This window comes from Ambystoma mexicanum, unplaced genomic scaffold (assembly GCF_040938575.1).
Source record: "Ambystoma mexicanum isolate Mex_15411 unplaced genomic scaffold, UKY_AmexF1_1 Mex_scaf3, whole genome shotgun sequence".
In the NCBI taxonomy this organism is placed as follows: Eukaryota; Metazoa; Chordata; class Amphibia; order Caudata; family Ambystomatidae; genus Ambystoma; species Ambystoma mexicanum.
The window spans coordinates 2,858,883-3,003,061 of record NW_027182444.1 but is presented as its reverse complement, the minus strand read 5'-3'; positions in this window follow the sequence as shown (position 1 = coordinate 3,003,061).

The following is a 144,179-nucleotide window of genomic DNA, read 5'->3' as shown; positions in this document are numbered from 1 at the left end:
AGGAAGTGTCTCAGGTTGGAATGGGAAGGAGTTGGATATCACATCTCATGCTATAGGTAGGCTCTCAGGTTTGGTATAAGCATTGAGATATCACATCTCATGCTATAGGAAGGGTCTCAGGATTGGAATGGGAAGGATTTGGATATCACATCTCATGCTAAAGGAAGGGTCTCAGGTTTGGTATAAGCATTGAGATATCACATCTCTGCTATCGGAAGGGTCTCAGGATTGGAATGTGAACGATTTGGATATCACATCTCATGCTAAAGGAAGGGTCTCAGGTTTGCTAGAAGCATTGAGATATCACATCTCATGCTATAGGAAGGGTCTCAGGATTTGAATGGCAAGGAGTTGGATATCACATCTCATGCCATAGGAAGGGTCTCAGGTTTGGTATAAGCATTGAGATATCACATCTCTGCTATCGGAAGTGTCTCAGGTTGGAATGGGAAGGAGTTGGATATCACATCTCATGTTATAGGAAGGGTCTCAGGATTGGAATGGGAAGGATTTGGATATCACATCTCTTGCTATAGGAAGGGTCTCAGGATTGGAATGGGAAGGATTTGGATATCACATCTCATGTCATAGGAAGGATCTCAGGTTTGGTATTAGAAGCATTGATATATCACATCTCATGCTATAGGAATGGTCTCAGGATTGGAATGGGTAGGAGTTGGATATTACATTCTTGCTATAGGAAGGGTCTCATGTTTGGAATGGGAAGGAGTTGGATATCACATATGCTATAGGAAGTGTTTCAGGTTTGGAACGGGAAGGAGTTGGATATCACATCTCATGTTATAGGAAGGGTCTCAGGTTTGGTATAAGCATTGAGATATCACATCTCTGCTATCGGAAGTGGCTCAGGATTGGAATGGGAAGGAGTTGGATATCCCATCTCATGTTATAGGACGGGTCTCTGGTTTGGTATTAGAATCGTTGAGATATCACATCGCATGCTGTAGGAAGGGTCTAAGGATTGGAATGGGAAGGAGTTGGATATCACATCTCGTTATAGGAAGGGTCTCAGGATTGGAATGGGAAGGATTTGGATATCACATCTCTTGCTATAGGAAGAGTCTCAGGTTTTTTATTAGAAACATTGAGATATCACATCTCATGCTATAGGAAGGGTTTCAGGATTGGAATGGGAAGGATTTGGATATCACATCTCATGCTAAAGGAAGGGTCTCAGGTTTGGAAGGGGAAGGATTTGGATATCATATCTCATGTTATAGGACGGGTCCCAGGTTTGGTATTAGAAGAAGTCTCAGGATTGGAATGGGAAGGAGTTGGATGTCACGTCTCATGTTATAGGAAGGGTCTCAGGATTGGAATGGCAAGGAGTTGGATATCACATCTCATGCTAAAGGAAGGGTCTCAGGTTCGATAGAAGCATTGAGATATCACATCTCATGCTATAGGAAGGAACTCAGGATTGGAATGGGAAGGAGTTGGATATCACATCTCATGCCATAGGAAGGGTCATCAGGTTTGGTATAAGCATTGAGATATCACATCTCTGCTATTGGAAGGGTCTCAGGATAGGAATGGGAAGGACTTAGATATCACAGCTCATACTATAGGGAGGGTCTCAGTTTTGATATTAGAAGCATTGAGCTATCACATCCCATGCTATCGGAAGGGTCTCAGGATTGGAATGGGATGGAGTCGGATATCACATCTCAAGCTATCTCAGGATTTTAATGGGAAGGAGTTTGATATCACATCTCAAGCTATAGGAAGGGTCTCAGGTTTGGAAGGGGAAGGATTTGGATCTCACATCTCATGTTTTAGGACGGGTCTCAAGTTTGGTATTAGAAGCATTGAGATATCACATCTCCTGGTATAGGAAGGGTCTCAGGATTGGAATGGTAAGGAGTTGGCTATCACATCTCAAGCTATCTCAGGATTGGAATGGGAAGGAGTTTGATATCACATCTCAAGCTATAGGAAGGGTCTCAGGTTTGGAAAGGGAAGGATTTGGATTTCACATCTCATGTTATAGGATGGTTCTCATGTTTGGTTTTAGTAGCATTGAGATATCACATCTCATGCTATCGGAAGGGTCTCAGGTTTGGAAGGGAAGGATTTGGATTTCACATGTTATAGGATGGTTCTCAGGTTTGGTTTTAGAAGCATTAAGATATAACATCTCATGCTATAGGAAGGGTCTCAGGTTTGGAATGGGAGGAGCTGGATATCACATCTCATGCTAAAGGAAAGGTCTCAGGTTTGGAAGGGGTAGGATTTGGATCTCACATCTCATGTTTTAGGACGGGTCTCAGGTTTGGTATTAGAAGCATTGAAATATCACATCTCATGGTATAGGAAGGGTCTCAGGATTGGAATGGGAAGGAGTTGGATATCACATTGAATGGAAAGGAGTTTGATATCACATCTCAAGCTATAGGAAGGGTCTCAGGTTTGGAAAGGGAATGATTTGGATTTCACATCTCATGTTATAGGATGGTTCTCATGTTTGATTTTAGAAGCATTGAGATATCACATCTCATGCTATCGGAAGGGTCTCAGGTTTGGAATGGGAAGGAGTTTGATATCACATCTCATGTTATAGGAAGGATCTCAGGTTTGGTATTAGAAGCATTGAGATATCACATCTCATGCTATAGGAAGGGTCTCAGGATTGGAATCGGAAGGAGTTGTATATGACATCTCATGCCATAGGAAGGGTCTCAGGTTTGGTATAAGCATTGAGATATCACATCTCTGCTATCGGAAGGGTCTCAGGATTGGAATGGGAAGGAGTTGGATATCCCATCTCGTTATAGGAAGGGTCTCAGGTTTGGTATTAGAAGCATTGAGATATCACATCTCATGCTATAGGAAGGGTCTAAGGTTTGGAAGGGGAAGGATTTGGGTATCACATCTCATGTTATAGGATGGGTCTCAGGTTTGGTATTAGAAGCATTGAGATATCACATCTCATGGTATAGGAAGGGTCTCAGGATTGGAATGAAAAGGAGTTGGCTATCACATCTCAAGCTATCTCAGGATTGGAATGGGAAGGAGTTTGATATCACATCTCAAGCTATAGGAAGGGTCTCAGGTTTGGAAAGGGAAGGATTTGGATTTCACATCTCATGTTATAGGATGGTTCTCATGTTTGGTTTTAGTAGCATTGAGATACCACATCTCATGCTATAGGAAGGGTCTCAGGTTTCGAATGGGAAGGAGTTGGATATCACATCTCATGCTAAAGGAAAGGTCTCAGGATTGGAATGGGAAGGAGTTGGATATCACATTGAATGGGAAGGAGTTTGATATCACATCTCAAGCTATAGGAAGGGTCTCAGGATTGGAATCGGAAGGAGTTGTATAAGACATCTCATGCCATAGGAAGGGTCTCAGGTTTGGTATAAGCATTGAGATATCACATCTCTGCTATCGGAAGGGTCTCAGGATTGGAATGGGAAGGAGTTGGATATCCCATCTCGTTATAGGAAGGGTCTAAGGTTTGGTATTAGAAGCATTGAGATATCACATCTCATGCTATAGGAAGGGTCTAAGGTTTGGAAGGGGAAGGATTTGGGTATCACATCTCATGTTATAGGACCGGTCTCAGGTTTGGTATTAGAAGCATTGAGATATCAAGTCTCATGGTATAGGACGGGTCTCAGAATTGGAATGGGAAGGAGTTGGATATCACATCTCAAGCTATAGGAAGGGTCTCAGGATTGGAATGGGAAGGAGTTTGATATCACATCTCATGCCATGGTATGGGTCTCAGGTTTTGTAGAAGCATTGGGATATCACATCTCATGCTATCGGAAGGGTATCGGGATTGGATTTGGAAGGAGTTGGATATCCCATCTCATGCTATAGGAAGGGTCTAAGGTTGGAATGGGAAGGAGTTGGATATCACATCTCATGTTATAGGAAGGGTCTCAGGATTGGAATGGGAAGGACTTGGATATCACATCTCATTCTATAGGAAGGCTCTCAGGGTTGGAAGGGGAAGGAGTTGGATATCACATTTCATGTTAGAGGTAGGATCTCAGGTTTGGTATTAGAGGCATTGAGATATCACATCTCATGCCATCAGAAGGGTCTCAGGATTGGAATGGGAAGGAGTTGGATATCACATCTCATGCTAAAGGGAGGGTCTAAGGTTTGGAAGGGGAAGGATTTGGAAATCACATCTCATGTTATAGGAAGGATCTCAGGTTTGGTATTAGAAGCATTGAGATATCACATCTCATGCTATCGGAAGGGTCTCAGGTTTGGTATAAGCATTGAGATATCACATCTCTGCTATCGGAAGGGTCTCAGGATTGGAATGGGAAGGACTTGGATATCACAATTCATGTTATAGGAAGGGTCTCAGGTTTGGTATTAGAAGCATTGAGATATCACATCTCATGCTATAGGAAGGGTCTCAGGATTGGAATGTGAAGGACTTGGATATCACATCTCATGTTATAGGAAGATTCTCAGGTTTGGTATTAGAAGCATTGAGATATCACATCTCATGCTATAGGAAGGGTGTCAGGAATGGAATGGGAAGGACTTGGATATCACATCTCATGATAAAGGAAGGGTCTAAGGTTTGGAAGGGGGAGGATTTGGATATCACATCTGATGTTATTGGTCCGGTCTCAGGTTTGGTATTAGAAGCATTGAGATATCAAGTCTCATGGTATAGGACGGGAGTTTGATATCACATCTCATGCCATGGTATGGGTCTCAGGTTTTGTAGAAGCATTGGGATATCACATCTCATGCTATCGGAAGGGTATCAGGATTGGATTTGGAAGGAGTTGGATATCCCATCTCATGCTATAGGAAGGGTCTCAGGTTGGAATGGGAAGGAGTTGGATATCACATCTCATGTTATAGGAAGGGTCTCAGGATTGGAATGGGAAGGACTTGGATATCACATCTCATGCTGTAGGAAGGCTCTCAGGTTTGGAAAGTGAAGGAGTTGGATATCACATTTCATGTTAGAGGTAGGATCTCAGGTTTGGTATTAGAGGCATTGAGATATCACATCTCATGCTATCAGAAGGGTATCAGGATTGGAATGGGAAGGAGTTGGATATCACATCTCATGCTAAAGGGAGGGTCTCAGGTTTGGAAGGGGAAGGATTTGGATATCACATCTCATGTTATAGGAAGGATCTCAGGTTTGGTATTAGAAGCATTGAGATATCACATCTCATGCTATCGGAAGGATCTCAGGTTTGGTATTAGAAGCATTGAGATATCACATCTCATGCTAGAGGAAGGGTCTCAGGGTTGGAATGGGAAGGAGTTGGATATCACATCTCATGTTATAGGAAGGATCTCAGGTTTGGTATTAGAAGCATTGAGATATCACATCTCATGCTATAGGAAGGGTCTCAGGATTGGAATGGGAAGGAGTTGGATATCACATCTCATGCTAAAGGAAGGGTCTCAGTTTTGGTAGAAGCATTGCGATATCACATCTCATGCTATAGGAAGGGTCTCAGGATTGGAATCGGAAGGAGTTGGATATCACATCTCATGCTATAGGAAGGGTCTCAGGTTTGGTATAAGCATTGAAATATCACATCTCTGCTATCGGAAGGGTCTCAGGATTGGAATGGGAAGGACTTAGATATCACATCTCATGCTATAGGGAGGGTCTCAGTTTTGATATTAGAAGCATTGAGATATCACATCTCATGCTATCGGAAGGGTCTCAGGATTGGAATGGGAGGAGCTGGATGTCACATCTCATGCTAAAGGAAGGGTCTCAGGTTTGGAAGGGGAAGGATTTGGATATCACATCTCATGTTATAGGACGGGTCTCACGTTTGGTATTAGAAGCATTGTGATATCACATCTCATGCTATAGGATGTGTCTCAGGATTGGAATGGGAAGGAGTTGGATATCACATCTCATGCTATAGGAAGGGTTTCAGGTTTGGTAGAAGCATTGAGATATCACATCTCATGCTATAGGAAGAGTCTCAGGTTTGGGAAGGGAAGGATTTGGATTTCACATCTCATGTTATAGGATGGTTCTCATGTTTGGTTTTTGAAGCATTGAGATATCACATCTCATGCTATCGGAAGGGTCTCAGGTTTGGAATGGGAAGGCGTTGGATATCACATCTCATGTTATAGGACGGATCTCAGGTTTGGTATTAGAAGCATTGAGATATCACATCTCATGCTATAGGAAGGGTCTCCGGATTGAAATGTGAAGGATTTGGATATCACATCTCATGCTAAAGGAAGGGTCTCAGGTTTGGAATGGGAAGGAGTTGGATATGACATCTCTTGTTATAGGGAGGGTCTCAGGATTTGAATGGCAAGGAGTTGGATATCACATCTCATGCCATAGGAAGGGTCTCAGGTTTGGTATAAGCATTGAGATATCACATCTCTGCTATCGGAAGGGTCTCAGGATTGGATTGGGAAGGAGTTGGATATCCCTTCCTATGCTATAGGAAGGGTCTCAGGTTGGAATGGGAAGGATTTGGATATCACATCTCATGCTAAAGGAAGGGTCTCAGGTTTGGTAGAAGCATTGAGATATCACATCTCATGCTATAGGAAGGGTCTCAGGATTTGAATGGCAAGGAGTTGGATATCACATCTCATGCCATAGGAAGGGTCTCAGGTTTGGTATAAGCATTGAGATATCACATCTCTGCTATCGGAAGGGTCTCAGGATTGGATTGGGAAAGAGTTGGATATCCCTTCTCATGCTATAGGAAGTGTCTCAGGTTGGAATGGGAAGGAGTTGGATATCACATCTCATGTTATAGGAAGGGTCTCAGGATTGTAATGGGAAGGATTTGGATATCACATCTCTTGCTATAGGAAGGGTCTCAGGATTGGAATGGGAAGGATTTGGAAATCACATTTCATGTCATAGGAAGGATCTCAGGTTTGGTATTAGAAGCATTGATATATCACATCTCATGCTATAGGAAGGGTCTCATGTTTGGAATGGGAAGGAGTTGGATATCACATATGCTATAGGAAGTGTCTCAGGTTTGGAACGGGAAGGAGTTGGATATCCCATCTCATGTTATAGGACGGGTCTCTGGTTTGGTATTAGAATCATTGAGATATCACATCGCATGCTGTAGGAAGGGTCTAAGGATTGGAATGGGATGGATTTGGATATCACATCTCATGCTATAGGAAGGGTCTCAGGATTGGAATGGGAAGGATTTGGATATCACATCTCATGCTATAGGAAGGGTCTCAGGTTTGGTATAAGCATGGAGATATCACTTCTCATGCTATAGGAAGGGTCTCAAGATTGAAATGGGAAGGATTTGGATATCACATCTCTTGCTATAGGAAGGGTCTCAGGTTTTTTATTAGAAACATTGAGATATCACATCTCATGCTATAGGAAGGGTTTCAGGATTGGAATGGGAAGGATTTGGATATCACATCTCATGCTAAAGGAAGGGTCTCAGGTTTGGAAGGGGAAGGATTTGCATATCACATCTCATGTTATAGGACGGGTCCCAGGTTTGGTATTAGAAGCATTGAGATATCACATCTCATGGTATAGGAAGGGTCTCATTATTGGAATGGGAAGGACTTGGATATCACAATTCATGTTAATAGGAAGGGTCTCAGGTTTGGTATTAGAAGCATTGAGATATCACATCTCATGCTATAGGAAGGGTCTCAGGATTGGAATGGGAAGGACTTGGATATCACATCTCATGTTATAGGAAGGGTCTCAGGTTTGGTATTAGAAGCATTGAGATATCACATCTCATGCTATAGGAAGGGTCTCAGGAATGGAATGGGAAGGACTTGGATATCACATCTCATGATAAAGGAAGGGTCTAAGGTTTGGAAGGGGAAGGATTTGGATATCACATCTCATGTTATTGGACCGGTCTCAGGTTTGGTATTAGAAGCATTGAGATATCAAGTCTCATGGTATAGGACGGGAGTTTGATATCACATCTCATGCCATGGTATGGGTCTCAGGTTTTGTAGAAGCATTGGGATATCACATCTCATGCTGTAGGAAGGCTCTCAGGTTTGGAAAGGGAAGGAGTTGGATATCACATTTCATGTTATAGGTAGGATCTCAGGTTTGGTATTAGAGGCATTGAGATATCACATCCCATGCTATCAGAAGGGTATCAGGATTGGAATGGGAGGGAGTTGGATATCACATCTCATGCTAAAGGGAGGATCTCAGGTTTGGAAGGGGAAGGATTTGGATATCACATCTCATGCTAAAGGAAGGGTCTCAGTTTTGGTAGAAGCATTGCGATATCACATCTCATGCTATAGGAAGGGTCTCAGGATTGGAATCGGAAGGAGTTGGATATCACATCTCATGCTATAGGAAGGGTCTCAGGTTTGGTGTAAGCATTGAAATATCGCATCTCTGCTATCGGAAGGGTCTCAGGATTGGAATGGGAAGGACTTAGATAGCACATCTCATGCTATAGGGAGGGTCTCAGTTTTGATATTAGAAGCATTGAGATATCACATCTCATGCTATCGGAAGGGTCTCAGGATTGGAATGGGAGGAGCTGGATATCACATCTCATGCTAAAGGAAGGGTCTCAGGTTTGGTATTAGAAGCATTGTGATATCACATCTCATGCTATAGGATGTGTCTCAGGATTGGAATGGGAAGGAGTTGGATATCACATCTCATGCTATAGGAAGGGTTTCAGGTTTGGTAGAAGCATTGAGATATCACATCTCATGCTATAGGAAGAGTCTCAGGTTTGGGAAGGGAAGGATTTGGATTTCACATCTCATGTTATAGGATGGTTCTCATGTTTGGTTTTTGAAGCATTGAGATATCACATCTCATGCTATCGGAAGGGTCTCAGGTTTGGAATGGGAAGGAGTTGGATATCACATCTCATGTTATAGGAAGGATCTCTGGTTTGGTATTAGAAGCATTGAGATATCACATCTCATGCTATAGGAAGGGTCTCCGGATTGGAATGTGAAGGATTTGGCTATCACATCTCATGCTAAAGGAAGGGTCTCAGGTTTGGAATGGGAAGGAGTTGGATATGACATCTAGTTGGATATCACATCTCTGCTATCGGAAGGGTCTCAGGATTGGATTGGGAAGGAGTTGGATATCCCTTCTCATGCTATAGGAAGGGTCTCGGGTTGGAATGGGAAGGAGTTGGATATCACATCTCATGTTATAGGAAGGGTCTCAGGATTGGAATGGGAAGGATTTGGATATCACATCTCTTGCTATAGGAAGGGTCTCAGGTTTTTTATTAGAAACATTGAGATATCACATCTCATGCTATAGGAAAGGTTTTAGGATTGGAATGGGAAGTATTTGGATATCACATCTCATGCTAAAGGAAGGGTCTCAGGTTTGGAAGGGGATTGATTTGGATATCATATCTCATGTTATAGGACGGGTCCCAGGTTTAGTATTAGAAGCATTGAGATATCACATCTCATGGTATAGGAAGGGTCTCAGGGTTGGAATGGGAAGGAGTTGGATATCACATCTCATCCAATAGGAAGGGTCTCAGGTTTGGAATGGGAAGGAATTGGATATCACATCTCATGTTATAGGAAGGATCTCAGGTTTGGTATTAGAAGCATTGAGATATCACATCTCATGCTATAGGAAGGGTCTCAGGATTGGAATGTGAAGGATTTGGATATCACATCTCATGCTAAAGGAAGGGTCTCAGGTTTTTTTAGAAGCATTGAGATATCACATCTCATGCTATAGGAAGGGTCTCAGGATTTGAATGGCAAGGAGTTGGATATCACATCTCATGCCATAGGAAGGGTCTCAGGTTTGGTATAAGCATTGAGATATCACATCTCTGCTATCGGAAGGGTCTCAGGATTGGATTGGGACGGAGTTGGATATCCCTTCTCATGCTATAGGAAGTGTCTCAGGTTGGAATGGGAAGGAGTTGGATATCACATCTCATGCTATAGGTAGGCTCTCAGGTTTGGTATAAGCATTGAGATATCACATCTCATGCTATAGGAAGGGTCTCAGGATTGGAATGGGAAGGATTTGGATATCACATCTCATGCTATAGGAAGGGTCTCAGGTTTGGTATAAGCATGGAGATATCACTTCTCATGCTATAGGAAGGGTCTCAGGATTGGAATGGGAAGGAGTTGGATATCACATCTCATGCTATAGGAAGGGTCTCAGGATTGGAATGTGAAGGATTTGGATATCACATCTCATGCTAAAGGAAGGGTCTCAGGTTTGGTAGAAGCATTGAGATATCACATCTCATGCTATAGGAAGGGTCTCAGGATTTGAATGGCAAGGAGTTGGAAATCACATCTCATGCCATAGGAAGGGTCTCAGGTTTGGTATAAGCATTGAGATATCACATCTCTGCTATCGGAAGGGTCTCAGGATTGGATTGGGAAGGAGTTGGATATCTCTTCTCATGCTATAGGAAGTGTCTCAGGTTGGAATGGGAAGGAGTTGGATATCACATCTCATGTTATATGAAGGGTCTCAGGATTGGAATGGGAAGGATTTGGATATCACATCTCTTGCTATAGGAAGGGTCTCAGGATTGGAATGGGAAGGATTTGGATATCACATCTCATGTCATAGGAAGGATCTCAGGTTTGGTATTAGAAGCATTGATATATCACATCTCATGCTATAGGAAGGGTCTCAGGATTGGAATGGGAAGGACTTGGATATCACATCTCATGCTAAAGGGAGGGTCTCACGTTTGGAAAGGGAAGGAGTTGGATATCACATTTCATGTTAGAGGTAGGATCTCAGGTTTGGTATTAGAGGCATTGAGATATCACATCTCATGCTATCAGAAGGGTGTCAGGATTGGAATAGGAAGGAGTTGGATATCACATCTCATGCTAAAGGGAGGGTCTCAGGTTTGGAAGGGGAAGGATTTGGATATCACATCTCATGTTATAGGAAGGATCACAGGTTTGGTATTGGAAGCATTGAGATGTCACATCTCATGCTATCGGAAGGGTCTCAGGATTGGAATGGGAAGGAGTTGGATATCACATCTCATGCTATAGGAAGGGTCTCAGGTTTGGTAGAAGCATTGAGATATCACATCTCATGTTATAGGAAGAGTCTCAGGTTTGGTATAAGCATTGAGATATCACATCTCTGCTATCGGAGGTGTCTCAGGATTGGGATGGGAAGGAGTTGGATATCACATCTCATGCTGTAGGAAGGGTCTCAGGTTTGGAATGGGAAGGAATTGGATATTACATCTCATGTCATTGGAAGTATCTCAGGTTTGGTATTAGAAGCATTGAGATATCACATCTCATGCTATAGGAAGGGTCTCAGGATTGGAATGGTAAGGACTTGGATATCACATCTCATGCTATAGGGAGGGTGTCAAGTTTGGAATGGGAATGAATTGGATATTACATCTCATGTCATTGGAAGTATCTCAGGTTTGGTATTAGAAGCATTGAGATATCACATCTCATGATATCGGAAGGGTCTCAGGATTGGAATGGGAAGGTGTTGGATATCACATCTCATGATAAAGTAAGGGTCTAAGGTTTGGAAGGGGAAGGATTTGGATATCACATCTCATGTTATAGGAAGGGTCTCAGGATTGGAATGGGAAGGAGTTTGATATCGCATCTCATGCCATAGTATGGGTCTCAGGTTTGGTAGAAGCATTGAGATATCAAGTCTCATGGTATAGGAAGGGTCTCAGAATTGGAAAGGGAAGGAGTTGGATATCATATCTCAAGCTATAGGAAGGGTCTCAGGATTGGAATGGGTAGGAGTTGGATATTACATTCTTGCTATAGGAAGGGTCTCATGTTTGGAATGGGAAGGAGTTGGATATCACATATGCTATAGGAAGGGTCTCAGGTTTGGAACGGGAAGGAGTTGGATATCACATCTCATGTTATAGGACGGGTCTCTGGTTTGGTATTAGAATCATTGAGATATCACATCGCATGCTGTAGGAAGGGCCTAAGGATTGGAATGGGATGGACTTGGATATCACATCTCATGCTATAGGTAGGCTCCACAGTTTTGGTATAAGCATTGAGATATCACATCTCATGCTATAGGAAGGGTCTCAGGATTGGAATGGGAAGGATTTGGATATCACATCTCATGCTATAGGAAGGGTCTCAGGTTTGGTATAAGCATGGAGATATCACTTCTCATGCTATAGGAAGTGTCTCAGGATTGGAATGGGAAGGAGTTGGATATCACATCTCATGTTATAGGAAGGATCTCAGGTTTGGTATTAGAAGCATTGAGACATCACATCTCATGCTATAGGAAGGGTCTCAGGATTGGAATGGGAAGGAGTTGTATATGACATCTCATGCCATAGGAAGGGTCTCAGGTTTGGTATAAGCATTGAGATATCACATCTCTGCAATCGGAAGGGTCTCAGGATTGGAATGGGAAGGAGTTGTATATCCCATCTCATGTTATAGGAAGGGTCTCAGGTTTGGTATTAGAAGCATTGAGATATCACATCTCATGCTATAGGAAGGGTCTCAGGATTGGAATATTAAGGACTTGGATATCACATCTCATGCTATAGGGAGGGTGTCAAGTTTGATATCAGAAGCATTGAGATAACAAATCTCATGATATCGGAAGGGTCTCAGGATTGGAATGGGAAGGTGTTGGATATCACATCTCATGATAAAGTAAGGGTCTAAGGTTTGGAAGGGGAAGGATTTGGATATCACATCTCATGTTATAGGAAGGGTCTCAGGATTGGAATGGGAAGGAGTTTGATATCGCATCTCATGCCATAGTATGGGTCTCAGGTTTGGTAGAAGCATTGAGATATCAAGTCTCATGGTATAGGAAGGGTCTCGGAATTGGAAAGGGAAGGAGTTGGATATCACATCTCAAGCTATAGGAAGGGTCTCAGGATTGGAATGGGAAGGAGTTTGATATCAGATCTCATGTCATAGTATGGGTCTCAGGTTTGGTAGAAGCATTGGGATATCACATCTCATGCTATCGGAAGGGTATCAGGATTGGATTTGGAAGGAGTTGGATATCCCATCTCATGCTATAGGAAGGCTCTCAGGTTGGAATCAGAAGGAGTTGGATATCACATCTCATGTTATAGGAAGGGTCTCCGGATTGGAATGAGAAGGACTTGGATATCACATCTCATGCTATAGGAAGGCTCTCAGGTTTGGAAAGGGAAGGAGTTGGATATCACATTTCATGTTAGAGGTAGGATCTCAGGTTTGGTATTAGAGGCATTGAGATATCACATCTCATGCTATCAGAAGGGTCTCAGGATTGGAATGGGAACGAGTTGGATATCAAATCTCATGCTAAAGGGAAGGTCTCAGGTTTGGAAGGGGAAGGATTTGGATATCACATCTCATGTCATAGGAAGGATCTCAGGTTTGGTATTAGAAGCATTGAGATATCACATCTCGTGCTATCGGAAGGATCTCAGGTTTGGTATTAGAGGCATTGAGATATCGCATCTCATGCTATAGGAAGGGTCTCAGGATTGGAATGGGATGGAGTTGGATATCACATCTCATGCTATAGGAAGGTTCTCAGGTTTGGAACGGGAAGGAGTTGGATATCACATCTCATGTTATAGGAAGAGTCTCAGGTTTGGTATTAGAAGCATTGAGATATCACATCACATGCTGTAGGAAGGGTCTCAGGTTTGGAATGGGAAGGAATTGGATATCACATCTCATGTCATAGGAAGGATCTCAGGTTTGGTATTAGAAGCATTGAGATATCACATCTCATGCTATAGGAATGGTCTCGGGATTGGAATGGTAAGGAGTTGGATATTACATTCTTGCTATAGGAAGGGTCTCATGTTTGGAATTTGAAGGAGTTGGATATAACATATGCTATTGGAAGGGTCTCAGGTTTGGAACGGGAAGGAGTTGGATATCACATCTCATGTTATAGGAAGGGTCTCAGGTTTGGTATAAGCATTGAGATATCACATCTCTGCTATCGGAAGTGTCTCAGGATTGAAATGGGAAGGAGTTGGATATCCCATCTCATGTTATAGGACGGGTCTCAGGTTTGGTATTAGAATCATTGAGATATCACATCTCATGCTGTAGGAAGTGTCTAAGGATTGGAATGGGAAGGACTTGGATATCACATCTCACGCTATAGGTAGGCTCTCAGGTTTGGAAAGGGAAGGAGTTGGATATCACATTTCATGTTAGAGGAAGGATCTCAGGTTTGGTATTAGAGGCATTGAGATATCACATCTCATGTTATAGGAAGGGTCTCAGGATTGGAATGGGAAGGAGTTGGATATCACATCTCATGCTATAGGAAGGGTCTCAGGTTTGGTATAAGCATTGAGATATCACATATCATGCTATAGGAAGGGTCTCAGGATTGGAATGGGAAGGAGTTGTATATGACATCTCATGCCATAGGAAGGGTCTCAGGTTTGGTATAAGCATTGAGATATCACATCTCTGCTATCGGAAGGGTCTCAGGATTGGAATGGGAAGGAGTAGGATATCCCATCTTATGTTATAGGAAGGGTCTCAGGTTTGGTATTAGAAGCATTGAGATATCACATCTCATGCTATAGGAAGGGTCTCAGGATTGGAATGGGAAGGACTTGAATATCACATCTCATGCTATATGGAGGCTCTCACGTTTGGAAAGGGAAGGAGTTGGATATCACATTTCATGTTAGAGGTAGGATCTCAGGTTTGGTATTAGAGGCATTGAATATCACATCTCATGCTATCAGAAGGGTCTCAGGATTGGAATGGGAAGGAGTTGGATATCACATCTCATGCTAAAGGGAGGGTCTCAGGTTTGGAAGGGGAAGGATTTGGATATCACATCTCGTGTTATAGGAATGATCTCAGGTTTGGTATTAGAAGCATTGAGATATCACATCTCATGATATCGGAAGGATCTCAGGTTTGGTATTAGAAGCATTGAGATATCACATCTCATGCTATAGGAAGGGTCTCAGGATTGGAATGGGAAGGATTTGGATATCACATTTCATGCTATAGGAAGGGTCTCAGGATTGGAATGGGAAGGAGTTGGATATCACACCTCATGTTATAGGAAGGATCTCAGATTTGGTATTAGAAGCATTGAGACATCACATCTCATGCTATAGGAAGGGTCTCAGGATTGGAATGGGAAGGAGTTGGATATCACATTTCATGTTAGAGGAAGGATCTCAGGTTTGGTATTAGAGGCATTGAGATATCACATCTCATGCTATAGGAAGGGTCTCAGGATTGGAATGGGAAGGACTTGGATATCACATCTCATGCTATAGGAAGGGTCTCAGGTTTGGTATAAGCATTGAGATATCACATCTCATGCTACAGGAAGGGTCTCAGGATTGGAATGGGAAGGAGTTGGATATCACATCTCATGTTATAGGAAGGATCTCAGATTTGGTATTAGAAGCATTGAGACATCACATCTCATGCAATAGGAAGGGTCTCAGGATTGGAATGGGAAGGAGTTGGATATCACATCTCATGTTATAGGAAGGGTCTCAGGATTGGAATGGGAAGGACTTCGATATCACATCTCATGTTATAGGAAGGCTCCCAGGTTTGGAAGGGGAAGGAGTTGGATATCACATTTCATGTTAGAGGTAGGATCTCAGGTTTGGTATTAGAGGCATTGAGATATCACATCTCATGCTATCAGAAGGGTCTCAGGATTGGAATGGGTAGGAGTTGGATATCACATCTCATGCTAAAGGGAGGGTCTAAGGATTGGAAGGGTAAGGATTTGGATATCACATCTCATGTTATAGGAAGGATCTCAGGTTTGGTATTAGAAGCATTGAGATATCACATCTCATGCTATCGGAAGGGTCTCAGGTTTGGTATAAGCATTGAGATATCAAATCTCTGCTATCGGAAGGGTCTCAGGATTGGAATGGGAAGGACTTGGATATCACAATTCATGTTATAGGAAGGGTCTCAGGTTTGGTATTAGAAGCATTGAGATATCACATCTCATGCTATAGGAAGGGTCTCAGGATTGGAATGGGAAGGACTTGGATATCACATCTCATGTTATAGGAAGGGTCTCAGGTTTGGTATTAGAAGCATTGAGATATCACATCTCATGCTATAGGAAGGGTCTCAGGAATGGAATGGGAAGGACTTGGATATCACATCTCATGATAAAGGAAGGGTCTAAGGTTTGGAAGGGGAAGGATTTGGATATCACATCTCATGTTATTGGACCGGTCTCGGGTTTGGTATTAGAAGCATTGAGATATCAAGTCTCATGGTATAGGACGGGAGTTTGATATCACATCTCATGCCATGATATGGGTCTCAGGTTTTGTAGAAGCATTGGGATATCACATCTCATGCTATCGGAAGGGTTTCAGGATTGGATTTGGAAGGAGTTGGATATCCCATCTCATGCTATAGGAAGGGTCTCAGGTTGGAATGGGAAGGAGTTGGATATCACATCTCATGTTATAGGAAGGGTCTCAGGATTGGAATGGGAAGGACTTGGATATCACATCTCATGCTGTAGGAAGGCTCGCAGGTTTGGAAAGGCAAGGAGTTGGATATCACATGTCATGTTAGAGGTAGGATCTCAGGTTTGGTATTAGAGGCATTGAGATATCACATCTCATGCTATCAGAAGGGTATCAGGATTGGAATGGGAAGGAGTTGGATATCACATCTCATGCTAAAGGGAGGGTCTCAGGTTTGGAAGGGGAAGGATTTGGATATCACATCTCATGTTATAGGAAGGATCTCAATTTTGGTATTAAAAGCATTGAGATATCACATCTCATGCTATCGGAAGGATCTCAGGTTTGGTATTAGAAGCATTGAGATATCACATCTCATGCTATCGGAAGGATCTCAGGTTTGGTATTAGAAGCATTGAGATATCACATCTCATGTTATAGGAAGGATCTCAGGTTTGGTATTAAAAGCATTGAGATGTCACATCTCATGCTATAGGAAGGGTCTCAGGATTGGAATTGCAAGGAGTTGGATATCACATCTCATGCTAAAGGAAGGGTCTCAGTTTTGGTAGAAGCATTGAGATATCACATCTCATGCTATAGGAAGGGTCTCAGGATTGGAATGGGAAGGAGTTGGATATCACATCTCATGCTATAGGACGGGTCTCAGGTTTTGTATAAGCATTGCGATATCACATCTCTGCTATCGGAAGGGTCTCAGGATTGCAATGGGAAGGACTTAGATATCGCATCTCATGCTATAGGGAGGGTCTCAGTATTGATATTATAAGCATTGAGATATCACATCTCATGCTATCGGAAGGGTCTCAGGATTGGAATGGGAGGAGCTGGATATCACATCTCATGCTAAAGGAAGGGTCTCAGGTTTGGAAGGGGAAGGATTTGGATATCACATCTCATGTTATAGGACGGGTCTCAGGTTTGGTATTAGAAGCATTCAGATATCACATCTCATGCTATAGGAAGTGTCTCAGGATTGGAATGGGAAGGAGTTGGATATCACATCTCATGCTATAGGAAGGGTTTCAGGTTTGGTAGAAGCATTGAGATATCACATCTCATGCTATACGTAGAGTCTCAGGTTTGGGAAGGGAAGGATTTGGATTTCACATCTCATGTTATAGGATGGTTCTCATGTTTGGTTTTTGAAGCATTGAGATATCACATCTCATGCTATCGGAAGGGTCTCAGGTTTGGAATGGGAAGGAGTTGGATATCATATCTCATGTTATAGGAAGGATCTCAGTTTGGTATTAGAAGCATTGAGATATCACATCTCATGCTATAGGAAGGGTCTCAGGATTGGAATGGGAAGGAGTTGGATATCACATCTCATGCTATAGGGAGAGTCTCAGTTTTGATATTAGAAGCATTGAGATATCACATATGCTATTGGAAGGGTCTCAGTATTGGAATTGGAAGGAGTTGGATATCACATCTCATGCTATAGGAAGGATCTCAGGTTGGAATGGGAAGGAGTTGGATATCACATCTCATGTTATAGGAAGGGTCTCAAGATTGGAATGGGAAGGAGTTGGATATCACATCTCATGCTATAGGAAGGGTTTCAGGTTTGGTAGAAGCATTGAGATATCACATCTCATGCTATAGGAAGAGTCTCAGGTTTGGGAAGGGAAGGATTTGGATTTCACATCTCATGTTATAGGATGGTTCTCATGTTTGGTTTTTGAAGCATTGAGATATCACATCTCATGCTATCGGAAGGGTCTCAGGTTTGGAATGAGAAGGAGTTGGATATCACATGTCATGTTATAGGAAGGATCTCAGGTTTGGTATTAGAAGCATTGAGATATCACACCTAATGCTATAGGAAGGGTCTCAGGATTGGAATGGGAAGGAGTTGGATATCACATCTCATGCTATAGGGAGGGTCTCAGTTTTGATATTAGAAGGATTGAGATATCACATATGCTATTGGAAGGGTCTCAGTATTGGAATTGGAAGGAGTTGGATATCACATCTCATGCTATAGGGAGGTTCTCAGGTTTGATATTAGAAGCATTGAGATATCACATCTCATGCTATCGGAAGGCTCTCAGGATTGGAATGGGAAGGAGTTGGATATCACATCTCATGCTAAAGGAAAGGTCTCAGGTTTGGAAGGGGAAGGATTTGGATCTCACATCTCATGTTTTAGGACGGGTCTCAGGTTTGGTATTAGAAGCATTGAGATATCACATCTCATGGTATAATAAGGGTCTCAGGATTGGAATTGGAATGAGTTGGATATCACATCTCAAGCTATCTCAGTATTGGAATGGGAAGGAGTTTGATATCACATCTCAAGCTATAGGAAGGGTCTCAGGTTTGGGAAGGGAAGGATTTGGATTTCACATCTCATGTTATAGGATGGTTCTCATGTTCTGTTTTAGAAGCATTGAGATATCACATCTCATGCTATCGGAAGGGTCTCAGGTTTGGAATGGGAAGGAGTTGGATATCACATCTCATGTTATAGGAAGGATCTCAGGTTTGGTATTAGAAGCATTGAGATATCACATCTCATGCTATATGAAGGGTCTCAGGATTGGAATGTGAAGGATTTGGATGTCACATTTCATGCTAAAGGAAGGGTCTCAGGTTTTTTAGAAGCATTGAGATATCACATCTCATGCTATAGGAAGGGTCTCAGGATTGGAATGGGAAGGAGTTGGATATCACATCTCATGCCATAGGAAGGGTCTCAGGTTTGGTATAAGAATTGAGATATCACATCTCTGCTATCGGAAGGGTCTCAGGATTGGATTGGGAAGGATTTGGATATCCCTTCTCATGCTATAGGAATTGTCTCAGGTTGGAATGGGAAGGAGTTGGATATCACATCTCATGTTATAGAAAGGGTCTCAAGATTGGAATGGGAAGGATTTGGATATTAAATCTCTTGCTATAGGAAGGGTCTCGGGTTTTTTATTAGAAAAATTGAGATATCACATCTCATGCTATAGGAAGGGTTTCAGGATTGGAATGGGAAGGATTTGGATATCACATCTCATGCTAAAGGAAGGGTCTCAGGTTTGGAAGGGGAAGGATTTGGATATCATATCTCATGTTATAGGACGGGTCCCAGGTTTGGTATTAGAAGCATTGAGATATCACATCTCATGGTATAGGAAGGGTCTCAGGATTGGAATGGGAAGCAGTTGGATATCACATCTCATCCAATAGGAAGGGTCTCAGGTTTGGAATGGGAAGGAATTGGATATCACATCTCATGTTATAGGAAGGATCTCAGGATTGGAATGGGAAGGATTTGGATATCACATCTCTTGCTATAGGAAGGGTCTCAGGTTTTTTATTAGAAACATTGAGATATCACATCTCATGCTATAGGAAGGGTTTCAGGATTGGAATGGGAAGGAGTTGGATATCACGTTTCATGTTATAGGAAGGGTCTCAGGATTGGAATGGGAAGGAGTTGGATATCACATCTCATGCTAAAGGAAGGGTCTCAGGTTTGATAGAAGCATTGAGATATCACATCCCATGCTATAGGAAGGAACTCAGGATTGGAATGGGAAGGAGTTGGATATCACATCTCATGCCATAGGAAGGGTCATCAGGTTTGGTATATGCATTGAGATATCACATCTCTGCTATTGGAAGGGTCTCAGGATAGGAATGGGAAGGACTTAGATATCACATCTCATACTATAGGGAGGGTCTCAGTTTTGATATTAGAAGCATTGAGATATCACATCTCATGCTATCGGAAGGGTCTCAGGATTGGAATGGGATGGAGTTGGATATCACATCTCAAGCTATCTCAGGATTGGAATAGGAAGGAGTTTGATATCACATCTCAAGCTATAGGAAGGGTCTCAGGTTTGGAAGGGAAAGGATTTGGATCTCACATCTCATGTTTTAGGACGGGTCTCAGGTTTGGTATTAGAAGCATTGAGATATCACATCTCATGGTATAGGAAGGGTCTCAGGATTGGAATGGGAAGGAGTTGGATATCACATCTCAAGCATGAGATGTGATATCCAAGTCCTTCCCATTCCAATCCTGAGACCCTTCCTATAACATGAGATGTGATATCCAACTCCTTCCCATTCCAACCTGAGACCCTTCCTATAGCATGAGATGGGATATCCAACTCCTTCCAAATCCAATCCTGAAACCCTTCCGATAGCATGAGATGTGATATCCCAATGCTTCTACAAAACCTGAGACCCATATCATGGCATGAGATGTGATATCAAACTCCCGTCCTATACCATGAGACTTGATATCTCAATGCTTCTAATACCAAACCTGAGACCCTTCCTATAACATGAGATGTGATATCCAAGTCCTTCCCATTCCAATCCTGAGACCCTTCCTATAGCATGAGATGTGATATCTCAATGCTTCTAATACCAACCCTGAGAGCCTTCCTATATAATGAGATGTGATATCCAACTCCTTCCCATTCCAACCTTAGACCCTTCCTATAGCATGAGATGGGATATCCAACTCCTTCCAACTCCAATCCTGATACCCTTCCGATAGCATGAGATGTGATATCCCAATGCCTCTACAAAACCCGAGACCCATACCATGGCATGAGATGTGATATCCAACTCCTTCCCATACTGATCCTGAGACCCTTCCTATAGCTTGAGATGTGATATCCAACTCCTTCCCATTCCAATTCTGAGACCCGTCCTATACCATGAGACTTGATATCTCAATGCTTCTAATACCAAACCTGAGACCGGTCCTATAACATGAGATGTGATATCCAAATCCTTCCCCTTCCAAACCTTAGACCCTTCCTATAGCATGAGATGTGATATCTCAATGCTTCTAATACCAAACCTGAGACCCTTCCTTTAACGAGATGGGATATCCAACTCCTTCCCATTCCAATCCTGAGACCCTTCTGATAGCAGAGATGTGATATCTCAATGCTTATACCAAACCTGTGACCCTTCCTATGGCATGAGATGTCATATACAACTCCTTCCGATTCCAATCCTGAGACCCTTCCTATAGAATGAGATGTGATATCTCACTGCTTCTAATACCAAACCTGAGATGTGATATCCAACTCCTTCCCATTCCAAACCTTTGCTTCTATCAAACCTGAAACCCTTCCTTTAGCATGAGATGTGATATCCAACTCCTTCCCATTCCAATCCTGAGACCCTTCCTATAACATGACGTGATATCCAACTCCTTCCCATTCCAATCCTGAGACTCTTCCTATAGCATGAGATGTGATATCTCAATGCTTCTAAAATCAAACAGGAGAACCATCCTATAACATGAGATGTGAAATCCAAATCATTCCCTTTCCAAACCTGAGACCCTTCCTATAGCTTGAGATGTGATATCAAACTCCTTCCCATTCAATGTGATATCCAACTCCTTCCCATTCCAATCCTGAGACCCTTCCTATACCATGAGATGTGATATCTCAATGCTTCTAATACCAAACCTGAGACCCGTCCTAAAACATGAGATGTGAGATCCAAATCCTTCCCCTTCCAAACCTGAGACCTTTCCTTTAGCATGAGATGTGATATCCAACTCCTTCCCATTCCAAACCTGAGACCCTTCCTATAGCATGAGATGCTATATCTTAATGCTTCTAAAACCAAACCTGAGAACCATCCTATAACATGTGAAATCCAACTCCTTCCCCTTCCAAACCTGAGACCCTTCCTATACCATGAGATGTGATATCTCAATGCTTCTAATACCAAACCTGAGACCCGTCCTAAAACATGAGATGTGAGATCCAAATCCTTCCCCTTCCAAACCTGAGACCCTTCCTATAGCTTGAAATGTGATATCAAACTCCTTCCCATTCCAATCCGGAGAAAGCTTGAGATGTGATATCCAACTCCATCCCATTCCAATCCTGAGACCCTTCCGATAGCATGAGATGTGATATCTCAATGCTTCTAATATCAAAACTGAGACCCTCCCTATAGTATGAGATGTGATATCTAAGTCCTTCCCATTCCTATCCTGAGACCCTTCCGATAGCAGCGATGTGATATCTCAATGCTTATACCAAACCTGATGACCCTTCCTATGGCATGAGATGTGATATCCAACTCCTTCCCATTCCAATCCTGAGACTCTTCCTATAGCATGAGATGTGATATCTCAATGCTTCTAATACCAAACCTGGGACCCTTCCTATAACATGAGATATGATATCCAAATCCTTCCCCTTCCAAACCTGAGACCCTTCCTTTAGCATGAGATGTGATATCCTATTCCTTCCCATTCCAATCCTGAAACCCTTCCTATAGCATGAGATGTGATATCTCAATGTTTCTAATAAAAAACCTGACACCCTTCCTATAGCAAGAGATGTGATATCCAAATCCTTCCCATTCCAATCCTGAGACCCTTCCTATAACGAGATGTGATATCCAACTCCTTCCCATTCCAATCCTGAGTTCCTTTCTATAGCATGAGATGTGATATCTCAATGCTTCTATCAAACCTGAGACCCTTCCTTTAGCAGGAGATGTGATATCCAACTCCTTCCCATTCCAATCCTGAGACCCTTCCTATAACATGAGACGTGATATCCAACTCCTTCCCATTCCAAACCTTAGACCCTCCCTTTAGCATGAGATGTGATATCCAACTCCTACCCATTCCAATCCTGAGACCCTTCTGATAGCATGAGATGTGATATCTCAATGCCTCTAATACCAAACCTGAGATACAACCTCTAACATGAAATGTGATATCCAACTCCTTCCCCTTCCAACCCTGAGAGCCTTCCTATATAATGAGATGTGATATCCAAGTCCTTCCCATTCCAGTCTGAGACCCTTCCTATAACATGAGATGTGATATCCAACTCCTTCCCATTCCAACCTTAGACCCTTCCTATAGCATGAGATGGGATATCCAACTCCTTCCAAATCCAATCCTGATACCCTTCCGATAGCATGAGATGTGATATCCCAATGCCTCTACAAAACCCGAGACCCATACCATGGCATGAAATGTGATATCAAACTCCTTCCCATTCCAATCCTGAGACCCTTCCTATAGCTTGAGATGTGATATCCAACTCCTTCCCATTCCAATTCTGAGACCCGTCCTATACCATGAGACTTGATATCTCAATGCTTCTAATACCAAACCTGAGACTGGTCCTATAACATGAGATGTGATATCCAAATCCTTCCCCTTCCAAACCTTAGACTCTTCCTATAGCATGAGATGTGATATCTCAATGCTTCTAATACCAAACCTGAGACCCTTCCTTTAATGAGATGGGATATCCAACTCCTTCCCATTCCAATCCTGAGACCCTTCTGATAGCAGAGATGTGATATCTCAATGCTTATACCAAACCTGTGACCCTTCCTATGGCATGAGATGTCATATACAACTCCTTCCGATTCCAATCCTGAGACCCTTCCTATAGAATGAGATGTGATATCTCACTGCTTCTAATACCAAACCTGAGATGTGATATCCAACTCCTTCCCATTCCAAACCTTTGCTTCTATCAAACCTGAAACCCTTCCTTTAGCATGAGATGTGATATCCAACTCCTTCCCATTCCAATCCTGAAACCCTTCCTATAACATGACGTGATATCCAACTCCTTCCCATTCCAATCCTGAGACTCTTCCTATAGCATGAGATGTGATATCTCAATGCTTCTAAAACCAAACAGGAGAACCATCCTATAACATGAGATGTGAAATCCAAATCATTCCCTTTCCAAACCTGAGACCCTCCCTTTAGCATGAGATGTGATATCCAACTCCTACCCATTCCAATCCTGAGACCCTTCTGATAGCATGAGATGTGATATCTCAATGCCTCTAATACCAAACCTGAGATACAACCTCTAACATGAAATGTGATATCCAACTCCTTCCCCTTCCAACCCTGAGAGCCTTCCTATATAATGAGATGTGATATCCAAGTCCCTCCCATTCCAATCTGAGACCCTTCCTATAACATGAGATGTGATATCCAACTCCTTCCCATTCCAACCTTAGACCCTTCCCATAGCATGAGATGGGATATCCAACTCCTTCCAAATCCAATCCTGATACCCTTCCGATAGCATGAGATGTGATATCCCAATGCCTCTACAAAACCCGAGACCCATACCATGGCATGAGATGTGATATCAAACTCCTTCCCATTCCCATCCTGAGACCCTTCCTATAGCTTGAGATGTGATATCAAACTCCTTCCCATTCAATGTGATATCCAACTCCTTCCCAGTCCAATCCTGAGACCCTTCCTATACCATGAGATGTGATATCTCAATGCTTCTAATACCAAACCTGAGACCCGTCCTAAAACATGAGATGTGAGATCCAAATCCTTCCCCTTCCAAACCTGAGACCTTTCCTTTAGCATGAGATGTGATATCCAACTCCTTCCCATTCCAAACCTGAGACCCTTCCTATAGCATGAGATGTTATATCTTAATGCTGCTAAAACCAAACATGAGAACGATCCTATAACATGAGATGTGAAATCCAAATCCTTCCCTTTCCAAACCTGAGACCCTTCCTCTAGCTTGAGATGTGATATCAAACTCCTTCCCATTCCAATCCTGAGATAGCTTGAGATGTGATATCCAACTCCTTCCCATTCCAATCCTGAGACCCTTCCTATACCATGAGATGTGATATCTCAATGCTTCTAATACCAAACCTGAGACCCGTCCTAAAACATGAGATGTGAGATCCAAATCCTTCCCCTTCCAAACCTGAGACCCTTCCTATAGCTTGAAATGTGATATCAAACTCCTTCCCATTCCAATCCTGAGATAGCTTGAGATGTGATATCCAACTCCATCCCATTCCAATCCTGAGACCCTTATTATACCATGAGATGTGATATCTCAATGCTTCTAATACCAAACCTGAGACCCGTCCTAAAACATGAGATGTGAGTACCAAATCCTTCCCCTTCCAAACCTGAGACCTTTCCTTTAGCATGAGATGTGATATCCAACTCCTTCCCATTCCAATCCTGAGACCCTTCCGATAGCATGAGATGTGATATCTCAAACCTTCTAATATCAAACCTGAGAACCTCTCTATAGCATGAGATGTGATATCCAACTCCTTCCAATTCCAATACTGAGAACCTTCCAATAGCATATGTGATATCTCAATGCTTCTAATATCAAACTTGAGAACCTCCCTATAGCATGAGATGTGATATCCAACTCCTTCCCATTCCAATCCTGAGACCCTTCCTATAACAGGAGATGTGATATCTCTATGCTTCTAATACCAAACCTGAGGCCCTTCCCGTAGTATATGTGATATCCAACTCCTTCCCATTCCAAACCCGTGACCATTCCCACAGCCTGAGATTTGAAATCTCATTTCTTCCAATACCAAACCCGAGCCCCTTCCGATAGGATGAGATTTACTCTCACTCCTTAAAATACCAAACTCGAGTCCCTTCTTAAAGGATGTGATTTGATATCTCAGTGCTTCTAATACCAAACCTGAGACCCTCCCTATAACAAGAGATGTCATATCCAACTCCTTCCCATTCCAATCCTGAGACTCTTCAGATAGCATGAGATGTGTTATCCCAATGCTTTTAATACCAATCCTCAGACCTTTCCTATACGATATCGAACTTCCCATTCCAATCCTGAGACTCAGACCTCCCCGTCTAACCTTCTCACCAATCCTAGCTCCCGGATTGATCATGCACTCCTGCTGTCTCTTCTCTCCCTTCTTCTGCTTCCTTTCCTCTCTCCTTCCTCATCTGCCCTAGGTTAGGCTCCTTCTACACCTCCGCAGGGATTACTGATTTGTACCCCTCCCCTCTCAACTCTCACTCAGTTTCAAACACTCATCTGACATCTGCCATTTCCTGGAAGAACCCGACCTTGATGTCCTTGGTCTAACCGAGACATGGTTGACGGCCAGCGCTGGCTCGAGCTTTGGCACTTTCCTCCCTGATGACAAGTTCCTCTCCATGCCCAGATCCAAGCGTTCTTGGAGGGGGGGGGGGGGGTATCCTTGATTCCTGTAGTAAATTGCTTTCCTTTGCAGGCCGACTCCTCTCACGAATGCCTTGTCTGCATGCATTCTCTCTTTACTGGCCATTCTCTCACCGTGGCTATTTGCCTACCCCCTTCTTCACTCAGTGGATGGACTTCTCCATCCTAGCCTCCTACCACTCAACTCCGCCTACTTGGAGAATTCAACATGAACCTTTATGCTTCCTGACCTGGACTTTTACGAGATCTGCAACTCTTCATGTCGCTGGCCCTACACACTGCATGGAATACTCAGTATTTTCTGATCTCAGACATCCCCCTCTGTAACCCTCTCAACAATCCTCTCCCGTGGTGATCAAGTTCTCATCTCCAAAGAAGGCTACCAGCTGTTCCTCCTCAGAGGAGTTCTCCCTTTCTGTCCCTGCTCCCTGCACCGTTTCACGTTGCACACACTCGCTTCCCAGCTCTCTGGTTTAGACGCGTGTTCCCTGCCTTCTCTCCTCTTCCCGCTGCCTTCAAATCAACAAATGAGCTTTAAAAGATACACGGTGCTCAGAATGCTTTATAACACCCATTATTCCAGATATAGCTGTAACCCGTTAGACGTATTGAAAAGTGGTAAGAACTAGCAAAAATAGCTAGAAAATGTCCTTTCCTCGCGTTTTGGTAAATGCGAATTCTGGTGGATTCCCATCTTGTACTCTGTTCGTGCATTTGTTCAGTCGAATCCTGATGTTTTTAACCACTCGTCACCCATACAAGGGGGGGGGGGGTCAAAATCTACTGTTCACAGGCTGAATGTATACTGCTGAAATCTTCAATGCATTATCGGGTAATCCGACTGTTCTGGAAAGTGTATATGCCACCTGTTATTCCAGTCAGAATGTTTTCATCGTCCCTTCTAGTTTCAGGGCTGCACTCCCGTGGTGATCACGTTCTCTTCTCCAAAGAAGGCTAAAACAGCTGTTCCTCCTCAGATGCTTCTTCCTTTCTGTCCCTGCCACCTGCACCGTTTCGCGTTGCAAACACTCGCTTCCCTGCTCTCTGGTTTAGACGCTGTTCCTCCTCAGAGGCGTTCTTTTCTGTCCCTGCTCCCTGCGCAGTTTCGCGTTGCAAGTACTCGCTTCCCAGCTCTCTGGTTTAGAAGCATGTTCCCTGCCTACTCTCCTCTTCCCGCTGCTTTCAAATCAACAAATGAGCTCGAAAAGATACACTGTTCTCAGAATGCTTTATAACACCCATTATTAAACATATACCCGTAACCCGCTAGACGTATTGAAACGTGCTGTAAACTAGCAAAAATGGCTAGAAAATGTACTTTCCTCGCGTTTTTGTAAATGCGAATTATGATGGGTTCCCATGTATGTACTGTGTCCGTGCGTTTGTTGTCGAATCCTGAAGTTTTTAACCACTGTTCTCCCATACAAGGGGGGTCAACATCTACTGCTGTTCACAGGCTGAATGTACACGGCTGAAATCTTCAAGGCATTATCAGCTTTCCTGACTGTTTTGGAACGTGTATTTGCCATCTGTTAATGCAGTCGCCCTGTGGTCATCGTCCCTTTTAGTTTACAGGCTGCACTCCTCTGGTGATCACATTCACCTCTCCAGAGCAGGCTAACTACCAGCTGCTCCTCATAGGCGTTCATCCTTTCTATCCCTGCTCCCTGCACCGTTTCGCGTTGCATGTACTCGCTTCCCAGCTCTCTGGTTTAGATGCATGTTCCCTGCCTTCTCTCCTCTTCCTACAGCCTTCCAATGAGCTCCACAAGATAGGGTTCATAATGCTTTATAACCCCATTATTCAACATATAGCTGTAACCGGTTCGACAACAAACGCACGGACACAGTACATCATTATGGGATGGGAACCCATCATAATTCGCATTTACATAACCTGGGCATTTGTCCATTAGCTATGCCATTTGTATCAACCATTTCTCATTTTGCAAGCCCCTTTCCTTTCCCCTCCAGTAAGGTGCTTCATGAGACATTTCTCTTGTTTTGGCATAACAAGGCCGCAGATTTATTTTTACATATACATAACCACTGCAAACAGGTATTAAAAATTAGTTCCAAAAGGTGTGGCGACTGCTCCTCGTCCTGCTTCCCCCTTTACCTCCATATTGCTTACAGGCACAACTCCCCCAAGGCCTTCGAGTCTGAGAAACCGCCTGCCCCTGCAGGTCTTTGCGGACTGGGGGAGCGCCGTTTGTTGGGGGGAAGTTGAGCCCCAATTGCTACCGCCAGACACCCCCGCCGTTTAGGCTCCCAGGAGGCGCTGTCTAGAATGGGCGAAGCCCCTTCCGGTTTAGCAATGGCTCATTCGGAGTCTTTGTCTTATCATAGGTTGCCACAACCCGCCTGGTCATCCTGCGACAACGACGTCCAGGTTTCCTCATAACTGTAGGGTGGGAGGGTGGGAAAACGAAATCCTCCGATTTTGGCGGGCGCCCGGCTGCTGGACGAGCTGCAAGTGTTCCTGTGCCGGGCGCCCGCCGCTTATGTAGCCCCAGCTCCTCCTTCTTCCTTTGTTACCCTTCGCGGGCTTTTGTGGGCTTTTGGCGCCCTCTCCTCTGCTCACCTTGCCGCCCTCTCCCCTGCCCCTGTGGGGGGAGGGGCGAGAGAGCGGAAGGAGGAAGGCCCCTGCCCCGGTTATCGGGGTGCCTCCTCCATTCTCTTTGCTCACCCGTTCGTCACCTTCATAACCTGGGCATTTGTCCATTAGCTATGCCATTTGTATCAACGATTTCTCATTTTGCAAGCCCCTTTCCTTTCCCCTCCAGTAAGGTGCTTCATGAGACATTTCTCTTGTTTTGGCATAACAAGGCCGCAGATTTATTTTTACATATACATAACCACTGCAAACAGGTATTAAAAATTAGTTCCAAAAGGTGTGGCGACTGCTCCTCGTCCTGCTTCCCCCTTTACCTCCATATTGCTTGCAGGCACAACTCCCCCAAGGCCTTCGAGTCTGAGAAACCGCCTGCCCCTGCAGGTCTTTGCGGACTGGGGGAGCGCCGTTTGTTGGGGGGAAGTTGAGCCCCAATTGCTACCGCCAGACACCCCCGCCGTTTAGGCTCCCAGGAGGCGCTGTCTAGAATGGGCGAAGCCCCTTCCGGTTTAGCAATGGCTCATTCGGAGTCTTTGTCTTATCATAGGTTGCCACAACCCGCCACGCCAAAGGTGGGTTACCGCCCACCGTGGCTCCCCCTTTTCCTAGTTTGTAGCTCTAGAAGTTCTGTGTACACCTTGCTGCCCGGTGCCCGTCCTTCTATCCTTCTTTGACCAGGGATGTCACCTTAGGCAGTTGTGCCTGCTCCTGGGGTACCTCAGTCCCACCCCACATTTCCATCCTCCTTGACCTGCTCTCGCACCACCGGCTCCTGGTTCTACCACTGCTTTGAAGCCAACTGCCTCCTTCTCTTCCAACCCTCTCCTTACTAGGCACAACTCTCCCAACACTCCGTGCCTGGTAACACCCTGCCCCTGCAGGTGTTTTAGGGGTGTGAGAGCGCCATTTGTTCGAGGAGGCTGAGCCCTCGTTGCCAACACCAGATGCCCCTGCCGTTTTTAGGCTCCCAAGAGGCGCCGGTCCGATTCCGTTCCTTGCATTATCCAACCATCCCCTTCGTGGATACAACTCTCTCCACCCTCCGTGCCTGATACCTCCCTGCCCTTACAGGTGTTTTCGGGCTGAGAGAAAGCCATCTGTTCGAGGAAGCGGACATTAATAAGCGCTGCAGCAGAACTTGCGGAGTAAATTACATATGGCATCTTAGGGGTCGGACGTGGGTACCGATCTAATGCCCACCCAGGTGGCACATTTTGGGGTAAGTTGAAGTTGGGAGCTGAGGTTGTCCGCAACATGCAGAGCAGGCAGGTGGAATGGGAAGGAGTTGGATATCACATCTCGTTATAGGAAGGATCTCAGGTTGGAATGGGAAGGAGTTGGATATCACATCTCATGTTATAGGAAGGGTCTCAAGATTGGAATGGGAAGGATTTGGATATCACATCTCTTGCTATAGGAAGGGTCTCGGGTTTTTTATTAGAAACATTGAGATATCACATCTCATGCTATAGGAAGGGTTTCAGGATAGGAATGGGAAGGAGTTGGATATCACATCTCATCCAATAGGAAGGGTCTCAGGTTTGGAATGGGAAGGAATTGGATATCACATCTCATGTTATAGGAAGGATCTCAGGATTGGAATGGGAAGGATTTGGATATCACATCTCATGCTAAAGGAAGGGTCTCAGGTTTGGAAGGGGAAGGATTTGGGTATTTTATCTCATGTTATAGGACGGGTCCCAGGTTTGGTATTAGAAGCATTGAGATATCACATATGGTATAGGAAGGGTCTCAGGATTGGAATGGGAAGGAGTTGGATATCACATCTCATCCAATAGGAAGGGTCTCAGGTTTTTTATTAGAAGCATTGAGATATCACATCTCATGGTATAGGAAGGGTCTCAGGATTGGAATGGGAAGGAGTTGGATATCCCTTCTCATGCTATAGGAAGGGTCTCAGGTTGGAATGGGAAGGAGTTGGATATCACATCTCGTTATAGGAAGGGTCTCAGGATTGGAATGGGAAGGATATGGATATCACATCTCTTGCTATAGGAAGGGTCTCGGGTTTTTTATTAGAAACATGAGATATCACATCTCATGCTATAGGAAGGGTCTCAGGTTGGAATGGGAAGGAGTTGGATATCACATCTCGTTATAGGAAGGGTCTCAGGATTGGAATGGGAAGGATTTGGATATCACATCTCATGCTAAAGGAAGGGTCTCAGGTTTGGAAGGGGAAGGATTTGGATATCATATCTCATGTTATAGGACGGGTCCCAGGTTTGGTATTAGAAGTATTGAGATATCACCTCTCATGGTATAGGAAGGGTCTCAGGATTGGAATGGGAAGGAGTTGGATATCACATCTCATGTTATAGGAAGGATCTCAGTATTGGAATGGGAAGGATTTGGATATCACATCTCTTGCTATAGGAAAGGTCTCAGGTTTTTTATTAGAAGCGTTGAGATATCACATCTCATGGTATAGGAAGGGTCTCAGGATTGGAATGGGAAGGAGTTGGCTATCACATCTCAAGCTATCTCAGGATTGGAATGGGAAGGAGTTTGATATCCCTTCTCATGCTATAGGAAGGGTCTCAGGTTGGAATGGGAAGGAGTTGGATATCATATCTCGTTATAGAAGGGTCTCAGGATTGGAATGGGAAGGTGTTAGGAAAGATTTTGTAATTGTAGGTAATTTTCCTTCCATGTGGCAACCCCTAAACTTTTTGCTGTTGTTTTTCACCTTGTTCTTGACTTTGCCAGAGAAGTGCAGCCTTCTGCCGCACTCCTCTGGGCTTTCGCTCCTTTCTTACGGGGAAACTGACATGCCCTTAAGACAGTCAGTACCGGGGAACGCTGTTTCCCGTAGTTTCTTTTATCATGTTGCGGCTTTAGTGCAACATGACACAAGAGGGCACTGTAAGCTAAGTTACAGCTCTCTTGGGTCTCTAGCCTTCTACGGGCCCTAGATACTCGTTTAGGATGGTATTTGATCGGTGCAAGTCATTCAGGGACTGGAATGGTGGCAGCGATCGTTTTGTGTATTTTGAGCTCCTTTTGGCGTTCTAAGCGCGTTTTTCGCGCTGAACCCAAAATGGTGGCCTGGCTCCCAAAATGGCCAGACCACGAGGCTCCTTTGTCTTGTCCACTGACCGTCTTGCTCCCTTCACCTTCCCCGGGTCGACCCGACCCGGGGCCTTCCTTATTTGGGCATGTACTTTCCCGCGAAACACGGATGCTTTCGCGGGCTTCTACATGTCGTTTGTGTTGAGAAAGACTTTTTCAACCTTAGAAACAGTGTTAGCGCTCTGATGGAGAAGTGTAGCTAAATTGAATATGAAAAAAAGTAGAGATGCTGCAAATGGAGGGATGCCACAGAGGTTGACCTGGGCTTGGACAAAACTAAAACGAAGAGAAGCCCTCCTCTAGCGCTTCTCCAAAATTAAATGTTATAATATAGAGACTTTCTCATTTTTAGGTTCCATTTGTCATTTTTATTCAGAATTCTATTGTGCTGTAAACAAATAGGGATTCCTTTTTACATCTTGAACATAACATATAAGTTGATGGGAAGACAAAAGAATGCAAAATTTAAATTGGTTTGAAGTTTTTCGTTGAGTTCACTAAGTTGCTGTGTCCCACGTTGTCACTTGAAAGTTGCGAAGCCTTAGTATAATTCACTCGACATTTGGGTTGATGGAGAGACAAAAGAATTCAAAATTTAAATTGGTTCTAAGTTTTTAGTTGAATTCACTAAGTTGCTGTATCCCACGTTGTCACTAGAAAATTACGAAGCCCTAGTTTAATTCACTAGGCAGTATTGGCCTCAATTTGAATTGGTTCAAAGTTTGGTCAATGTTGTCTTCACGTTGTTGCTCGAAAATTGCGAAGCCCTAGTTTAATTCACTAGGTAATATTATCCTCATATTATCCTCAACACGTGTTTCTCCGCCACATGGTTTATGGCGGTTCTTCAGGAGGAATTTGTAGGTAGATAGGCAAATGGAAAGATCTGAGAGGAAAAAGGTGGGAATAAAGAGAAAAATGGGCAATTTTGAACAGAGTGTCTTATGTTGATGTTTATACAGTCAATGTTGAGTTAGATACTTACAACTAAATATCAAATCTTGTTCATGTATATGATGGTTCCTTTGATGTAGGTAATATTATTAATTCCATCCGGTTTGGTCTGAAAGAGTGAAGAGCATCTAGTTTATATTTGTATCTCTGGGTCAAAGGTACTTTCCAAAAAAATCTAGTCATAATCATCCTTATTTGTTATACTTCAATAGTTCAGTATTATCTTCATGTACAACTGATTCCTGGATTTTGACAATGTAAATGAACTCATATGTTGCCTTGGAACAGTACGGTTTGGTTTAGTATCTAAGTTTGCTTGTGCGGACTTTGAGGTTAAAGACTGTTCGAAGCAACGAAGTTAGTCTAAATACCAAGTTTTCTTAAGAATTGTAAATAGTTGTAAAAGACCTTGCTTACCATGTGAACGGTGTTTTCCTCGCTCTCTCGATACTGTCTGATGTGGTCAGTGAACTCCACATGTTGTGAATGGGTTTCACATAGAGTCGCGTGCGGAGTGACGTCATGCGTGTGTCGCGTGCGGAATGACGTCATTCGCACGTTGCATCACGTAATGACGTCACGCGCACGTATCTAATGGTTGTTTATATTTTTAAGAGCGCCATATTTGCTCGATCCAATTCTAGTGTTCCTGTAGCCTTATATTTGTTGCAAAATTTACAAAGTAATATAGAGGTAAATATCTCTTATTATGATTTACAAAAAATGACATATCTCCTGGTCTGTGTTGAGACCTGTATGGCAAGTGTCCATCATACAAATCCATCTTGCTTCTTGTTGTCGAAGTCTTAATTGTAGATTCCCTCCTCTTGGGGCCGGTTTCAATTTTACTATTCCGTAGAATTTTATCTGACTGATCTGAGAAGGATGATGTGATTCTGTGAAATGATTGGCTATTGGTGATCTTGTATCTCTGTTGGTAATAGCCCTGATATGTTCACTGATTCTTGTCTTGAGTTTTCTGATCGTGCTCCCAATGTATAATTTTTTGCATGCGCACTGAATGATATATATAACAAATTGACTATTGCAATTGATCAGCTGTTGTATGGTGAAGTTGGTGCCATTGGGTTTGATGACGGTTGTTTTACCATTTTCTGCATATTGGCACATGGAGCATTGACCACATTTGTAATAGCCTTTGATAGGTTTTTGAAGCCACATTGTTTGTGTAGTGGATTTTTCATCAGGATATTTCAACTCAAAATGTGACGGACTGAGCATTTTTTTGAGATTGCTTGCTTTCTTGAAAGTGATGGTAGGTTTGACTTCCAGGATCGTTGTAAGGTCAGAATCTGATTTAAGGATGTTCCAGTATTTGCTAAGAATTTTCCGAATGATTGAATTGTTAGAACTATAGTTCGTGGTAAAATTGATGGTTCTGTGTGGATCGATCACAGTTTTGTCGATTTTGGGTCTTACTTGTAACAACGATTGTCTGGTCCTAGTTGAAGATTTCTGATAGCTGTTTTTGATAAGTTTGTTTGGGTATCCTCTGGAGATGAATTTGCTCATTGTGGATGTTACTTTCTGTTTGAAATCATCACTTTTTGAACAGTTTCTTTTGACCCTTAGTATTTCACCATAAGGTATATTGTAGATGATGTGTTTGGGGTGGCTGCTTGAGGCATGTAGTAGACTGTTAACAGATGTAGGTTTAGTGTACAGTGTTGTACAGATGGTATTGTTATCGATATAGAAGGTGATGTCCAAAAAGTTGATTGAAGTTTGACTGTATTCTGTGGTTAGTTTCAAATTATAGGTGTTGTGATTTAGATAGTTGAAATAATCTTTAAATGCTGTTAATGGTCCGTTCCAAATCAAAAAGATGTCATCAATGTATCTGGCCCAAAAAATTATGTTGTTTAGGTGTGTGAATGATTGATGTTGCCAGGCAAATTCTATCTCAAAATGGCCCATGTAGAGATTGGCATATGATGGCGCATATTTTGCTCCCATGGCTGTGCCTTGTATTTGTCGATAGAGAGTGTTGTTAAAGATGAAAATATTGTTTTGAAGGGTAAATTGCAACATTTCTAAAATCATATTGTTGTGATCGTTGAGAGATATAGATCGTGTTTTCAAGAAGTATTCTGTAGTTAGAAGTCCTTTTTCATGCAAGATGCTTGTATAAAGTGCTGTTACATCCATTGTTACTAGCCAATAGTTGTCATTCCAAGGTATATTGTCGATCAATTGGATAATGTGCGTGGTGTCTCTGATGTATGATGCCAATGAATTTGCTAATGGTTGAAGCTGATGATCTATATATTCTGAAATGTGCTCTGTGATTGATCCAATACCATTAATGATTGGTCTGCTTGTTGGTAGGTTGATGTATTTCTTATGAATCTTAGGTAGAAAATATATTGTTGGAGTAATCGGATTGGTTGTGATCATATATCGGTATTCATCTTCATTAAGTAGTTCCAAGTCTTTCCAATGACTGCTCATGGTTTTCCATTGTTCGCTGATTTTGATGAATGGGTTTTCTTTGATTGTTTCATAACATTTATGATCTTTTAGATGGGTGAGTGCCATGTGTATATAGTCTTCTGTGTTGAGTAGCACAATGTTTCCGCCTTTGTCTGATGATTTTATGGTAATCTCAGGATTGTTCTTGAGATTATTTAATGCTTGATTTTGGTTGGGTGTGAGATTATTCCTTATCTTGAGTTTTGCATGTTGGTTCATTTTATTGTTGATGTAGATGTCTCTGAGTTCTTTTTGAACTACTTTGCAGAAAGTATCAATAACATTTTCTGGAGGTAAGATTGGTGTAAATTTGGATTTTTCTTTAAGTTTGGTTTCTTGTGCTAATCCCAATGGTATATTTTGTTCTTCCATGAACTTCTCCTTAGTATAGGGATCTGTCTCATCATTGATGTTAAGAAGATCGACTGTGAGTTCCACATGTTTAACTGTTAATTCCGATGGTACTGGTGTTATTTCAGTGGTGTGTCTTTTGATTTCCATATTTGCAAAATATTTCTTTAGTTTGAGTTTTCTACAAAAACTGTGGAGATCAACTACTGTGTTGAAATAATCATAATTACGATCTGGACAAAAGGTGAGTCCTTTATTAAGTGCTTGAATTAGTGGTGTCGTTAGTTCCAAACTTGAAAGGTTGATGACTAGGTCTTCCGTTGGGGTAATGGGGTCTGAGATCTGGTCTGTACTCTTGTTTTTTCTTCTATGTTTGCGTTTGATTCCTCCTCTCTTGCCACGTTTGGTTTTGGTAGAAGAGTCAAAATAGGGTTTCTTTTTCCTGGTGCTGAATAATTCCTCATATATTTTTGTTGTTGAAATTCCTCTAAAAAAGAGGAAGAGGATCCAAATGAATTGTATTGGGATTCTTTGTTCCTGTTGGGAATTGTCATTTGAGATGCAGTGGGCAAGATTGATGGAGGTACGCTTCTTTCTTCCAATTCACTATCACTCACTGTGTCCGTATCTGAGGAAAGAGGAGTTGTAGCTGTTTTTTGTAGCTTGATGTATGCTGATCTGCCCCTTGATGTTGTTGTAGGTCTTTTATTGAATGTATAGACTCTTTTGAATTTATAGTCTAGTTCATCTCGCAAAAATTGTCTCTGTTTTTTAATCTTGATATCTGATGCGTATTTATCTATGATTTCATCTAGAATTTCATAATTCTTAAAAGTTTTCTCAGGAATATTTAGTTTTTCAATATTTTCTTTCACTTTGGTGATTTCTTGTATTAGCCGAATATGTTTTACTTTGGCATATTTGATTAATCTATGTATCATTTCGTTGGATGTGGTGGTAAGTAGTTGTTCCCAATCTTTGATCTCTTCTATATCGTCGTCTTCAAATGGAGGAAATATACAGACTCTTAGTCCTCGTGGTATGCGTCCTATCTGAAGGTATTTGTCTAAAGATTTGATTTCCCACCAGCAAGTAAGTTCTTGTTTGAGAAGTTTTTCTTGGGTTAAGAATAATTGTCTTAATGATGTATTATTGCTATCCGGTTTGGTTGTTGGATTTTCTGATAATCCCGAAAAGATGAGTTCCGCTTCTTCCTCTCGTTTTTCATAATTCCTAATCATAGTGTCCTGACTGATGATATCGCTTATTGAGTTTCTCCTTTTAGAGCTGCCCACTGCTGACAGAATATATTGAGAAAGACTTTTTCAACCTTAGAAACAGTGTTAGCGCTCTGATGTCCAACTTCTTCCAGTTCCAAACCTGAGACCCTTCCTATAGCATGAGATGTGATATCCAACTCCTTCCCATTCCAATCCTGAGACCCTTCCGATAGCATGAGATGTGATATCTCAATGCCTCTATTACCAAACCTGAGATCCTTCCTCTAACATGAAATGTGATATCCAACTCCTTCCCTTTCCAAACCTGAGAGCCTTCCTATAGCATGAGATGTGATATCCAACTCCTTCCCATTCCAATTCTGAGACCCTTCCTATACCATGAGACTTGATATCTCAATGCTTCTAATAAGAAACCTGAGACCCTTCCTATAGCATGAGATGTGATATCCAATTCCTTCCCATTCCAAACCTGAGACCCTTCCTACAGCATGCAATGTCATATCTCAATGCTTCTAATACCAAACCTGAGACCTGTCCTATAACATGAGATGGGATATCCAACTCCTTCCCATTCCAAATCTGAGACCCTTCGTATAGCATGAGATGTGATATCTCAATGCTTCTAATACCAAACCTGGATCCTTCCTATAGCATGAGATGTGATATAAAACTCCGACCCATTCCAATCCTGAGACTCTTCCTATAGCATGAGAAGTGATATCTCAATGCTTCTACCAAACCTGAGACCCTTCTTATAGCATGAGATGGGATATCCAACTCCTTCCCATTCCAATCCCGAGACCCTTCCGATAGCAGAGATGTGATATCTCAATGCTTATACCAAACCTGAGACCCTTCCTATGGCATAGGATGTCATATACTTCTCCTTCCCATTCCAATCCTGAGACCCTTCCTATAGCATGAGATGTGATATCTCAATGCTTCTTTCTACCAAACCTGAGACCCTTCCTATAGCATGAGATGTGATATCCAACTCCTTCCCATTCCAATCCTCAGACACTTTCTATAGCATGAGATGTGATATCTCAATACTTCTAATACCAAACCTGAGACCCTTCCTATGGCATGAGATTTGATATCAAACTCCTTCTCATTCCAAACCTGAGACGCTTCCTATAACATGAGATGTGATATCCAACTCCTTCCAGTTCCAAACCTGAGACCCTTCCTATAGCATGAGATGTGATATCCAACTCCTTCCCATTCCAATCCTGAGACCCATCCGATAGCATGAGATGTGATATCTCAATGCTTCTAATACCAAACCTGAGATCCTTCCTATAACATGAGATGTGATATCCAAATCCCCTCCCAAACCTGAGACCCTCCCTATAGCATGAGATGTGATATCCAACTTCTTCCAGTTCCAAACCTGAGACCCTTCCTATAGCATGAGATGTGATATCCAACTCCTTCCCATTCCAATCCTGAGACCCTTCCGATAGCATGAGATGTGATATCTCAATGCCTCTATTACCAAACCTGAGATCCTTCCTCTAACATGAAATGTGATATCCAACTCCTTCCCTTTCCAAACCTGAGAGCCTTCCTATACCATGAGATGTGATATCCAAATCCTTCCCATTCCAATTCTGAGACCCTTCCTATACCATGAGACTTGATATCTCAATGCTTCTAATAAGAAACCTGAGACCCTTCCTATAGCATGAGATGTGATATCCAATTCCTTCCCATTCCAAACCTGAGACCCTTCCTACAGCATGCAATGTCATATCTCAATGCTTCTAATACCAAACCTGAGACCTGTCCTATAACATGAGATGGGATATCCAACTCCTTCCCATTCCAAATCTGAGACCCTTCGTATAGCATGAGATGTGATATCTCAATGCTTCTAATACCAAACCTGGATCCTTCCTATAGCATGAGATGTGATATAAAACTCCGACCCATTCCAATCCTGAGACTCTTCCTATAGCATGAGAAGTGATATCTCAATGCTTCTACCAAACCTGAGACCCTTCTTATAGCATGAGATGGGATATCCAACTCCTTCCCATTCCAATCCTGACACCCTTCCTATACCATGAGATGTGATATCTCAATGCTTCTAATACCAAACCTGGGAACCGTCCTATGACATGAGATATGATATCCAAATCCTTCCCCTTCCAAACCTGAGACCCTTCATTTAGCATGAGATGTGATATCCGAATCCTTCCCATTCCAATCCTGAAACCCTTCATATAGCATGAGATGTGATATCTCAATGTTTCTAATAAAAAACCTGAGACCCTTCCTATAGCAAGAGATGTGATATCAAAATCCTTCCCATTCCAATCCTGAGACCCTTCCTATAACATGAGATGTGATATCCAAATCCTTCCCCTTCCAAACCTGAGACCCTTCCTATGGCATGAGATGTGATATCCAACTCCTTCCCATTCCAATCCTGAGACCCATCCGATAGCATGAGATGTGATATCTCAATGCTTCTAATACCAAACCTGAGATCCTTCCTATAACATGAGATGTGATATCCAAATCACCTTCCAAACCTGAGACCCTCCCTATAGCAAGAGATGTGATATCCAACTCTTTCCAGTTCCAAACCTGAGACCCTTCCTATAGCATGAGATGTGATATCCAACTCCTTCCCATTCCAATCCTGAGACCCGTCCAATAGCATGAGATGTGATATCTCAATGCCTCTAATACCAAACCTGAGATCCTTCCTCTAACATGAAATGTGATATCCAACTCCTTCCCTTTTCAAACCTGAGAGCCTACCTATAGCATGAGATGTGATATCCAAGTCCTTCCCATTCCAATCCTGAGACCCTTCCTATAACATGAGATGTGATATCCAACTCCTTCCCATTCCAACCTGAGACCCTTCCTATAGCATGAGATGGGATATCCAACTCCTTCCACATCCAATCCTGATACCCTTCCGATAGCATGAGATGTGATATCCCAATGCTTCTACCAAACCTGAGACCCATACTATGGCATGAGATGTGATATCAAACTCCTTCCCATTCCAATCCTGAGACCCTTCCTATAGCATGAGATGTGATATCTCAATGCCTCTAATACCAAACCTGAGATCCTTCCTCTAACATGAAATGTGATATCCAACTCCTTCCCTTTCCAAACATGAGAGCCTACCTATAGCATGAGATGTGATATCCAAGTCCTTCCCATTTCAATCCTTAGACCCTTCCTACAGCATGCAATGTGATATCTCAATGATTCTAATACCAAACCTGAGACCCGTCCTATAACATGAGATGGGATATCCAACTCCTTCCCATTCCAATCCCGTGACACTTCCGATAGCAGAGATGTGATATCTCAATGGTTATACCAAACCTGAGACGCTTCCTATAACATGAGATGTGATATCCAACTCCTTCCAGTTCCAAACCTGAGACCCTTCCTATAGCATGAGATGTGATATCCAACTCCTTCCCATTCCAATCCTGAGACCCATCCGATAGCATGAGATGTGATATCTCAATGCTTCTAATACCAAACCTGAGATCCTTCCTATAACATGAGATGTGATATCCAAATCCCCTCCCAAACCTGAGACCCTCCCTATAGCATGAGATGTGATATCCAACTTCTTCCAGTTCCAAACCTGAGACCCTTCCTATAGCATGAGATGTGATATCCAACTCCTTCCCATTCCAATCCTGAGACCCTTCCGATAGCATGAGATGTGATATCTCAATGCCTCTATTACCAAACCTGAGATCCTTCCTCTAACATGAAATGTGATATCCAACTCCTTCCCTTTCCAAACCTGAGAGCCTTCCTATAGCATGAGATGTGATATCCAACTCCTTCCCATTCCAATTCTGAGACCCTTCCTATACCATGAGACTTGATATCTCAATGCTTCTAATAAGAAACCTGAGACCCTTCCTATAGCATGAGATGTGATATCCAATTCCTTCCCATTCCAAACCTGAGACCCTTCCTACAGCATGCAATGTCATATCTCAATGCTTCTAATACCAAACCTGAGACCTGTCCTATAACATGAGATGGGATATCCAACTCCTTCCCATTCCAAATCTGAGACCCTTCGTATAGCATGAGATGTGATATCTCAATGCTTCTAATACCAAACCTGGATCCTTCCTATAGCATGAGATGTGATATAAAACTCCGACCCATTCCAATCCTGAGACTCTTCCTATAGCATGAGAAGTGATATCTCAATGCTTCTACCAAACCTGAGACCCTTCTTATAGCATGAGATGGGATATCCAACTCCTTCCCATTCCAATCCCGAGACCCTTCCGATAGCAGAGATGTGATATCTCAATGCTTATACCAAACCTGAGACCCTTCCTATGGCATAGGATGTCATATACTTCTCCTTCCCATTCCAATCCTGAGACCCTTCCTATAGCATGAGATGTGATATCTCAATGCTTCTTTCTACCAAACCTGAGACCCTTCCTATAGCATGAGATGTGATATCCAACTCCTTCCCATTCCAATCCTCAGACACTTTCTATAGCATGAGATGTGATATCTCAATACTTCTAATACCAAACCTGAGACCCTTCCTATGGCATGAGATTTGATATCAAACTCCTTCTCATTCCAAACCTGAGACGCTTCCTATAACATGAGATGTGATATCCAACTCCTTCCAGTTCCAAACCTGAGACCCTTCCTATAGCATGAGATGTGATATCCAACTCCTTCCCATTCCAATCCTGAGACCCATCCGATAGCATGAGATGTGATATCTCAATGCTTCTAATACCAAACCTGAGATCCTTCCTATAACATGAGATGTGATATCCAAATCCCCTCCCAAACCTGAGACCCTCCCTATAGCATGAGATGTGATATCCAACTTCTTCCAGTTCCAAACCTGAGACCCTTCCTATAGCATGAGATGTGATATCCAACTCCTTCCCATTCCAATCCTGAGACCCTTCCGATAGCATGAGATGTGATATCTCAATGCCTCTATTACCAAACCTGAGATCCTTCCTCTAACATGAAATGTGATATCCAACTCCTTCCCTTTCCAAACCTGAGAGCCTTCCTATAGCATGAGATGTGATATCCAACTCCTTCCCATTCCAATTCTGAGACCCTTCCTATACCATGAGACTTGATATCTCAATGCTTCTAATAAGAAACCTGAGACCCTTCCTATAGCATGAGATGTGATATCCAATTCCTTCCCATTCCAAACCTGAGACCCTTCCTACAGCATGCAATGTCATATCTCAATGCTTCTAATACCAAACCTGAGACCTGTCCTATAACATGAGATGGGATATCCAACTCCTTCCCATTCCAAATCTGAGACCCTTCGTATAGCATGAGATGTGATATCTCAATGCTTCTAATACCAAACCTGGATCCTTCCTATAGCATGAGATGTGATATAAAACTCCGACCCATTCCAATCCTGAGACTCTTCCTATAGCATGAGAAGTGATATCTCAATGCTTCTACCAAACCTGAGACCCTTCTTATAGCATGAGATGGGATATCCAACTCCTTCCCATTCCAATCCCGAGACCCTTCCGATAGCAGAGATGTGATATCTCAATGCTTATACCAAACCTGAGACCCTTCCTATGGCATAGGATGTCATATACTTCTCCTTCCCATTCCAATCCTGAGACCCTTCCTATAGCATGAGATGTGATATCTCAATGCTTCTTTCTACCAAACCTGAGACCCTTCCTATAGCATGAGATGTGATATCCAACTCCTTCCCATTCCAATCCTCAGACACTTTCTATAGCATGAGATGTGATATCTCAATACTTCTAATACCAAACCTGAGACCCTTCCTATGGCATGAGATTTGATATCAAACTCCTTCTCATTCCAAACCTGAGACGCTTCCTATAACATGAGATGTGATATCCAACTCCTTCCAGTTCCAAACCTGAGACCCTTCCTATAGCATGAGATGTGATATCCAACTCCTTCCCATTCCAATCCTGAGACCCATCCGATAGCATGAGATGTGATATCTCAATGCTTCTAATACCAAACCTGAGATCCTTCCTATAACATGAGATGTGATATCCAAATCACCTTCCAAACCTGAGACCCTCCCTATAGCATGAGATGTGATATCCAACTCCTTCCAGTTCCAAACCTGAGACCCTTCCTATAGCATAAGATGTGATATCCAACTCCTTCCCATTCCAATCCTGAGACCCTTCCAATAGCATGAGATGTGATATCTCAATGCCTCTAATACCAAACCTGAGATCCTTCCTCTAACATGAAATGTGATATCCAACTCCTTCCCTTTTCAAACCTGAGAGCCTACCTATAGCATGAGATGGGATATCCAAGTCCTTCCCATTCCAATCCTTAGACCCTTCCTACAGCATGCGATGTGATATCTCAATGATTCTAATACCAAACCTGAGACGCTTCCTATAACATGAGATGTGATATCCAACTCCTTCCCATTCCAATCCTGCGACCCATCCGATACCATGAGATGTGATATCTCAATGCTTCTAATACCAAACCTGAGATCCTTTCTATAACATGAGATGTGATATCCAAGTCCTTCCCATTCCAATCCTTAGACCCTTCCTACAGCATGCGATGTGATATCTCAATGATTCTAATACCAAACCTGAGACCCGTCCTATAACATGAGATGGGATATCCAACTCCTTCCCATTCCTATCCTGAGACACTTCCGATAGCAGAGATGTGATATCTCAATGCTTATACCAAACCTGAGACGCTTCCTATAACATGAGATGTGATATCCAACTCCTTCCAGTTCCAAACCTGAGACCCTTCCTATAGCATGAGATGTGATATCCAACTCCTTCCCATTCCAATCCTGCGACCCATCCGATACCATGAGATGTGATATCTCAATGCTTCTAATACCAAACCTGAGATCCTTTCTATAACATGAGATGTGATATCCAAGTCCTTCCCATTCCAATCCTTAGACCCTTCCTACAGCATGCGATGTGATATCTCAATGATTCTAATACCAAACCTGAGACCCGTCCTATAACATGAGATGGGATATCCAACTCCTTCCCATCCCTATCCTGAGACACTTCCGATAGCAGAGATGTGATATCTCAATGCTTATACCAAACCTGAGACGCTTCCTATAACATGAGATGTGATATCCAACTCCTTCCAGTTCCAAACCTGAGACCCTTCCTATAGCATGAGATGTGATATCCAACTCCTTCCCATTCCAATCCTGCGACCCATCCGATACCATGAGATGTGATATCTCAATGCTTCTAATACCAAACCTGAGATCCTTTCTATAACATGAGATGTGATATCCAAATCCCCTTCCAAACCTGAGACCCTCCCTATAGCATGAGATGTGATATCCAACTCCTTCCATTTCCAAACCTGAGACCCTTCCTATAGCATGAGATGTGATATCCAACTCCTTCCCTTTCCAATCCTGAGACCCTTCCGATAGCATGAGGTGTGATATCTCAATGCCTCTAATACCAAACCTGAGATCCTTCCTCTAACATGAAATGTGATATCCAACTCGTTCCTTTTCCAAACCTGAGAGCCTTCCTATAGCATGAGATGTGATATCCAAGTCCTTCCCATTCCAATCCTGAGACCCTTCCTATAACATGAGATGTGATATCCAACTCCTTCCCATTCCAACCTGAGACCCTTCCTATAGCATGAGATGGGATATCCAACTCCATCCAAATCCAATCCTGAGACCGTTCCGATAGCATGAGATGTGATATCTCAATGCTTCTACCAAACCTGAGACCCATACTATGGCATGAGATGTGATATCAAACTCCTTCCCATTCCAATCCTGAGACCCTTCCTATAGCTTGAGATGTGATATCCAACTCCTTCCCATTCCAATTCTGAGACCCTTCCTATACCATGAGACTTGATATCTCAATGCTTCTAATACGAAACCTGAGACCCTTCCTATAGCATGAGATGTGATATCCAACTCCTTCCCATTCCAATCCTGAGACCCTTCCTATAGCATGAGATGTGATATCTCAATGCTGCTAATACCAAACCTGAGACCCTTCCTATAGCATGAGACGGGATATCCAACTCCTTTCCAATCCAATCCTGAGACCCTTCCGATAACATGAGATGTGATATCTCAAAGCTTATACCAAACCTGAGACCCTTCCTATGGCATGAGATGTCATATACTTCTCCTTCCCATTCCAATCCTGAGACCCTTCCTATAGCACGAGATATGATATCTCAATGCTTCTACCAAACCTGAGACCCTTCCTATAGCATGAGATGTGATATCCAACTCCTTCCCATTCCAATCCTGAGACCCTTCCTATAGCATGAGATGTGATATCTCAATGCTTCTAATACCAAACCTGATATCCTTCCTATAACATGAGATGTGATATCCAACTCCTTCCAGTTCCAAACCTGAGACCCTTCCTATAGCATGAGATGTGATATCCAACTCCTTCCCATTCCAATCCTGAAACCCATCCGATAGCATGAGATGTGATATCTCAATGCTTCTAATACCAAACCTGAGATCCTTCCTATAACATGAGATGTGATATCCAAATCCCCTTCCAAACCTGAGACCCTCCCTATAGCATGAGATGTGATATCCAACTCCTTCCAGTTCAAAACCTGAGACCCTTCCTATAGCATGAGATGTGATATCCATCTCCTTCCCATTCCAATCCTGAGACCCTTCCGATAGCATGAGATGTGATATCTCAATGCCTCTAATACCAAACCTGAGATCCTTCCTCTAACATGAAATGTGATATCCAACTCCTTCCCTTTCCAAACCTGAGAGCCTTCCTATAGCATGAGATGTGATATCCAAGTCCTTCCCATTCCAATCCTGAGACCCTTCCTATAACATGAGATGTGATATCCAACTCCTTCCCATTCCAACCTGAGACCCTTCCTATAGCATGAGATGGGATATCCAACTCCATCCAAATCCAATCCTGAGACCCTTCCGATAGCATGAGATGTGATATCTCAATGCTTCTACCAAACCTGAGACCCATACTATGGCATGAGATGTGATATCAAACTCCTTCCCATTCCAATCCTGAGACCTTCCTATAGCTTGAGATGTGATATCCAACTCCTTCCCATTCCAATTCTGAGACCCTTCCTATACCATGAGACTTGATATCTCAATGCTTCTAATACGAAACCTGAGACCCTTCCTATAGCATGAGATGTGATATCCAACTCCTTCCCATTCCAATCCTGAGACCCTTCCTATAGCATGAGATGTGATATCTCAATACTTCTAAAACCAAACCTGAGACCCTTCCTATTGGATGAGATGTGATATCCAACTCCTTCCCATTCCAATCCTGAGACCCTTCCTATACCACGAGATGTGATATCTCAATGCTTCTAATACCAAACCTGGGACCCGTCCTATAACATGAGATATGATATCCAAATCCTTCCCCTTCCAAACCTGAGACCCTTCCTTTAGCATGAGATGTGATATCCCAATGCTTCTACCAAACCTGAGACCCATACTATGGCATGTGATGTGATATCAAACTCCTTCCCATTCCAATCCTGAGACCCTTCCTATAGCTTGAGATGTGATATCCAACTCCTTCCCATTCCAATCCTGAGACCCTTCCTATAGCATGAGATGTGATATCTCAATGCCTCTAATACCAAACCTGAGATCCTTCCTCTAACATGAAATGTGATATCCAACTCCTTCCCTTTCCAAACCTGAGAGCCTACCTATAGCATGAGATGTGATATCCAAGTCCTTCCCATTCCAATCCTTAGACCCTTCCTACAGCATGCGATGTGATATCTCAATGATTCTAATACCAAACCTGAGACCCGTCCTATAACATGAGATGGGATATCCAACTCCTTCCCTTTCCAATCCTGAGACACTTCCGATAGCAGAGATGTGATATGTCAATGCTTATACCAAACCTGAGACGCTTTGTATAACATGAGATGTGATATCCAACTCCTTCCAGTTCCAAACCTGAGACCCTTCCTATAGCATGAGATGTGATATCCAACTCCTTCCCATTCCAATCCTGAGACCCATCCGATAGCATGAGATGTGATATCTCAATGCTTCTAATACCAAACCTGAGATCCTTCCTATAACATGAGATGTGATATCCAAATCCCCTTCCAAACCTGAGACCCTCCCTATAGCATGAGATGTGATATCCAACTCCTTCCATTTCCAAACCTGAGACCTTTCCTATAGCATGAGATGTGATATCCAACTCCTTCCCATTCCAATCCTGAGACCCTTCCGATAGCATGAGATGTGATATCTCAATGCCTCTAATACCAAACCTGAGATCCTTCCTCTAACATGAAATGTGATATCCAACTCCTTCCCTTTCCAAACCTGAGAGCCTTCCTATAGCATGAGATGTGATATCCAAGTCCTTCCCATTCCAATCCTGAGACCCTTCCTATAACATGAGATGTGATATCCAACTCCTTCACATTCCAACCTGAGACACTTCCTATAGCATGAGATGGGATATCCAACTCCATCCATATCCAATCCTGAGACCCTTCCGATATCATGAGATGTGATTTCTCAATGCTTCTACCAAACCTGAGACCCATACTATGGCATGAGATGTGATATCAAACTCCTTCCCATTCCAATCCTGAGACCCTTCCTATAGCTTGAGATGTGATATCTAACTCCTTCCCATTCCAATTCTGAGACCCTTCCTATACCATGAGACTTGATATCTCAATGCTTCTAATACGAAACCTGAGACCCTTCCTATAGCATGAGATGTGATATCTCAATGCTTCTAATACCAAACCTGAGACTCTTCCTATAGCATGAGATTTAATATCCCAATGCTTCTAATACGAAACCTGAGACCCTTCCTATAGCATGAGATGTGATATCTCAATGCTTCTAATACCAAACCTGAGACCCTTCCTATAGCATGAGATGGGATATCCAACTCCATCCATATCCAATCCTGAGACCCTTCCGATAGCATGAGATGTGATATCTCAATGCTTCTACCAAACCTGAGACCCATACTATGACATGAGATGTGATATCAAACTCCTTCCCATTCCAATCCTGAGACCCTTCCTATAGCTTGAGATGTGATATCTAACTCCTTCCCAATCCAATCCTGAGACCCTTCCTATACCATGAGATGTGATATCTCAATGCTTCTAATACTAAACCTGCGACCCGTCCTATAACATGAGATTTAATATCCCAATCCTTCCCCTTCCAAGCCTGAGACCCTTCCTTTAGCATGAGATGTGATATCCAACTCCTTCCCATTCCAATCCTGAGACCCTTCCGATAGCATGAGATGTGATATCTCAATGCTTCTAATATGAATCCTGAGACCCTCCCTATAGCATGAGATGTGATATCCAAGTCCTTCCCATTCCAATCCTGAGACCCTTCCTATAACATGAGATGTGATATCTCAATGCTTCTAATACCAAACCTGAGACCCTTCCTATAACATGAGATAGGATATCCAACTCCTTCCCATTCCAATCCCGAGACCCTTCCGATAGCAGAGATGTGATATATCAATGCTTATACCAAACATGAGACCCTTCCTATGACATGAGATGTCATATACTACTCCTTCCCATTCCAATCCTGAGACCCTTCCTATAGCATGAGTTGTGATATCTCAATGCTTCTACCAAACCTGAGACCCTTCCTATAGCATGAGATGTGATATCCAACTCCTTCCCATTCCAATCCTGAGACTCTTCCTATAGCATGAGATGTGATATCTCAATGCTTCTAATACCAAACCTGATATCCTTCCTATAACATGAGATGTGATATCCAACTCCTTCCTATTCCAATCCTGAGATCCTTCCTATACCATGAGATGTGATATCTCAATATTTCTCATACCAAACCTGAGGCCCTTCCTATAGCAAGAGATGTGATATACAAATCCTTCCATTCCAAACCTGAGACCCTTCCTATAGCATGAGATTTGATATCCGACTCCTTCCCAATCCAATCCTGAGACTGTTCCTATAGCATGAGATGTAATATCACAATGCTTGTAATACCACACCTGAGTCCCTTCATATAGCATGAGATGTGATATCCAACTCCTTCCTATTCCAATCCTGAGACCCTTCCTATAGCATGAGACGTGACATCTCAATGCTTCTAATACCAAACCTGAGACCCTTCCTATAGCATGAGATGGGATATCCAACTCCTTCCCATTCCAATCCCGAGACCCTTCCGATAGCAGAGATGTGATATCTCAATGCTTATACCAAACCTGAGAACCTTCCTATGGCATGAGATGTCATATACTTCTCCTTCCCATTCCAATCCTGAGACCCTTCCTATAGCATGAGATGTGATATCTCAATGCTTCTACCAAACCTGAGACCCTTCCTATAGCATGAGATGTGATATCCAACTCCTTCCCATTCCAATCCTGAGACCCTTCCTATAGCATGAGATGTGATATCTCAATGCTTCTAATACCAAACCTGATATCCTTCCTATAACATGAGATGTGATATCCAACTCCTTCCTATTCCAATCCTGAGATCCTTCCTATACCATGAGATGTGATATCTCAATGTTTCTCATACCAAACCTGAAGCCCTTCCTATAGCAAGAGATGTGATATACAAATCCTTCCCATTCCAAACCTGAGACCCTTCCTATAGCGTGAGCTGTGATATCCGACTCCTTCCCAATCCAATCCTGAGACCCTTCCTATAGCATGAGATGTAATATCACAATGCTTGTAATACCAAACCTGAGACCCTTCCTATAATATGAGATGTAATATCCAACTCCTTCCCGTTCCAAACCTGAGGCCCTTCCTATAGCATATGTGATATCCAACTCCTTCCCATTCCAAACCTGAGACCCATCCTATAGCAAGAATGTAATATCCAACTCCTTCTCATTGCAATCCTGAGACCATTCCTATAGCATGAGATGTGATATCTCAATGCTTCTAATAGCAAACCTGAGACCCGTCCAATAACATGATATGGGATATCCAAGTCCTTCCCATTCCAATCCTGAGACCCTTCCTATAGCATGAGATGTGATATCTCAATGCTTCTAATACCAAACCTGAGACCCTTCCTATAACATGAGATGGGATATCCAACTCCTTTCCATTCCAATCCTGAGACCCTTCCGATAGCAGAGATGTGATATCTCAATGCTTATACCAAACCTGAGACCTTTCCTATGGCATGAGATGTCATATACAACTCCTTCCCATTCCAATCCTGAGACCCATCCTATAGCTTGAGATGTGATACCCAACTCCTTCCCATTCCAATTCTGAGACCCTTCCTATACCATGAGACTTGATATCTCAATGCTTCTAATACCAAACCTGAGTCATTTCCTATGGCTTGAGATGTGATATCCAACTCCTTCCCATTCCAACCTGAGACCCTTCCTATAGCATGAGATGGGATATCCAACTCCTTCCAAATCCAATCCTGATACCCTTCCGATAGCACGAGATGTGATATCCCAATGCTTCTACCAAACCTGAGACCCATACTATGGCATGAGATGTGATATCAAACTCCTTCCCATTCAAATCCTGAGACCCTTGCTATAGCTTGAGATGTGATATCTAACTCCTTCACATTCCAATCCTGAGACCCTTCCTATAGCATGAGATGTGATATCTCAATGCTTATACCAAACCTGAGACCCTTCCTATAGCATGAGATGTGATATCCAACTAGTTCCCATTCCAATCCTGAGACCCTTCCTATAGCATTTGATGTGATATCTCAATGCCTCTAATACCAAACCTGAGATCCTTCCTCTAACATGAAATGTGATATCCAACTCCTTCCCTTTCCAAACCTGAGAGCCTACCTATAGCATGAGATGTGATATCCAAGTCCTTCCCATTCCAATCCTTAGACCCTTCCTACAGCATGCGATGTGATATCTCAATGCTTATACCAAACCTGAGACCCTTCCTATAGCATGAGATGTGATATCCAACTCCTTCCCATTCCAATCCTTAGACCCTTCCTACAGCATGCAATGTGATATCTCGATGCTTATACCAAACCTGAGACCCTTCCTATAACATGAGATGTGATATCTCAATGCTTCTAATACCAAACCTGAGACCCTTCCTATAACATGAGATAGGATATCCAACTCCTTCCCATTCCAATCTCGAGACCCTTCCGATAGCAGAGATGTGATATATCAATGCTTATACCAAACATGAGACCCTTCCTATGACATGAGATTTCATATACAACTCCTTCCCATTCCAATCCTGAGACCCTTCCTATAGCATGAGTTGTGATATCTCAATGCTTCTACCAAACCTGAGACCCTTCCTATAGCATGAGATGTGATATCCAACTCCTTCCCATTCCAATCCTGAGACCCTTTCTATAGCATGAGATGTGATATCTCAATGCTTTTAATACCAAACCTGATATCCTTCCTATAACATGAGATGTGATATCCAACTCCTTCCTATTCCAATCCTGAGATCCTTCCTATACCATGAGATGTGATATCTCAATATTTCTCATACCAAACCTGAGGCCCTTCCTATAGCAAGAGATGTGATATACAAATCCTTCCCATTCCAAACCTGAGACCCTTCCTATAGCATGAGATTTGATATCCGACTCCTTCCCAATCCAATCCTGAGACCGTTCCTATAGCATGAGATGTAATATCACAATGCTTGTAATACCACACCTGAGTCCCTTCATATAGCATGAGATGTGATATCCAACTCCTTCCTATTCCAATCCTGAGACCCTTCCTATAGCATGAGACGTGACATCTCAATGCTTCTAATACCAAACCTGAGACCCTTCCTATAGCATGAGATGGGATATCCAACACCTTCCCATTCCAATCCCGAGACCCTTCCGATAGCAGAGATGTGATATCTCAATGCTTATACCAAACCTGAGACCCTTCCTATGGCATGAGATGTCATATACTTCTCCTTCCCATTCCAATCCTGAGACCCTTCCAATAGCATGAGATGTGATATCTCAATGCTTCTACCAAACCTGAGACCCTTCCTATAGCATGAGATGTGATATCCAACTCCTTCCCATTCCAATCCTGAGACCCTTCCTATAGCATGAGATGTGATATCTCAATGCTTCTAATACCAAACCTGATATTCTTCCTATAACATGAGATGTGATATCCAACTCCTTCCTATTCCAATCCTGAGATCCTTCCTATACCATGAGATGTGATATCTCAATGTTTCTCATACCAAACCTGAGGCCCTTCCTATAGCAAGAGATGTGATATACAAATCCTTCCCATTCCAAACCTGAGACCCTTCCTATAGCGTGAGCTGTGATATCCGACTCCTTCCCAATCCAATCCTGAGACTCTTCCTATAGTATGAGATGTAATATCACAATGCTTGTAATACCAAACCTGAGACCCTTCCTATAGCATGAGATGTGATATCCAACTCCTTCCCGTTCCAAACCTGAGGCCCTTCCTATAGCATATGTGATATCCAACTCCTTCCCATTCCAAACCTGAGACCCATCCTATAGCAAGAATGTAATATCCAACTCCTTCTCATTCCAATCCTGAGACCATTCCTATAGCATGAGATGTGATATCTCAATGCTTCTAATAGCAAACCTGAGATCCTTCCTATGACATGAGATGTGATATCCAATTCCTTCCCATTCCAAACCTGAGACCCTTCCTACAGCATGCGATGTGATATCTCAATGCTTCTAATACCACACCTGAGACCCGTCCAATAACATGAGATGGGATATCCAAGTCCTTCCCATTCCAATCCTGAGACCCTTCCTATAGCATGAGATGTGATATCTCAATGCTTCTAATACCAAACCTGAGACCCTTCCTATAACATGAGATGGGATATCCAACTCCTTCCCATTCCAATCCTGAGACCCTTCCAATAGCAGAGATGTGATATCTCAATGCTTATACCAAACCTGAGACCTTTCCTATGGCATGAGATGTCATATACAACTCCTTCCCATTCCAATCCTGAGACCCTTCCTATAGCTTGAGATGTGATACCCAACTCCTTCCCATTCCAATTCTGAGACCCTTCCTATACCATGAGACTTGATATCTCAATGCTTCTAATACCAAACCTGAGACATTTCCTATGGCTTGAGATGTGATATCCAACTCCTTCCCATTCCAACCTGAGACCCTTCCTATAGCATGAGATGGGATATCCAACTCCTTCCAAATCCAATCCTGATACCCTTCCGATAGCATGAGATGTGATATCCCAATGCTTCTACCAAATCTGAGACCCATACTATGGCATGAGATGTGATATCAAACTCCTTCCCATTCCAATCCTGAGACCCTTGCTATAGCTTGAGATGTGATAACCAACTCCTTCCCATTCCAATCCTGAGACCCTTCCTATAGCATGAGATGTGATATCTCAATGCTTATACCAAACCTGAGACCCTTCCTATAGCATGAGATGTGATATCCAACTAGTTCCCATCCCAATCCTGAGACCCTTCCTATAGCATTTGATGTGATATCTCAATGCCTCTAATACCAAACCTGAGATCCTTCCTCTAACATGAAATGTGATATCCAACTCCTTCCCTTTCCAAACCTGAGAGCCTACCTATAGCATGAGATGTGATATCCAAGTCCTTCCCATTCCAATCCTTAGACCCTTCCTACAGCATGCGATGTGATATCTCAATGCTTATACCAAACCTGAGACCCTTCCTATAGCATGAGATGTGATATCCAACTCCTTCCCATTCCAATCCTGAGACCCTTCCTATAGCATGAGATGTGATATCTCAATGCTTATGCCAAACCTGAGACCCTTCCTATAGCATGAGATGTGATATCCAACTCCTTCCCATTTCAATCCTGAGACCCTTCCTATAGCATGAGATGTGATATCTCAATGACTCTAATACCAAACCTGAGATCCTTCCTCTAACATGAAATGTGATATCCAACTCCTTCCCTTTCCAAACCTGAGAGCCTACCTATAGCATGAGATGTGATATCCAAGTCCTTCCCATTCCAATCCTTAGACCCTTCCTACAGCATGCGATGTGATATCTCAATGATTCTAATACCAAACCTGAGACCCGTCCTATAACATGAGATGGGATATCCAACTCCTTCCCATTCCAATCCTGAGACACTTCCGATAGCAGAGATATGACATCTCAATGCTTATACCAAACCTGAGACGCTTCCTATAACATGAGATGTGATATCCAACTCCTTCCAGTTCCAAACCTGAGACCCTTCCTATAGCATGAGATGTGATATCCAACTCCTTCCCATTCCAATCCTGAGACACTTCCGATAGCATGAGATGTGATATAAAACTCCTTCCCATTCCAATCCTGAGACCCATCCTATAGCATGAGATGTGATATCTCAATTCTTCTAATACCAAACCTGAGATCCTTCCTACAACATGAGATGTGATATCCAAATCCCCTTCCAAACCTGAGACCCTCCCTATAGCATGAGATGTGATATCCAACTCCTTCCAGTTCCAAACCTGAGACCCTTCCTATAGCATGAGATGTGACCAACCAGTATCTGGCACTTCTTGCCCACCGCATCGCCGCCCTCTGCCCCAACTTTCAGTGCTATGCGGACAATACCCAGCTCATTTTCAGGCTACCCTCGGCCTCCTCTTCTCCTGCCCTCATCTCTGACTGTCTGTCTGCTATCCAGGAATGGTGTGCTGCCAACGACCTCCGCCTTAATGCTAGTAAGACTGAGATTCTACTCATCGGCACACCCACTCCCTCCTTCCCTGCAGCTCTCTGGCCAGCCTCTCTTGGGCCTCTTCCTGCTCCTACCTGCAAAGCAAAAAACCTCGGGGTCATCTTTGACTCCACACTCTCCTTCTCTCCTCATATATCTGACGTCTCTAAGAAGTCACACTACCAGCTGCACCTCCTTAGAGGTATTCTTCCCTTCCTCTCCTTCCCCCAGAAGCTCACTGACTCCCGAGCCCTGGTTCTCTCGAAGCTGGACTACTGTAACAGTCTCTATCTTAATCTGCCTGCCTCCACTCTCCGCCCTCTGCAACTCATCCAGAACAGAACTGCGAGACTTGTCCTTGGTCTCAAGCCCAGGGACCGTATCTCTCCAGGACTGAAATCTCTACACTGGCTCCCAGTGGCTGCGAGGATTAAGTTCAAAACCCTCTGCATTGTCCACAAGGCCTTCTGGGGCCTGGGGCCTAAATACCTGCAACTCTCTCTTCCTAAATATCTTCCTTCCCGAGCCCTTCGCTCATCCGTCTCCAACTCCCTCAGGGTCAGCCGCTTCTCGAAGCTACGAGCTGGGGGTAGATCTCTCTCCGCGGCAGGAGCCTCCCTCTGGAACAGCCTTCCTGCCTCCCTGAAACTTGACGAGAACCATCTCCGGTTCCGGAAGCACCTCAAAACCTTCCTCTTTGCTTCTGCTTTTTCTCTCCCTCTCCCCTGCTAAATTCTTCACTAAATTCTGCACTGAATCTGAAACTTGGCCACTCTCACCGACCTCGGTCCTGGGCCCAGCCACTCTCCACTTGCACTGCCTCTCTGGCAACCCCTACACAGCGGGACTGTCTCTGTATCCCTACAGCCCCCCCCTTCCCAGCACTTGTCTGCACTTACCTTGCACTTGCCACCAGCTGGCCCTATTTATTAATTTATCTATTTATTTCTATTCTACTTACCTTGTACTGCACTTTTCCCTTCCCCCTACCCCTGCACTTGCGCGGTCTGAATGACACCTGGCCTAGTAGGATCGTTGTCTGTCCTCCCCCTGTTCCCCCATCCCTGCCTCGTCGCACCTTGAAACACTTGTGTATAGGCGCGTTACAAAAGCCATATCATATCATATCATATCATATCCAACTCCTTCCCATTCCAATCCTGAAACCCTTCCGATAGCATGAGATGTGATATCTCAATGCCTCAAATACCAAACCTGAGATCCTTCCTCTAATATGAAATGTGATATCCAACTCCTTCCCTTTCCAAACCTGAGAGCCTTCCTATAGCATGAGATGTGATATCCAAGTCCTTCCCATTCCAATCCTGAGACCCTTCCTATAACATGAGATGTGATATACAACTCCTTCCCATTCCAACCTGAGACCCTTCCTATAGAATGAGATGGGATATCCAACTCCTTCCAAATCCAATCCTGATACCCTCCCGATAGCATGAGATGTGATATCCCAATGCTTCTACCAAACCTGAGACCCATACTATGGCATGAGATGTGATATCAAACTCCTTTCCATTCCAATCCTGAGACCCTTCCTATAGCTTGAGATGTGATATCCAACTCCTTCCCATTCCAATCCTGAGACCCTTCCTATAGCATGAGATGTGATATCTCGATGCTTATGCCAAACCTGAGACCCTTCCTATAGCATGAGATGTGATATCCAACTCCTTCCCATATCAATCCTGAGACCCTTCCTATAGCATGAGATGTGATATCTCAATGCCTCTAATACCAAACCTGAGATCCTTCCTCTAACATGAAATGTGATATCCAACTCCTTCCCTTTCCAAACCTGAGAGCCTACCTATAGCATGAGATGTGATATCCAAGTCCTTCCCATTCCAATCCTTAGACCCTTCCTACAGCATGCAATGTGATATCTCAATGATTCTAATACCAAACCTGAGACCCGTCCTATAACATGAGATGGGATATCCAACTCCTTCCCATTCCAATCCTGAGACACTTCCGATAGCAGAGATATGACATCTCAATGCTTATACCAAACCTGAGACGCTTCCTATAACATGAGATGTGATATCCAACTCCTTCCAGTTCCAAACCTGAGATCCTTCCTATAGCATGAGATGTGATATCCAACTCCTTCCCATTCCAATCCTGAGACACTTCCGATAGCATGAGATGTGATATAAAACTCCTTCCCATTCCAATCCTGAGACCCATCCTATAGCATGAGATGTGATATCTCAATGCTTCTAATACCAAACCTGAGATCCTTCCTACAACATGAGATGTGATATCCAAATCCCCTTCCAAACCTGAGACCCTCCCTGTAGCATGAGATGTGATATCCAACTCCTTCCAGTTCCAAACCTGAGACCCTTCCTATAGCATGAGATGTGACCAACCAGTATCTGGCACTTCTTGCCCACCGCATCGCCGCCCTCTGCCCCAACTTTCAGTGCTATGCGGACAATACCCAGCTCATTTTCAGGCTACCCTCGGCCTCCTCTTCTCCTGCCCTCATCTCTGACTGTCTGTCTGCTATCCAGGAATGGTGTGCTGCCAACGACCTCCGCCTTAATGCTAGTAAGACTGAGATTCTACTCATCGGCACACCCACTCCCTCCTTCCCTGCAGCTCTCTGGCCAGCCTCTCTTGGGCCTCTTCCTGCTCCTACCTGCAAGGCAAAAAACCTCGGGGTCATCTTTGACTCCACACTCTCCTTCTCTCCTCATATATCTGACGTCTCTAAGAAGTCACACTACCAGCTGCACCTCCTTAGAGGTATTCTTCCCTTCCTCTCCTTCCCCCAGAAGCTCACTGTCTCCCGAGCCCTGGTTCTCTCGAAGCTGGACTACTGTAACAGTCTCTATCTTAATCTGCCTGCCTCCACTCTCCGCCCTCTGCAACTCATCCAGAACAGAACTGCGAGACTTGTCCTTGGTCTCAAGCCCAGGGACCGTATCTCTCCAGGACTGAAATCTCTACACTGGCTCCCAGTGGCTGCGAGGATTAAGTTCAAAACCCTCTGCATTGTCCACAAGGCCTTCTGGGGCCTGGGGCCTAAATACCTGCAACTCTCTCTTCCTAAATATCTTCCTTCCCGAGCCCTTCGCTCATCCGTCTCCAACTCCCTCAGGGTCAGCCGCTTCTCGAAGCTACGAGCTGGGGGTAGATCTCTCTCCGCGGCAGGAGCCTCCCTCTGGAACAGCCTTCCTGCCTCCCTGAAACTTGAGGAGAACCATCTCCGGTTCCGGAAGCACCTCAAAACCTTCCTCTTTGCTTCTGCTTTTTCTCTCCCTCTCCCCTGCTAAATTCTTCACTAAATTCTGCACTGAATCTGAAACTTGGCCACTCTCACCGACCTCGGTCCTGGGCCCAGCCACTCTCCACTTGCACTGCCTCTCTGGCAACCCCTACACGGCGGGACTGTCTCTGTATCCCTACAGCCCCCCCTTCCCAGCACTTGTCTGCACTTACCTTGCACTTGCCACCAGCTGGCCCTATTTATTTATTTATCTATTTATTTCTATTCTACTTACCTTGTACTGCACTTTTCCCTTCCCCCTACCCCTGCACTTGCGCGGTCTGAATGACATCTGGCCTAGTAGGATCGTTGTCTGTCCTCCCCCTGTTCCCCCATCCCTGCCTCGTCGCACCTTGAAACACTTGTGTATAGGCGCGTTACAAATGCCATATCATATCATATCATATCATATCCAACTCCTTCCCATTCCAATCCTGAGACCCTTCCGATAGCATGAGATGTGATATCTCAATGCCTCAAATACCAAACCTGAGATCCTTCCTCTAATATGAAATGTGATATCCAACTCCTTCCCTTTCCAAACCTGAGAGCCTTCCTATAGCATGAGATGTGATATCTCAATGCCTCAAATACCAAACCTGAGATCCTTCCTCTAATATGAGATGTGATATCCAACTCCTTCCCATTCCAACCTGAGAACCTTCCTATAGCATGAGATGGGATATCCAACTCCATCCAAATCCAATCCTGAGACCGTTCCGATAGCATGAGATGTGATATCTCAATGCTTCTACCAAACCTGAGACCCATACTATGGCATGAGATGTGATATCAAACTCCTTCCCATTCCAATCCTGAGACCCTTCCTATAGCTTGAGATGTGATATCCAACTCCTTCCCATTCCAATTCTGAGACCCTTCCTATACCATGAGACTTGATATCTCAAAGCTTCTAATACGAAACCTGAGACCCTGCCTATAGCATGAGATGTGATATCCAACTCCTTCCCATTCCAATCCTGAGACCCTTCCTATAGCATGAGATGTGATATCTCAATGCTTCTAATACCAAACCTGAGACCATTCCTATAGCATGAGATGGGATATCCAACTCCTTCCCAATCCAATCCTGAGACCCTTCCGATAGCATGAGATGTGATATCTCAATGCTTCTACCAAACCTGAGACCCATATTATGGCATGAGATGTGATATCAAACTCCTTCCCATTCCAATCCTGAGACCCTTCCTATAGCTTGAGATGTGATATCCAACTCCTTCCCATTCCAATCCTGAGACCATTCCTATAGCATGATATGTGATATCTCATTGCTTCTAATACCAAACCTGAGATCCTTCCTATAACATGAGATGTGTATCCAACTCCTTCCCATTCCAAACCTGAGACCCTTCCTATAGCATGAGATGTGATATCTTAATGCTTCTAAAACCAAACCTGAGAACCATCCTATAACATATGTGAAATCCAAATCCTTCCCTTTCCAAACCTGAGACCCTTCCGATAGCATGAGATGTGATATCTCAATGCTTCTAAAACCAAACATGAGAACCATCCTATAACATGAGATCTGAAATCCAAATCCTTCCCTTTCCAAACCTGAGACCCTTCCTATAGCTTGAGATGTCATATCAAACTCCTTCCCATTCCAATCCTGAGATAGCTTGAGATGTGATATCCAACTCCTTCCCATTCCAATCCTGAGACCCTTCCAATAGCAAGATATGTGATATCTCAATGCTTCTATCAAACCTGAGACCCTTCCTTTAGCATGAGATGTGATATCCAACTCCTTCCCATTCCAATCCTGAGACCCTTCCTATAGCATAAGATGTGATATCTCAATGCTTCTAATACCAAACCTGGGACCCGTCCTATAACATGAGATATGATATCCAAATCCTTCCCCTTCCAAACCTGAGACCCTTCCTATAGCATGAGAAGGGATATCCAACTCCTTCCCATTCCAATCCTGAGACCCTTCCTATAGCATGAGATGTGATATCTCAATGTTTCTAAGGAGAAGTATATGACATCTCATGCCTTAGGAAGGGTCTCAGGTTTGGTATAAGCATTGAGATATCACATCTCTGCTATCGGAAGGGTCTCGGGATTGGAATGGGAAGGAGTTGGATATCCCATCTCATGCTATAGGAAGGGTCTCAGGTTTGGTATTAGAAGCATTGAGATGTCACGTCTCATGCTATAGGAAGGGTCTCAGGATTGGAATAGGAAGGAGTTGGATATCACATCTCATGCTATATGAAGGGACTCAGGTGTGGTATTACAAGCATTGTGATATTACATCTCATGCTATAGGAAGGGTCTCAGGATTAGATTGGGAAGGAGTCGGATATCACATCTCATGCTATAGGAAGGGTCTCAGGTTTGGAATGGGAAGGAGTTGGATACACATCTCATGTTATAGGAAGGATCTCAGGTTTGTTATAAGCATTGAGATATCACATCTCTGCTATCGGAAGGGTCTCGGGATTGGAATGGGAAGGAGTTGGATATCCCATCTCATGCTATAGGAAGGGTCTCAGGTTTGGTATTAGAAGCATTGAGATGTCACGTCTCATGCTATAGGAAGGGTCTCAGGATTGGAATAGGAAGGAGTTGGATATCACATCTCATGCTATATGAAGGGACTCAGGTGTGGTATTACAAGCATGGTGATATTACATCTCATGCTATAGGAAGGGTCTCAGGATTGGATTGGGAAGGAGTCGGATATCACATCTCATGCTATAGGAAGGGTCTCAGGTTTGGAATGGGAAGGAGTTGGATACACATCTCATGTTATAGGAAGGATCTCAGGTTTGGTATTAGAAGCATTGAGATATCACATATCATGCTATAGGAAGGGTCTCAGGATTGGAATGGGAAGGATTTGGATATCACATCTCATGCTAAAGGAAAGGTCTCGGGTTTGGAAAGGGAAGGATTTGAATCTCACATATGTATTAGGACGGGTCACAGGTTTGGTATTAGAAGCATTGAGATATCACATCTCATGGTATAGGAAGGGTCTCGGGATTGGAATGGGAAGGAGTTGGATAGCACATCTCAAGCTATCTCAGGATTGGAATGGGAAGGAGTTTGATATCACATCTCAAGCTATAGGAAGGGTCTCAGGTTTGGAAAGGGAATGATTTGGATTTCACATCTCATGTTATAGGATGGTTCTCATGTTTGGTTTTAGAAGCATTGAGATATCACATCTCATGCTATCGGAAGGGTCTCAGGTTTGGAATGGGAAGGAGTTGGATATCACATCTCATGTTATATTAAGGAACTCAGGTTTGGTATTGGAAGCATTGAGATATCACATCTCATGCTATAGGAAGGGTCTCAGGATTGGAACGGGAAGGAGTTGGATATCACATCTCATGCTATAGGAAGGATCTCAGGTTTGGTATTAGAAGCATTGAGATATCACATCTCATGCTATCGGAAGGATCTCAGGTTTGGTATTAGAAGCATTGAGATATCATATCTCATGCTATCAGAAGGGTCTCAGGATTGGAATGGGAAGGATCGGATATCACATCTCATGCTAAAGGGAGGGTCTCAGGTTATGTGATATCCAACTCCTTCCCATTCCAACCTGAGACCCTTCCTATAGCATGAGATGGGATATCCAACTCCATCCAAATCCAATCCTGAGACCGTTCCGATAGCATGAGATGTGATATCTCAATGCTTCTACCAAACCTGAGACCCTTCCTATAGCATGAGATGTGATATCCAACTCCTTCCCATTCCAATCCTCAGACACTTTCTATAGCATGAGATGTGATATCTCAATGCTTCTAATACCAAACCTGAGACCCTTCCTATAACATGAGACGTGATATCCAACTCCTTCCCATTCCAATCCTGAGACTCTTCCTATAGCATGAGATGTGATATCTCAATGCTTCCACCAAACCAGAGACCCTTCCTATAGCATGAGATGTGATATCCAACTCCTTCCCATTCCAACCCTCAGACACTTTCTATAGCATGAGATGTGATATCTCAATGCTTCTAATACCAAACCTGAGACCCTTCCTATGGCATGAGATTTGATATCAAACTCCTTCCCATTCCAATCCTGAGACCCTTCCTATAGCATGAGATATGATATCCAACTCCTCCCCATTCCAATACTGAAACCCTTCCTATACCATGAAGTGTGATATCTCAATGCTTCTAATACCAAACCTGAGACCTGTCCTATAACATGAGATGTGATATCCAAATCCTTCCCCTTCCAAACCTGAGACCTTTCCTTTAGCATGAGATGTGATATCCAGCTCCTTCCCATTCCAATCCTGAGACCCTTCCGATAGATAGCATGAGATGTGATATCTCAATGCTTCTAATATCAAAACTGAGATCCTCCTTATAGCATGAGACGTGATATCCAACTCCTTCCCATTCCAATCCTGAGACCCTTCCTATAGCATGAGATGTGATATCTCAATGCTTCTACCAAAACTGAGACCCTTCCTTTAGCATGAGATGTGATATCCAACTCCTTCCCATTCCAATCCTTGGACCCTTCCTATAGCATGAGATGTGAAATCTCAATGCTTCTAATACCAAACCTGAGATCCTTCCTATAACATGAGATGTGATATCCAAATCCTTCCACTTCCAAACCTGAGACCCTCCCTTTAGCATGAGATGTGGTATCCGACTCCTTCCCATTCCAATCCTGAGACCCTTCTGATAGCATGAGATGTGATATCTCAATGCTTCTAATACCAAACCTGAGATCCTTCCGATAGCATGAGATGTGATATCTCAATGCTTCTAATACCAAACCTGAGATCCTTTCTAAAACATGAGATGTGATAATCAAATCCGTCCACTTCCAAACCTGAGACCCTCCCTTTAGCATGAGATGTGATATCCGACTCCTTCCCATTCCAATCCTGAGACCCTTCTGATAGCATGAGATGTGATATCTCAATGCTTCTAATACCAAACCTGAGATCCTTCTGATAGCATGAGATGTGAAATCTCAATGCTTCTAATACCAAACCTGAGATCCTTCCTATAGCATGAGATGTGAAATGCAACTCCTTCCCATTCCAATCATGAGACCCTTCCTATAGCATGAGATGTGATATCTCAATGCTTCCAATACCAAACCTGAGTTCCTTCCTATAACATGAGATGTGATATCCAACTCCTTCCCATTCCAAACCTGAGACCCTTCCGATAGCAAGAGATGTGATATCTCAATGCTTCTAATACCAAACCACAGACGCGTCCTATAACTTGAGATGTGATATCCAAATCCTTCCCCTTCCAAACCTGAGACCTGTCCTTTAGCATGAGATGTGATATTCAACTCCTTCCCATTCCAATCCTGAGACCCTTCATATAGCATGAGATGTGATATCCCAATGCTTCTACCAAACCTGAGACCTTTCCGATAGCATCAGATGTGATATCCAACTCCTTCCCATTCCAATCATGAGGCCCTTCCGATAGCCTGAGATGTGATATCCAACTCCGTCCCATTCCAATCATGAGGCCCTTCCTATAGCATGAGATGAGATATCTCAATGCTTCTACCAAACCTGATACCCTTCCTATAGCATATGTGATATCCAACTCCTTCCCATTCCAATCCTGAGACCCTTCGTATAGCATGAGATGTGATATCTCAATGCTCTTAATACCAAACCTGAGACCCTTCCTATGGCATGAAATTTGATATCAAACTCCTTCCCATTCCAATCCTGAGACCCTTCCTATAGCATGAGATATGATATCCAACTCCTCCCCATTCCAATCCTGAGACCCTTCCGATAGATAGCATGAGATGTGATATCTCAATGCTTCTAATATCAAAACTGAGATCCTCCTTATAGCATGAGACGTGATATCCAACTCCTTCCCATTCCAATCCTGAGACCCTTCCTATAGCATGAGATGTGATATCTCAATGCTTCTTCCAAAACTGAGACCCTTCCTTTAGCATGTGATGTGATATCCAACTCCTTCCCATTCCAATCCTTGGACCCTTCCTATAGCATGAGATGTGAAATCTCAATGCTTCTAATACCAAACCTGAGATCCTTCCTATAACATGAGATGTGATATCCAAATCCTTCCACTTCCAAACCTGAGACCCTCCCTTTAGCATGAGATGTGGTATCCGACTCCTTCCCATTCCAATCCTGAGACCCTTCTGATAGCATGAGATGTGATATCTCAATGCTTCTAATACCAAACCTGAGATCCTTCCGATAGCATGAGATGTGATATCTCAATGCTTCTAATACCAAACCTGAGATCCTTTCTAAAACATGAGATGTGATAATCAAATCCGTCCACTCTCAAACCTGAGACCCTCCCTTTAGCATGAGATGTGATATCCGACTCCTTCCCATTCCAATCCTGAGACCCTTCTGATAGCATGAGATGTGATATCTCAATGCTTCTAATACCAAACCTGAGATCCTTCTGATAGCATGAGATGTGAAATCTCAATGCTTCTAATACCAAACCTGAGATCCTTCCTATAGCATGAGATGTGAAATGCAACTCCTTCCCATTCCAAACCTGAGACCCTTCCGAAAGCAAGAGATGTGATATCTCAATGCTTCTAATACCAAACCTGAGATCCTTCCTATAACATGAGATGTGATATCCAAATCCTTCCCCTTCCAAACCTGAGACCCTCCCTTTAGCATGAGATGTGATATCCAATTCCTTCCCATTCCAAGCCTGAGACCCTTCTGATAGCATAAGATGTGATATCTCAATGCCTCTAATACCAAACCTGAGATCCTACCTTTAACATGAAATGTGATATCCAACTCCTTCCCTTTCCAAACCTGAGAGCCTTCCTATAGCATGAGATGTGATATCCAAGTCCTTCCCATTCCAATCCTGAGACCCTTCCTATAACATGAGATGTGATATACAACTCCTTCCCATTCCAACCTGAGACCCTTCCTATAGAATGAGATGGGATATCCAACTCCTTCCAAATCCAATCCTGATACCCTCCCGATAGCATGAGATGTGATATCCCAATGCTTCTACCAAACCTGAGACCCATACTATGGCATGAGATGTGATATCAAACTCCTTTCCATTCCAATCCTGAGACCCTTCCTATAGCTTGAGATGTGATATCCAACTCCTTCCCATTCCAATCCTGAGACCCTTCCTATAGCATGAGATGTGATATCTCAATGCTTATGCCAAACCTGAGACCCTTCCTATAGCATGAGATGTGATATCCAACTCCTTCCCATTTCAATCCTGAGAACCTTCCTATAGCATGAGATGTGATATCTCAATGACTCTAATACCAAACCTGAGATCCTTCCTCTAACATGAAATGTGATATCCAACTCCTTCCCTTTCCAAACCTGAGAGCCTACCTATAGCATGAGATGTGATATCCAAGTCCTTCCCATTCCAATCCTTAGACCCTTCCTACAGCATGCGATGTGATATCTCAATGATTCTAATACCAAACCTGAGACCCGTCCTATAACATGAGATGGGATATCCAACTCCTTCCCATTCCAATCCTGAGACACTTCCGATAGCAGAGATATGACATCTCAATGCTTATACCAAACCTGAGACGCTTCCTATAACATGAGATGTGATATCCAACTCCTTCCAGTTCCAAACCTGAGACCCTTCCTATAGCATGAGATGTGATATCCAACTCCTTCCCATTCCAATCCTGAGACACTTCCGATAGCATGAGAGGTGATATAAAACTCCTTCCCATTCCAATCCTGAGACCCATCCTATAGCATGAGATGTGATATCTCAATTCTTCTAATACCAAACCTGAGATCCTTCCTACAACATGAGATGTGATAAACAAATCCCCTTCCAAACCTGAGACCCTCCCTATAGCATGAGATGTGATATCCAACTCCTTCCAGTTCCAAACCTGAGACCCTTCCTATAGCATGAGATGTGACCAACCAGTATCTGGCACTTCTTGCCCACCGCATCGCCGCCCTCTGCCCCAACTTTCAGTGCTATGCGGACAATACCCAGCTCATTTTCAGGCTACCCTCGGCCTCCTCTTCTCCTGCCCTCATCTCTGACTGTCTGTCTGCTATCCAGGAATGGTGTGCTGCCAACGACCTCCGCCTTAATGCTAGTAAGACTGAGATTCTACTCATCGGCACACCCACTCCATCCTTCCCTGCAGCTCTCTGGCCAGCCTCTCTTGGGCCTCTTCCTGCTCCTACCTGCAAGGCAAAAAACCTCGGGGTCATCTTTGACTCCACACTCTCCTTCTCTCCTCATATATCTGACGTCTCTAAGAAGTCACACTACCAGCTGCACCTCCTTAGAGGTATTCTTCCCTTCCTCTCCTTCCCCCAGAAGCTCACTGTCTCCCGAGCCCTGGTTCTCTCGAAGCTGGACTACTGTAACAGTCTCTATCTTAATCTGCCTGCCTCCACTCTCCGCCCTCTGCAACTCATCCAGAACAGAACTGCGAGACTTGTCCTTGGCCTCAAGCCCAGGGACCGTATCTCTCCAGGACTGAAATCTCTACACTGGCTCCCAGTGGCTGCGAGGATTAAGTTCAAAACCCTCTGCATTGTCCACAAGGCCTTCTGGGGCCTGGGGCCTAAATACCTGCAACTCTCTCTTCCTAAATATCTTCCTTCCCGAGCCCTTCGCTCATCCGTCTCCAACTCCCTCAGGGTCAGCCGCTTCTCGAAGCTACGAGCTGGGGGTAGATCTCTCTCCGCGGCAGGAGCCTCCCTCTGGAACAGCCTTCCTGCCTCCCTGAAACTTGAGGAGAACCATCTCCGGTTCCGGAAGCACCTCAAAACCTTCCTCTTTGCTTCTGCTTTTTCTCTCCCTCTCCCCTGCTAAATTCTTCACTAAATTCTGCACTGAATCTGAAACTTGGCCACTCTCACCGACCTCGGTCCTGGGCCCAGCCACTCTCCACTTGCACTGCCTCTCTGGCAACCCCTACACGGCGGGACTGTCTCTGTATCCCTACAGCCCCCCCTTCCCAGCACTTGTCTGCACTTACCTTGCACTTGCCACCAGCTGGCCCTATTTATTTATTTATCTATTTATTTCTATTCTACTTACCTTGTACTGCACTTTTCCCTTCCCCCTACCCCTGCACTTGCGCGGTCTGAATGACACCTGGCCTAGTAGGATCGTTGTCTGTCCTCCCCCTGTTCCCCCATCCCTGCCTCGTCGCACCTTGAAACACTTGTGTATAGGCGCGTTACAAATGCCATATCATATCATATCATATCATATCCAACTCCTTCCCATTCCAATCCTGAGACCCTTCCGATAGCATGAGATGTGATATCTCAATGCCTCAAATACCAAACCTGAGATCCTTCCTCTAATATGAAATGTGATATCCAACTCCTTCCCTTTCCAAACCTGAGAGCCTTCCTATAGCATGAGATGTGATATCCAACTCCTTCCCATTCCAACCTGAGAACCTTCCTATAGCATGAGATGGGATATCCAACTCCATCCAAATCCAATCCTGAGACCGTTCCGATAGCATGAGATGTGATATCTCAATGCTTCTACCGAACCTGAGACCCATACTATGGCATGAGATGTGATATCAAACTCCTTCCCATTCCAATCCTGAGACCCTTCCTATAGCTTGAGATGTGATATCCAACTCCTTCCCATTCCAATTCTGAGACCCTTCCTATACCATGAGACTTGATATCTCAAAGCTTCTAATACGAAACCTGAGACCCTTCCTATAGCATGAGATGTGATATCCAACTCCTTCCCATTCCAATCCTGAGACCCTTCCTATAGCATGAGATGTGATATCTCAATGCTTCTAATACCAAACCTGAGATCCTTCCTATAGCATGAGATGGGATATCCAACTCCTTCCCAATCCAATCCTGAGACCCTTCCGATAGCATGAGATGTGATATCTCAATGCTTCTACCAAACCTGAGACCCTTCCTATGGCATGAGATGTGATATAAAACTCCTTCCCATTCCAATCCTGAGACCCTTCCTATAACATGAGATGTTATATCTCAATGCTTCTAATACCAAACCTGAGACCCTTCCTATAACATGAGATGGGATATCCAACTCCTTCCCATTCCAATCCCGAGACCCTTCTGATAGCAGAGATGTGATATATCAATGCTTATACCAAACCTGAGACCCTTCCTATGACATGAGATGTCATATACTACTTCTTCCCATTCCAATCCTGAGACCCTGCCTATAGCATGAGATGTGATATCTCAATGCTTCTACCAAACCTGAGACCCTTCCTATAGCATGAGATGTGATATCCAACTCCTTCCCATTCCAATCCTGAGATCCTTCCTATACCATGAGATGTGATATGTCAATGTTTCTCATACCAAACCTGAGGCCCTTCCTAAAGCAAGATGTGATATACAAATCCTTCCCATTCCAAACCTGAGAGCCTTCCTATAGCATGAGATGTGATATCCAAGTCCTTCCCATTCCAATCCTGAGACCCTTCCTATAAAATGAGATTTGATATCCAACTCCTTCCCATTCCAACCTGAGACCCTTCCTATAGCATGAGATGGGATATCCAACTCCATCCAAATCCAATCCTGAGACCATTCCTATAGCATGATATGTGATATCTCAATGCTTCTAATACCAAACCTGAGATCCTTCCTATAACATGAGATGTGTATCCAACTCCTTCCCATTCCAAACCTGAGACCCTTCCTATAGCATGAGATGTGATATCTTAATGCTTCTAAAACCAAACCTGAGAACCATCCTATAACATATGTGAAATCCAAATCCTTCCCTTTCCAAACCTGAGACCCTTCCGATAGCATGAGATGTGATATCTCAATGCTTCTAAAACCAAACATGAGAACCATCCTATAACATGAGATGTGAAATCCAAATCCTTCCCTTTCCAAACCTGAGACCCTTCCTATAGCTTGAGATGTCATATCAAACTCCTTCCCATTCCAATCCTGAGATAGCTTGAGATGTGATATCCAACTCCTTCCCATTCCAATCCTGAGACCCTTCCGATAGCATGATATGTGATATCTCAATGCTTCTATCAAACCTGAGACCCTTCCTTTAGCATGAGATGTGATATCCAACTCCTTCCCATTCCAATCCTGAGACCCTTCCTATAGCATAAGATGTGATATCTCAATGCTTCTAATACCAAACCTGGGACCCGTCCTATAACATGAGATATGATATCCAAATCCTTCCCCTTCCAAACCTGAGACCCTTCCTATAGCATGAGAAGGGATATCCAACTCCTTCCCACTCCAATCCTGAGACCCTTCCTATAGCATGAGATGTGATATCTCAATGTTTCTAAGGAGAAGTATATGACATCTCATGCCTTAGGAAGGGTCTCAGGTTTGGTATAAGCATTGAGATATCACATCTCTGCTATCGGAAGGGTCTCGGGATTGGAATGGGAAGGAGTTGGATATCCCATCTCATGCTATAGGAAGGGTCTCAGGTTTGGTATTAGAAGCATTCAGATGTCACGTCTCATGCTATAGGAAGGGTCTCAGGATTGGAATAGGAAGGAGTTGGATATCACATCTCATGCTATATGAAGGGACTCAGGTGTGGTATTACAAGCATTGTGATATTACATCTCATGCTATAGGAAGGGTCTCAGGATTGGAATGGGAACGAGTTGGATATCCCATCTCATGCTATAGGAAGGGTCTCAGGTTTGGTATTAGAAGCATTGAGATGTCACGTCTCATGCTATAGGAAGGGTCTCAGGATTGGAATAGGAAGGAGTTGGATATCACATCTCATGCTATATGAAGGGACTCAGGTGTGGTATTACAAGCATTGTGATATTACATCTCATGCTATAGGAAGGGTCTCAGGATTAGATTGGGAAGGAGTCGGATATCACATCTCATGCTATAGGAAGGGTCTCAGGTTTGGAATGGGAAGGAGTTGGATACACATCTCATGTTATAGGAAGGATCTCAGGTTTGGTATAAGCATTGAGATATCACATCTCTGCTATCGGAAGGGTCTCGGGATTGGAATGGGAAGGAGTTGGATATCCCATCTCATGCTATAGGAAGGGTCTCAGGTTTGGTATTAGAAGCATTGAGATGTCACGTCTCATGCTATAGGAAGGGTCTCAGGATTGGAATAGGAAGGAGTTGGATATCACATCTCATGCTATATGAAGGGACTCAGGTGTGGTATTACAAGCATGGTGATATTACATCTCATGCTATAGGAAGGGTCTCAGGATTGGATTGGGAAGGAGTCGGATATCACATCTCATGCTATAGGAAGGGTCTCAGGTTTGGAATGGGAAGGAGTTGGATACACATCTCATGTTATAGGAAGGATCTCAGGTTTGGTATTAGAAGCATTGAGATATCACATATCATGCTATAGGAAGGGTCTCAGGATTGGAATGGGAAGGATTTGGATATCACATCTCATGCTAAAGGAAAGGTCTCGGGTTTGGAAGGGGAAGGATTTGAATCTCACATATGTATTAGGACGGGTCTCAGGTTTGGTATTAGAAGCATTGAGATATCACATCTCATGGTATAGGAAGGGTCTCGGGATTGGAATGGGAAGGAGTTGGATAGCACATCTCAAGCTATCTCAGGATTGGAATGGGAAGGAGTTTGATATCACATCTCAAGCTATAGGAAGGGTCTCAGGTTTGGAAAGGGAATGATTTGGATTTCACATCTCATGTTATAGGATGGTTCTCATGTTTGGTTTTAGAAGCATTGAGATATCACATCTCATGCTATCGGAAGGGTCTCAGGTTTGGAATGGGAAGGAGTTGGATATCACATCTCATGTTATATTAAGGAACTCAGGTTTGGTATTGGAAGCATTGAGATATCACATCTCATGCTATAGGAAGGGTCTCAGGATTGGAACGGGAAGGAGTTGGATATCACATCTCATGCTATAGGAAGGATCTCAGGTTTGGTATTAGAAGCATTGAGATATCACAAATCATGCTATCGGAAGGATCTCAGGTTTGGTATTAGAAGCATTGAGATATCATATCTCATGCTATCAGAAGGGTCTCAGGATTGGAATGGGAAGGATCGGATATCACATCTCATGCTAAAGGGAGTGTCTCAGGTTATGTGATATCCAACTCCTTCCCATTCCAACCTGAGACCCTTCCTATAGCATGAGATGGGATATCCAACTCCATCCAAATCCAATCCTGAGACCGTTCCGATAGCATGAGATGTGATATCTCAATGCTTCTACCAAACCTGAGACCCATACTATGGCATGAGATGTGATATCAAACTCCTTCCCATTCCAATCCTGAGACCCTTCCTATAGCTTGAGATGTGATATCCAACTCCTTCCCATTCCAATTCTGAGACCCTTCCTATACCATGAGACTTGATATCTCAATGCTTCTAATACGAAACCTGAGACCCTTCCTATAGCATGAGATGTGATATCCAATTCCTTCCCATTCCAAACCTGAGACCCTTCCTACAGCATGCGATGTCATATCTCAATGCTTCTAATGCCAAACCTGAGACCCGTCCTATAACATGAGATGGGATATCCAACTCCTTCCCATTCCAAATCTGAGACCCTTCGTATAGCATAAGATGTGATATCTCAATGCTTCTAATACCAAACCTGGATCCTTCCTATAGCATGAGATGTGATATAAAACTCCGTCCCATTCCGATCCTGTGTCCCTTCCTATAGCATGAGATTTGATATCTCAATGTTTCTACTGCCAAACCTGAGACCTTTCCTATAACATGAGACGTGATATCCAACTCCTTCCCATTCCAATCCTGAGACTCTTCCTATAGCATGAGAAGTGATATCTCAATGCTTCTACCAAACCTGAGACCCTTCCTATAGCATGAGATGTGATATCCAACTCCTTCCCATTCCAATCCTCAGACACTTTCTATAGCATGAGATGTGATATCTCAATGCTTCTAATACCAAACCTGAGACCCTTCCTATAACATGAGACGTGATATCCAACTCCTTCCCATTCCAATCCTGAGACTCTTCCTATAGCATGAGATGTGATATCTCAATGCTTCCACCAAACCAGAGACCCTTCCTATAGCATGAGATGTGATATCCAACTCCTTCCCATTCCAACCCTCAGACACTTTCTATAGCATGAGATGTGATATCTCAATGCTTCTAATACCAAACCTGAGACCCTTCCTATGGCATGAGATTTGATATCAAACTCCTTCCCATTCCAATCCTGAGACCCTTCCTATAGCATGAGATATGATATCCAACTCCTCCCCATTCCAATCCTGAAACCCTTCCTATACCATGAAGTGTGATATCTCAATGCTTCTAATACCAAACCTGAGACCTGTCCTATAACATGAGATGTGATATCCAAATCCTTCCCCTTCCAAACCTGAGACCTTTCCTTTAGCATGAGATGTGATATCCAGCTCCTTCCCATTCCAATCCTGAGACCCTTCCGATAGATAGCATGAGATGTGATATCTCAATGCTTCTAATATCAAAACTGAGATCCTCCTTATAGCATGAGACGTGATATCCAACTCCTTCCCATTCCAATCCTGAGACCCTTCCTATAGCATGAGATGTGATATCTCAATGCTTCTACCAAAACCGAGACCCTTCCTTTAGCATGAGATGTGATATCCAACTCCTTCCCATTCCAATCCTTGGACCCTTCCTATAGCATGAGATGTGAAATCTCAATGCTTCTAATACCAAACCTGAGATCCTTCCTATAACATGAGATGTGATATCCAAATCCTTCCACTTCCAAACCTGAGACCCTCCCTTTAGCATGAGATGTGGTATCCGACTCCTTCCCATTCCAATCCTGAGACCCTTCTGATAGCATGAGATGTGATATCTCAATGCTTCTAATACCAAACCTGAGATCCTTCCGATAGCATGAGATGTGATATCTCAATGCTTCTAATACCAAACCTGAGATCCTTTCTAAAACATGAGATGTGATAATCAAATCCGTCCACTTCCAAACCTGAGACCCTCCCTTTAGCATGAGATGTGATATCCGACTCCTTCCCATTCCAATCCTGAGACCCTTCTGATAGCATGAGATGTGATATCTCAATGCTTCTAATACCAAACCTGAGATCCTTCTGATAGCATGAGATGTGAAATCTCAATGCTTCTAATACCAAACCTGAGATCCTTCCTATAGCATGAGATGTGAAATGCAACTCCTTCCCATTCCAATTATGAGACCCTTCCTATAGCATTAGATGTGATATCTCAATGCTTCCAATACCAAACCTGAGTTCCTTCCTATAACATGAGATGTGATATCCAACTCCTTCCCATTCCAAACCTGAGACCCTTCCGATAGCAAGAGATGTGATATCTCAATGCTTCTAATACCAAACCTGAGATCCTTCCTATAACATGAGATGTGATATCCAAATCCTTCCCCTTCCAAACCTGAGACCCTCCCTTTAGCATGAGATGTGATATCCAATTCCTTCCCATTCCAAGCCTGAGACCCTTCTGATAGCATAAGATGTGATATCTCAATGCCTCTAATACCAAACCTGAGATCCTACCTTTAACATGAAATGTGATATCCAACTCCTTCCCTTTCCAAACCTGAGAGCCTTCCTATAGCATGAGATGTGATATCCAAGTCCTTCCCATTCCAATCCTGAGACCCTTCCTATAACATGAGATGTGATATACAACTCCTTCCCATTCCAACCTGAGACCCTTCCTATAGAATGAGATGGGATATCCAACTCCTTCCAAATCCAATCCTGATACCCTCCCGATAGCATGAGATGTGATATCCCAATGCTTCTACCAAACCTGAGACCCATACTATGGCATGAGATGTGATATCAAACTCCTTTCCATTCCAATCCTGAGACCCTTCCTATAGCTTGAGATGTGATATCCAACTCCTTCCCATTCCAATCCTGAGACCCTTCCTATAGCATGAGATGTGATATCTCAATGCTTACGCCAAACCTGAGACCCTTCCTATAGCATGAGATGTGATATCCAACTCCTTCCCATTTCAATCCTGAGACCCTTCCTATAGCATGAGATGTGATATCTCAATGCCTCTAATACCAAACCTGAGATCCTTCCTCTAACATGAAATGTGATATCCAACTCCATCCCTTTCCAAACCTGAGAGCCTACCTATAGCATGAGATGTGATATCCAAGTCCTTCCCATTCCAATCCTTAGACCCTTCCTACAGCATGCGATGTGATATCTCAATGATTCTAATACCAAACCTGAGACCCGTCCTATAACATGAGATGGGATATCCAACTCCTTCCCATTCCAATCCTGAGACACTTCCGATAGCAGAGATATGACATCTCAATGCTTATACCAAACCTGAGACGCTTCCTATAACATGAGATGTGATATCCAACTCCTTCCAGTTCCAAACCTGAGACCCTTCCTATAGCATGAGATGTGATATCCAACTCCTTCCCATTCCAATCCTGAGACACTTCCGATAGCATGAGATGTGATATAAAACTCCTTCCCATTCCAATCCTGAGACCCATCCTATAGCATGAGATGTGATATCTCAATTCTTCCAAAATACAAACCTGAGATCCTTCCTACAACATGAGATGTGATATCCAAATCCCCTTCCAAACCTGAGACCCTCCCTATAGCATGAGATGTGATATCCAATTCCTTCCAGTTCCAAACCTGAGACCCTTCCTATAGCATGAGATGTGACCAACCAGTATCTGGCACTTCTTGCCCACCGCATCGCCGCCCTCTGCCCCAACTTTCAGTGCTATGTGGACAATACCCAGCTCATTTTCAGGCTACCCTCGGCCTCCTCTTCTCCTGCCCTCATCTCTGACTGTCTGTCTGCTATCCAGGAATGGTGTGCTGCCAACGACCTCCGCCTTAATGCTAGTAAGACTGAGATTCTACTCATCGGCACACCCACTCCCTCCTTCCCTGCAGCTCTCTGGCCAGCCTCTCTTGGGCCTCTTCCTGCTCCTACCTGCAAGGCAAAAAACCTCGGGGTCATCTTTGACTCCACACTCTCCTTCTCTCCTCATATATCTGACGTCTCTAAGAAGTCACACTACCAGCTGCACCTCCTTAGAGGTATTCTTCCCTTCCTCTCCTTCCCCCAGAAGCTCACTGTCTCCCGAGCCCTGGTTCTCTCGAAGCTGGACTACTGTAACAGTCTCTATCTTAATCTGCCTGCCTCCACTCTCCGCCCTCTGCAACTCATCCAGAACAGAACTGCGAGACTTGTCCTTGGCCTCAAGCCCAGGGACCGTATCTCTCCAGGACTGAAATCTCTACACTGGCTCCCAGTGGCTGCGAGGATTAAGTTCAAAACCCTCTGCATTGTCCACAAGGCCTTCTGGGGCCTGGGGCCTAAATACCTGCAACTCTCTCTTCCTAAATATCTTCCTTCCCGAGCCCTTCGCTCATCCGTCTCCAACTCCCTCAGGGTCAGCCGCTTCTCGAAGCTACGAGCTGGGGGTAGATCTCTCTCCGCGGCAGGAGCCTCCCTCTGGAACAGCCTTCCTGCCTCCCTGAAACTTGAGGAGAACCATCTCCGGTTCCGGAAGCACCTCAAAACCTTCCTCTTTGCTTCTGCTTTTTCTCTCCCTCTCCCCTGCTAAATTCTTCACTAAATTCTGCACTGAATCTGAAACTTGGCCACTCTCACCGACCTCGGTCCTGGGCCCAGCCACTCTCCACTTGCACTGCCTCTCTGGCAACCCCTACACGGCGGGACTGTCTCTGTATCCCTACAGCCCCCCTTCCCAGCACTTGTCTGCACTTACCTTGCACTTGCCACCAGCTGGCCCTATTTATTTATTTATCTATTTATTTCTATTCTACTTACCTTGTACTGCACTTTTCCCTTCCCCCTACCCCTGCACTTGCGCGGTCTGAATGACACCTGGCCTAGTAGGATCATTGTCTGTCCTCCCCCTGTTCCCCCATCCCTGCCTCGTCGCACCTTGAAACACTTGTGTATAGGCGCGTTACAAATGCCATATCATATCATATCATATCATATCCAACTCCTTCCCATTCCAATCCTGAGACCCTTCCGATAGCATGAGATGTGATATCTCAATGCCTCAAATACCAAACCTGAGATCCTTCCTCTAATATGAAATGTGATATCCAACTCCTTCCCTTTCCAAACCTGAGAGCCTTCCTATAGCATGAGATGTGATATCCAACTCCTTCCCATTCCAATCCTGAGACCCTTCCTATAGCATGAGATGGGATATCCAACTCCATCCAAATCCAATCCTGAGACCGTTCCGATAGCATGAGATGTGATATCTCAATGCTTCTACCAAACCTGAGACCCATACTATGGCATGAGATGTGATATCAAACTCCTTCCAATTCCAATCCTGAGACCCTTCCTATAGCTTGAGATGTGATATCCAACTCCTTCCCATTCCAATTCTGAGACCCTTCCTATACCATGAGACTTGATATCTCAAAGCTTCTAATACGAAACCTGAGACCCTTCCTATAGCATGAGATGTGATATCCAACTCCTTCCCATTCCAATCCTGAGACCCTTCCTATAGCATGAGATGTGATATCTCAATGCTTCTAATACCAAACCTGAGACCCTTCCTATAGCATGAGATGGGATATCCAACTCCTTCCCAATCCAATCCTGAGACCCTTCCGATAGCATGAGATGTGATATCTCAATGCTTCTACCAAACCTGAGACCCTTCCTATGGCATGAGATGTGATATAAAACTCCTTCCCATTCCAATCCTGAGACCCTTCCGATAGCATGAGATGTGATATCTCAATGCTTCTAATATCAAACCTGAGACCTCCCTATAGCATGAGATGTGATATCCAAGTCCTTCCCATTCCAATCCTGAGACCCTTCCTATAACATGAGATGTTATATCTCAATGCTTCTAATACCAAACCTGAGACCCTTCCTATAACATGAGATGGGATATCCAACTCCTTCCCATTCCAAACCTGAGACCCTTCCTACAGCATACGATGTCATATCTCAATGCTTCTAATACCAAACCTGAGACCCGTCCTATAACATGAGATGGGATATCCAACTCCTTCCCATTCCAAATCTGAGACCCTTCGTATAGCATGAGATGTGATATCTCAATGCTTCTAATACCAAACCTGTATCCTTCCTATAGCATGAGATGTGATATAAAACTCCGTCCCATTCCGATCCTGTGTCCCTTCCTATAGCATGAGATTTGATATCTCAATGTTTCTACTGCCAAACCTGAGACCTTTCCTATAACATGAGACGTGATATCCAACTCCTTCCCATTCCAATCCTGAGACTCTTCCTATAGCATGAGAAGTGATATCTCAGTGCTTCTACCAAACCTGAGACCCTTCCTATAGCATGAGATGTGATATCCAACTCCTTCCCATTCCAATCCTCAGACACTTTCTATAGCATGAGATGTGATATCTCAATGCTTCTAATACCAAACCTGAGACCCTTCCTATAACATGAGACGTGATATCCAACTCCTTCCCATTCCAATCCTGAGACTCTTCCTATAGCATGAGATGTGATATCTCAATGCTTCCACCAAACCAGAGACCCTTCCTATAGCATGAGATGTGATATCCAACTCCTTCCCATTCCAACCCTCAGACACTTTCTATAGCATGAGATGTGATATCTCAATGCTTCTAATACCAAACCTGAGACCCTTCCTATGGCATGAGATTTGATATCAAACTCCCTCCCATTCCAATCCTGAGACCCTTCCTATAGCATGAGATATGATATCCAACTCCTCCCCATTCCAATCCTGAAACCCTTCCTATACCATGAAGTGTGATATCTCAATGCTTCTAATACCAAACCTGAGACCTGTCCTATAACATGAGATGTGATATCCAAATCCTTCCCCTTCCAAACCTGAGACCTTTCCTTTAGCATGAGATGTGATATCCAGCTCCTTCCCATTCCAATCCTGAGACCCTTCCGATAGATAGCATGAGATGTGATATCTCAATGCTTCTAATATCAAAACTGAGATCCTCCTTATAGCATGAGACGTGATATCCAACTCCTTCCCATTCCAATCCTGAGACCCTTCCTATAGCATGAGATGTGATATCTCAATGCTTCTACCAAAACTGAGACCCTTCCTTTAGCATGAGATGTGATATCCAACTCCTTCCCATTCCAATCCTTGGACCCTTCCTATAGCATGAGATGTGAAATCTCAATGCTTCTAATACCAAACCTGAGATCCTTCCTATAACATGAGATGTGATATCCAAATCCTTCCACTTCCAAACCTGAGACCCTCCCTTTAGCATGAGATGTGGTATCCGACTCCTTCCCATTCCAATCCTGAGACCCTTCTGATAGCATGAGATGTGATATCTCAATGCTTCTAATACCAAACCTGAGATCCTTCCGATAGCATGAGATGTGATATCTCAATGCTTCTAATACCAAACCTGAGATCCTTTCTAAAACATGAGATGTGATAATCAAATCCGTCCACTTCCAAACCTGAGACCCTCCCTTTAGCATGAGATGTGATATCCGACTCCTTCCCATTCCAATCCTGAGACCCTTCTGATAGCATGAGATGTGATATCTCAATGCTTCTAATACCAAACCTGAGATCCTTCTGTTAGCATGAGATGTGAAATCTCAATGCTTCTAATACCAAACCTGAGATCCTTCCTATAGCATGAGATGTGAAATGCAACTCCTTCCCATTCCAATCATGAGACCCTTCCTATAGCATGAGATGTGATATCTCAATGCTTCCAATACCAAACCTGAGTTCCTTCCTATAACATGAGATGTGATATCCAACTCCTTCCCATTCCAAACCTGAGACCCTTCCGATAGCAAGAGATGTGATATCTCAATGCTTCTAATACCAAACCTGAGATCCTTCCTATAACATGAGATGTGATATCCAAATCCTTCCCCTTCCAAACCTGAGACCCTCCCTTTAGCATGAGATGTGATATCCAATTCCTTCCCATTCCAAGCCTGAGACCCTTCTGATAGCATAAGATGTGATATCTCAATGCCTCTAATACCAAACCTGAGATCCTACCTTTAACATGAAATGTGATATCCAACTCCTTCCCTTTCCAAACCTGAGAGCCTTCCTATAGCATGAGATGTGATATCCAAGTCCTTCCCATTCCAATCCTGAGACCCTTCCTATAACATGAGATGTGATATACAACTCCTTCCCATTCCAACCTGAGACCCTTCCTATAGAATGAGATGGGATATCCAACTCCTTCCAAATCCAATCCTGATACCCTCCCGATAGCATGAGATGTGATATCCCAATGCTTCTACCAAACCTGAGACCCATACTATGGCATGAGATGTGATATCAAACTCCTTTCCATTCCAATCCTGAGACCCTTCCTATAGCTTGAGATGTGATATCCAACTCCTTCCCATTCCAATCCTGAGACCCTTCCTATAGCATGAGATGTGATATCTCAATGCTTATGCCAAACCTGAGACCCTTCCTATAGCATGAGATGTGATATCCAACTCCTTCCCATTTCAATCCTGAGACCCTTCCTATAGCATGAGATGTGATATCTCAATGCCTCTAATACCAAACCTGAGATCCTTCCTCTAACATGAAATGTGATATCCAACTCCTTCCCTTTTCAAACCTGAGAGCCTACCTATAGCATGAGATGTGATATCCAAGTCCTTCCCATTCCAATCCTTAGACCCTTCCTACAGCATGCGATGTGATATCTCAATGATTCTAATACCAAACCTGAGACCCGTCCTATAACATGAGATGGGATATCCAACTCCTTCCCATTCCAATCCTGAGACACTTCCGATAGCAGAGATATGACATCTCAATGCTTATACCAAACCTGAGACGCTTCTTATAACATGAGATGTGATATCCAACTCCTTCCAGTTCCAAACCTGAGACCCTTCCTATAGCATGAGATGTGATATCCAACTCCTTCCCATTCCAATCCTGAGACACTTCCGATAGCATGAGATGTGATATAAAACTCCTTCCCATTCCAATCCTAAGACCCATCCTATAGCATGAGATGTGATATCTCAATTCTTCCAAAATACAAACCTGAGATCCTTCCTACAACATGAGATGTGATATCCAAATCCCCTTCTAAACCTGAGACCCTCCCTATAGCATGAGATGTGATATCCAACTCCTTCCAGTTCCAAACCTGAGACCCTTCCTATAGCATGAGATGTGACCAACCAGTATCTGGCACTTCTTGCCCACCGCATCGCCGCCCTCTGCCCCAACTTTCAGTGCTATGTGGACAATACCCAGCTCATTTTCAGGCTACCCTCGGCCTCCTCTTCTCCTGCCCTCATCTCTGACTGTCTGTCTGCTATCCAGGAATGGTGTGCTGCCAACGACCTCCGCCTTAATGCTAGTAAGACTGAGATTCTACTCATCGGCACACCCACTCCCTCCTTCCCTGCAGCTCTCTGGCCAGCCTCTCTTGGGCCTCTTCCTGCTCCTACCTGCAAGGCAAAAAACCTCGGGGTCATCTTTGACTCCACACTCTCCTTCTCTCCTCATATATCTGACGTCTCTAAGAAGTCACACTACCAGCTGCACCTCCTTAGAGGTATTCTTCCCTTCCTCTCCTTCCCCCAGAAGCTCACTGTCTCCCGAGCCCTGGTTCTCTCGAAGCTAGACTACTGTAACAGTCTCTATCTTAATCTGCCTGCCTCCACTCTCCGCCCTCTGCAACTCATCCAGAACAGAACTGCGAGACTTGTCCTTGGCCTCAAGCCCAGGGACCGTATCTCTCCAGGACTGAAATCTCTACACTGGCTCCCAGTGGCTGCGAGGATTAAGTTCAAAACCCTCTGCATTGTCCACAAGGCCTTCTGGGGCCTGGGGCCTAAATATCTGCAACTCTCTCTTCCTAAATATCTTCCTTCCCGAGCCCTTCGCTCATCCGTCTCCAACTCCCTCAGGGTCAGCCGCTTCTCGAAGCTACGAGCTGGGGGTAGATCTCTCTCCGCGGCAGGAGCCTCCCTCTGGAACAGCCTTCCTGCCTCCCTGAAACTTGAGGAGAACCATCTCCGGTTCCGGAAGCACCTCAAAACCTTCCTCTTTGCTTCTGCTTTTTCTCTCCCTCTCCCCTGCTAAATTCTTCACTAAATTCTGCACTGAATCTGAAACTTGGCCACTCTCACCGACCTCGGTCCTGGGCCCAGCCACTCTCCACTTGCACTGCCTCTCTGGCAACCCCTACACGGCGGGACTGTCTCTGTATCCCTACAGCCCCCCCTTCCCAGCACTTGTCTGCACTTACCTTGCACTTGCCACCAGCTGGCCCCATTTATTTATTTATCTATTTATTTCTATTCTACTTACCTTGTACTGCACTTTTCCCTTCCCCCTACCCCTGCACTTGCGCGGTCTGAATGACACCTGGCCTAGTAGGATCGTTGTCTGTCCTCCCCCTGTTCCCCCATCCCTGCCTCGTCGCACCTTGAAACACTTGTGTATAGGCGCGTTACAAATGCCATATCATATCATATCATATCATATCCAACTCCTTCCCATTCCAATCCTGAGACCCTTCCGATAGCATGAGATGTGATATCTCAATGCCTCAAATACCAAACCTGAGATCCTTCCTCTAATATGAAATGTGATATCCAACTCCTTCCCTTTCCAAACCTGAGAACCTTCCTATAGCATGAGATGTGATATCCAACTCCTTCCCATTCCAACCTGAGAACCTTCCTATAGCATGAGATGGGATATCCAACTCCATCCAAATCCAATCCTGAGACCGTTCCGATAGCATGAGATGTGATATCTCAATGCTTCTACCAAACCTGAGACCCATACTATGGCATGAGATGTGATATCAAACTCCTTCCCATTCCAATCCTGAGACCCTTCCTATAGCTTGAGATGTGATATCCAACTCCTTCCCATTCCAATTCTGAGACCCTTCCTATACCATGAGACTTGATATCTCAAAGCTTCTAATACGAAACCTGAGACCCTTCCTATAGCATGAGATGTGATATCCAACTCCTTCCCATTCCAATCCTGAGACCCTTCCTATAGCATGAGATGTGATATCTCAATGCTTCTAATACCAAACCTGAGACCCTTCCTATAGCATGAGATGGGATATCCAACTCCTTCCCAATCCAATCCTGAGACCCTTCCGATAGCATGAGATGTGATATCTCAATGCTTCTACCAAACCTGAGACCCTTCCTATGGCATGAGATGTGATATAAAACTCCTTCCCATTCCAATCCTGAGACCCTTCCGATAGCATGAGATGTGATATCTCAATGCTTCTAATATCAAACCTGAGACCTCCCTATAGCATGAGATGTGATATCCAAGTCCTTCCCATTCCAATCCTGAGACCCTTCCTATAACATGAGATGTTATATCTCAATGCTTCTAATACCAAACCTGAGACCCTTCCTATAACATGAGATGGGATATCCAACTCCTTCCCATTCCAATCCCGAGACCCTTCTGATAGCAGAGATGTGATATATCAATGCTTATACCAAACCTGAGACCCTTCCTATGACATGAGATGTCATATACTACTTCTTCCCATTCCAATCCTGAGACCCTGCCTCTAGCATGAGATGTGATATCTCAATGCTTCTACCAAACCTGAGACCCTTCCTATAGCATGAGATGTGATATCCAAGTCCTTCCCATTCCAATCCTGAGACCCTTCCTATAAAATGAGATTTGATATCCAACTCCTTCCCATTCCAACCTGAGACCCTTCCTATAGCATGAGATGGGATATCCAACTCCATCCAAATCCAATCCTGAGACCGTTCCGATAGCATGAGATGTGATATCTCAATGCTTCTACCAAACCTGAGACCCATATTATGGCATGAGATGTGATATCAAACTCCTTCCCATTCCAATCCTGAGACCCTTCCTATAGCTTGAGATGTGATATCCAACTCCTTCCCATTCCAATCCTGAGACCATTCCTATAGCCTGATATGTGATATCTCAATGCTTCTAATACCAAACCTGAGATCCTTCCTATAACATGAGATGTGTATCCAACTCCTTCCCATTCCAAACCTGAGACCCTTCCTATAGCATGAGATATGATATCCAACTCCTCCCCATTCCAACCCTGAAACCCTTCCTATACCATGAAGTGTGATATCTCAATGCTTCTAATACCAAACCTGAGACCTGTCCTATAACATGAGATGTGATATCCAAATCCTTCCCCTTCCAAACCTGAGAACTTTCCTTTAGCATGAGATGTGATATCCAGCTCCTTCCCATTCCAATCCTGAGACCCTTCCGATAGATAGCATGAGATGTGATATCTCAATGCTTCTAATATCAAAACTGAGATCCTCCTTATAGCATGAGACGTGATATCCAACTCCTTCCCATTCCAATCCTGAGACCCTTCCTATAGCATGAGATGTGATATCTCAATGCTTCTACCAAAACTGAGACCCTTCCTTTAGCATGAGATGTGATATCCAACTCCTTCCCATTCCAATCCTTGGACCCTTCCTATAGCATGAGATGTGAAATCTCAATGCTTCTAATACCAAACCTGAGATCCTTCCTATAACATGAGATGTGATATCCAAACCCTTCCACTTCCAAACCTGAGACCCTCCCTTTAGCATGAGATGTGGTATCCGACTCCTTCCCATTCCAATCCTGAGACCCTTCTGATAGCATGAGATGTGATATCTCAATGCTTCTAATACCAAACCTGAGATCCTTCCGATAGCATGAGATGTGATATCTCAATGCTTCTAATACCAAACCTGAGATCCTTTCTAAAACATGAGATGTGATAATCAAATCCGTCCACTTCCAAACCTGAGACCCTCCCTTTAGCATGAGATGTGATATCCGACTCCTTCCCATTCCAATCCTGAGACCCTTCTGATAGCATGAGATGTGATATCTCAATGCTTCTAATACCAAACCTGAGATCCTTCTGATAGCATGAGATGTGAAATCTCAATGCTTCTAATACCAAACCTGAGATCCTTCCTATAGCATGAGATGTGAAATGCAACTCCTTCCCATTCCAATCATGAGACCCTTCCTATAGCATGAGATGTGATATCTCAATGCTTCCAATACCAAACCTGAGTTCCTTCCTATAACATGAGATGTGATATCCAACTCCTTCCCATTCCAAACCTTAGACCCTTCCGATAGCAAGAGATGTGATATCTCAATGCTTCTAATACCAAACCTGAGATCCTTCCTATAACATGAGATGTGATATCCAAATCCTTCCCCTTCCAAACCTGAGACCCTCCCTTTAGCATGAGATGTGATATCCAATTCCTTCCCATTCCAAGCCTGAGACCCTTCTGATAGCATAAAATGTGATATCTCAATGCCTCTAATACCAAACCTGAGATCCTACCTTTAACATGAAATGTGATATCCAACTCCTTCCCTTTCCAAACCTGAGAGCCTTCCTATAGCATGAGATGTGATATCCAAGTCCTTCCCATTCCAATCCTGAGACCCTTCCTATAACATGAGATGTGATATACAACTCCTTCCCATTCCAACCTGAGACCCTTCCTATAGAATGAGATGGGATATCCAACTCCTTCCAAATCCAATCCTGATACCCTCCCGATAGCATGAGATGTGATATCCCAATGCTTCTACCAAACCTGAGACCCATACTATGGCATGAGATGTGATATCAAACTCCTTTCCATTCCAATCCTGAGACCCTTCCTATAGCTTGAGATGTGATATCCAACTCCTTCCCATTCCAATCCTGAGACCCTTCCTATAGCATGAGATGTGATATCTCAATGCTTATGCCAAACCTGAGACCCTTCCTATAGCATGAGATGTGATATCCAACTCCTTCCCATTTCAATCCTGAGACCCTTCCTATAGCATGAGATGTGATATCTCAATGCCTCTAATACCAAACCTGAGATCCTTCCTCTAACATGAAATGTGATATCCAACTCCTTCCCTTTCCAAACCTGAGAGCCTACCTATAGCATGAGATGTGATATCCAAGTCCTTCCCATTCCAATCCTTAGACCCTTCCTACAGCATGCGATGTGATATCTCAATGATTCTAATACCAAACCTGAGACCCGTCCTATAACATGAGATGGGATATCCAACTCCTTCCCATTCCAATCCTGAGACACTTCCGATAGCAGAGATATGACATCTCAATGCTTATACCAAACCTGAGACGCTTCCTATAACATGAGATGTGATATCCAACTCCTTCCAGTTCCAAACCTGAGACCCTTCCTATAGCATGAGATGTGATATCCAACTCCTTCCCATTCCAATCCTGAGACACTTCCGATAGCATGAGATGTGATATAAAACTCCTTCCCATTCCAATCCTGAGACCCATCCTATAGCATGAGATGTGATATCTCAATTCTTCCAAAATACAAACCTGAGATCCTTCCTACAACATGAGATGTGATATCCAAATCCCCTTCCAAACCTGAGACCCTCCCTATAGCATGAGATGTGATATCCAACTCCTTCCAGTTCCAAACCTGAGACCCTTCCTATAGCATGAGATGTGACCAACCAGTATCTGGCACTTCTTGCCCACCGCATCGCCGCCCTCTGCCCCAACTTTCAGTGCTATGCGGACAATACCCAGCTCATTTTCAGGCTACCCTCGGCCTCCTCTTCTCCTGCCCTCATCTCTGACTGTCTGTCTGCTATCCAGGAATGGTGTGCTGCCAACGACCTCCGCCTTAATGCTAGTAAGACTGAGATTCTACTCATCGGCACACCCACTCCCTCCTTCCCTGCAGCTCTCTGGCCAGCCTCTCTTGGGCCTCTTCCTGCTCCTACCTGCAAAGCAAAAAACCTCGGGGTCATCTTTGACTCCACACTCTCCTTCTCTCCTCATATATCTGACGTCTCTAAGAAGTCACACTACCAGCTGCACCTCCTTAGAGGTATTCTTCCCTTCCTCTCCTTCCCCCAGAAGCTCACTGACTCCCGAGCCCTGGTTCTCTCGAAGCTGGACTACTGTAACAGTCTCTATCTTAATCTGCCTGCCTCCACTCTCCGCCCTCTGCAACTCATCCAGAACAGAACTGCGAGACTTGTCCTTGGTCTCAAGCCCAGGGACCGTATCTCTCCAGGACTGAAATCTCTACACTGGCTCCCAGTGGCTGCGAGGATTAAGTTCAAAACCCTCTGCATTGTCCACAAGGCCTTCTGGGGCCTGGGGCCTAAATACCTGCAACTCTCTCTTCCTAAATATCTTCCTTCCCGAGCCCTTCGCTCATCCGTCTCCAACTCCCTCAGGGTCAGCCGCTTCTCGAAGCTACGAGCTGGGGGTAGATCTCTCTCCGCGGCAGGAGCCTCCCTCTGGAACAGCCTTCCTGCCTCCCTGAAACTTGAGGAGAACCATCTCCGGTTCCGGAAGCACCTCAAAACCTTCCTCTTTGCTTCTGCTTTTTCTCTCCCTCTCCCCTGCTAAATTCTTCACTAAATTCTGCACTGAATCTGAAACTTGGCCACTCTCACCGACCTCGGTCCTGGGCCCAGCCACTCTCCACTTGCACTGCCTCTCTGGCAAACCCTACACGGCGGGACTGTCTCTGTATCCCTACAGCCCCCCCTTCCCAGCACTTGTCTGCACTTACCTTGCACTTGCCACCAGCTGGCCTTATTTATTTATTTATCTATTTATTTCTATTCTACTTACCTTGTACTGCACTTTTCCCTTCCCCCTACCCCTGCACTTGCGCGGTCTGAATGACACCTGGCCTAGTAGGATCGTTGTCTGTCCTCCCCCTGTTCCCCCATCCCTGCCTCGTCGCACCTTGAAACACTTGTGTATAGGCGCGTTACAAATGCCATATCATATCATATCATATCATATCCAACTCCTTCCCATTCCAATCCTGAGACCCTTCCGATAGCATGAGATGTGATATCTCAATGCCTCAAATACCAAACCTGAGATCCTTCCTCTAATATGAAATGTGATATCCAACTCCTTCCCTTTCCAAACCTGAGAGCCTTCCTATAGCATGAGATGTGATATCCAACTCCTTCCCATTCCAACCTGAGAACCTTCCTATAGCATGAGATGGGATATCCAACTCCATCCAAATCCAATCCTGAGACCGTTCCGATAGCATGAGATGTGATATCTCAATGCTTCTACCAAACCTGAGACCCATACTATGGCATGAGATGTGATATCAAACTCCTTCCCATTCCAATCCTGAGACCCTTCCTATAGCTTGAGATGTGATATCCAACTCCTTCCCATTCCAATTCTGAGACCCTTCCTATACCATGAGACTTGATATCTCAAAGCTTCTAATACGAAACCTGAGACCCTTCCTATAGCATGAGATGTGATATCCAACTCCTTCCCATTCCAATCCTGAGACCCTTCCTATAGCATGAGATGTGATATCTCAATGCTTCTAATACCAAACCTGAGACCCTTCCTATAGCATGAGATGGGATATCCAACTCCTTCCCAATCCAATCCTGAGACCCTTCCGATAGCATGAGATGTGATATCTCAATGCTTCTACCAAACCTGAGACCCTTCCTATGGCATGAGATGTGATATAAAACTCCTTCCCATTCCAATCCTGAGACCCTTCCGATAGCATGAGATGTGATATCTCAATGCTTCTAATATCAAACCTGAGACCTCCCTATAGCATGAGATGTGATATCCAAGTCCTTCCCATTCCAATCCTGAGACCCTTCCTATAACATGAGATGTTATATCTCAATGCTTCTAATACCAAACCTGAGACCCTTCCTATAACATGAGATGGGATATCCAACTCCTTCCCATTCCAATCCCGAGACCCTTCTGATAGCAGAGATGTGATATATCAATGCTTATACCAAACCTGAGACCCTTCCTATGACATGAGATGTCATATACTACTTCTTCCCATTCCAATCCTGAGACCCTGCCTATAGCATGAGATGTGATATCTCAATGCTTCTACCAAACCTGAGACCCTTCCTATAGCATGAGATGTGATATCCAACTCCTTCCCATTCCAATCCTGAGATCCTTCCTATACCATGAGATGTGATATGTCAATGTTTCTCATACCAAACCTGAGGCCCTTCCTAAAGCAAGATGTGATATACAAATCCTTCCCATTCCAAACCTGAGAGCCTTCCTATAGCATGAGATGTGATATCCAAGTCCTTCCCATTCCAATCCTGAGACCCTTCCTATAAAATGAGATTTGATATCCAACTCCTTCCCATTCCAACCTGAGACCCTTCCTATAGCATGAGATGGGATATCCAACTCCATCCAAATCCAATCCTGAGACCGTTCCGATAGCATGAGATGTGATATCTCAATGCTTCTACCAAACCTGAGACCCATATTATGGCATGAGATGTGATATCAAACTCCTTCCCATTCCAATCCTGAGACCCTTCCTATAGCTTGAGATGTGATATCCAACTCCTTCCCATTCCAATCCTGAGACCATTCCTATAGCATGATATGTGATATCTCAATGCTTCTAATACCAAACCTGCGATCCTTCCTATAACATGAGATGTGTATCCAACTCCTTCCCATTCCAAACCTGAGACCCTTCCTATAGCATGAGATGTGATACCTTAATGCTTCTAAAACCAAACCTGAGAACCATCCTATAACATATGTGAAATCCAAATCCTTCCCTTTCCAAACCTGAGACCCTTCCGATAGCATGAGATGTGATATCTCAATGCTTCTAAAACCAAACATGAGAACCATCCTATAACATGAGATGTGAAATCCAAATCCTTCCCTTTCCAAACCTGAGACCCTTCCTATAGCTTGAGATGTCATATCAAACTCCTTCCCATTCCAATCCTGAGATAGCTTGAGTTGTGATATCCAACTCCTTCCCATTCCAATCCTGAGACCCTTCCGATAGCATGATATGTGATATCTCAATGCTTCTATCAAACCTGAGACCCTTCCTTTAGCATGAGATGTGATATCCAACTCCTTCCCATTCCAATCCTGAGACCCTTCCTATAGCATAAGATGTGATATCTCAATGCTTCTAATACCAAACCTGGGACCCGTCCTATAACATGAGATATGATATCCAAATCCTTCCCCTTCCAAACCTGAGACCCTTCCTATAGCATGAGAAGCGATATCCAACTCCTTCCCATTCCAATCCTGAGACCCTTCCTATAGCATGAGATGTGATATCTCAATGCTTCCAATACCAAACCTGAGTTCCTTCCTATAACATGAGATGTGATATCCAACTCCTTCCCATTCCAAACCTGAGACCCTTCCGATAGCAAGAGATGTGATATCTCAATGCTTCTAATACCAAACCTGAGATCCTTCCTATAACATGAGATGTGATATCCAAATCCTTCCCCTTCCAAACCTGAGACCCTCCCTTTAGCATGAGATGTGATATCCAATTCCTTCCCATTCCAAGCCTGAGACCCTTCTGATAGCATAAGATGTGATATCTCAATGCCTCTAATACCAAACCTGAGATCCTACCTTTAACATGAAATGTGATATCCAACTCCTTCCCTTTCCAAACCTGAGAGCCTTCCTATAGCATGAGATGTGATATCCAAGTCCTTCCCATTCCAATCCTGAGACCCTTCCTATAACATGAGATGTGATATACAACTCCTTCCCATTCCAACCTGAGACACTTCCTATAGAATGAGATGGGATATCCAACTCCTTCCAAATCCAATCCTGATACCCTCCCGATAGCATGAGATGTGATATCCCAATGCTTCTACCAAACCTGAGACCCATACTATGGCATGAGATGTGATATCAAACTCCTTTCCATTCCAATCCTGAGACCCTTCCTATAGCTTGAGATGTGATATCCAACTCCTTCCCATTCCAATCCTGAGACCCTTCCTATAGCATGAGATGTGATATCTCAATGCTTATGCCAAACCTGAGACCCTTCCTATAGCATGAGATGTGATATCCAACTCCTTCCCATTTCAATCCTGAGACCCTTCCTATAGCATGAGATGTGATATCCAAGTCCTTCCCATTCCAATCCTGAGACCCTTCCTATAACATGAGATGTGATATACAACTCCTTCCCATTCCAACCTGAGACCCTTCCTATAGAATGAGATGGGATATCCAACTCCTTCCAAATCCAATCCTGATACCCTCCCGATAGCATGAGATGTGATATCCCAATGCTTCTACCAAACCTGAGACCCATACTATGGCATGAGATGTGATATCAAACTCCTTTCCATTCCAATCCTGAGACCCTTCCTATAGCTTGAGATGTGATACCCAACTCCTTCCCATTCCAATCCTGAGACCCTTCCTATAGCATGAGATGTGATATCTCAATGCTTATGCCAAACCTGAGACCCTTCCTATAGCATGAGATGTGATATCCAACTCCTTCCCATTTCAATCCTGAGACCCTTCCTATAGCATGAGATGTGATATCTCAATGCCTCTAATACCAAACCTGAGATCCTTCCTCTAACATGAAATGTGATATCCAACTCCTTCCCTTTCCAAACCTGAGAGCCTACCTATAGCATGAGATGTGATATCCAAGTCCTTCCCATTCCAATCCTTAGACCCTTCCTACAGCATGCAATGTGATATCTCAATGATTCTAATACCAAACCTGAGACCCGTCCTATAACATGAGATGGGATATCCAACTCCTTCCCATTCCAATCCTGAGACACTTCCGATAGCAGAGATATGACATCTCAATGCTTATACCAAACCTGAGACGCTTCCTATAACATGAGATGTGATATCCAACTCCTTCCAGTTCCAAACCTGAGACCCTTCCTATAGCATGAGATGTGATATCCAACTCCTTCCCATTCCAATCCTGAGACCCATCCTATAGCATGAGATGTGATATCTCAATTCTTCCAAAATACAAACCTGAGATCCTTCATACAACATGAGATGTGATATCCAAATCCCCTTCCAAACCTGAGACCCTCCCTATAGCATGAGATGTGATATCCAACTCCTTCCAGTTCCAAACCTGAGACCCTTCCTATAGCATGAGATGTGACCAACCAGTATCTGGCACTTCTTGCCCACCGCATCGCCGCCCTCTGCCCCAACTTTCAGTGCTATGCGGACAATACCCAGCTCATTTTCAGGCTACCCTCGGCCTCCTCTTCTCCTGCCCTCATCTCTGACTGTCTGTCTGCTATCCAGGAATGGTGTGCTGCCAACGACCTCCGCCTTAATGCTAGTAAGACTGAGATTCTACTCATCGGCACACCCACTCCCTCCTTCCCTGCAGCTCTCTGGCCAGCCTCTCTTGGGCCTCTTCCTGCTCCTACCTGCAAGGCAAAAAACCTCGGGGTCATCTTTGACTCCACACTCTCCTTCTCTCCTCATATATCTGACGTCTCTAAGAAGTCACACTACCAGCTGCACCTCCTTAGAGGTATTCTTCCCTTCCTCTCCTTCCCCCAGAAGCTCACTGTCTCCCGAGCCCTGGTTCTCTCGAAGCTGGACTACTGTAACAGTCTCTATCTTAATCTGCCTGCCTCCACTCTCCGCCCTCTGCAACTCATCCAGAACAGAACTGCGAGACTTGTCCTTGGTCTCAAGCCCAGGGACCGTATCTCTCCAGGACTGAAATCTCTACACTGGCTCCCAGTGGCTGCGAGGATTAAGTTCAAAACCCTCTGCATTGTCCACAAGGCCTTCTGGGGCCTGGGGCCTAAATACCTGCAACTCTCTCTTCCTAAATATCTTCCTTCCGAGCCCTTCGCTCATCCGTCTCCAACTCCCTCAGGGTCAGCCGCTTCTCGAAGCTACGAGCTGGGGGTAGATCTCTCTCCGCGGCAGGAGCCTCCCTCTGGAACAGCCTTCCTGCCTCCCTGAAACTTGAGGAGAACCATCTCCGGTTCCGGAAGCACCTCAAAACCTCCCTCTTTGCTTCTGCTTTTTCTCTCCCTCTCCCCTGCTAAATTCTTCACTAAATTCTGCACTGAATCTGAAACTTGGCCACTCTCACCGACCTCGGTCCTGGGCCCAGCCACTCTCCACTTGCACTGCCTCTCTGGCAACCCCTACACGGCGGGACTGTCTCTGTATCCCTACAGCCCCCCCTTCCCAGCACTTGTCTGCACTTACCTTGCACTTGCCACCAGCTGGCCCTATTTATTTATTTATCTATTTATTTCTATTCTACTTACCTTGTACTGCACTTTTCCCTTCCCCCTACCCCTGCACTTGCGCGGTCTGAATGACACCTGGCCTAGTAGGATCGTTGTCTGTCCTCCCCCTGTTCCCCCATCCCTGCCTCGTCGCACCTTGAAACACTTGTGTATAGGCGCGTTACAAATGCCATATCATATCATATCATATCATATCCAACTCCTTCCCATTCCAATCCTGAGACCCTTCCGATAGCATGAGATGTGATATCTCAATGCCTCAAATACCAAACCTGAGATCCTTCCTCTAATATGAAATGTGATATCCAACTCCTTCCCTTTCCAAACCTGAGAGCCTTCCTATAGCATGAGATGTGATATCCAACTCCTTCCCATTCCAACCTGAGAACCTTCCTATAGCATGAGATGGGATATCCAACTCCATCCAAATCCAATCCTGAGACCGTTCCGATAGCATGAGATGTGATATCTCAATGCTTCTACCAAACCTGAGACCCATACTATGGCATTAGATGTGATATCAAACTCCTTCCCATTCCAATCCTGAGACCCTTCCTATAGCTTGAGATGTGATATCCAACTCCTTCCCATTCCAATTCTGAGACCCTTCCTATACCATGAGACTTGATATCTCAAAGCTTCTAATACGAAACCTGAGACCCTTCCTATAGCATGAGATGTGATATCCAACTCCTTCCCATTCCAATCCTGAGACCCTTCCTATAGCATGAGATGTGATATCTCAATGCTTCTAATACCAAACCTGAGACCCTTCCTATAGCATGAGATGGGATATCCAACTCCTTCCCAATCCAATCCTGAGACCCTTCCGATAGCATGAGATGTGATATCTCAATGCTTCTACCAAACCTGAGACCCTTCCTATGGCATGAGATGTGATATAAAACTCCTTCCCATTCCAATCCTGAGACCCTTCCGATAGCATGAGATGTGATATCTCAATGCTTCTAATATCAAACCTGAGACCTCCCTATAGCATGAGATGTGATATCCAAGTCCTTCCCATTCCAATCCTGAGACCCTTCCTATAACATGAGATGTTATATCTCAATGCTTCTAATACCAAACCTGAGACCCTTCCTATAACATGAGATGGGATATCCAACTCCTTCCCATTCCAATCCCGAGACCCTTCTGATAGCAGAGATGTGATATATCAATGCTTATACCAAACCTGAGACCCTTCCTATGACATGAGATGTCATATACTACTTCTTCCCATTCCAATCCTGAGACCCTGCCTATAGCATGAGATGTGATATCTCAATGCTTCTACCAAACCTGAGACCCTTCCTATAGCATGAGATGTGATATCCAACTCCTTCCCATTCCAATCCTGAGATCCTTCCTATACCATGAGATGTGATATGTCAATGTTTCTCATACCAAACCTGAGGCCCTTCCTAAAGCAAGATGTGATATACAAATCCTTCCCATTCCAAACCTGAGAGCCTTCCTATAGCATGAGATGTGATATCCAAGTCCTTCCCATTCCAATCCTGAGACCCTTCCTATAAAATGAGATTTGATATCCAACTCCTTCCCATTCCAACCTGAGACCCTTCCTATAGCATGAGATGGGATATCCAACTCCATCCAAATCCAATCCTGAGACCGTTCCGATAGCATGAGATGTGATATCTCAATGCTTCTACCAAACCTGAGACCCATATTATGGCATGAGATGTGATATCAAACTCCTTCCCATTCCAATCCTGAGACCCTTCCTATAGCTTGAGATGTGATATCCAACTCCTTCCCATTCCAATCCTGAGACCATTCCCATAGCATGATATGTGATATCTCAATGCTTCTAATACCAAACCTGAGATCCTTCCTATAACATGAGATGTGTATCCAACTCCTTCCCATTCCAAACCTGAGACCCTTCCTATAGCATGAGATGTGATATCTTAATGCTTCTAAAACCAAACCTGAGAACCATCCTATAACATATGTGAAATCCAAATCCTTCCCTTTCCAAACCTGAGACCCTTCCGATAGCATGAGATGTGATATCTCAATGCTTCTAAAACCAAACATGAGAACCATCCTATAACATGAGATGTGAAATCCAAATCCTTCCCTTTCCAAACCTGAGACCCTTCCTATAGCTTGAGATGTCATATCAAACTCCTTCCCATTCCAATCCTGAGATAGCTTGAGATGTGATATCCAACTCCTTCCCATTCCAATCCTGAGACCCTTCCGATAGCATGATATGTGATATCTCAATGCTTCTATCAAACCTGAGACCCTTCCTTTAGCATGAGATGTGATATCCAACTCCTTCCCATTCCAATCCTGAGACCCTTCCTATAGCATAAGATGTGATATCTCAATGCTTCTAATACCAAACCTGGGACCCGTCCTATAACATGAGATATGATATCCAAATCCTTCCCCTTCCAAACCTGAGACCCTTCCTATAGCATGAGAAGGGATATCCAACTCCTTCCCATTCCAATCCTGAGACCCTTCCTATAGCATGAGATGTGATATCTCAATGTTTCTAAGGAGAAGTATATGACATCTCATGCCTTAGGAAGGGTCTCAGGTTTGGTATAAGCATTGAGATATCACATCTCTGCTATCGGAAGGGTCTCGGGATTGGAATGGGAAGGGGTTGGATATCCCATCTCATGCTATAGGAAGGGTCTCAGGTTTGGTATTAGAAGCATTCAGATGTCACGTCTCATGCTATAGGAAGGGTCTCAGGATTGGAATAGGAAGGAGTTGGATATCACATCTCATGCTATATGAAGGGACTCAGGTGTGGTATTACAAGCATTGTGATATTACATCTCATGCTATAGGAAGGGTCTCAGGATTGGAATGGGAAGGAGTTGGATATCCCATCTCATGCTATAGGAAGGGTCTCAGGTTTGGTATTAGAAGCATTGAGATGTCACGTCTCATGCTATAGGAAGGGTCTCAGGATTGGAATAGGAAGGAGTTGGATATCACATCTCATGCTATATGAAGGGACTCAGGTGTGGTATTACAAGCATTGTGATATTACATCTCATGCTATAGGAAGGGTCTCAGGATTAGATTGGGAAGGAGTCGGATATCACATCTCATGCTATAGGAAGGGTCTCAGGTTTGGAATGGGAAGGAGTTGGATACACATCTCATGTTATAGGAAGGATCTCAGGTTTGGTATACGCATTGAGATATCACATTTCTGCTATCGGAAGGGTCTCGGGATTGGAATGGGAAGGAGTTGGATATCCCATCTCATGCTATAGGAAGGGTCTCAGGTTTGGTATTAGAAGCATTGAGATGTCACGTCTCATGCTATAGGAAGGGTCTCAGGATTGGAATAGGAAGGAGTTGGATATCACATCTCATGCTATATGAAGGGACTCAGGTGTGGTATTACAAGGATGGTGATATTACATCTCATGCTATAGGAAGGGTCTCAGGATTGGATTGGGAAGGAGTCGGATATCACATCTCATGCTATAGGAAGGGTCTCAGGTTTGGAATGGGAAGGAGTTGGATACACATCTCATGTTATAGGAAGGATCTCAGGTTTGGTATTAGAAGCATTGAGATATCACATATCATGCTATAGGAAGGGTCTCAGGATTGGAATGGGAAGGATTTGGATATCACATCTCATGCTAAAGGAAAGGTCTCGGGATGGAAGGGGAAGGATTTGAATCTCACATATGTATTAGGACGGGTCTCAGGTTTGGTATTAGAAGCATTGAGATATCACATCTCATGGTATAGGAAGGGTCTCGGGATTGGAATGGGAAGGAGTTGGATAGCACATCTCAAGCTATCTCAGGATTGGAATGGGAAGGAGTTTGATATCACATCTCAAGCTGTAGGAAGGGTCTCAGGTTTGGAAAGGGAATGATTTGGATTTCACATCTCATGTTATAGGATGGTTCTCATGTTTGGTTTTAGAAGCATTGAGATATCACATCTCATGCTATCGGAAGGGTATCAGGTTTGGAATGGGAAGGAGTTGGATATCACATCTCATGTTATATTAAGGAACTCAGGTTTGGTATTGGAAGCATTGAGATATCACATCTCATGCTATAGGAAGGGTCTCAGGATTGGAACGGGAAGGAGTTGGATATCACATCTCATGCTATAGGAAGGATCTCAGGTTTGGTATTAGAAGCATTGAGATATCACATCTCATGCTATCGGAAGGATCTCAGGTTTGGTATTAGAAGCATTGAGATATCACATCTCATGCTGTCAGAAGGGTCTCAGGATTGGAATGGGAAGGATCGGATATCACATCTCATGCTAAAGGGAGGGTCTCAGGTTATGTGATATCCAACTCCTTCCCATTCCAACCTGAGACCCTTCCTATAGCATGAGATGGGATATCCAACTCCATCCAAATCCAATCCTGAGACCGTTCCGATAGCATGAGATGTGATATCTCAATGCTTCTACCAAACCTGAGACCCATACTATGGCATGAGATGTGATATCAAACTCCTTCCCATTGCAATCCTGAGACCCTTCCTATAGCTTGAGATGTGATATCCAACTCCTTCCCATTCCAATTCTGAGACCCTTCCTATACCATGAGACTTGATATCTCAATGCTTCTAATACGAAACCTGAGACCCTTCCTATAGCATGAGATGTGATATCCAATTCCTTCCCATTCCAAACCTGAGACCCTTCCTACAGCATGCGATGTCATATCTCAATGCTTCTAATACCAAACCTGAGACCCGTCCTATAACATGAGATGGGATATCCAACTCCTTCCCATTCCAAATCTGAGACCCTTCGTATAGCATGAGATGTGATATCTCAATGCTTCTAATACCAAACCTGGATCCTTCCTATAGCATGAGATGTGATATAAAACTCCGTCCCATTCCGATCCTGTGTCCCTTCCTATAGCATGAGATTTGATATCTCAATGTTTCTACTGCCAAACCTGAGACCTTTCCTATAACATGAGACGTGATATCCAACTCCTTCCCATTCCAATCCTGAGACTCTTCCTATAGCATGAGATGTGATATCTCAATGCTTCCACCAAACCTGAGACCCTTCCTATGGCATGAGATTTGATATCAAACTCCTTCCCATTCCAATCCTGAGACCCTTCCTCTAGCATGAGATATGATATCCAACTCCTCCCCATTCCAATCCTGAAACCCTTCCTATACCATGAAGTGTGATATCTCAATGCTTCTAATACCAAACCTGAGACCTGTCCTATAACATGAGATGTGATATCCAAATCCTTCCCCTTCCAAACCTGAGACCTTTCCTTTAGCATGAGATGTGATATCCAGCTCCTTCCCATTCCAATCCTGAGACCCTTCCGATAGATAGCATGAGATGTGATATCTCAATGCTTCTAATATCAAAACTGAGATCCTCCTTATAGCATGAGACGTGATATCCATCTCCTTCCCATTCCAATCCTGAGACCCTTCCTATAGCATGAGATGTGATATCTCAATGCTTCTACCAAAACTGAGACCCTTCCTTTAGCATGAGATGTGATATCCAACTCCTTCCCATTCCAATCCTTGGACCCTTCCTATAGCATGAGATGTGAAATCTCAATGCTTCTAATACCAAACCTGAGATCCTTCCTATAACATGAGATGTGATATCCAAATCCTTCCACTTCCAAATCTGAGACCCTCCTTTTAGCATGAGATGTGGTATCCGACTCCTTCCCATTCCAATCCTGAGACCCTTCTGATAGCATGAGATGTGATATCTCAATGCTTCTAATACCAAACCTGAGATCCTTCCGATAGCATGAGATGTGATATCTCAATGCTTCTAATACCAAACCTGAGATCCTTTCTAAAACATGAGATGTGATAATCAAATCCGTCCACTTCCAAACCTGAGACCCTCCCTTTAGCATGAGATGTGATATCCGACTCCTTCCCATTCCAATCCTGAGACCCTTCTGATAGCATGAGATGTGATATCTCAATGCTTCTAATACCAAACCTGAGATCCTTCTGATAGCATGAGATGTGAAATCTCAATTCTTCTAATACCAAACCTGAGATCCTTCCTATAGCATGAGATGTGAAATGCAACTCCTTCCCATTCCAATCATGAGACCCTTCCTATAGCATGAGATGTGATATCTCAATGCTTCCAATACCAAACCTGAGTTCCTTCCTATAACATGAGATGTGATATCCAACTCCTTCCCATTCCAAACCTGAGACCCTTCCGATAGCAAGAGATGTGATATCTCAATGCTTCTAATACCAAACCTGAGATCCTTCCTATAACATGAGATGTGATATCCAAATCCTTCCCCTTCCAAACCTGAGACCCTCCCTTTAGCATGAGATGTGATATCCAATCCCTTCCCATTCCAAGCCTGAGACCCTTCTGATAGCATAAGATGTGATATCTCAATGCCTCTAATACCAAACCTGAGATCCTACCTTTAACATGAAATGTGATATCCAACTCCTTCCCTTTCCAAACCTGAGAGCCTTCCTATAGCATGAGATGTGATATCCAAGTCCTTCCCATTCCAATCCTGAGACCCTTCCTATAACATGAGATGTGATATACAACTCCTTCCCATTCCAACCTGAGACCCTTCCTATAGAATGAGATGGGATATCCAACTCCTTCCAAATCCAATCCTGATACCCTCCCGATAGCATGAGATGTGATATCCCAATGCTTCTACCAAACCTGAGACCCATACTATGGCATGAGATGTGATATCAAACTCCTTTCCATTCCAATCCTGAGACCCTTCCTATAGCTTGAGATGTGATATCCAACTCCTTCCCATTCCAATCCTGAGACCCTTCCTATAGCATGAGATGTGATATCTCAATGCTTATACCAAACCTGAGACCCTTCCTTTAGCATGAGATGTGATATCCAACTCCTTCCCATTTCAATCCTGAGACCCTTCCTATAGCATGAGATGTGATATCTCAATGCCTCTAATACCAAACCTGAGATCCTTCCTCTAACATGAAATGTGATATCCAAATCCTTCCCTTTCCAAACCTGAGACCCTTCCTATAGCTTGAGATGTCATATCAAACTCCTTCCCATTCCAATCCTGAGATAGCTTGAGATGTGATATCCAACTCCTTCCCATTCCAATCCTGAGACCCTTCCGATAGCATGATATGTGATATCTCAATGCATCTATCAAACCTGAGACCCTTCCTTTAGCATGAGATGTGATATCCAACTCCTTCCCATTCCAATCCTGAGACCCTTCCTATAGCATAAGATGTGATATCTCAATGCTTCTAATACCAAACCTGGGACCCGTCCTATAACATGAGATATGATATCCAAATCCTTCCCCTTCCAAACCTGAGACCCTTCCTATAGCATGAGAAGGGATATCCAACTCCTTCCCATTCCAATCCTGAGACCCTTCCTATAGCATGAGATGTGATATCTCAATGTTTCTAAGGAGAAGTATATGACATCTCATGCCTTAGGAAGGGTCTCAGGTTTGGTATAAGCATTGAGATATCACATCTCTGCTATCGGAAGGGTCTCGGGATTGGAATGGGAAGGAGTTGGATATCCCATCTCATGCTATAGGAAGGGTCTCAGGTTTGGTATTAGAAGCATTCAGATGTCACGTCTCATGCTATAGGAAGGGTCTCAGGATTGGAATAGGAAGGAGTTGGATATCACATCTCATGCTATATGAAGGGACTCAGGTGTGGTATTACAAGCATTGTGATATTACATCTCATGCTATAGGAAGGGTCTCAGGATTGGAATGGGAAGGAGTTGGATATCCCATCTCATGCTATAGGAAGGGTCTCGGGTTTGGTATTAGAAGCATTGAGATGTCACGTCTCATGCTATAGGAAGGGTCTCAGGATTGGAATAGGAAGGAGTTGGATATCACATCTCATGCTATATGAAGGGACTCAGGTGTGGTATTACAAGCATTGTGATATTACATCTCATGCTATAGGAAGGGTCTCAGGATTAGATTGGGAAGGAGTCGGATATCACATCTCATGCTATAGGAAGGGTCTCAGGTTTGGAATGGGAAGGAGTTGGATACACATCTCATGTTATAGGAAGGATCTCAGGTTTGGTATACGCATTGAGATATCACATTTCTCCTATCGGAAGGGTCTCGGGATTGGAATGGGAAGGAGTTGGATATCCCATCTCATGCTATAGGAAGGGTCTCAGGTTTGGTATTAGAAGCATTGAGATGTCACGTCTCATGCTATAGGAAGGGTCTCAGGATTGGAATAGGAAGGAGTTGGATATCACATCTCATGCTATATGAAGGGACTCAGGTGTGGTATTACAAGGATGGTGATATTACATCTCATGCTATAGGAAGGGTCTCAGGATTGGATTGGGAAGGAGTCGGATATCACATCTCATGCTATAGGAAGGGTCTCAGGTTTGGAATGGGAAGGAGTTGGATACACATCTCATGTTATAGGAAGGATCTCAGGTTTGGTATTAGAAGCATTGAGATATCACATATCATGCTATAGGAAGGGTCTCAGGATTGGAATGGGAAGGATTTGGATATCACATCTCATGCTAAAGGAAAGGTCTCGGGATGGAAGGGGAAGGATTTGAATCTCACATATGTATTAGGACGGGTCTCAGGTTTGGTATTAGAAGCATTGAGATATCACATCTCATGGTATAGGAAGGGTCTCGGGATTGGAATGGGAAGGAGTTGGATAGCACATCTCAAGCTATCTCAGGATTGGAATGGGAAGGAGTTTGATATCACATCTCAAGCTGTAGGAAGGGTCTCAGGTTTGGAAAGGGAATGATTTGGATTTCACATCTCATGTTATAGGATGGTTCTCATGTTTGGTTTTAGAAGCATTGAGATATCACATCTCATGCTATCGGAAGGGTATCAGGTTTGGAATGGGAAGGAGTTGGATATCACATCTCATGTTATATTAAGGAACTCAGGTTTGGTATTGGAAGCATTGAGATATCACATCTCATGCTATAGGAAGGGTCTCAGGATTGGAACGGGAAGGAGTTGGATATCACATCTCATGCTATAGGAAGGATCTCAGGTTTGGTATTAGAAGCATTGAGATATCACATCTCATGCTATCGGAAGGATCTCAGGTTTGGTATTAGAAGCATTGAGATATCACATCTCATGCTGTCAGAAGGGTCTCAGGATTGGAATGGGAAGGATCGGATATCACATCTCATGCTAAAGGGAGGGTCTCAGGTTATGTGATATCCAACTCCTTCCCATTCCAACCTGAGACCCTTCCTATAGCATGAGATGGGATATCCAACTCCATCCAAATCCAATCCTGAGACCGTTCCGATAGCATGAGATGTGATATCTCAATGCTTCTACCAAACCTGAGACCCATACTATGGCATGAGATGTGATATCAAACTCCTTCCCATTGCAATCCTGAGACCCTTCCTATAGCTTGAGATGTGATATCCAACTCCTTCCCATTCCAATTCTGAGACCCTTCCTATACCATGAGACTTGATATCTCAATGCTTCTAATACGAAACCTGAGACCCTTCCTATAGCATGAGATGTGATATCCAATTCCTTCCCATTCCAAACCTGAGACCCTTCCTACAGCATGCGATGTCATATCTCAATGCTTCTAATACCAAACCTGAGACCCGTCCTATAACATGAGATGGGATATCCAACTCCTTCCCATTCCAAATCTGAGACCCTTCGTATAGCATGAGATGTGATATCTCAATGCTTCTAATACCAAACCTGGATCCTTCCTATAGCATGAGATGTGATATAAAACTCCGTCCCATTCCGATCCTGTGTCCCTTCCTATAGCATGAGATTTGATATCTCAATGTTTCTACTGCCAAACCTGAGACCTTTCCTATAACATGAGACGTGATATCCAACTCCTTCCCATTCCAATCCTGAGACTCTTCCTATAGCATGAGAAGTGATATCTCAATGCTTCTACAAAACCTGAGACCCTTCCTATAGCATGAGATCTGATATCCAACTCCTTCCCATTCCAATCCTCAGACACTTTCTATAGCATGAGATGTGATATCTCAATGCTTCTAATACCAAACCTGAGACCCTTCCTATAACATGAGACGTGATATCCAACTCCTTCCCATTCCAATCCTGAGACTCTTCCTATAGCATGAGATGTGATATCTCAATGCTTCCACCAAACCTGAGACCCTTCCTATGGCATGAGATTTGATATCAAACTCCTTCCCATTCCAATCCTGAGACCCTTCCTCTAGCATGAGATATGATATCCAACTCCTCCCCATTCCAATCCTGAAACCCTTCCTATACCATGAAGTGTGATATCTCAATGCTTCTAATACCAAACCTGAGACCTGTCCTATAACATGAGATGTGATATCCAAATCCTTCCCCTTCCAAACCTGAGACCTTTCCTTTAGCATGAGATGTGATATCCAGCTCCTTCCCATTCCAATCCTGAGACCCTTCCGATAGATAGCATGAGATGTGATATCTCAATGCTTCTAATATCAAAACTGAGATCCTCCTTATAGCATGAGACGTGATATCCAACTCCTTCCCATTCCAATCCTGAGACCCTTCCTATAGCATGAGATGTGATATCTCAATGCTTCTACCAAAACTGAGACCCTTCCTTTAGCATGAGATGTGATATCCAACTCCTTCCCATTCCAATCCTTGGACCCTTCCTATAGCATGAGATGTGAAATCTCAATGCTTCTAATACCAAACCTGAGATCCTTCCTATAACATGAGATGTGATATCCAAATCCTTCCACTTCCAAATCTGAGACCCTCCTTTTAGCATGAGATGTGGTATCCGACTCCTTCCCATTCCAATCCTGAGACCCTTCTGATAGCATGAGATGTGATATCTCAATGCTTCTAATACCAAACCTGAGATCCTTCCGATAGCATGAGATGTGATATCTCAATGCTTCTAATACCAAACCTGAGATCCTTTCTAAAACATGAGATGTGATAATCAAATCCGTCCACTTCTAAACCTGAGACCCTCCCTTTAGCATGAGATGTGATATCCGACTCCTTCCCATTCCAATCCTGAGACCCTTCTGATAGCATGAGATGTGATATCTCAATGCTTCTAATACCAAACCTGAGATCCTTCTGATAGCATGAGATGTGAAATCTCAATGCTTCTAATACCAAACCTGAGATCCTTCCTATAGCATGAGATGTGAAATGCAACTCCTTCCCATTCCAATCATGAGACCCTTCCTATAGCATGAGATGTGATATCTCAATGCTTCTAATACCAAACCTGAGATCCTTCCTATAACATGAGATGTGATATCCAAATCCTTCCCCTTCCAAACCTGAGACCCTCCCTTTAGCATGAGATGTGATATCCAATCCCTTCCCATTCCAAGCCTGAGACCCTTCTGATAGCATAAGATGTGATATCTCAATGCCTCTAATACCAAACCTGAGATCCTACCTTTAACATGAAATGTGATATCCAACTCCTTCCCTTTCCAAACCTGAGAGCCTTCCTATAGCATGAGATGTGATATCCAAGTCCTTCCCATTCCAATCCTGAGACCCTTCCTATAACATGAGATGTGATATACAACTCCTTCCCATTCCAACCTGAGACCCTTCCTATAGAATGAGATGGGATATCCAACTCCTTCCAAATCCAATCCTGATACCCTCCCGATAGCATGAGATGTGATATCCCAATGCTTCTACCAAACCTGAGACCCATACTATGGCATGAGATGTGATATCAAACTCCTTTCCATTCCAATCCTGAGACCCTTCCTATAGCTTGAGATGTGATATCCAACTCCTTCCCATTCCAATCCTGAGACCCTTCCTATAGCATGAGATGTGATATCTCAATGCTTATACCAAACCTGAGACCCTTCCTATAGCATGAGATGTGATATCCAACTCCTTCCCATTTCAATCCTGAGACCCTTCCTATAGCATGAGATGTGATATCTCAATGCCTCTAATACCAAACCTGAGATCCTTCCTCTAACATGAAATGTGATATCCAACTCCTTCCCTTTCCAAACCTGAGAGCCTACCTATAGCATGAGATGTGATATCCAAGTCCTTCCCATTCCAATCCTTAGACCCTTCCTACAGCATGCGATGTGATATCTCAATGATTCTAATACCAAACCTGAGACCCGTCCTATAACATGAGATGGGATATCCAACTCCTTCCCATTCCAATCCTGAGACACTTCCGATAGCAGAGATATGATATCTCAATGCTTATACCAAACCTGAGACGCTTCCTATAACATGAGATGTGATATCTTAATGCTTCTAAAACCAAACCTGAGAACCATCCTATAACATATGTGAAATCCAAATCCTTCCCATTCCAAACCTGAGACCCTTCCTATAGCATGAGATGTGATATCTTAATGCTTCTAAAACCAAACCTGAGAACCATCCTATAACATATGTGAAATCTAAATCCTTCCCTTTCCAAACCTGAGACCCTTCCGATAGCATGAGATGTGATATCTCAATGCTTCTAAAACCAAACATGAGAACCATCCTATAACATGAGATGTGAAATCCAAATCCTTCCCTTTCCAAACCTGAGACCCTTCCTATAGCTTGAGATGTCATATCAAACTCCTTCCCATTCCAATCCTGAGATAGCTTGAGATGTGATATCCAACTCCTTCCCATTCCAATCCTGAGACCCTTCCGATAGCATGATATGTGATATCTCAATGCTTCTATCAAACCTGAGACCCTTCCTTTAGCATGAGATGTGATATCCAACTCCTTCCCATTCCAATCCTGAGACCCTTCCTATAGCATAAGATGTGATATCTCACTGCTTCTAATACCAAACCTGGGACCCGTCCTATAACATGAGATATGATATCCAAATCCTTCCCCTTCCAAACCTGAGACCCTTCCTATAGCATGAGAAGGGATATCCAACTCCTTCCCATTCCAATCCTGAGACCCTTCCTATAGCATGAGATGTGATATCTCAATGTTTCTAAGGAGAAGTATATGACATCTCATGCCTTAGGAAGGGTCTCAGGTTTGGTATAAGCATTGAGATATCACATCTCTGCTATCGGAAGGGTCTCGGGATTGGAATGGGAAGGAGTTGGATATCCCATCTCATGCTATAGGAAGGGTCTCAGGTTTGGTATTAGAAGCATTCAGATGTCACGTCTCATGCTATAGGAAGGGTCTCAGGATTGGAATAGGAAGGAGTTGGATATCACATCTCATGCTATATGAAGGGACTCAGGTGTGGTATTACAAGCATTGTGATATTACATCTCATGCTATAGGAAGGGTCTCAGGATTGGAATGGGAAGGAGTTGGATATCCCATCTCATGCTATAGGAAGGGTCTCAGGTTTGGTATTAGAAGCATTGAGATGTCACGTCTCATGCTATAGGAAGGGTCTCAGGATTGGAATAGGAAGGAGTTGGATATCACATCTCATGCTATATGAAGGGACTCAGGTGTGGTATTACAAGCATTGTGATATTACATCTCATGCTATAGGAAGGGTCTCAGGATTAGATTGGGAAGGAGTCGGATATCACATCTCATGCTATAGGAAGGGTCTCAGGTTTGGAATGGGAAGGAGTTGGATACACATCTCATGTTATAGGAAGGATCTCAGGTTTGGTATAAGCATTGAGATATCACATCTCTGCTATCGGAAGGGTCTCGGGATTGGAATGGGAAGGAGTTGGATATCCCATCTCATGCTATAGGAAGGGTCTCAGGTTTGGTATTAGAAGCATTGAGATGTCACGTCTCATGCTATAGGAAGGGTCTCAGGATTGGAATAGGAAGGATTGGATATCACATCTCATGCTAAAGGAAAGGTCTCGGGTTTGGAAGGGGAAGGATTTGAATCTCACATATGTATTAGGACGGGTCTCAGGTTTCGTATTAGAAGCATTGAGATATCACATCTCATGGTATAGGAAGGGTCTCAGGATTGGAATGGGAAGGAGTTGGATAGCACATCTCAAGCTATCTCAGGATTGGAATGGGAAGGAGTTTGATATCACATCTCAAGCTATAGGAAGGGTCTCAGGTTTGGAAAGGGAATGATTTGGATTTCACATCTCATGTTATAGGATGGTTCTCATGTTTGGTTTTAGAAGCATTGAGATATCACATCTCATGCTATCGGAAGGGTCTCAGGTTTGGAATGGGAAGGAGTTGGATATCACATCTCATGTTATATTAAGGAACTCAGGTTTGGTATTGGAAGCATTGAGATATCACATTTCATGCTATATGAAGGGATTCAGGTGTGGTATTACAAGCATGGTGATATTACATCTCATGCTATAGGAAGGGTCTCAGGATTGGATTGGGAAGGAGTCGGATATCACATCTCATGCTATAGGAAGGGTCTCAGGTTTGGAATGGGAAGGAGTTGGATACACATCTCATGCTATAGGAAGGATCTCAGGTTTGGTATTAGAAGCATTGAGATATCACATATCATGCTATAGGAAGGGTCTCAGGATTGGAATGGGAAGGATTTGGATATCACATCTCATGCTAAAGGAAAGGTCTCGGGTTTGGAAGGGGAAGGATTTGAATCTCACATATGTATTAGGACGGGTCTCAGGTTTGGTATTAGAAGCATTGAGATATCACATCTCATGGTATAGGAAGGGTCTCGGGATTGGAATGGGAAGGAGTTGGATAGCACATCTCAAGCTATCTCAGGATTGGAATGGGAAGGAGTTTGATATCACATCTCAAGCTATAGGAAGGGTCTCAGGTTTGGAAAGGGAATGATTTGGATTTCACATCTCATGTTATAGGATGGTTCTCATGTTTGGTTTTAGAAGCATTGAGATATCACATCTCATGCTATCGGAAGGGTCTCAGGTTTGGAATGGGAAGGAGTTGGATATCACATCTCATGTTATATTAAGGAACTCAGGTTTGGTATTGGAAGCATTGAGATATCACATCTCATGCTATAGGAAGGGTCTCAGGATTGGAACGGGAAGGAGTTGGATATCACATCTCATGCTATAGGAAGGATCTCAGGTTTGGTATTAGAAGCATTGAGATATCACATCTCATGCTATCGGAAGGATCTCAGGTTTGGTATTAGAAGCATTGAGATATCACATCTCATGCTGTCAGAAGGGTCTCAGGATTGGAATGGGAAGGATCGGATATCACATCTCATGCTAAAGGGAGGGTCTCAGGTTATGTGATATCCAACTCCTTCCCATTCCAACCTGAGACCCTTCCTATAGCATGAGATGGGATATCCAACTCCATCCAAATCCAATCCTGAGACCGTTCCGATAGCATGAGATGTGATATCTCAATGCTTCTACCAAACCTGAGACCCATACTATGGCATGAGATGTGATATCAAACTCCTTCCCATTGCAATCCTGAGACCCTTCCTATAGCTTGAGATGTGATATCCAACTCCTTCCCATTCCAATTCTGAGACCCTTCCTATACCATGAGACTTGATATCTCAATGCTTCTAATACGAAACCTGAGACCCTTCCTATAGCATGAGATGTGATATCCAATTCCTTCCCATTCCAAACCTGAGACCCTTCCTACAGCATGCGATGTCATATCTCAATGCTTCTAATACCAAACCTGAGACCCGTCCTATAACATGAGATGGGATATCCAACTCCTTCCCATTCCAAATCTGAGACCCTTCGTATAGCATGAGATGTGATATCTCAATGCTTCTAATACCAAACCTGGATCCTTCCTATAGCATGAGATGTGATATAAAACTCCGTCCCATTCCGATCCTGTGTCCCTTCCTGTAGCATGAGATTTGATATCTCAATGTTTCTACTGCCAAACCTGAGACCTTTCCTATAACATGAGACGTGATATCCAACTCCTTCCCATTCCAATCCTGAGACTCTTCCTATAGCATGAGAAGTGATATCTCAATGCTTCTACAAAACCTGAGACCCTTCCTATAGCATGAGATGTGATATCCAACTCCTTCCCATTCCAATCCTCAGACACTTTCTATAGCATGAGATGTGATATCTCAATGCTTCTAATACCAAACCTGAGACCCTTCCTATAACATGAGACGTGATATCCAACTCCTTCCCATTCCAATCCTGAGACTCTTCCTATAGCATGAGATGTGATATCTCAATGCTTCCACCAAACCTGAGACCCTTCCTATGGCATGAGATTTGATATCAAACTCCTTCCCATTCCAATCCTGAGACCCTTCCTCTAGCATGAGATATGATATCCAACTCCTCCCCATTCCAATCCTGAAACCCTTCCTATACCATGAAGTGTGATATCTCAATGCTTCTAATACCAAACCTGAGACCTGTCCTATAACATGAGATGTGATATCCAAATCCTTCCCCTTCCAAACCTGAGACCTTTCCTTTAGCATGAGATGTGATATCCAGCTCCTTCCCATTCCAATCCTGAGACCCTTCCGATAGATAGCATGAGATGTGATATCTCAATGCTTCTAATATCAAAACTGAGATCCTCCTTATAGCATGAGACGTGATATCCAACTCCTTCCCATTCCAATCCTGAGACCCTTCCTATAGCATGAGATGTGATATCTCAATGCTTCTACCAAAACTGAGACCCTTCCTTTAGCATGAGATGTGATATCCAACTCCTTCCCATTCCAATCCTTGGACCCTTCCTATAGCATGAGATGTGAAATCTCAATGCTTCTAATACCAAACCTGAGATCCTTCCTATAACATGAGATGTGATATCCAAATCCTTCCACTTCCAAATCTGAGACCCTCCTTTTAGCATGAGATGTGGTATCCGACTCCTTCCCATTCCAATCCTGAGACCCTTCTGATAGCATGAGATGTGATATCTCAATGCTTCTAATACCAAACCTGAGATCCTTCCGATAGCATGAGATGTGATATCTCAATGCTTCTAATACCAAACCTGAGATCCTTTCTAAAACATGAGATGTGATAATCAAATCCGTCCACTTCCAAACCTGAGACCCTCCCTTTAGCATGAGATGTGATATCCGACTCCTTCCCATTCCAATCCTGAGACCCTTCTGATAGCATGAGATGTGATATCTCAATGCTTCTAATACCAAACCTGAGATCCTTCTGATAGCATGAGATGTGAAATCTCAATGCTTCTAATACCAAACCTGAGATCCTTCCTATAGCATGAGATGTGAAATGCAACTCCTTCCCATTCCAATCATGAGACCCTTCCTATAGCATGAGATGTGATATCTCAATGCTTCCAATACCAAACCTGAGTTCCTTCCTATAACATGAGATGTGATATCCAACTCCTTCCCATTCCAAACCTGAGACCCTTCCGATAGCAAGAGATGTGATATCTCAATGCTTCTAATACCAAACCTGAGATCCTTCCTATAACATGAGATGTGATATCCAAATCCTTCCCCTTCCAAACCTGAGACCCTCCCTTTAGCATGAGATGTGATATCCAATCCCTTCCCATTCCAAGCCTGAGACCCTTCTGATAGCATAAGATGTGATATCTCAATGCCTCTAATACCAAACCTGAGATTCTACCTTTAACATGAAATGGTTTTAGAAGCATTAAGATATCACATCTCATGTTATAGGAAGCGTCTCAGGTTTGGTATAAGCATTGAGATATCATATCTCTGCTATCGGAAGTGTCTCAGGATTGGAATGGGAAGGAGTTGGATATCCCATCTCATGTTATAGGACGGGTCTCAGGTTTGGTAATAGAATCATTGAGATATCACATCGCATGCTGTAGGAAGGGTCTAAGGATTGGAATGGGAAGGACTTGGATATCACATCTCATGCTATAGGTAGGCTCTCAGGTTTGGAAAGGGAAGGAGTTGGATATCACATTTCATGTTAGAGGAAGGATCTCAGGTTTGGTATTAGAGGCATTGAGATATCACATCTCATGCTATAGGAAGGGTCTCAGGATTGAAATGGGAAGGAGTTGGATATCACATCTCATGCTATAGGAAGGGTCTCAGGTTTGGTATAAGCATTGAGATATCACACCTCATGCTATAGGAAGGGTCTCAGGATTGGAATGGGAAGGAGTTGGATATCACATCTCAAGCTATAGGAAGGGTCTCAGGATTGGAATGGAAAGGAGTTTGATATCACATCTCATGCCATAGTATGGGTCTCAGGTTTGGTAGAAGCATTGGGATATCACATCTCATGCTATCGGGAGGGTATCAGGATTGGATTTGGAAGGAGTTGGATATCCCATCTCATTCTATAGGAAGGGTCTCAGGTTGGAATGGGAAGGAGTTGTATATCACATCTCATGTTATAGGAAGGGTCTCAGGATTGGAATGGGAAGGACTTGGATATCACATCTCATGCTATAGGAAGGCTCTCAGGTTTGGAAGGGTCTCAATGCTTCTAATACCAAACCTGAGATCCTTCTTATAGCATGAGATGTGATATCTCAATGCTTCTAATACCAAACCTGGATCCTTCCTATAGCATGAGATGTGATATAAAACTCTGTCCCATTCCGATCCTGTGTCCCTTCCTATAGCATGAGATTTGATATCTCAATGTTTCTACTGCCAAACCTGAGACCTTTCCTATAACATGAGACGTGATATCCAACTCCTTCCCATTCCAATCCTGAGACTCTTCCTATAGCATGAGAAGTGATATCTCAATGCTTCTACCAAACCTGAGACCCTTCCTATAGCATGAGATGTGATATCCAACTCCTTCCCATTCCAATCCTCAGACACTTTCTATAGCATGAGATGTGATATCTCAATGCTTCTAATACCAAACCTGAGACCCTTCCTATAACATGAGACGTGATATCCAACTCCTTCCCATTCCAATCCTGAGACTCTTCCTATAGCATGAGATGTGATATCTCAATGCTTCCACCAAACCAGAGACCCTTCCTATAGCATGAGATGTGATATCCAACTCCTTCCCATTCCAACCCTCAGACACTTTCTATAGCATGAGATGTGATATCTCAATGCTTCTAATACCAAACCTGAGACCCTTCCTATGGCATGAGATTTGATATCAAACTCCTTCCCATTCCAATCCTGAGACCCTTCCTATAGCATGAGATATGATATCCAACTCCTCCCCATTCCAATCCTGAAACCCTTCCTATACCATGAAGTGTGATATCTCAATGCTTCTAATACCAAACCTGAGACCTGTCCTATAACATGAGATGTGATATCCAAATCCTTCCCCTTCCAAACCTGAGACCTTTCCTTTAGCATGAGATGTGATATCCAGCTCCTTCCCATTCCAATCCTGAGACCCTTCCGATAGATAGCATGAGATGTGATATCTCAATGCTTCTAATATCAAAACTGAGATCCTCCTTATAGCATGAGACGTGATATCCAACTCCTTCCCATTCCAATCCTGAGACCCTTCCTATAGCATGAGATGTGATATCTCAATGCTTCTACCAAAACTGAGACCCTTCCTTTAGCATGAGATGTGATATCCAACTCCTTCCCATTCCAATCCTTGGACCCTTCCTATAGCATGAGATGTGAAATCTCAATGCTTCTAATACCAAACCTGAGATCCTTCCTATAACATGAGATGTGATATCCAAATCCTTCCACTTCCAAACCTGAGACCCTCCCTTTAGCATGAGATGTGGTATCCGACTCCTTCCCATTCCAATCCTAAGACCCTTCTGATAGCATGAGATGTGATATCTCAATGCTTCTAATACCAAACCTGAGATCCTTCCGATAGCATGAGATGTGATATCTCAATGCTTCTAATACCAAACCTGAGATCCTTTCTAAAACATGAGATGTGATAATCAAATCCGTCCACTTCCAAACCTGAGACCCTCCCTTTAGCATGAGATGTGATATCCGACTCCTTCCCATTCCAATCCTGAGACCCTTCTGATAGCATGAGATGTGATATCTCAATGCTTCTAATACCAAACCTGAGATCCTTCTGATAGCATGAGATGTGAAATCTCAATGCTTCTAATACCAAACCTGAGATCCTTCCTATAGCATGAGATGTGAAATGCAACTCCTTCCCATTCCAATCATGGGACCCTTCCTATAGCATGAGATGTGATATCTCAATGCTTCCAATACCAAACCTGAGTTCCTTCCTATAACATGAGATGTGATATCCAACTCCTTCCCATTCCAAACCTGAGACCCTTCCGATAGCAAGAGATGTGATATCTCAATGCTTCTAATACCAAACCTGAGATCCTTCCTATAACATGAGATGTGATATCCAAATCCTTCCCCTTCCAAACCTGAGACCCTCCCTTTAGCATGAGATGTGATATCCAATTCCTTCCCATTCCAAGCCTGAGACCCTTCTGATAGCATAAGATGTGATATCTCAATGCCTCTAATACCAAACCTGAGATCCTACCTTTAACATGAAATGTGATATCCAACTCCTTCCCTTTCCAAACCTGAGAGCCTTCCTATAGCATGAGATGTGATATCCAAGTCCTTCCCATTCCAATCCTGAGACCCTTCCTATAAAATGAGATGTGATTTACAACTCCTTCCCATTCCAACCTGAGACCCTTCCTATAGAATGAGATGTGATATCCAACTCCTTCCCATTTCAATCCTGAGACCCTTCCTATAGCATGAGATGTGATATCTCAATGCCTCTAATACCAAACCTGAGATCCTTCCTCTAACATGAAATGTGATATCCAACTCCTTCCCTTTCCAAACCTGAGAGCCTACCTATAGCATGAGATGTGATATCCAAGTCCTTCCCATTCCAATCCTTAGACCCTTCCTACAGCATGCGATGTGATATCTCAATGATTCTAATACCAAACCTGAGACCCGTCCTATAACATGAGATGGGATATCCAACTCCTTCCCATTCCAATCCTGAGACACTTCCGATAGCAGAGATATGATATCTCAATGCTTATACCAAACCTGAGACGCTTCCTATAACATGAGATGTGATATCCAACTCCTTCCAGTTCCAAACCTGAGACCCTTCCTATAGCATGAGATGTGATATCCAACTCCTTCCCATTCCAATCCTGAGACACTTCCGATAGCATGAGATGTGATATAAAACTCCTTCCCATTCCAAACCTGAGACCCTTCCTACAGCATGCGATGTCATATCTCAATGCTTCTAATACCAAACCTGAGACCCGTCCTATAACATGAGATGGGATATCCAACTCCTTCCCATTCCAAATCTGAGACCCTTCGTATAGCATGAGATGTGATATCTCAATGCTTCTAATACCAAACCTGGATCCTTCATATAGCATGAGATGTGATATAAAACTCCGTCCCATTCCGATCCTGTGTCCCTTCCTATAGCATGAGATTTGATATCTCAATGTTTCTACTGCCAAACCTGAGACCTTTCCTATAACATGAGACGTGATATCCAACTCCTTCCCATTTCAATCCTGAGACTCTTCCTATAGCATGAGAAGTGATATCTCAATGCTTCTACCAAACCTGAGACCCTTCCTATTGCATGAGATGTGATATCCAACTCCTTCCCATTCCAATCCTCAGACACTTTCTATAGCATGAGATGTGATATCTCAATGCTTCTAATACCAAACCTGAGACCCTTCCCATAACATGAGACGTGATATCCAACTCCTTCCCATTCCAATCCTGAGACTCTTCCTATAGCATGAGATGTGATATCTCAATGCTTCCACCAAACCAGAGACCCTTCCTATAGCATGAGATGTGATATCCAACTCCTTCCCATTCCAACCCTCAGACACTTTCTATAGCATGAGATGTGATATCTCAATGCTTCTAATACCAAACCTGAGACCCTTCCTATGGCATGAGATTTGATATCAAACTCCTTCCCATTCCAATCCTGAGACCCTTCCTATAGCATGAGATATGATATCCAACTCCTCCCCATTCCAATCCTGAAACCCTTCCTATACCATGAAGTGTGATATCTCAATGCTTCTAATACCAAACCTGAGACCTGTCCTATAACATGAGATGTGATATCCAGCTCCTTCCCATTCCAATCCTGAGACCCTTCCGATAGATAGCATGAGATGTGATATCTCAATGCTTCTAATATCAAAACTGAGATCCTCCTTATAGCATGAGACGTGATATCCAACTCCTTCCCATTCCAATCCTGAGACCCTTCCTGTAGCATGAGATGTGATATCTCAATGCTTCTACCAAAACTGAGACCCTTCCTTTAGCATGAGATGTGATATCCAACTCCTTCCCATTCCAATCCTTGGACCCTTCCTATTGCATGAGATGTGAAATCTCAATGCTTCTAATACCAAACCTGAGATCCTTCCTATAACATGAGATGTGATATCCAAATCCTTCCACTTCCAAACCTGAGACCCTCCCTTTAGCATGAGATGTGGTATCCGACTTCTTCCCATTCCAATCCTGAGACCCTTCTGATAGCATGAGATGTGATATCTCAATGCTTCTAATACCAAACCTGAGATCCTTCCGATAGCATGAGATGTGATATCTCAATGCTTCTAATACCAAACCTGAGATCCTTTCTAAAACATGAGATGTGATAATCAAATCCGTCCACTTCCAAACCTGAGACCCTCCCTTTAGCATGAGATGTGATATCCGACTCCTTCCCATTCCAATCCTGAGACCCTTCTGATAGCATGAGATGTGATATCTCAATGCTTCTAATACCAAACCTGAGATCCTTCTGATAGCATGAGATGTGAAATCTCAATGCTTCTAATACCAAACCTGAGATCCTTCCTATAGCATGAGATGTGAAATGCAACTCCTTCCCATTCCAATCATGAGACCCTTCCTATAGCATGAGATGTGATATCTCAATGCTTCCAATACCAAACCTGAGTTCCTTCCTATAACATGAGATGTGATATCCAACTCCTTCCCATTCCAAACCTGAGACCCTTCCGATAGCAAGAGATGTGATATCTCAATGCTTCTAATACCAAACCTGAGATCCTTCCTATAACATGAGATGTGATATCCAATTCCTTCCCATTCCAAGCCTGAGACGCTTCTGATAGCATAAGATGTGATATCTCAATGCCTCTAATACCAAACCTGAGATCCTACCTTTAACATGAAATGTGATATCCAACTCCTTCCCCTTCCAAACCTGAGACCCTCCCTTTAGCATGAGATGTGATATCCAATTCCTTCCCATTCCAAGCCTGAGACCCTTCTGATAGCATAAGATGTGATATCTCAATGCCTCTAATACCAAACCTGAGATCCTACCTTTAACATGAAATGTGATATCCAACTCCTTCCCTTTCCAAACCTGAGAGCCTTCCTATAGCATGAGATGTGATATCCAAGTCCTTCCCATTCCAATCCTGAGACCCTTCCTATAACATGAGATGTGATATACAACTCCTTCCCATTCCAACCTGAGACCCTTCCTATAGAATGAGATGGGATATCCAACTCCTTCCAAATCCAATCCTGATACCCTCCCGATAGCATGAGATGTGATATCCCAATGCTTCTACCAAACCTGAGACCCATACTATGGCATGAGATGTGATATCAAACTCCTTTCCATTCCAATCCTGAGACCCTTCCTATAGCTTGAGATGTGATATCCAACTCCTTCCCATTCCAATCCTGAGACCCTTCCTATAGCATGAGATGTGATATCTCAATGCTTATACCAAACCTGAGACCCTTCCTATAGCATGAGATGTGATATCCAACTCCTTCCCATTTCAATCCTGAGACCCTTCCTATAGCATGAGATGTGATATCTCAATGCCTCTAATACCAAACCTGAGATCCTTCCTCTAACATGAAATGTGATATCCAACTCCTTCCCTTTCTAAACCTGACAGCCTACCTATAGCATGAGATGTGATATCCAAGTCCTTCCCATTCCAATCCTTAGACCCTTCCTACAGCATGCGATGTGATATCTCAATGATTCTAATACCAAACCTGAGACCTGTCCTATAACATGAGATGGGATATCCAACTCCTTCCCATTCCAATCCTGAGACACTTCCGATAGCAGAGATATGATATCTCAATGCTTATACCAAACCTGAGACGCTTCCTATAACATGAGATGTGATATCCAACTCCTTCCAGTTCCAAACCTGAGACCCTTCCTATAGCATGAGATGTGATATCCAACTCCTTCCCATTCCAATCCTGAGACACTTCCGATAGCATGAGATGTGATATAAAACTCCTTCCCATTCCAATCCTGAGACCCATCCTATAGCATGAGATGTGATATCTCAATGCTTCTAATACCAAACCTGAGATCCTTCCTACAACATGAGATGTGATATCCAAATCCCCTTCCAAACCTGAGACCCTCCCTATAGCATGAGATGTGATATCCAACTCCTTCCAGTTCCAAACATGAGACCCTTCCTATAGCATGAGATGTGACCAACCAGTATCTGGCACTTCTTGCCCACCGCATCGCCGCCCTCTGCCCCAACTTTCAGTGCTATGCGGACAATACCCAGCTCATTTTCAGGCTACCCTCGGCCTCCTCTTCTCCTGCCCTCATCTCTGACTGTCTGTCTGCTATCCAGGAATGGTGTGCTGCCAACGACCTCCGCCTTAATGCTAGTAAGACTGAGATTCTACTCATCGGCACACCCACTCCCTCCTTCCCTGCAGCTCTCTGGCCAGCCTCTCTTGGGCCTCTTCCTGCTCCTACCTGCAAGGCAAAAAACCTCGGGGTCATCTTTGACTCCACACTCTCCTTCTCTCCTCATATATCTGACGTCTCTAAGAAGTCACACTACCAGCTGCACCTCCTTAGAGGTATTCTTCCCTTCCTCTCCTTCCCCCAGAAGCTCACTGTCTCCCGAGCCCTGGTTCTCTCGAAGCTGGACTACTGTAACAGTCTCTATCTTAATCTGCCTGCCTCCACTCTCCGCCCTCTGCAACTCATCCAGAACAGAACTGCGAGACTTGTCCTTGGCCTCAAGCCCAGGGACCGTATCTCTCCAGGACTGAAATCTCTACACTGGCTCCCAGTGGCTGCGAGGATTAAGTTCAAAACCCTCTGCATTGTCCACAAGGCCTTCTGGGGCCTGGGGCCTAAATACCTGCAACTCTCTCTTCCTAAATATCTTCCTTCCCGAGCCCTTCGCTCATCCGTCTCCAACTCCCTCAGGGTCAGCCGCTTCTCGAAGCTACGAGCTGGGGGTAGATCTCTCTCCGCGGCAGGAGCCTCCCTCTGGAACAGCCTTCCTGCCTCCCTGAAACTTGAGGAGAACCATCTCTGGTTCCGGAAGCACCTCAAAACCTTCCTCTTTGCTTCTGCTTTTTCTCTCCCTCTCCCCTGCTAAATTCTTCACTAAATTCTGCACTGAATCTGAAACTTGGCCACTCTCACCGACCTCGGTCCTGGGCCCAGCCACTCTCCACTTGCACTGCCTCTCTGGCAACCCCTACACAGCGGGACTGTCTCTGTATCCCTACAGCCCCCCCTTCCCAGCACTTGTCTGCACTTACCTTGCACTTGCCACCAGCTGGCCCTATTTATTAATTTATCTATTTATTTCTATTCTACTTACCTTGTACTGCACTTTTCCCTTCCCCCTACCCCTGCACTTGCGCGGTCTGAATGACACCTGGCCTAGTAGGATCGTTGTCTGTCCTCCCCCTGTTCCCCCATCCCTGCCTCGTCGCACCTTGAAACACTTGTGTATAGGCGCGTTACAAAAGCCATATCATATCATATCATATCATATCCAACTCCTTCCCATTCCAATCCTGAAACCCTTCCGATAGCATGAGATGTGATATCTCAATGCCTCAAATACCAAACCTGAGATCCTTCCTCTAATATGAAATGTGATATCCAACTCCTTCCCTTTCCAAACCTGAGAGCCTTCCTATAGCATGAGATGTGATATCCAAGTCCTTCCCATTCCAATCCTGAGACCCTTCCTATAACATGAGATGTGATATCCAACTCCTTCCCATTCCAACCTGAGAACCTTCCTATAGCATGAGATGGGATATCCAACTCCATCCAAATCCAATCCTGAGACCGTTCCGATAGCATGAGATGTGATATCTCAATGCTTCTACCAAACCTGAGACCCATACTATGGCATGAGATGTGATATCAAACTCCTTCCCATTCCAATCCTGAGACCCTTCCTATAGCTTGAGATGTGATATCCAACTCCTTCCCATTCCAATTCTGAGACCCTTCCTATACCATGAGACTTGATATCTCAAAGCTTCTAATACGAAACCTGAGACCCTTCCTATAGCATGAGATGTGATATCCAACTCCTTCCCATTCCAATCCTGAGACCCTTCCTATAGCATGAGATGTGATATCTCAATGCTTCTAATACCAAACCTGAGACCCTTCCTATAGCATGAGATGGGATATCCAACTCCTTCCCAATCCAATCCTGAGACCCTTCCGATAGCATGAGATGTGATATCTCAATGCTTCTACCAAACCTGAGACCCTTCCTATGGCATGAGATGTGATATAAAACTCCTTCCCATTCCAATCCTGAGACCCTTCCGATAGCATGAGATGTGATATCTCAATGCTTCTAATATCAAACCTGAGACCTCCCTATAGCATGAGATGTGATATCCAAGTCCTTCCCATTCCAATCCTGAGACCCTTCCTATAACATGAGATGTTATATCTCAATGCTTCTAATACCAAACCTGAGACCCTTCCCATAACATGAGATGGGATATCCAACTCCTTCCCATTCCAATCCCGAGACCCTTCTGATAGCAGAGATGTGATATATCAATGCTTATACCAAACCTGAGACCCTTCCTATGACATGAGATGTCATATACTACTTCTTCCCATTCCAATCCTGAGACCCTGCCTATAGCATGAGATGTGATATCTCAATGCTTCTACCAAACCTGAGACCCTTCCTATAGCATGAGATGTAATATCCAACTCCTTCCCATTCCAATCCTGAGACCCTTCCTATAGCATGAGATGTGATATCTCAATGCTTCTAATACCAAACCTGATACCCTTCCTATAACATGAGATGGGATATCCAACTCCTTCCCATTCCAATCCTGAGATCCTTCCTATACCATGAGATGTGATATGTCAATGTTTCTCATACCAAACCTGAGGCTCTTCCTAAAGCAAGATGTGATATACAAATCCTTCCCATTCCAAACCTGAGAGCCTTCCTATAGCATGAGATGTGATATCCAAGTCCTTCCCATTCCAATCCTGAGACCCTTCCTATAAAATGAGATTTGATATCCAACTCCTTCCCATTCCAACCTGAGACCCTTCCTATAGCATGAGATGGGATATCCAACTCCATCCAAATCCAATCCTGAGACCGTTCCGATAGCATGAGATGTGATATCTCAATGCTTCTACCAAACCTGAGACCCATATTATGGCATGAGATGTGATATCAAACTCCTTCCCATTCCAATCCTGAGACCCTTCCTATAGCTTGAGATGTGATATCCAACTCTTTCCCATTCCAATTCTGAGACCCTTCCTATACCATGAGACTTGATATCTCAATGCTTCTAATACGAAACCTGAGACCCTTCCTATAGCATGAGATGTGATATCCAACTCCTTCCCATTCCAATCCTGAGACCCTTCTTATAGCATGAGATGTGATATCTCAATGCTTCTAATACCAAACCTGAGACCCTTCCTATAGCATGAGATGGGATATCCAACTCCTTCCCAATCCAATCCTGAGACCCTTCCGATAGCATGAGATGTGATATCTCAATGCTTCTACCAAACTTGAGACCCTTCCTATGGCATGAGATGTGATATCAAACTCCTTCCCATTCCAATCCTGAGACCCTTCCTATACCATGAGATGTGATATCTCAATTCTTCTAATACTAAACCTGAGACCCGTCCTATAACATGAGATGTAATATCCTAATCCTTCCCCTTCCAAGCCTGAGACGCTTCCTTTAGCATGAGATGTGATATCCAACTCCTTCCCATTCCAATCCTGAGACCCTTCCGATAGCATGAGATGTGATATCTCAATGCTTCTAATATCAAACCTGAGACCCTCCCTATAGCATGAGATGTGATATCCAAGTCCTTCCCATTCCAATCCTGAGACCCTTCCTATAACATGAGATATTATATCTCAATGCTTCTAATACCAAACCTGAGACCCTTCCTATAACATGAGATGGGATATCCAACTCCTTCCCATTCCAATCCCGAGACCCTTCCGATAGCAGAGATGTGATATATCAATGCTTATACCAAACCTGAGACCCTTCCTATGACATGAGATGTCATATACTACTCCTTCCCATTCCAATCCTGAGACCCTGCCTATAGCATGAGATGTGATATCTCAATGCTTCTACCAAACCTGAGACCCTTCCTATAGCATGAGATGTGATATCCAACTCCTTCCCATTCCAATCCTGAGACCCTTCCTATAGCATGAGATGTGATATCTCAATGCTTCTAATACCAAACCTGATATCCTTCCTATAACATGAGATGGGATATCCAACTCCTTCCCATTCCAATCCTGAGAACCTTCCTATACCATGAGATGTGATATGTCAATGTTTCTCATACCAACCTGAGGCCCTTCCTATAGCAAGATGTGATATACAAATCCTTCCCATTCCAGACCTGAGACCCTTCCTATAGCATGAGATATGATACCCGACTCCTTCCCAATCCAATCCTGAGACCCTTCCTATAGCATGAGATGTAATATCACAATGCTTGTAATACCAAACATGAGTCCCTCCATATAGCATGAGATGTGATATCCAACACCTTCCCATTCCAATCCTGAGACCCTTCCGATAGCATGAGATGAGATATCTCAATGTTTCTAATACCAAACCTGAGACCCTTCCTATTGCAAGCGATGTGATATCCAAATCCTTCGCATTCCAAACCTGAGTCCCTTCCTATAGCATGAGATGTGATATCCAACTTCTTCCTATTCCAATCCTGCGTCTCTTCATATAGCATGAGATTTGATATCTCAGTGCTTCTAATACAAAACCTGAGACCCTTCCTATAACATGAGATGTGATATCCAACTCCTTCCGATTCCAATCCTGAGACTATTCCTATACCATGAGATGTGATATCTCAATGTTTCTAATACCAGACCTGAGACCCTTCCTATTGCAAGAGATGTGATATCCAAAGCCTTCCCATTCCAAACCTGAGACCTTTCCTATTGCATGAGATGTGATATCCAACTCCTTCCCAATCCAATCCTGAGACCCTTCCGATAGCCTTAGATGTTATATCTCAATGTTTCTAATATAAAACCTGAGACCCTCCCTATAGCATGAGATGTGATATCCAACACCTTCCCATTCCAATCCTGAGACCCTTCCGATAGCATGAGATGTGATATCCAACTCCTTCGAATTCCAACCTGTGACCCTTCCTATAGCATGAGATGGGATATCCAACTCCTTCCCAATCCAATCCTGAGACCCTTCCGATAGCATGAGATGTGATATCTTAATGCTTCTACCAAACCTGAGACCTTCCTATGGCATGAGGTGTGATATCTCAATGTTTCTAATAAAAAACCTGACACCCTTCCTATAGCAAGAGATGTGATATCCAAATCCTTCCCATTCCAAACCTGAGACCCTTCCGATAGCATGAGAAGTGATATCCAACTCCTTCCAATTCCAACCTGTGACCCTTCCTATAGCATGAGATGGGATATCCAACTCCTTCCCAATCCAATCCTGAGACCCTTCCGATAGCATGAGATGTGGTATCTTAATGCTTCTACCAAACCTGAGACCTTCCTATGGCATGAGATGTGATATCCAACTCCTTCCCATTCCAATCCTGAGACCTGTCCTATACCATGAGATGTGATATCTCAATGCTTCTAATACCAAACCTGAGACTGTCCTATAACATGAGATGTGATATCTCAATGCTTCTAATAACCAACCTGAGACCCTTCCTATAACGAGATGTGATATCCAAATCCTTCCCAATCCAATCCTGACACCCTTCCGATAGCATGAGATATGATATCTCAATGCTTCTAATACCAAACCACAGACGCGTCCTATAACTTGAGATGTGATATCCAAATCCTTCCCCTTCCAAACCTGAGACCCTTCCTTTAGCATCAGATGTGATATCCAACTCCTTTCCATTCCATTCCTGAGACCCTTCCTATAGCATGAGATGTGATATCCCAATGCTTCTACCAAACCTGAGACCCTTCCTATAGCATGAGATGTGATATCTAACTCCTTCCCATTCCAATCCTGAGACTCATCCTATATCATGAGATGTTATATCTCAATGCTTCTAATACCAAACCTGAGACTGTCCTATATCATGAGATGTGATATCTCAATGCTTCTAATAACAAACCTGAGACCCTTCCTATAACTTGAGATGTGATATCCAACTCCTTCCCAATCCAATCCTGAGACCCTTCCGATAGCATGAGATATGATATCTCAATGCTTCTAATACCAAACCACAGACCCGTCCTATGACTTGAGATGTGATATCCAAATCCTTCCCCTTCCAAACCTGAGACCCTTCCTTTAGCATCAGATGTGATATCCAACTCCTTTCCATTCCATTCCTGAGACCCGTCCTATATCATGAGATGTTATATCTCAATGCTTCTAATACCAAACCTGAGACTGTCCTATAACTTGAGATGCAATAGCCAACTCCTTCCCAATCCAATCCTGAGACCCTTCCTATAGCATGAGATGTGATATCCCAATGCTTCTACCAAACCTGAGACCTTTCCGATAGCATGAGATGTGATATCTAACTCCTTCCCATTCCAATCATGAGGCCCTTCCTATAGCATGAGATGTGATATCTCAATGCTTCTACCAAATCTGAGACCCTTCCTATAGCATGAAATATGATATCCAACTCCTTCCCATTCAATCCTGAGGCCCTTCCTATAGCATGACATGTGATATCTCAATGCTTCTACCAAATCTGAGACCCTTTCTATAGCATGAAATGTGATGTCCAACTCCTTCCCATCCAATCCTGAGATCATTCCTATAGCATGAGATGTGATATTCAACTCCTTCCCATTCCAATCCTTAGACCCTTCCGATAGGATGAGATTTATTATCTCACTCCTTCAAATACCAAACTTGAGTCCCTTCCTAAAGGATGAGATCTGATATCTCAGTGCTTCTAATACCAAACCTGAGTCCCTTCCTATTACATGAGATGTGATATCCAACTCCTTCCCATTCCAATCATGAGGCCCTTCCTATAGCATGAGATGTGATATCTCAATTTTTCTACCAAACCTGAGACCCTTCTGACAGTCCCCTTGTGACTGTCTTTTTTTAATATAATGGTTTTGTAGCTTGGGATCACCTGGGATCATTCCTATAACATGTGATGTGATATCCAACTCCTTCCCATTCCAATCCAGAGACCCTTCCTATAGCATGGGATGTGATATCTCAATGCTCTTAATACCAAACCTGGGATCATTCCGATAACATGAGATGTGTTATCCAACTCCTTCCCATTCCAATCCTGAGCCCCTTCCATGAGATGTGATATGTCAATGCTTCTAATACCAAAGTGGGACCGTTCCTATAGCATGAGATGTTATATCCAACTCCTTCCCATTCCAATCCTGTGTCCCTTCATTTAGCATGAGATGTGATATCTCAATGCTTCTAATACCAAACCACAGACGCGTCCTATAACTTGAGATGTGATATCCAAATCCTTCCCCTTCCAAACCTGAGACCTGTCCTTTAGCATGAGATGTGATATTCAACTCCTTCCCATTCCAATCCTGAGACCCTTCATATAGCATGAGATGTGATATCCCAATGCTTCTACCAAACCTGAGACCTTTCCGATAGCATCAGATGTGATATCCAACTCCTTCCCATTCCAATCATGAGGCCCTTCCGATAGCCTGAGATGTGATATCCAACTCCTTCCCATTCCAATCATGAGGCCCTTCCTATAGCATGAGATGAGATATCTCAATGCTTCTACCAAACCTGATACCCTTCCTATAGCATATGTGATATCCAACTCCTTCCCATTCCAATCCTGAGACCCTTCCTATAGCATGAGATGTGATATCTCAATGCTCTTAATACCAAACCTGGGATCATTCCTATTGCAAGAGATGTGATATCCAAATGCTTCCCATTCCAAACCTGAGACCCTTCCTATAGGATGAGATATGATATCCAACTCCTTCCCATTCCAATCCTGAGACCCTTCCTGTAGCATGAGATGATATACAACTCCTTCCGATTCAAATCCTGCGTCCCTTCATTTAGCAATTGGATTTGAGATCTCAGTGCTTCTAATACCAAACCTGAGACACTTCCTATAACATGAGATGTTATATCCAACTCCTTCCGATTCCAATCCTGAGACCCTTCCTATACCATGAGATGAGATATCTCAATGTTTCTAATACCAAAGATGAGACCCTTCCTATTGCAAGAGATGTGATATCCAAATCCTTCCCATTCCAAACCTTGGACCCTTCCTATAGCATGAGATGTGATATCTCAATGTTTCTAGTACCAAACCTAAGACCCTTCCTATTGCAAGAGATGTGATATGCAAATGCGCCCCATTCCAAACCTGCGACCCTTCCTATAGGATGAGATGTGATATCCAACTCCTTCCCATTCCAATCCTGAGACCCTTCCTATAGCATATGATATCCAACTCCTTCCCATTCCAATCCTGAGACCCTTCCTATAGCATGAGATGTGATATCTCAATGCTTCTACCAAACCTGATATCGTTCCTATAGCATAAGATTTGATATTCAACACCTTCCCATTCCAATCCTGAGACCCTTCCGATAGCATGAGATGTGATATCTCAGTGCTTCTAATACCAAACCTGAGACCCTTCCTATGGCATGACATGTGATATCCATCTCCTTCCCTTTCCAATCCTGAGACTCAGATCTCCCTAACTTCTCACCACTCCTAGCTCCCGGATTGATCCTGTTCGCTGTCTCGTCTCTCCCTTCTTCGGCTTTCTTCTTCCATTAACCTACAGGTTCCTGACCTGGACTCTAACGAAATCTGCAACTCTGGCCCTACACACTGCAGCGAATACTCTGGATTTTCTGGTCTCGGACCTCTAATTTAGACCCGAGTTCCCTGCCTTCTCTCCTCTTCCCGCTGCCTTCAAAACAACAAATGAGCTCCAAAAGATACACAGTGCTCAGAATGCTTTATAACACCCTTTATTCAACTTATAGCCGTAACCCGCTAGACGTATTGAAACGTGCTAAAAACTAGCAAAAACAGCTAGAAAATGTACTTTCCTCGCGTTTTGGTAAATGCTAATTCTGTTGCGTTTCCTGTTTGTACAGTGTACGTGCGTTTGTTCTGTCGTACCTGATGTTTTTAACCACTCGTCTCCCATACAAGGGGGATCAAAATGTACTTTGTTTACAGGCTGAAGGTATACTGCTGAAATCTTCAATGCATTATCAGCTTTCCTTACTGTTCTGGAACGTGTATTTGCCATCTGTTAATCCAGTCACCATGTGTGCCTTCTAGTTTACAAGCTTCACTCCCCTGATGATCCCGTTCTCTCCAAAGTAGGCTAATCCAGTTGCTCCTCCTCAGAGGCGTTCTTCTTTCTTTTCCTGTTTCCTGCAGTTTCGCGTTGCAAGTACTCGCTTCCCAGCTCTGGTTTAGACGTGTGTTCGCTGCCTTCTCTCCACTTCCCGAGGCCTTCAAAACAACAAATGAGCTCAATAAGATACACAGTGCTCAGAATGCTTTATAACACCTATTATTCAACTTATAGCCGTAACCTGCTAGACGTATTGAAACGTGGTAAAAACTAGCAAAACCAGCTAGAAAATGTACTTTCCTCGCGTTTTGGTAAATGCTAATTCTGTTGCGTTTCCTGTTTGTACAGTGTCCGTTTGTTCAGTCGAACCTGATGTTTTTATCGTCTCCTATACAAGGGGGATCGAAATGTACTTTGTTTACAGGCTGAAGGTATACTGCTGAAATCTTCAATGCATTATCTGCTTTCCTGACTGTTCTGGAACGTGTATTTGCCATCTGTTAATCCAGTCACCATGTGTCCCTTCTAGTTTACAGGCTTCACTCCCCTGATGATCCCGTTCTCTCCAAAGTAGGCTAATCCAGTTGCTCCTCCTCAGAGGCGTTCTTCTTTTCTTTTACTCTTCCCTGCAGTTTCGCGTTGCAAGTGCTCGCTTCCCAGCTCTGGTTTGGACGCGTGTTCGCTGCCTTCTCTCCACATCCCGAGGCCTTCAAAACAACAAATGAGCTCAATAAGATACACAGTGCTCAGAATGCTTTATAACACCTATTATTCAACTTATAGCCGTAACCCGCTAGACGTATTGAAGCGTGCTAAAAACTAGCAAAACCAGCGAGAAAATGTACTTTCCTCGCGCTTTGGTAAATGCTAATTCTGTTTCGTTTCCTGTTTGTAGTGTCCGTGCGTTAGTTCAGTTGAACCTGATGTTTTTAACCACTCGTCTCCCATACAAGGAGAATCAAAATGTACTTTGTTTACAGGCTGAAGGTATACTGCTGAAATCTTGAATGCATTATCAGCTATCCTGACTGTTCTGGAACGTGTATTTGCCATCTGTTAATCCAGTCACCATCGTCCCTTCTAGTTAACAGGCTGCACTCCCCTGGTGATCCCGTTCTCGCCAAAGTAGGCTAATCCAGTTGCTCCTACTCAGAGGCGTTCTTCCTCTCTGTCTGAATGAGCTCCATATGATACACATTGCTCAGAATGCTTTATAACACACATTATTCAACTTATAGCCGTAACCCGCTAGACGTATTGAAACGTGCTAAAAACTAGCAAAACCAGCTAGAAAATGTCTTTCCTCGCGTTGTGGTAAATGCTAATTCTGTTTCGTTTCCTGTTTGTAGTGTCCGTGCGTTAGTTCAGTTGAACCTGATGTTTTTAACCACTCGTCTCCCATACAAGGAGGATCAAAATGTACTTTGTTTACAGGCTGAAGGTATACTGCTGAAATCTTCAATGCATTATCAGCTATCCTGACTGTTCTGAAACGTGTATGTGACATCTGTTAATCCAGTCGTCCCTTCTAGTTTACAAGCTGCACTTTATGAGCTCATTTGTTGATTTGAAGGCAGCGGGAAGAGGAGAGAAGGCAGGGAAAACGCGTCTAAATCAGAGCTGGGAAGCGAGCACTTGACACGCGAAACTGCAGTGAACAGGAAAAGAAAGGAAGAACGCCTCTGAGGAGGAACAGCGTCTAAATCAGAGAGCAGGGAAGCGAGTGTTTGCAACGAGAAACGATGCAGAGGGCGAGGCTAGAAAGGAAGTACGCCTCTGAGGAGGAGCAACTGGATTAGCCTACTTTGGTGAAAACGGGATCACCAGGGGAGTGCAGCCTGTAAATTAGAAGGGATGATGAATACATGGTGACTGGATTAACAGATGGCAAATACACGTTGCAGAACAGTCAGGAAGGCTGATAATGCATTGAAGATTTCAGCAGTATACCTTCAGCCTGTAAACAAAGTACATTTTGATCCTCCTTGTATGGGAGACGAGTGGTTTAAAACATCAGGTTCAACTGCACTAACGCACGGACACTACAAACAGGAAACGCAACAGAATTAGCATTTACCAAAACGCGAGTACATTTTCTAGCTGTTTTTGCTAGTTTTTAGCACTTTTCAATACGTCTAGCGGCTTACGGCTATAAATTGAATAATGTGTGTTATAAAGCATTCTGAGCACTGTGTATCATATGGAGCTCATTCGTTGTTTAGAAGGCAGCGGGAAGAGGAGTGAAGGCAGGGAACACGCGTCTAAACCAGAGCTGGGAAGCGAGCACTTGCAACGCGAAACTGCAGGGAACAGGAAAAGAAAGGAAGAACGCCTCTGAGTAGGAGCAACTGGATTAGCCTACTTTGGGGAGAACGGGATCACCAGGGGAGTGCAGCCTGTTAACTAGAAGGGACGATGGTGACTGGATTAACAGATGGCAAATACACGTTCCAGAACAGTCAGGATAGCTGATAATGCATTGAAGATTTCAGCAGTATACCTTCAGCCTGTAAACAAAGTACATTTTGATCCCCCTTGTATGCGAGACGAGTGGTTAAAAACATCAGGTTCAACCGAACTAACGCACGGACACTACAAACAGGAAACGAAACAGAATTAGCATTTACCAAAACGCGAGGAAAGTACATTTTCTAGCTGGTTTTGCTAGGTTTTAGCACGTTTCAATACGTCTAGCGGGTTACGGCTATAAATTGAATAATAGGTGTTATAAAGCATTCTGAGCACTGTGTATCTTATTGAGCTCATTTGTTGTTTTGAAGGCCTCGGGAAGTGGAGAGAAGGCAGCGAACACGCGTCCAAACCAGAGCTGGGAAGCGAGCACTTGCAACGCGAAATTGCAGGGAACAGTAAAAGAAAGGAATAACGCCTCTGAGGAGGAGCAACTGGATTAGCCTACTTTGGAGAGAACGGGATCATCAGGGGAGTGCAGCCTGTAAACTAGAAGGGACACGTGGTGACTGGATTAACAGATGGCAAATACACGTTCCAGAACAGTCAGGAAAGCAGATAATGCATTGAAGATTTCAGCAGTATACCTTCAGCCTGTAAACAAAGTACATTTTGATCCCCCTTGTATAGGAGACGATAAAAACATCAGGTTCGACTGAACAAACGCACGGACACTGTACAAACAGGAAACGCAACAGAATTAGCATTTACCAAAACGCGAGGAAAGTACATTTTCTAGCTGGTTTTGCTAGTTTTTAGCACGTTTCAATACGTCTAGCGGGTTACGGCTATAAGTTGAATAATAGGTGTTATAAAGCATTCTGAGCACTGTATCTTATTGAGCTCATTTGTTGTTTTGAAGGCCTCGGGAAGTGGAGAGCTAGAGGAAGGGTCACAGGTTGGAATTGGAAGGAGTTGGATATCACATCTCATGCTATCAGAAGGGACTCAGGTTTGGAATGGGAAGGATTTGGATATCACATCTCTTGCTATAGGAAGGGTGTCAGGTTTTTTATTAGAAACATTGAGATATCACATCTCATGCCATAGGAAGGTCTCAGGTTTGGTAGAAGCATTAAGATATCACATCTCATGCTATCGGAAGGGTCTCAGGATTGGATTGGGAAGGAGTTGGATATCCCATTTCATGCTATAGGAAGGGTCACAGGTTGGAATTCGAAGGAGATGGATATCACATCTCATGCTATCGGAAGGGTCTCCGGATTGGAATGGGAAGGAGTTGGATATCACATCTCATGCTATAGGGAGCGTCTCAGGATTGGAATGGGAAGGAGTTGGATATCACATCTCATCCTATAGGAAGGGTCGCAGGTTTGGAATGGGGCGCATTTGGATATCACATCTCTTGCAATAGGAAGGGTCAAAGGTTTGGAATGGGAAGGATTTGGATATCACATCTCTTGCAATAGGAAGGGTCTCATGTTTGGTATTAGAAACATTGAGATATCTCATCTCATGGGATAGGAAGGGTCTCAGGATTGGAATCGGAAGGAGTTGGATATAACATCTCATGTTATAGGAAGTGTCTCAGGTTTGGTATTAGAAGCACTGAGATCTCAAATCCAATTGCTAAATGAAGGGACGCAGGATTGGAATGGGAAGGAGTTGGATATCACATCTCATGGTATAGGAACGGTCCAACTTTGGTATTAGAAGCATTGAGATAGCACTTCTCATGGAAGGGGCTCAGGATTGGAATGGGAAGGAGTTGGATATCACATCTCATGTTATAGGAATGATCGCAGGTTTGGTATTAAGAGAATTGAGATATCACATCTCATGCTATAGGAAGGGTCTCAGGATTGGATCGGGAAGGAGTTGGATATCACATCTCATGCTATAGGAAGGGCCTCAGGTTTGGTAGAAGCATTGAGATATCACATCTCATGCTATAGGAAGGGCCTCATGATTGGAATGGGAAGGAGTTGGATATCACATCTCATGTAATAGGAAGGGACTCAGGTTTGGTATTAGAAGCAATGAGATATCAGATCTCATCCTTTAGGAAGGGACTCAAGTTTGGTATTTGAAGGAGTGAGATAATAAATCTCATCCTATCGGAAGGGTCTAAGGATTGGAATGGGAAGGAGTTGAATATCACATCTCATGCTATAGGAAGGGCCTCAGGATTGGATGGGAAGGAGTTGGATATCACATTTCATGCTATAGGAAGGGTCTCAGATTTGGTAGAAGCATTGAGATATCACATCTCATGCTATAGGAAGGGCCTCATGATTGGAATGGGAAGGAGTTAGATATCACATCTCATGCTATCGGAAAGGTCTCAGGTTTGGTAGAAGCATTGGGATATCACATCTCATGCTATAGGAAGGGTCTCAGGATTGGATCGGGAAGGAGTTGGATATCACATCTCAAGTTATAGGACAGTCTCAGGTTTGGTATTAGAAGCATTGAGATATAACATCTCATGATATAGGACGGGCCTCAGGAATGGAATGGAAAGGAGTTGGATATCACATCTGATGCTAAAGGAAGGGTCTCAGGTTTGGAAGGGGAAGGATTTGGATATCACATCTCAAGTCATAGGACGGGTCTGTGGTTTGGTATTAGAAGCATTGAGATATCATATCTCATGCTATCGGAAGGGTATCAGGATTGGATTGGGAAGGAGTTGGATATCACATCTCAAGTTATAGGAAGGGTCTCAGGTTTGTTATTAGAAGCATTGAGATATCACATCTCATGCTATAGGAAGGGCCTCATGATTGGAATGTGAAGGAGTTAGATATCACATCTCATGCTATCGGAAAGGTCTCAGGTATGGTAGAAGCATTGGGATATCACATCTCATGCTATAGGAAGGGTCTCAGGATTGGATTGGGAAGGAGTTAGATATCACATCTCAAGTTATAGGAAGGGTCTCAGGTTTGTTATTAGAAGCATTGAGATATCACATCTCATGATATAGGACAGTCTCAGGTTTGGTATTAGAAGCATTGAGATATAACATCTCATGATATAGGATGGGTCTCAGGATTGGAATGGGAAGGAGTTAGATATCACATCTCATGCTATAGGAAGGGTCTCAGGTTTGGTAGAAGCATTGGGATATCACATCTCATGCTATAGGAAGGGTCTCAGGAATGGAATGGAAAGGAGTTGGATATCAAATCTGATGCTAAAGGAAGGGTCTCAGGTTTGGAATGGGAAGGATTTGGATATCACATCTCAAGTTATAGGACGCGTCTGTGGTTTGGTATTAGAAGCATTGAGATATCATATCTCATGCTATCGGAAGGGTCTCAGGATTGGATTGGGAAGGATTTGGATATCACATCTCGTTATAGGAAGGGTCTCAGGTTGGGTATTAGAAGCATTGAGATATCACATCTCATGGTATAGGACAGGTCTCAGGATTGGAATGGGAAGGAGTTGGATATCACATCTCATGCCATAGGAAGGTCTCAGGTTTGGTAGAAGCATTAAGATACCACATCTCATGCTATCGGAAGGGTCTCGGGATTGGAATGGGAAGGAGTTGGATATCCCATCTCATGCTATAGGAAGGGTCTCAGGTTTGGTATTAGAAGCATTGAGATGTCACGTCTCATGCTATAGGAAGGGTCTCAGGATTGGAATAGGAAGGAGTTGGATATCACATCTCATGCTATATGAAGGGACTCAGGTGTGGTATTACAAGCATTGTGATATTACATCTCATGCTATAGGAAGGGTCTCAAGATTGGATTGGGAAGGAGTCGGATATCACATCTCATGCTATAGGAAGGGTCTCAGGTTTGGAATGGGAAGGAGTTGGATGCACATCTCATGTTATAGGAAGGATCTCAGGTTTGGTATTAGAAGCATTGAGATATCACATATCATGCTATAGGAAGGGTCTCAGGATTGGAATGGGAAGGAGTTGGATATCACATCTCATGCTAAAGGAAAGGTCTCGGGTTTGGAAGGGGAAGGATTTGAATCTCACATATGTATTAGGACGGGTCTCAGGTTTGGTATTAGAAGCATTGAGATATCACATCTCATGGTATAGGAAGGGTCTCGGGATTGAAATGGGAAGGAGTTGGATAGCACATCTCAAGCTATCTCAGGATTGGAATGGGAAGGAGTTTGATATCACATCTCAAGCTATAGGAAGGGTCTCAGGTTTGGAAAGGGAATGATTTGGATTTCACATCTCATGTTATAGGATGGTTCTCATGTTTGGTTTTAGAAGCATTGAGATATCACATCTCATGCTATCGGAAGGGTCTCAGGTTTGGAATGGGAAGGAGTTGGATATCACATCTCATGTTATATTAAGGAACTCAGGTTTGGTATTGGAAGCATTGAGATATCACATCTCATGCTATAGGAAGGGTCTCAGGATTGGAATGGGAAGGAGTTGTATATCACATCTCATGCTATAGGAAGGATCTCAGGTTTGGTATTAGAAGCATTGAGATATCACATCTCATGCTATCGGAAGGATCTCAGGTTTGGTATTAGAAGCATTGAGATATCACATCTCATGCTATCAGAAGGGTCTCAGGATTGGAATGGGAAGGATCGGATATCACATCTCATGCTAAAGGGAGGGTCTCAGGTTATGTGATATCCAACTCCTTCCCATTCCAACCTGAGCCCTTCCTATAGCATGAGATGGGATATCCAACTCCATCCAAATCCAATCCTGAGACCGTTCCGATAGCATGAGATGTGATATCTCAATGCTTCTACCAAACCTGAGACCCATACTATGGCATGAGATGTGATATCAAACTCCCCATTCCAATCCTGAGACCCTTCCTATAGCTTGAGATGTGATATCCAACTCCTTCCCATTCCAATTCTGAGACCCTTCCTATACCATGAGACTTGATATCTCAATGCTTCTAATACGAAACCTGAGACCCTTCCTATAGCATGAGATGTGATATCCAACTCCTTCCCATTCCAATTCTGAGACCCTTCCTATACCATGAGACTTGATATCTCAATGCTTCTAATACCAAACCTGAGACCCGTCCTATAACATGAGATGGGATATCCAACTGCTTCCCATTCCAAATCTGAGACCCTTCGTATAGCATGAGATGTGATATCTCAATGCTTCTAATACCAAACCTGGATCCTTCCTATAGCATGAGATGTGATATAAAACTCCGTCCCATTCCGATCCTGTGTCCCTTCCTATAGCATGAGATTTGATATCTCAATGTTTCTACTGCCAAACCTGAGACCTTTCCTATAACATGAGACGTGATATCCAACTCCTTCCCATTCCAATCCTGAGACTCTTCCTATAGCATGAGAAGTGATATCTCAATGCTTCTACCAAACCTGAGACCCTTCCTATAGCATGAGATGTGATATCAAACTCCTTCCCATTCCAACCCTCAGACACTTTCTATAGCATGAGATGTGATATCTCAATGCTTCTAATTCCAAACCTGAGACCCTTCCTATCGCATGAAATTTGATATCAAACTCCTTCCCATTCCAATCCTGAGACCCTTCCTATAGCATGAGATATGATATCCAACTCCTCCCCATTCCAATCCTGAAACCCTTCCTATACCATGAAGTGTGATATCTCAATGCTTCTAATACCAAACCTGAGACCTGTCCTATAACATGAGATGTGATATCCAAATCCTTCCCCTTCCAAACCTGAGACCTTTCCTTTAGCATGAGATGTGATATCCAGCTCCTTCCCATTCCAATCCTGAGACCCTTCCGATAGATAGCATGAGATGTGATATCTCAATGCTTCTAATATCAAAACTGAGATCCTCCTTATAGCATGAGACGTGATATCCAACTCCTTCCCATTCCAATCCTGAGACCCTTCCTATAGCATGAGATGTGATATCTCAATGCTTCTACCAAAACTGAGACCCTTCCTTTAGCATGAGATGTGATATCTAACTCCTTCCCATTCCAATCCTTGGACCCTTCCTATAGCATGAGATGTGAAATCTCAATGCTTCTAATACCAAACCTGAGATCCTTCCTATAACATGAGATGTGATATCCAAATCCTTCCACTTCCAAACCTGAGACCCTCCCTTTAGCATGAGATGTGGTATCCGACTCCTTCCCATTCCAATCCTGAGACCCTTCTGATAGCATGAGATGTGATATCTCAATGCTTCTAATACCAAACCTGAGATCCTTCCGATAGCATGAGATGTGATATCTCAATGCTTCTAATACCAAACCTGAGATCCTTTCTAAAACATGAGATGTGATAATCAAATCCGTCCACTTCCAAACCTGAGACCCTCCCTTTAGCATGAGATGTGATATCCGACTCCTTCCCATTCCAATCCTGAGACCCTTCTGATAGCATGAGATGTGATATCTCAATGCTTCTAATACCAAACCTGAGATCCTTCTGATAGCATGAGATGTGAAATCTCAATGCTTCTAATACCAAACCTGAGATCCTTCCTATAGCATGAGATGTGAAATGCAACTCCTTCCCATTCCAATCATGAGACCCTTCCTATAGCATGAGATGTGATATCTCAATGCTTCCAATACCAAACCTGAGTTCCTTCCTATAACATGAGATGTGATATCCAACTCCTTCCCATTCCAAACCTGAGACCCTTCCGATAGCAAGAGATGTGATATCTCAATGCTTCTAATACCAAACCTGAGATCCTTCCTATAACATGAGATGTGATATCCAAATCCTTCCCCTTCCAAACCTGAGACCCTCCCTTTAGCATGAGATGTGATATCCAATTCCTTCCCATTCCAAGCCTGAGACCCTTCTGATAGCATAAGATGTGATATCTCAATGCCTCTAATACCAAACCTGAGATCCTACCTTTAACATGAAATGTGATATCTGTTAAGACGGATTTCTGAACTCTGTCCTGGTGGCGCACAAGTTCAGAAGGCCAACCTAATTACTTGGAACAGGGTAACCTCTGGACAAGCCAGACCAATCAAGGTAGCGATCGCGGCGGTCAAGACTAGGTCTCAAGAGGGGTGAGGGTGACTGAAAGCCCGCAATGAGCACACAAAGCAAGAGCGCTTTCAAACTACTCCAAACAGTTGTTATATCAAAAATAGATACACATTTATTTTAAGGCCTTTAAAACAACGACCGTAGCGAGAAAATCACAATAACACAGTATTAAGCCAACACATACCAAATCAACACAATATATATACAAATACACAGTCGCAAGCGTTTAAAGCACGAAATATGTAGTCCACCTGAAAGGAAAGGAAAACAGGCAGTGCGATAACGCTTTAGACTCAGTTCGCAGGGAAAAGCAATGGGATATTGCAGGAGGGCGACCAGATCCTAGCTAAACTACTCACCGGTCCCCGAAGCAAGCAGACCCAGGCTTCTCCACGTTAGTTTCAGCAGCTGGCAGGTTCAGAAGAGCAGGGAACGCCTCGTAGTCGTGTAGAGCAAAAAGACGTCCCAATCGACGAAACCAGCACAGTTTTGTTGCCGCAGCAGGACAACGGAGCGGCTGTGTGTATTCAAGCCAAATGTACACTCCTCCCTTCAGACCTGGGGACGCCAAGCGTACGAAGCGTGGGAGAGTGACAAGGACTCGAAATACAACACAACCTGGCGGCAGTTGCAGAGCAGGACTCCCTTGTAAGCTGGTCAGTCAACTGGATGGCCCAGAGACACTTCCGAAGGCTTACTTGGCAGGAGATGATGAAGTCGCCGGGAATAGCTGTTCCTGCTATTCCAAAGGTCGAAGCACCAGTACAGGCCTTCTGGTTCGATCCAAGGAGGAAAGGGTTTCACAGGACGACAGCAGTGCAAAGGAGGATTCCTTCAGCGGGTCACCAGTGATTCCTCGGTCCAGCCTCTTGGTTGCAGGATACTTGGCTCCTGTATTCCTTCGTTCGTGAGAACTCAGGAGATCGACATGGTAGTGGTGTTTCCAGCTCCCTCTTATCCACGGTTCCCTTCGCGCCAAAACGGAGGGGAGCCAATGGGAGATCCGCTCATCAACACACATACCATACATGGACCAATCACGGACCACGGTGGTCCCAGGCATTCACACCACCCTAGACTCTCTGGCACCCAGGATGTGTATTGGGACCAGACATCCCAGCCCACACCCTGGAGGCACACAAACGGCATGTAGAAGCCCGCGAAAGCAACCACGTTTCGCGGGAAAGTACATGCCCAAATAAGGAAGGCCCCGGGTCAGCTCGACCCGGGGAAGGTGAAGGGAGCAAGACGGTCAGTGGACAAGACAAAGGAGCCTCGTGGTCTGGCCATTTTGGAGAGCCAGGCCACCATTTTGGGTTCAGGGCAAAAACGTGCTCAGAACGCCAAAAGGAGCTCAAAATAAACAAAACGATCGCTGCCACCATTCGAGTCCCTGAATGACTTGCACCGATCAAATACCATCCTAAAAGAGTATCTAGGGTCTGTAGAAGGCTAGAGACCCAAGAGAGCTGTAACTTAGCTTACAGTGCCCTCTTGTGTCATGTTGCACTAAAGCCGCAACACGATAAAAGAAACTACGGGAAACAGCGTTCCCCGGTACTGACTGTCTTAAGGGCATGTCAGTTTCCCCATAAGAAAAGGAGCGAAAGCCCAGAGAAGTGCGGCAGAAGGCTGTACTTCTCTGGCAAAGTCAAGAACAAGGTTAAAAACAATAGCAAAAAGTTTAGGGGTTGCCACATGGAAGGAAAATTCCCTACAATTACGAAATCTTTCCTAACACTCGCCCCTCCCAGACTATGGACAGGGGGAACTAATCCACCCCTGGATGAGTCTCTTGTTCAGGTCGGTTAAACATTCTGGACAACCCATCAGCATTGCTATGTTGGACACCTGGCCTATGCTCAATAGTGAAGTCGAAGCCTTGTAGACTTATGGACCACCTAAGCAACTTTGGATTCTCCCCCTTCATGTTCATTAGCCACTTTAACGGCTTATGGTCAGTCTGCACAGTGAAGTGGGTCCCATAGAGGTAGGGCCTCAGCTTCCTTAGGGCCCACACAACAGAGAAACATTCTTTCTCTACCGTGGACCATCTGAGCTCTCTGTCCTTAAGCTGGCGACTAATAAAACCGATAGGGTGTTCCTTACCCTTCTCATCTACTTGTGATAGTACAGCTCCTATCCCAGTGTCAGAGGCATCCGTCTGCACGATAAAAGGTCTTTGATAATCAGGGGCCCTGAGCACAGGGGCCTGGCACAAGGAGTCTTTTAAGCCATTGAAGGCCTTCTCACACTCGTCGGTCCAAGTTACCTTCTTGGGTTTCTTCGGAGTTGTGAGGGCAGTCAGAGGAGCAGCTATGGTACCATAGTCTGCCACAAAATTGCGGTAATACCCTGTGAGTCCTAAAAAGGCTCTCACTTGGGTTTGCGTAGTGGGGGTAGGCCAGTCTTGTACTGCTTGTACTTTACTGGGTAGAGGCTGTATCCTCCCTCCACCTACTTCATGTCCAAGGTAAACCACTGAGCCTTGTCCAATCTGGCATTTACTAGCCTTTATGGTCAAGTGGGCTTTCTGAAGAGCCTGGAGCACAATCCTGAGGTGTTTCACATGGTCTTCCCAGGTGGCACTGAAAACTGCTATATCGTCTAGATATGCAAGACAGAATTCGTCCAACCCATTCAACACATGATTCACAAGCCTCTGGAAAGTGGCAGGTGCATTCTTCAACCCGAACGGCATTACCCGGAATTGGTAAAGGCCGTCTGGAGTAGAAAATGCTGTCTTCTCCTTGGCATGTTCTGCTAAAGCTATTTGCCAATAGCCAGCAGTGAGGTCAAACGTGCTGAGGTACTTGGAGGCACCCAAAGTATCCACCAGCTCATCTGTTCGAGGCAAGGGGTGTGCATCTGTCTTGGTGACAGCATTCAGAGCCCTGTAATCCACGCAGAACCTCAATTCAGAAGTGCCTGCTTTTGGAACCAAAACCACAGGACTGGACCAAGGACTACTAGAGGGTTCAATCACCCCAAGGTCTAACATCTTGTTGACCTCGGTCTTAATATAAGACCGTACTTTATCCGACATCCTGTATCCCCTACTTTTGGTAGGCACACTGTCTCCTGTGTCAATGTTATGTTTGCACCAAGGTGTCAAACCAGGCGACTGTGAAAACAGGGGGGAAAACTGCCTAAGCAAACTTTTCACCTCAGCCTGCTGATCAGAAGTCAGGTGAGGGGCCACTCGGACACCCTCAACGGAGCTATCTGAAGGACCGCTTTGGAACAGGTCGGGGAGAGGTTCTGACTCCTCTTCCTCAACATCTGAAGCCAGTAGCAGTGCTGCGATTTCGACTCTTGGGACGAAAGCCTTCAGCCTATTCACGTGGAACACTTTTGGAGCCTGTCCAGGCCTTCCAAGGTCCACTAAATAGTTCACCTCACCCAGGGGCTCCACCACTGTGTAAGGGCCTGACCATTTGTCCTGTAAAGCTCGAGGCCTTATCGGATTCATGATCAGGACTTGCTGACCAGGTGTAAAGTTGATGAGGGAAGCTTTCTGGTCGTACCAATGTTTCACCAGCGCTTGCCCTGCCTTCAATTTATCACTAGCCAAGCCCATCAGAAGTACCATCCGTTTTCTGAGCCCTAGCACATAATCAACTACATTGGTAGTAACAGGGGGAGTGGGCATCTCCCATCCCTCTTTGACGATGGCTAAGGGTCCCCGTACGGGATGACCGAACAGAAGTTCGAAGGGGCTGAAGCCAACACCCTCCTGTGGTACCTCTCGGTAGGCAAACAGTAGGCATGGTAAAAGAAGATCCCATTTTCTTCTCTGGGGCTCCTCCAGAGCCCCAATCATGCTCTTTAACGTTCTGTTGAAACGTTCCACCAGACCATTGGTCTGGGGGTGATATGCAGAAGAGAACTTGTAGGTGACCCCACATTCTTTCCACATAGCCTGCATATACTTCGACATAAAGTTGCTGCCACGATCTGACACAACTTCTTTAGGGAAGCCAACCCTAGTAAATATGCCGAGTAAAGCTTTTGCAACTGACTTGGCAGTTACAGTCTTCAATGGGATGGCCTCAGGATACCTGGTTGCATGGTCGACCAGCACCAGGATAAACCTATTGCCCGAGGATGTTTGTGGGTCAAGGGGACCAACGATGTCGATCCCTACCCTTTCAAATGGTACCCCCACAACTGGGAGCGGTACCAACGGAGCTTGGATTGTCGCGCCAACCTTACCAGACAACTGGCAGGAGGCACAACTCCTGCAGTGACTTTCTAATTGCACCCCCATCTTGGGCCAGTAGAAGTGCATGGATAACCGTTGCTTGGTCCTCTTCATACCAAGGTGACCAGCAAGGGGAACTTCATGCGCCAACTGCAGGAGGAAGGGCCTAACAGCAAGGGGAACCACCAACCTCCTATGGTCTCCTTCTGTAGACTCTGTGGGCTCACTATACAGGAGTCCACCTTCCCAATAAATCCTATGCTTCCCAGGAGGCTCACGCTCAAGCTGGGGGCAGGCCTGTCTCCTTAGGCGTTCCAGAGATGGGCACTCACGTTGGCCTTTACTGAATTCGTCCCTATCAGGACCTCCTTCAACTAACAAGTCCTTTAGTTCAGGATGATCGTTGGGGTCGAATACTTCAGGCATCGCCACCTCCTCGTCAGGCCCGGGAGATTGACCAACTTCCTCCACCGCAGTGGTAGGCGAGCTCGGGGGAATATTCTCTTTCCCTCGTCTTGACTTGTAGACTCCTTTCGCCTTGGGTTTCCCCTTCGGCTGGGGCGGCGTATTGGACTTGGCCAATGCTGCCCGTGCTTGAGACCGTGTGTAGGGTCTTTCGGCAGTGTCTCCTACGAGCCCTAAAGCTCTGAGATCATTGCCCAACAAGACCTTTCCCGGGACGTTTCTCTGAATGCTCACTGGAATCCTGACTGCTGTACCATTTAAAGTAAGATTTACAGGGATCACGGGAAACATACGGAGGGGGCCGTCAGCCAACTTAGTGGGCATCAGAGTAGCTCTGGCAACTTCCTCTGAGTCTACCAAGGTAGAATCCACTACAGTGCGACTGCACCCACTATCCCTAAGAGCTGGAGTATCCACTCCATTGATCAGCACACTGTCTTTAAAGTAGTGCTTGGTATTATCCGGAATCCTAGCATAAGCCTCTGCGACTTTAGGCTCCCAGGAACCCAGGGACACTAAAACTACCTCAGCCTCTATTCCGCTGGGAAATGAGTCTGAGGAGAAGGATGCTCCTGTAATCTCTTCTTCCTCGTAGGAGGAGAAGGCCAGATTAGCGGAGTGGACCCCCAAAGGTCTAACCTTACAACGGGGATCCCCCTTCACATGGTCAGTTGCTCCACAAGAAAAACAAGCCCCATTGGGTCTGTTTACGTAGGGAGGCTTATTGTAACCAGAGTTCTGTTTCGGAGGCTGACCTCCACTACCCTGTGAGTTCTCTTGTGTCTTACCCTTGTTTTTCTTTTTGTGGCCCTTATGGGAAGAAGATTTAGAAGATTCCCCACCCTCCACATCTTTGGACTTTTTCCCTTCCTCCTGCTTACCCGGATGAGTTTTGTCCTTATGGGACACTCGATGTGACACCCATAAGTCTGCTGCAATGGCCAGCTTCTTAGGATCTATCTCCTTCGAATCGGCCAAATGCTGCTTAAGCTCCGGGGAAGAAGAAGCAAAAATGTGTTCCAGCATGACCAGATTGATCATGCCTTCGAAGGTAGAAACCTTATAACCTTCGACCCAGCCAGTTAAGTTTTTCAAAGATTCAGCGACATAAGATACCCAAGTACCACCTTCCTTTTTCTTATACTCTCGAAAACGCTTTAAATATTGGGCCGGAGTCTTCCCAAACTTTAAAATGAGAGTTTGCTTTAACATTGCGAAATCAGCCCGCTCAGCCTTCGACATTTCCATAATGGCACTGCAGCCAGAATGGGGCAGTCTACTGAGCAACCACGCAATCTTATCAGCATTGTCAACTTCTTGAACCTCGCATGCATACTCAAACGCATTCAGCCAGTCCATAATGTCATTCCTTTCTTCATACACACTGAGCAGATCTTTTGGAAACCGTGGATGAGAGGAAGCCCCAGACCCATGTCTAGGACCCTTGGATCCATTTGCAACCTGAAGCTTGGCCAGTTCCAACTGGTGATCCCTGTCTTTCTGTTTTTCTGCCTGTTCGATTTTTAGTTTGGCTATGCTGAATTCAAGCTCCTGCTGCCTAAACCGCAGCTCTTGCTTCTTGAATTCAAGCATAGCCTCCCCGTCAACACTGGCAGAGGAAACATTAGACATTACATCCTCCCTGTCCTCGTGGTCGCGATGGATCAGTGCAGCGGCAGAACCGTCGGTTCTGCCAGTGAGAGCAGCCCCACCACCTTCTGCACTGTCCTCGGAAGTTATAGCGTCAAGCTGCGCTTCTTGCCACGCCACGATTCTCTGGATCATTTCCAATTTTGTGTCTTGAGAGGAAACACCTCTCTCCGCACACATCTTTTTCAGCGTTTCTGATTTGGAAGCATTTAAAGTTAACAACGTATTTGTTTCCATACTGGTTGATAGGACTATGGCCTTTTTAAAGTTATATTACAACAATTCACTACGTGTACTGTTTGGAATAACCTGAAATGCCTTAGTTCGAGCGCAACACTGGATACCTTCAGTCGTATCCCACCGCTGTACACCAATTTGTTAAGACGGATTTCTGAACTCTGTCCTGGTGGCGCAGAAGTTCAGAAGGCCAACCTAATTACTTGGAACAGGGTAACCTCTGGACAAGCCAGACCAATCAAGGTAGCGATCGCGGCTGTCAAGACTAGGTCTCAAGAGGGGTGAGGGTGACTGAAAGCCCGCAATGAGCACACAAAGCAAGAGCGCTTACAAACTACTCCAAACAGTTGTTATATCAAAAATAGATACACATTTATTTTAAGGCCTTTAAAACAACGACCGTAGCGAGAAAATCACAATAACACAGTATTAAGCCAACACATACCAAATCAACACAATATATATACAAATACACAGTCGCAAGCGTTTAAAGCACGAAATATGTAGTCCACCTGAAAGGAAAGGAAAACAGGCAGTGCGATAACGCTTTAGACTCAGTTCGCCTTCAGAGGCACCTAACTAGATGGAAGTCCGAGCCCTGCGAAGAGTGGAGCCTTGTGCTCAAAGTACCTGCCACGCCGGTGCCAACGGGCAAAAGGGGAAGCTCTTCGGAGGAAGTCAGGCAGTTCGGGTTAGTGCACAGCAGAAGGAGAACAGGTTCCGCAACTCAAGCGCAGCCTCCACAGCGGACAGAAGCAGAGCGCGAGTACGGCCAAAAGGGTGCTGTTTTTACACAGCAGGGAAAAGCAATGGGCTACTGCAGGAGGGCGACCAGATCCTAGCTAAACTACTCACCGGTCCCCGAAGCAAGCAGACCCAGGCTTCTCCACGTTAGTTTCAGCAGCTGGCAGGTTCAGAAGAGCAGGGAACGCCTCGTAGTCGTGTAGAGCAAAAAGACGTCCCAATCGACGAAACCAGCACAGTTTTGTTGCCGCAGCAGGACAACGGAGCGGCTGTGTGTATTCAAGCCAAATGTACACTCCTCCCTTCAGACCTGGGGACGCCAAGCGTACAAAGCGTGGGAGAGTGACAAGGACTCGAAATACAACACAACCTGGCGGCAGTTGCAGAGCAGGACTCCCTTGTAAGCTGGTCAGTCAACTGGATGGCCCAGAGACACTTCCGAAGGCTTACTTGGCAGGAGATGATGAAGTCGCCGGGAATAGCTGTTCCTGCTATTCCAAAGGTCGAAGCACCAGTACAGGCCTTCTGGTTCGATCCAAGGAGGAAAGGGTTTCACAGGACGACAGCAGTGCAAAGGAGGATTCCTTCAGCGGGTCACCAGTGATTCCTCGGTCCAGCCTCTTGGTTGCAGGATACTTGGCTCCTGTATTCATTCGTTCGTGAGAACTCAGGAGATCGACATGGTAGTGGTGTTTCCAGCTCCCTCTTATCCACGGTTCCCTTCGCGCCAAAACGGAGGGGAGCCAATGGGAGATCCGCTCATCAACACACATACCATACGTGGACCAATCACGGACCACGGTGGTCCCAGGCATTCACACCACCCTAGACTCTCTGGCACCCAGGATGTGTATTGGGACCAGACATCCCAGCCCACACCCTGGAGGCACACAAACGGCATGTAGATGCCCGCGAAAGCAACCACGTTTCGCGGGAAAGTACATGCCCAAATAAGGAAGGCCCCGGGTCGCCCGACCTGGGGAAGGTGAAGGGAGCAAGACGGTCAGTGGACAAGACAAAGGAGCCTCGTGGTCTGGCCATTTTGGAGAGCCAGGCCACCATTTTGGGTTCAGGGCAAAAACGTGCTCAGAACGCCAAAAGGAGCTCAAAATAAACAAAACGATCGCTGCCACCATTCGAGTCCCTGAATGACTTGCACCGATCAAATACCATCCTAAAAGAGTATCTAGGGTCTGTAGAAGGCTAGAGACCCAAGAGAGCTGTAACTTAGCTTACAGTGCCCTCTTGTGTCATGTTGCACTAAAGCCGCAACACGATAAAAGAAACTACGGGAAACAGCGTTCCCCGGTACTGACTGTCTTAAGGGCATGTCAGTTTCCCCATAAGAAAAGGAGCGAAAGCCCAGAGAAGTGCGGCAGAAGGCTGTACTTCTCTGGCAAAGTCAAGAACAAGGTTAAAAACAACA